Source organism: Cenococcum geophilum (genome assembly GCF_001692895.1).
Source record: "Cenococcum geophilum 1.58 unplaced genomic scaffold K441scaffold_13, whole genome shotgun sequence".
NCBI classification, from domain to species: domain Eukaryota; kingdom Fungi; phylum Ascomycota; class Dothideomycetes; order Gloniales; family Gloniaceae; genus Cenococcum; species Cenococcum geophilum.
Window position 1 is genome coordinate 558,307 of NW_027137571.1, and position 139,951 is coordinate 698,257.

The 139,951-nt window shown below is 40.2% G+C and overlaps 24 protein-coding genes across 24 annotated transcripts; 11 read left to right on the plus strand and 13 right to left on the minus strand.

Annotated features, from left to right (window-relative positions):
- Positions 1-13,947: 13,947 nt before the first annotated feature.
- Positions 13,948-17,269, minus strand: K441DRAFT_685904 (kinase-like protein; the record flags this gene model as incomplete). The annotated part of the gene is made up of 11 exons (XM_067651935.1): positions 13,948-14,327; positions 14,462-14,630; positions 14,730-14,759; positions 15,033-15,088; positions 15,126-15,205; positions 15,336-15,736; positions 15,795-15,998; positions 16,094-16,430; positions 16,544-16,679; positions 16,859-17,015; positions 17,108-17,269. The coding sequence occupies 11 exons, from the start codon at positions 17,267-17,269 to the stop codon at positions 13,948-13,950; spliced, it is 2,112 nt and encodes a 703-aa protein (XP_067505863.1).
- Positions 17,270-18,314: 1,045 nt separating this feature from the next.
- Positions 18,315-19,977, minus strand: K441DRAFT_551899 (WSC-domain-containing protein; the record flags this gene model as incomplete). Its single annotated transcript, XM_067643121.1, has 2 exons — positions 18,315-19,706; positions 19,759-19,977. 2 exons carry the CDS (start codon positions 19,975-19,977, stop codon positions 18,315-18,317), a joined length of 1,611 nt encoding a protein of 536 aa, XP_067505864.1.
- Positions 19,978-50,210: 30,233 nt separating this feature from the next.
- K441DRAFT_694898 (uncharacterized protein) lies at positions 50,211-53,601 on the plus strand (the record flags this gene model as incomplete). The annotated part of the gene is made up of 4 exons (XM_067652764.1): positions 50,211-50,809; positions 51,196-51,819; positions 51,889-52,566; positions 53,531-53,601. The coding sequence occupies exons 1-4, from the start codon at positions 50,278-50,280 to the stop codon at positions 53,599-53,601; spliced, it is 1,905 nt and encodes a 634-aa protein (XP_067505865.1). The 5' UTR covers positions 50,211-50,277.
- Positions 53,602-54,325: 724 nt separating this feature from the next.
- Positions 54,326-55,293, minus strand: K441DRAFT_44832 (yippee-domain-containing protein). The gene is made up of 2 exons (XM_067641682.1): positions 55,155-55,293; positions 54,326-55,102 (listed from the first exon to the last, which is right to left on the minus strand). Exon 2 carries the CDS (start codon positions 55,050-55,052, stop codon positions 54,342-54,344), a length of 711 nt encoding a protein of 236 aa, XP_067505866.1. The 5' UTR covers positions 55,053-55,102; positions 55,155-55,293; the 3' UTR covers positions 54,326-54,341.
- Positions 55,294-56,221: 928 nt separating this feature from the next.
- Positions 56,222-60,235, minus strand: K441DRAFT_632608 (DNA repair protein). Its single transcript, XM_067646351.1, has 2 exons — positions 60,062-60,235; positions 56,222-60,007 (listed from the first exon to the last, which is right to left on the minus strand). The coding sequence occupies exons 1-2, from the start codon at positions 60,114-60,116 to the stop codon at positions 56,529-56,531; spliced, it is 3,534 nt and encodes a 1,177-aa protein (XP_067505867.1). The 5' UTR covers positions 60,117-60,235; the 3' UTR covers positions 56,222-56,528.
- A 161-nt stretch (positions 60,236-60,396) lies between these two features.
- K441DRAFT_656964 (uncharacterized protein) lies at positions 60,397-62,826 on the plus strand. Its single transcript, XM_067648099.1, has 4 exons — positions 60,397-60,642; positions 60,762-61,235; positions 61,297-62,077; positions 62,131-62,826. Exons 1-4 carry the CDS (start codon positions 60,553-60,555, stop codon positions 62,334-62,336), a joined length of 1,551 nt encoding a protein of 516 aa, XP_067505868.1. The 5' UTR covers positions 60,397-60,552; the 3' UTR covers positions 62,337-62,826.
- Positions 62,827-65,094: 2,268 nt separating this feature from the next.
- K441DRAFT_694902 (uncharacterized protein) lies at positions 65,095-66,588 on the minus strand. Its single transcript, XM_067652765.1, has 3 exons — positions 66,385-66,588; positions 65,798-66,262; positions 65,095-65,734 (listed from the first exon to the last, which is right to left on the minus strand). Exons 1-3 carry the CDS (start codon positions 66,558-66,560, stop codon positions 65,524-65,526), a joined length of 852 nt encoding a protein of 283 aa, XP_067505869.1. The 5' UTR covers positions 66,561-66,588; the 3' UTR covers positions 65,095-65,523.
- Positions 66,589-67,298: 710 nt separating this feature from the next.
- K441DRAFT_704392 (cytochrome P450) lies at positions 67,299-69,480 on the plus strand (the record flags this gene model as incomplete). Its single annotated transcript, XM_067653533.1, has 6 exons — positions 67,299-67,393; positions 67,461-67,576; positions 67,632-68,191; positions 68,251-68,352; positions 68,526-68,765; positions 68,830-69,480. The coding sequence occupies 6 exons, from the start codon at positions 67,299-67,301 to the stop codon at positions 69,013-69,015; spliced, it is 1,299 nt and encodes a 432-aa protein (XP_067505870.1). The 3' UTR covers positions 69,016-69,480.
- Positions 68,941-74,914, minus strand: K441DRAFT_704393 (uncharacterized protein). Its single transcript, XM_067653534.1, has 11 exons — positions 74,556-74,914; positions 73,951-74,497; positions 71,548-73,839; positions 71,366-71,497; positions 71,006-71,291; positions 70,795-70,949; positions 70,645-70,745; positions 70,313-70,585; positions 69,959-70,258; positions 69,617-69,901; positions 68,941-69,548 (listed from the first exon to the last, which is right to left on the minus strand). The coding sequence occupies exons 1-11, from the start codon at positions 74,844-74,846 to the stop codon at positions 69,315-69,317; spliced, it is 4,896 nt and encodes a 1,631-aa protein (XP_067505871.1). The 5' UTR covers positions 74,847-74,914; the 3' UTR covers positions 68,941-69,314.
- Positions 74,915-75,067: 153 nt separating this feature from the next.
- On the plus strand, positions 75,068-77,682 carry K441DRAFT_607378 (DNA repair helicase). Its single transcript, XM_067645436.1, has 3 exons — positions 75,068-75,137; positions 75,188-76,190; positions 76,240-77,682. Exons 1-3 carry the CDS (start codon positions 75,121-75,123, stop codon positions 77,596-77,598), a joined length of 2,379 nt encoding a protein of 792 aa, XP_067505872.1. The 5' UTR covers positions 75,068-75,120; the 3' UTR covers positions 77,599-77,682.
- Positions 77,683-77,897: 215 nt separating this feature from the next.
- K441DRAFT_656970 (uncharacterized protein) lies at positions 77,898-80,009 on the minus strand. The gene is made up of 3 exons (XM_067648100.1): positions 79,732-80,009; positions 79,287-79,675; positions 77,898-79,219 (listed from the first exon to the last, which is right to left on the minus strand). Exons 1-3 carry the CDS (start codon positions 79,972-79,974, stop codon positions 78,073-78,075), a joined length of 1,779 nt encoding a protein of 592 aa, XP_067505873.1. The 5' UTR covers positions 79,975-80,009; the 3' UTR covers positions 77,898-78,072.
- A 425-nt stretch (positions 80,010-80,434) lies between these two features.
- Positions 80,435-82,304, plus strand: K441DRAFT_607384 (uncharacterized protein; the record flags this gene model as incomplete). Its single annotated transcript, XM_067645437.1, has 4 exons — positions 80,435-80,621; positions 80,680-81,132; positions 81,189-81,858; positions 81,917-82,304. Exons 1-4 carry the CDS (start codon positions 80,522-80,524, stop codon positions 82,302-82,304), a joined length of 1,611 nt encoding a protein of 536 aa, XP_067505874.1. The 5' UTR covers positions 80,435-80,521.
- Positions 82,305-83,627: 1,323 nt separating this feature from the next.
- On the minus strand, positions 83,628-87,904 carry K441DRAFT_607386 (Protoporphyrinogen oxidase). Its single transcript, XM_067645438.1, has 6 exons — positions 87,266-87,904; positions 86,063-87,205; positions 85,865-86,037; positions 85,239-85,648; positions 84,511-85,182; positions 83,628-84,458 (listed from the first exon to the last, which is right to left on the minus strand). The coding sequence occupies exons 1-6, from the start codon at positions 87,688-87,690 to the stop codon at positions 83,733-83,735; spliced, it is 3,549 nt and encodes a 1,182-aa protein (XP_067505875.1). The 5' UTR covers positions 87,691-87,904; the 3' UTR covers positions 83,628-83,732.
- A 231-nt stretch (positions 87,905-88,135) lies between these two features.
- On the plus strand, positions 88,136-89,119 carry K441DRAFT_551588 (uncharacterized protein; the record flags this gene model as incomplete). Its single annotated transcript, XM_067643108.1, has 5 exons — positions 88,136-88,218; positions 88,470-88,526; positions 88,575-88,674; positions 88,733-89,029; positions 89,054-89,119. The coding sequence occupies 5 exons, from the start codon at positions 88,136-88,138 to the stop codon at positions 89,117-89,119; spliced, it is 603 nt and encodes a 200-aa protein (XP_067505876.1).
- On the plus strand, positions 89,026-89,768 carry K441DRAFT_45017 (uncharacterized protein). Its single transcript, XM_067641690.1, has one exon. The coding sequence runs from the start codon at positions 89,258-89,260 to the stop codon at positions 89,657-89,659; it is 402 nt and encodes a 133-aa protein (XP_067505877.1). The 5' UTR covers positions 89,026-89,257; the 3' UTR covers positions 89,660-89,768.
- A 309-nt stretch (positions 89,769-90,077) lies between these two features.
- Positions 90,078-90,489, minus strand: K441DRAFT_694910 (uncharacterized protein; the record flags this gene model as incomplete). Its single annotated transcript, XM_067652766.1, has 2 exons — positions 90,078-90,419; positions 90,475-90,489. 2 exons carry the CDS (start codon positions 90,487-90,489, stop codon positions 90,078-90,080), a joined length of 357 nt encoding a protein of 118 aa, XP_067505878.1.
- Positions 90,490-91,314: 825 nt separating this feature from the next.
- On the plus strand, positions 91,315-93,776 carry K441DRAFT_694911 (uncharacterized protein). Its single transcript, XM_067652767.1, has 2 exons — positions 91,315-91,993; positions 92,049-93,776. Exons 1-2 carry the CDS (start codon positions 91,528-91,530, stop codon positions 93,302-93,304), a joined length of 1,722 nt encoding a protein of 573 aa, XP_067505879.1. The 5' UTR covers positions 91,315-91,527; the 3' UTR covers positions 93,305-93,776.
- On the minus strand, positions 93,442-95,507 carry K441DRAFT_714177 (S-adenosyl-L-methionine-dependent methyltransferase; the record flags this gene model as incomplete). The annotated part of the gene is made up of 5 exons (XM_067653956.1): positions 93,442-94,027; positions 94,080-94,386; positions 94,584-94,764; positions 94,807-95,139; positions 95,328-95,507. Coding segments are annotated over 5 exons (1,110 nt in total), but the record flags the coding sequence as incomplete, so codon positions are not given.
- A 1,071-nt stretch (positions 95,508-96,578) lies between these two features.
- On the minus strand, positions 96,579-97,394 carry K441DRAFT_675813 (uncharacterized protein; the record flags this gene model as incomplete). Its single annotated transcript, XM_067650891.1, has 1 exon — positions 96,579-97,394. The coding sequence occupies one exon, from the start codon at positions 97,392-97,394 to the stop codon at positions 96,579-96,581; it is 816 nt and encodes a 271-aa protein (XP_067505881.1).
- A 164-nt stretch (positions 97,395-97,558) lies between these two features.
- K441DRAFT_656975 (uncharacterized protein) lies at positions 97,559-98,888 on the minus strand. The gene has a single exon (XM_067648101.1). The coding sequence runs from the start codon at positions 98,723-98,725 to the stop codon at positions 97,871-97,873; it is 855 nt and encodes a 284-aa protein (XP_067505882.1). The 5' UTR covers positions 98,726-98,888; the 3' UTR covers positions 97,559-97,870.
- An 889-nt stretch (positions 98,889-99,777) lies between these two features.
- On the plus strand, positions 99,778-100,759 carry K441DRAFT_704402 (uncharacterized protein; the record flags this gene model as incomplete). The annotated part of the gene is made up of 2 exons (XM_067653535.1): positions 99,778-100,688; positions 100,732-100,759. The coding sequence occupies exons 1-2, from the start codon at positions 100,093-100,095 to the stop codon at positions 100,757-100,759; spliced, it is 624 nt and encodes a 207-aa protein (XP_067505883.1). The 5' UTR covers positions 99,778-100,092.
- A 982-nt stretch (positions 100,760-101,741) lies between these two features.
- K441DRAFT_694915 (NAD-dependent deacetylase sirtuin-2) lies at positions 101,742-103,642 on the plus strand (the record flags this gene model as incomplete). Its single annotated transcript, XM_067652768.1, has 4 exons — positions 101,742-101,868; positions 102,019-102,218; positions 102,281-102,609; positions 102,673-103,642. 4 exons carry the CDS (start codon positions 101,742-101,744, stop codon positions 103,472-103,474), a joined length of 1,458 nt encoding a protein of 485 aa, XP_067505884.1. The 3' UTR covers positions 103,475-103,642.
- A 92-nt stretch (positions 103,643-103,734) lies between these two features.
- On the minus strand, positions 103,735-105,241 carry K441DRAFT_632644 (uncharacterized protein). Its single transcript, XM_067646352.1, has 4 exons — positions 104,936-105,241; positions 104,639-104,872; positions 104,239-104,582; positions 103,735-104,186 (listed from the first exon to the last, which is right to left on the minus strand). Exons 1-4 carry the CDS (start codon positions 105,023-105,025, stop codon positions 104,006-104,008), a joined length of 849 nt encoding a protein of 282 aa, XP_067505885.1. The 5' UTR covers positions 105,026-105,241; the 3' UTR covers positions 103,735-104,005.
- A 235-nt stretch (positions 105,242-105,476) lies between these two features.
- On the plus strand, positions 105,477-107,754 carry K441DRAFT_656978 (putative MFS monocarboxylate transporter). The gene is made up of 3 exons (XM_067648102.1): positions 105,477-106,340; positions 106,560-106,799; positions 106,856-107,754. The coding sequence occupies exons 1-3, from the start codon at positions 105,651-105,653 to the stop codon at positions 107,366-107,368; spliced, it is 1,443 nt and encodes a 480-aa protein (XP_067505886.1). The 5' UTR covers positions 105,477-105,650; the 3' UTR covers positions 107,369-107,754.
- Positions 107,755-139,951: the final 32,197 nt, after the last annotated feature.

The following is a 139,951-nucleotide window of genomic DNA, read 5'->3' on the forward strand; positions in this document are numbered from 1 at the left end:
TTAATTAATAGTAGAGGGGGCTATAGCCTAGCGAGTTATGGGCCTCTAATTGAATCTTATAATTGTATGTTTGGTAGGGGGGTAACTTATCTAAGGCCGCCTTTAAGAATGCATCCTTATAGCCTGTATAAATGGTAGGAAGGAGGCGTTCGACTAGTTCCTTATCGGTTTCCTTATCTGGCCTTTCCTCTCTATTATTAATAATTTGGTTAATCTTATATAGGCTTATTATAAAGACCTTATTGTCCTTCTGGTATATATTAAAGTGGAACGCTATAGCGCTAATTGCGGCAATGTTTATAATAGGGGGGTTAACTAATAATAGGGGCGTATATAACTTTAGGGACTTCTAGGGTACTAGCGTTATCGTTACTCCTTTTAGCTCCTGTTGCATCTTTTAGAGGTTATCCCTTATATCCTATTAATACGTTCTTTTCTATAACGGTTAAATCTATACGATTTAGACGTTATCTATATCATTATCTGTCCCGCTTTTATACGTAGAGTCCTCTTTAAATATAGCGCTTTAGGAGAGTATCTTTATTAATACGGAGTTCTTTCTAGCTTCATAGCGGGCGTCCTCTTAGGTAAAGGCTAGGTTATAGGCCCGGACATTTTACTAGTAGGTAGGGTTAGCCCTTACGGCTAGTGTCTTACGGTCGGTTCGGATCTCCCTAACAAAGGAGGGCAACCTTAGTCTATCCTTTAGCTAGACAAACCGTCTTTTTTATATATTTAACTAAATATTAAAATAAAACATTTATTTTTGTCTAAGGATTATATCGTGGGACCCTAGGTCTAGGATGCAAAAGGGGATACTATATTAGCGTTGTCCGTTAAGAGCAATATATAACTTTAAAACGTGGGTAACGGGCCAACCGGCTTAGCCGTTATAGCCCTTTACCTAGATAGGCTTCTCTAGTTAGATGGCTTCTGTATTTAGAAACTTAGTAATATTATTTATATAGGCAGTATTTATAAAGGCGAAGCCATTTGCTCTAGTATTAATAAGGGCGGTTATATTAACTTTATATCCATTTTAAGATACTATACATAGAACCGTGAAATACTTTCCACCTATTAACTAACTAAGATTAATCTCTTTGAGATCGATAGGGTACCCTAGGGGGGAGTCTTTCTCTAGGGTTCTTCTTTTCCTAACTTATTAGACGTTTCTCCTTCCTCTATCTCCTTAATATCGCCTATATCCTTTAGCTCCGGGCAAGACGAGGCAAAGTAACCTTACTTATTGCAGTTAAAGCATATAGCCAAGGCAGGGTTAATTAGAGTATTACGGCGAATATTAGTTAATAGTGTGGTATATAGCTAGTTGGGTAAGGCTCGCTAGTACATAGTTATAACCGCCTTTAGTATAAGAGCAGTTATAACTTATCTTCTTGCTTTAGCTCCTATAGGTGTAGCTAGCGAGTTCTAATCGTTACGGAGTCACTTCTACCAATTAGGGCGGGCGTTAATCCGCTTTAGTTTTAAGTTTAATAATAGGCAATAAGCTGCGAGTCTTTTGTAGGTTAGTAGGTTATCTAAGGTTACAGCAATCTTTTTTTATAGCCAGATTATTAGCTTATCGTATAGGTCTAATCGGTAGTTCTTAAGGGGAACCTAGCCTTCTCCTGTAAGGTATAAGAATTAAGTTTAGAATTTAGTAAAGGGTTGGTTCGGTTTTATTATTAGGTAATTATAGTTATAACAGGCATCCTATACTTTGTTCGGGTTAACATAGATAGCCACTAGGTGCCATATCATCTTATTAACAGATATAAATTAGATAGGGAAGTCGTCCTCAAACTTGGCTTAAAGGTGCCGTTAGGCGTCCCCAGTGGTTCAACCAAAGAGGTAGAGTATTTTAGCTTCTTTAGAAAGGAAATAGTTATAGTTAACACGGAGCTTTCCTCATACTTAAATCCTCTAATTCTTAAAGGTAGGGTCTATCCCGTTAGACAGTGGTAGGGGGTTAGGGAGCTTAACGGACTTTAATTACTTTATTATTATATCCGTACTCCCTAGTATATCGCATTTAGTAGAGTAAATAGGTCAACTAGGGCTTTAAAAAGGGGAAGCTAAGCTATTTTATAGGGCCGTAAGGCTTTCTAGGATCTCTTATAGGGTCTCTTATATATTTCTCGCTTCAAGACAATCGGCTTCCTAGCTGGCTACAAGGGCGCGAATCTGCTCGCGTATGTCTACAACATCATTATTATCTTTAATTTCTAATCCCAATTAGATCTTAGGTTCCTCTTAGGTAAAGGCAGCTCTCTTAAATAAGCTTGCTTTAGGTGCCATCGTTAGCTTCCCAAGGTTTATCAGTATTATACGCTTTAGTTTCGATTCCGGGGGTACAGGTCCAGTCCTGTCTGGCTTATAAGGTGGGATATTATCTAGGCCTTCCTAGGTAATATAAAGTTGTTTTAGTGTCTAAGTATAGCGCGTTAATGCGTCGTTGCAGACGAAGTTTCTTTGGGGTGGGATATTATTAAGGCCTTCCTAGGCAAGGTAGGGAGAGCTTAGTATAATATCACGGCTCGAACAAATGCCTCTGAACCGAAGCTTGAACGAATGCTATATTACCAAAATACTAAGCTAAAGAGAAGGAAAAGGGGTCGCTAGGACCGATGTAAACAAATATGTAGGGTGAGCCGCTAAGGCGCTAGCTTTAGGCGGGCTAATCACAGGTCGGCAGAATATGGCAGAATTTGGCAGGTAACGTGCGATAGCGCCGTTACACTTAGTAGGCACTCTAACTGTTAATCTATAGCAATATAGATACCCCCCTACCGCGGGTAGTAGAGGTTTATATCTCCTAGTAGGATAAACTCTATACCTTTGGTTTCTAGTAAGCTTATTACTAATATAATATTCTCTATTTATAGAACCCCTTTAACCCTAGGGTTATATATATTAATAATTTATACTAGTCCCCTATATGTTTAGATTATTATAACTATAGTATCTAGGTTAACTGCCTGCTATAACTATAAGGATAGGCTAATAGCCTTACTAATTATAAAGTATACCTATATGGCTGCTTTTAGTTCGTATAGAAGCTAGAATCCTTAGGGGTAGTATATTAATTATATAAAGGTATTATAATATAGTTCTTATATAGTAAGGATATAGTATTTCTTTAGGTCTAGACTATCTAGTAAGGGCCTTATAAGGCAGTAGTTTGTGTTGCTGTAGTTATATTATATAATAGATAGGTAGCGGACCCCCGGCGAGGGTTTTTTTTAACTCTCCTTTATTCCTCGCTTCTTCTATTTCTACTTTCTCTAAAATATTTAGAGCTTCTATCTCTTATATCTATACCCTAGTTACTACTTATTTTATATAGAGCTTTCTATTCCTATATCTTATATTCCTGTTAGCGCTTCTATATCTAAATCTATTATTATTACCGGTTCTTCCCCTATTCTTACTAGTCGGCTATATACCCTTTATAGGTCGGCTGTAAATGTTATATTTGCCGCATTAAGTCTAATTCTTAATTGTCCTAGTCTTAAGCCTACTATCGCTATCTATAGGGGTCTTCCTATAGGGCGTCCTCTCCCTTATATCTCCTATGACCCTTATATCCCTAATTAGTCTAGTAATATTATATGGCGTCGCTTCTAGCTTGTTAAGGCTTAGGATAGCTAGCCTAGCCCTCTAGTATTAAAGGTAGGAAACGCTAAAAAGGCGCCTACGTCCCCCTAGCTTATCGCCTATTATTTCTATTTATATAACTTAGCGTATAGTTATTCCCGCAGCTATTAAGCCCTTACCTTTTGTCTCCTGTATTTAATGTAGTCTTCTCTCTTTTACGCCTTATATGTGCTTTAGTGGCAGTTTGCGTATTTTATTTAGTCTTAATTTAAGCAATGTCTTATATTGTAAGGGCCTATATAGTAGCCGTAGTATACCTATACTGCGCATATAGATTAGGTGTGTCCCTATTATATATAGTAATAGTATTATTCTAGGCGTAGTCTGTGGTTATAGAGCCTTGTGTTATATATAAGGCTATTTATAATTATTCCTTTTTAGATAAGAAGTTTTTGTATTCCTAGTATATATATGCTAACGATAAGGGAGCTATACGTTTGTTCGGCGTCTCCCTAGCGAGTCTTTAGTAACCCTTATATTCTCTTATTATTTTCGTTATATACTTAGTTTATATTTTCCTATTAAAGCTATTAGATTTAGGTAATTTCGAGTCCTAGTATAAGGCGTTCCGTTTATCTTACTATCTTCTATATAATTGCTATGTTATCCGCCTAGCGTCCCTTTTCTACCCTAAGGCTTATAGGAACTACTAGGACTTTAACTAGGTAATCCTTATAGAGTACTTTTATGCTAATACGTTCTCCTAGCCTATCCCCTACCCTTATGGCTTGTTCCTTTACCTATTAGTTCTTTAGGGTAACTCTAATATCTCCGCTCTTAAGGTGTTAGACTATAACAGCGTTATAAACCTCTTTGCGTATCTTTATAAGGACTTCTATTTCTAATTATTCCCTAAGCCCCTTTACTTATTCTATATTTAGTTATATTATAATTATATACCCAGTTATTAACTTAAGAGGGGTAGGTTTCCTGTGCTGTAAAAGCATAGCTACGGCGGCCTAGGTGCAGTTCGCCGGTAAAGGGGGGTTATACTTATTTTTAATTTTACTTAGCCATTAGAGGATTTAATTAAGGGTTTACTAGAGGGGCGCCTAAGGTTTACTAGACTAGCGGAGCTATTCTACTAGCTATATTAGTTTATTATAACTAACGGTTACTTCCCTATAATTTTAGATACTAGACGCGTCTAATAGGCTTTATATTTTATTAGATGCCTTCTTAATAGAGGTATTTCCGCTTTATAGTGTGGTATTCGCCCGTCTTTATTGTGGAGGGCTATTACTAGGCATAGTTCTAGCGGTCGCGCGCGAGTGCGAGCCACCGTCGTTTAACGTGTGCCTCCCCTGCGATGCATGCATCTTAGGGGGATTCTCTAGGTGTTTTTTAGGGTTCTTTTAGTTGGATTTGGTCTTTTTGGGCCGGGTGTAGCAAGAGCTTCTTTTTTAAAGGGTAGTAAAAATATTAGTAGTTAATTTAAAGTCTATCTAAGTAGTTTCCAATTATAAGGCCTTAGAATATTTTATAATAATAAAGGCCCTTATAGCCTAATAGGCGCGCTAGGCGGACACCTTATCTTAATTTAACTTCCTAATTATATATAGGCTAGGCGCTGCTAGCTATATAGACGCTTTTATAAGGCGTAAACAAAATATAAATAACTAGATAGTTGTAAAAATCTTAATTATAAACCTAAGCGCTACTATAACTAGAGCACCTTAACTCCTAAATATAGGCAGAACTAAATATAGACTCTTTAAATGCTAAGATATGCCCTATTAACTTTATAGAACTAGACCTTATTAATAAACTACTATAGGTAAACCGCACGGCCCCTTCTCTATAGGAGTACCGTAAAAAGGCAAAGAACGTTTCTAGCCTATAGTCCCTTAAAAGTAAACTACTTAAGCACTACGAACGGCTAGTAGTAGTAGAGGAACAGAACTTATAGACTTGGCTTATTACCGAAGCACATACCTAGGTCTTTACGGCCTACCCTAAAAAAAATAAGACCCGTAGGATTATTGGCGACTGCTACTACTAGCCCAGAATAATTATAAATATTAACCGCTATATATAGAACTACAATAACTGCTATAGGTTTATAATTCTACGAGATAAGACCCTAGGACTATTAAAAACCCTCCTAATACCTAACCGCCCTTAATAATATAGCTTTATAGACTTTTATAAGCTACCTTTAAACCATGACGGATATAATATAGTTATAATCCTAGTTAACCGCTTTGGCAAGCGCCCGTTCTTAATTCCCTATTATAAAAATATCGATACTAAAGAGGCAGCCCAACTATATATCTACTACGTTTACTAAATTTACGGACCACTAGATACTATTATATCCGATTATAGGCCGCAGTTTATATTAGCCTTTTGGAATAAATTTACCTAGATCTTAGGTATTAAGTTAAAGCTTTCTATAGCATATTACCCCCAGACAGACGATTAAACGGAGATTGTAAATTAATACTTAGACTAAAGACTCCGGCCTTTTATTAACTACTTCTAGGATAACTAGGTTAAATTATTGCCCTTAATAGACTACGCCTAAGCGACCCTACCCCATAACTCTACCGGATTTGCCCCTATTTAACTAAAAATGAGTTATCTACCCTATATAAGCTTTAACTGGGAAAGACTAAAAGGGCCCTAGACTATACGCGAAAAACTATCTTATAAGGAAGCCTAGCAGTACGCTAAGCGCTTAAAAAAAGCCTAAAAAGTAGCCTATACAAACTTAGAAAAGGCCTAGAAATTAATAAAATAGTAGGCGAATAAGTATAAGCGTAAGCCTAACTTTACTATAGGTAATATAGTTTGGATTATAATAAAGAACTAGAAGATAGAACGGCCTAGCCGTAAGCTAAACTATAAAATAGTAGGACTGTATAAGATTCTTAATAAAGTAGGCAACTTATATAAGGTTAAGCTCCCAGACTTAATTAAAGTTTACCCTATTTTTTACCGGACAAGCTATAGAAAGCTATAAATAATCTACTATCTAGATAAAAGAATAAACCTCCCCTACTAATTTAAGTTAATGGCGATAATAAATGGGAAATTAAAGAAATGCTGGCCTGTAAACTTATAAAGGGAATATTAAAGTATTATATTAGTTGGAAAGGATATAACCCGAAGCCTACTTAGTACCCTATATAGAACTTTATAGGTAGTCCCTATAAGCTTTAGGAGTTTTATAGCCGTTACCCTAATAAACCCGGACCGCTAAAGTACCTAGATAAGTAGATAGAATGCTAGTATAATAAAGATAATAAGCTACTAGAAGAATATAAGGACAAAAACGCCCTAGAAATTTCTTAGTCACGTAAGGTATTAAAATATCCAGAAACTTCAACCGGTAGTTAAAGTTATCTAATTAGTTAGATTCTCTTACTAAGACTTTTAGTGACAAAGCCTAAGGGCAGGCTTTTTTAAAGGGGGGGGTAATATTACAGCACTAGTAAAACTTAGCAGAACTTTATACCAGCAAGTTACTATAGATTGCTATATATTGCGATTACGTAACGCGAAGATCTTATAAAATACCAAACGGCGCTACTCTTCTTCTCTTTTCCTTTCCCTAGCTTTAGATTCTTGTTTATAAACAATCTAATTATATAGGCTTGCGCGACCCTTTTGCCGTACTTATATCTTAATTAACTAAGTCGCTAATAAACGCCTTCCTTTATAAAAGAGATTAGTATTATAATAGAAAACCTTATACGGCTATAAATAGACACCGTTTACTAGGCTAATGCGACGCGTAAAAACTAGGCTTTTAAAAAGGATATATAGCTTAATCCGCAATAGATCTATATATTACGCCGCCCCTAAACTGCCTATATTATACCACCCGCACTAAAGACTTAGGAAGTTAGTAGTGGCCTAGCTAAGTCCCTAATAGAGAACTTAGGCCCTATATAGCTATAAAGGAAGGCTAGGGATATTAGATAATATACTAAACTAATAGACTAAAAGAATAACTTATAGAAAATAAAATGTAAGCTAAGGAAGATTATAAACCCTATACTGCAAAATACGGCCTAATAAATATCTATAAAGAAACCTACGGACCTCCTACTAGTTAATATCTACTATATTAGCGCTATAGGATTCTACTAGAACCTAGTTTAGCCTAATACTATTACCTTTATAACTAGCTTATACAAAATTAATTAAATAATTAAAGAGAAAGAAGCCCTAGCCTAAGGGAAAGGCGAGCCTATAAATAAGGAGCTAGTAGAACGGAAACTACCCTATTAATACTAGAAATTTAAAAATACTTTCTCTAAAGTAACGTCTAATATACTTCTACTTTACTAACCATACGACTATAAGATTAAAATTAAGCCGGATAAGGTGGTTATCCTTAGCTATAGCCCCCTCTAATAGTAATCTACTGCTAAATTATAGGCTATAAAGTAGTATCTTATTAATAACCTAGATAAGGGCTTTATTGAGCCTAGTTAAGCCCCTTTTAACTTACCTATTTTCTTTACCAAAAAGCCAAATAGAGGACTTTATTTCTATATTAACTACTATAAGCTTAATAATTTAACCCTTAAAGACCGCTACCTACTGCCTTTACTTAATAAGACTTTAGCCTAAATAAGTAGAGCTAAAATCTTTACAAAGCTTAATATCCGCTAGGCTTTTTATTAAATTAGGATAAACCTTAAATTAGAAAACCTTATTATATTTTAGACCTATTATAAAACGTATAAATATAAAGTACTATTTTTTAGACTAACTAACGGATTGGCTATATACTAATAATATATAAATAATATACTATTTAACTACCTTAACGACTTCTATACAGCTTACTTAGATAATATTATAATCTACTTTAAAAATAAACTAAAATATAAAGAGTATATCTATAAAGTCTTATAACGACTTTAGGAAGCTAGCCTCTAAGCTAATATTAAGAAGTTAAAATTTAGTGTTAAGCGTATAAAGTACTTAGGGTTTATTATTAGTATAAATGGGATTAAGGCAAACCTAGAAAAGACAGCTGTAATTAACTAATAGGTACCCCTAAGGACCGTAAAGGGGGTATAATTATTTTTAGGGTTCTGTAACTTCTACTAACGCTTTATTAAGAATTATAGTAGAATTACCTAGCTACTAAGCCTACTTACCTATAAGGACTAGCCCTTTTACTTTAACACCGTATATAGGTAGGCCTTTAATAAGCTTAAAAAAACAACTAGTTTCTGCTCCCTTACTTACTTACTTTAACCTAAAACGGCCCTTAATACTAGAAACCAATGCCTTAGATAGTGTTATAGCTACCATTTACTCCTAAAAGTAGATAGATGGAGAATAGCACCCTATTGCTTACTATTTAAAGACTATAGTAGATGCTAAGCTAAACTACCTAATTCATAACAAAGAAATGCTGGCTATTATCTCTAGCTTTTAGCACTAGCGAGCCTAACTAAAAGGCACCCCTAAGTCTATTTAGGTAGTTTTTAATTATAAGGCCTTAGAATATTTTATAATAATAAAGGCCCTTATAGCCTAATAGGCGCGCTAGGCGGACACCCTATCTTAGTTTAACTTCCTAATTATATATAGGCTAGGCGCTACTAACCGTGTAGACGCTCTTATAAGACGTAAATAGGATATAAATAACTAAATAGCTATAAAGATCTTATTATAGATCTAAGCGCTATTATAACTAGAGCACCTTAACTCCTAGATATAGGCAGAACTAAATATAGACTCTTTAGATGCTAAGATATACCCTATTAACTCTATGGAACTGGACCTTATTAATAAACTATTATAGGTAAACCGTACAGCCCCTTCTTTATAAGAGTGCCGCGAAAAGGTAAAGAATATTTCTAGCCTATAGTCCCTTAAAAGTAAACTACTTAAGCACCGTAAATAGTTAGTAGTAGTAGAGGAATAGAACTTACGGACTTAGCTTATTGCTAAAGTATATACCTAGGTCTCTACGGCCTACCCTAAAAAAAATAAAACCTATAGGATTATTGGCGACCGCTACTACTGGCCTAGAATAATTATAAATATTAACCGCTATATACGGAACTATAATAACTACTATAGGTTTATAATTCTATAAGATAAGACCCTAGGATTATTAAAACCCCTTTTAATACCTAACCGCCCCTAGTAATATATCTCTATAGACTTTTATAAGCTACCTTTAGACCGTAACGGATATAATATAGTTATAATTTTAGTTAACCACTTTAGTAAGCGCCTGTTCTTAATTCCCTATTATAAAAATATTAATACTAAAGAGGTAGCCTAATTGTATATCTACTATATCTACTAAATTTATGGACTACTAAACACTATTATATCCAACTATAGGCTGTAGTTTATATTAGCCTTTTAGAATAAGTTTACCTAAATCCTAAGCATTAAGCTAAAGCTTTTTATGGTATATTACCCCTAGATAAACGGTTAAATAGAGATTATAAATTAATACTTAGACCAGAGACTCTGGCCTTTTATTAACTACTTCTAGAATAACTAAGCTAAACTATTGCCCTTAATAGACTACGCCTAAGCAACCCTACCCCACAACTCTACCGGATTTGCCCCTATTTAACTAGAAATAGGTTACTTACCCTATATAAGCTTTAACTAGGAAAGACTAGAAAGGCCCTAAACTATATATAAAAAAACTATTTTATAAGAAAGCCTAGCAGTATATTAAGCGCTTAGAAGAAGCCTAAAAAGTAGCCTATATAAACCTAAAAAAGGCTTAAAAATTAATAGAATAGCAGGCAAATAAGTATAGGCGCGAGCCTAACTTTACTATAGGTAATATGGTCTAGGTTATAATAAAGAATTAGAAGACAAAACGGCCTAGCTATAAGCTAGACTATAAAATAGTAGGACCGTATAAGATTCTTAATAAAGTAGGCAACTCGTATAAGGTTAAGCTCCCAGACTTAATTAAAGTTTACTTTATTTTCTTACTAGATAAGCTATAGAAAGCTATAAATAACCCACTACCCAGATAAAAGAATAAACCTCCCCTACTAATTTAAGTTAATGGTGATAATAAATAGAAAATTAAAGAAATACTAGCCTATAAACTTATAAAGGGAACGTTAAAGTATTATATTAATTAGAAAGGATATAACCTAAACTCTACTTAGTACCTATATAGAACTTTATAGGTAGTCCCTATAAGCTTTAGAAGTTCTATAGCTGTTACCCTAATAAACCCAGACTACTAAAATACCTAGATAAGTAGATAAAATGCTAGTATAATAAAGATAATAAGCTACTAGAAGAATATAAGGACAAAAACGCCCTAGAAATTTCTTAGTTATATAAGGTATTAAAATATCTAGGAACTTTAACCGGTGGTTAAAGTTGTCTAATTAGTTAGATTCTCTTACTAAGACTTTTAGCGACAAAGCCTAAGGGCAGGCTTGTTTAGAGGGGAGGTAATGTTATAGCACTGGCAGAACTTGGCAGAACTTGGCAGAACTTCGCACCGGCAAGTTGCCACAGATTGCCGCATATTGCGATTATGTGACGCGAAGATCTTATAAAACACCGAACGGCGCTACTCTTCTTCTCCTTTCCTTTCCCTAGCTTTAGATTCTCGTTTATAGACAATTTAATCGTATAGGCTTGCGCGTCCCCTTTACCATACCTATGCCTTAATTAACTAAGTCGCTAATATTATATATATCTTTATATAATTTATAACTTCCTTTAGTCTTTCTATAAAGCAACTCTATTTCTTTAGGGAGATTATATAACACTAAAAAGGGTTTTAGAATTAATTAATATTCTTAAAGATCTAATATAAGACGTATTAGTATGTTATATAATACTCTTAATATTTCTTTAGCTAATTTTTTCCTACTAGGTAATAGCCACTAAGGCTAAGAATAAGTTTATAGCACTTTAACTCTAATATACTAAGGAAAAGCTTATAAAGTACGTTAAGAAGCTAAACAATTTTCTATATTATCTAGCGGCATAAATTCTTAACCTATAATGTTATATAGCTTTCCTTAAAGATAAGAATAACTATATTATAATTAAAGGAAAGAAATAGCTTTATACTATATAAAAGCTTTAAAAGGGATTCCGTAATAAGACACCACTTTTAACTATACTATATAAGCCTAAAAGTACTAATAAGTCTACTCTTTAACTAGAGGAAAATCTCTCTACCTTTTATAAGGCTTTTTAGCTATATATTTTAAAGTATACTCGTTTATAAAGCTAGGATAAGTTTAATAATTATATTAGTAAGAACCTAATTATGCTAGATAGTAAAACGACAGCTATTTAATAGTGAAGTTAGTAGCGTAAGAGATATAATTAAAGTTCTCTCTATACCTAGAATAAGCAATAAACTAGAGAGAGTATTTTTAGGCTCTTGACGTAGAGTTTTATAGAATTATATAAAAATAAGTATATAAATACTTAAGGCGACAGAATGCTTAAAGGACTAGGCTAATTAAGAAATTCTAGGTATCCCTTTATAGTTTCTTTATTATATAGTAGCTGGTAAAGGGTTTTAAGACAATAATAAATTAAAATATCCTTTTATGGCTTAGGCTGTTAGACCCTGTTCTGATAATATCTTGATACTATTAGCTGATAGGCTGGCTGTTTAATAGGGCTGTTAAGCCTGTTACCCACAAGTCTGATCAAAACTACACGTATAGCCTACATAGATTTGATCAGTACATTACCATTAACCATGCTTTCCAATCGTACTTCTAGTAATGCAGATCTTGTTCGGCCGACTTGGTATAACGTTTAACTAAATTGGATTGCTAAAAACCTATCACCAGAGCCGTAGCCGCGCCCGATTTTATACCTTTTAGAGGCCTCTGCGAGCGCTAAGGACGCTTTTTGGGTGTAAAACATGTTAGATTCCATTCTGTAGAAAGGATGAGTGTTAGCTACCTTATATTAAGTGACTTATCCTTAAGAAATAGGCTATATAGATTGTTTTATATAATATCACTAATCTTATATTCCTAAGCACGGCGATTTGATCCTATTGATCTGATTGGCCAAATCCTTATCGATAACAGATGGACGCAACTTGGCGGGTTAAGGGATAGTATTGTTATTGAAATGCCCAGGTAATATCAAAGTGAAGTTGCTCGGAAGCTATTCCTGTCGAACGAACTCGTGTGTAGATTGTTCTACGAAGAAAACGAAGCTACAGGCAATATCATACGGGTATATAACGATACATTTGGTATTATGATCTACACGCCCTAATCAAGCCTTTTTTGGTGTAACTAACGATAATCTGACTTTTGAGGATATCGTTAAGCTCTACCACCAATATCGGTATAACTAGTTGTATGGGAAGGGGGTATATCTGGTCTATAAGGAGGGAAATCTACACCCTTTAGACTTTAAGATCCACTTTTTATTGAAGTTTTACTGCTTATTTACCCTACACGTGACTCTTGATATAACAATACATTTGGCGCCAAAACCCGTGTCGTACTAAGGAGTTTTGCCTGTATATATACACGGTGGATAAGTCACAGGTACCCCTGATCTGAACCTAATATAGTAGTGATCGGCACCAGGTCGACAATTCCCGAGCCAGGCGTAGGGTGAATATACCGTCTAGCTCTTCAAGGTATTCGCAAACCTTACTGATAAACTCGGTAGATAGGTCAATAAGCTCTGCAGACATCGTCACCACGTTTCCAATGATAATCCAGGATGAGCGAGCAAGTGTAGGAAGCTGAGAGGCTGGAAGCCGACAGTATTGAACGCTTGGAGATGCTGGAAGTGATAGAGGACTGTGGTTTGAGTTGATTGTGATTCACTTTGGCCGTGATATGAGTACTGCGATTTAATTTTGCTGATACTTAGTATGACGAGGACGAGTGTCTCGCCTCGACCATGATAGGACGTGATTGTGGGTGATTGAGAACGAGCTGAGAGGTGAAGGGCGATATATAGCCCAAAATAAATGTGGGTGTTTAGCGGAAAAGAGGTAGGTATTTTCTCTACGGCCAGGCCAAGTTAAAGGGTCAGACACAGCATGTATTAAGCTCATGTGGGCGAGCTGGCAGCGTGGCCAATAAAGAAAAAGAAGGCAATGATGAACGCTGCCACCATTATCAGTCCTTTGGTGGCAAGCGAGTCTCAGAGATAAAACCAGCATTCATAACGAACGAACTAATTTTAAGAGTAAAGACGAAACGAAAGCAGAGACGCCAAAAGAATAAACAAGAGAGGAAGTCAGGAACCAGGCCCCTAATTCCATGTCGTCAACACCCGAGAAATCACGTAGTCATAGGAATAACACTCTGCCTCGCCCTAAGCCCTATCACTCATTTCCGGCATCGCAAATCTCGGCCTGCGGTAGGTATAGCCGATGAACAAACGCTTCTTCCTGAGCCCTAACACCGTTCGCCCGACCTCAGGATCCCCTAACAGTTTGTCTCTTGGCCTCTTCTTCTCCTTTTTACGTCTTCTGATTTTCTCTGGTGCTTTCGCTTGGACAGTATCATCTGCAGTTAGTTTCGTTGTGTTCCATCTTTTAAACTTGCCTTCTCTTTGTGGCTTTATGGATTCATCAGCCTCCTCAGCCCCGTCTCTCTGCTTACCGTCGCTAATATAGCTTGAAGAGTCCAGATAATCTGACTCGCTGAGAATGTCCGCTTCATCACCGAAGTACTTTGTAATTGGCTGATTTCCTGAGGCCCGTGGAAGAAATAGTGAACGCGTGGAGATGGAGAGTCGACCACTCAATTCCGCGGAAGAAAGGATGAGCCTTGATGTCCTCGGCGTCATCCCGAAAGACGAAGTGACCAGCGTAAGTTGATGTTACGCAGGTATCGCGCTCTGAGGGCCTTTCTGGCAATCGCGAAATCATTGTCGCGGTATCTTCTGGCTAACAAACGGACTTCTTTCTCATCTAAGAGCGTCAAAATAAGATCCATGCCGTTGGGAGAGACTGGAGCTAGCGGAACCCTATCGATATTCGGGCGAGCAAATCCCTAATCGACTAGGAACTTCAACATTTGTTTGTGACGCTGTACTAGCCAGTTAGGACATCCTTAAGTAAAGAACCAATTGTCCGGATAGGGTGGGCTTACAAGAAACCTCTCCTTGGTAGCCGTTCTATTCTCATAGAAGAATGGAGTACATCAGTACAGACACTAAAGACCCGTTTAACGAAAGCCATTGCCGGAGGAGTGAAGTAGAACTAATGTAACCGACTACCAGACCCTGTTTCACTAGCGTCAGCACTACCCTCGTATGTCTCGGATATGGTCAAAATGAGTCATGGACTTCGGAGTTCAGGGGTCTACCTTTATGTATTTATATCACTTGATTTCCATAGATTTACAATCAAGTTGCTCGTTCAATTCCCACACACTGCAAAGCTTACAACTAACCTCGTAAAGAATGATGCCGATGCTCCACCAATCACACCGTCCATCGTAAGTCTCACCTCTAATAACCTCGGGTGCCATGTACCGGCCCTGTACCCACGACTCGCCCAAGTGACTTCCCGTTAATGACATCTGCTAGCTTTTGAGCTTTTTGCTTCTCCAAGTCTTCTTCATGGCTCTGAGCATCGCCTTTGACTTAAATGTCAAGATCCCTAATAAGTGAGTGCCGCTGTTCATTGTAGAAGGTCAGGTTATGAGCCCAATGGCCGTCGAAAGCCAGACCAAAATCGGAGATTTTCAGATGACCGAAAGAAAGTGGTCAGAAAGTTGTCCAGTTTGACGTCACGATGAATCCAGTTGATTTCATGAGCTTCCTCCACACATAAAATCGTCTCTGTGCTGTACCACTGAGCAACTCCTTCATCGAGGATCCCTTCTCTCAGGAGCAAGCCCAGAAAATCACCTCCGACCATATACTCCATAACGAGGCAGAGATTGTGGTTGTCTTGAACGCCAGAAATTAGTGGTACGACCCACCGATGATTTTCTGAAGCAACAAGAAAGTCCCTTTCCACGTGCAGATGACCTTCCTGACTGCTCCGGAGCATGTCAGATTTGCGAATGACTTTCATGGCATAGACCTGCTTGGGATTGCGGCTGGAAGTTCTTTTATGCCTATCATGTACGTCACCTTGTCCATCAAGGACCTTAGTAGGTTCGCAGACGCCATGAGTATTCGAGAGATGGTTCACTCCTCCCACGGACCAGTCGGACCACGCCAAAACTTCCCTTCCCTAGCACTCTTACAACTTCATAGCCTGAAATATGGACAGCTTTGAGATTCCCTCTTGCTAACGTCTTGGATTTCATAACGCGGACTTGACGGAGGTATTGCGATTCAGCTCGGTACCATTCCCGGCGCTTTTCCTGTCGTTTGTCATTGGAAAGAACTATAGAAAAGAGTCGTCTCTAGGTTTCGGCGTCTCTGTGAGCGTGATCTTATTTGTGAGTATAGAATTGAAGCGCGTCTCCAAAAAGATCTTTGCGGCAGCAGTGTTTTCAACGGTAGTAATGGAAGGTTCCACCAGTCGCGGTGAGTCTTGTCTAGGAAAGATGAGAGATTGATCAGTGATCTGATCAGTGGGATGCTTAGATACGGGCGACCCTGCTTTTTCCGTAGGCAATTCCTTGCAGCATTTAGCGTTAGTACCCTCAGCACATCTAGGAGCAGCAGAGGAAAATAATGATGTTGGTGCTGTCGATAAAACGCTTGAAGGAGCCACGCTGCTACTATTAACACTCAACTGCTGGGACGGTATATTGATCCCTTCAATGGGGGTATTCAATGGAGTCGGGTACTGAACAAAATTGGCAGTTATTATGCTGGGTCTGGACTGCAGTCTGGACGATGAACCACAGTAGCTGTTGTTTGAAGCAGAGCAGCAGATATCCTATGTGAAATCTGCCTAGATAAACCAGGCATCGATCAGCTCAAATGTAAACCAGAAACCCACGAGCGCATAACGTAGGAGGCAGGTAAGGTAAGTTCTAACTCTCCATCTAAAACCGCTAGCTTAGCAGGGAGTGACTTCGCCGTTTTACTTTCTGCACAGCCGATTTCGGCATCCGAAACGACGATCCGCGGCAAAGCTGAAATTCAATAGACCTAGGACGGCTATATCTAGCCTGCCGTACAGCAGAAGGAGATGCTGCGCGAGTAGAGGCGGGGAGAAAGCTGCACAACCGTCTGAGATTGATAACGCGGACGACTCTAGATTACCTTCTTATACGTAAGTCCTGACAACGACTGAAATTTAGGGTAACCATACTTTTGCCTATGCGGAGTACTGTGAAAATTTTTATGTTTCCTTGGCGAATCTTCGGAATTGTCTGGGCGTTCAGGAGATGTGATCGGAGACGGAGAAAGTTGGGAAGAAACTCCTGGGTTCTATTGAGAGATCGTTCAATGATGCGAACTTTGCCTTTCTTGCAGGAAATCAAGTTTCGATTGTGTGCATTCTTTCTCTTCCTGAGTATCACGATAGGCATAACGACCGATATTTGGGGGAAATTCTAACGAGAATACCAGTAGGAATACCAAAAGAGAGGCAATGATGGGCTTTGACGATGAGATGTGAGGAGAGAGAACAAAGAGCAGAAGAATTTGCCATATCCAGTTCGAAGTGACTAAGATCAAGGGAAGGAGCAGAACATGACAGGAGGTAGTGATGATGTGCCATCGCAGTTTCTATGGGGATTCCGTAAGTAGAAGTAATGAATCTTACCAGAATAGGAAAGCGAGGGCCTTCCAAAATCTATATTTTTGAAGGCCATTTTGCAACATTAAACCGGTTCTGCAGCAATGTAGGACTATCTCCGAACCTCCCACAAACGAGCCATTACCTTGAATTAGGCGGGAAGATACTATGCAGCACCGATGAAGTGCGTGCTCTCCATCTTCTAGAAGCCATTTCGGTCATCAAGTGAAGTCCAGAGAAAGTTCGATGATCATTCCCTCGCGGACCTAGCGTCGTTAGGCCCTATTTCCCACTATCTTTTCATCACGAGTTCAAGGGGTGGTTACTCCTGCATCCCCGGCTAGCGTCACCCACATGCAGAGGGAAGCGGGCGTCGACGCGAGCGGGGAAGCTCTCTCAGTTTGGAAGTTGCAGCTGCGACTTAGGCCGCAGTATTGCTTTCTTCCGTGCATGCTGCATCGGGATGATAGGTAGCACAACGAGAATTGGCTTCAGGGAGTGTATCCTGGGGAAAGGCTCTGCTCGGCTGTGAGAGATGGGGCTATCCTTGTCGCGGTGTTCGCATGGGTAAGGGGCATGTTTCGTCGAATGTTCCGAGGTTGGGCTCAAATCCACTCAAATTACTTGTAATTTAGCTCATCCCTAAACAGGACTAACGCTTGCCTATCAAGGCTAGCAGTCCAGTCCAGTCCAGTCCAACTTTAACCTAGTCTAAAAAGATCACCGGTCCGCAAAGGCGGAACATCTCCGCACGTTTAAGCATGGCCAATATCACAGGATGCAAAATGTAATGAAATCATCAGCGGCCATAATATAAACTTTATTAAATTGCCGTGCTTAGTGCTGACCATGGGTCTTTTTGGTATTATGAATTAGACATTCTAGACAATATTATCAGGTGATCCCTCTCACATCAAACCAACCAGAGCGGACGGTTCTCCCCATCGACGCATTATTCCCTTCCATCTGATAACCGGCTGTATCAATCAGATGATACTCGCCAAAACCACCAATCTCATCACCACCTCTAACGGAACCATTGCTTAAGCCACTTGGAGCACCAGTTATACCACTGGTTCGACGTCGCAGGCGTAGTATTGCTCGTAGTATTGCATCTTCCATCATCCTTAACGGCCTTATTGGCATTCGCGCAATCCGTATACTGCTGACGGCAGCGGTTGTTAGCGGAGCTGTAGCTCTCAGGCGCGTGCTTGTTGCTCTTGCAGCTGTTGGCATAGCTCATGCACCAGGTGTACTGCGTCGTGCAGGCATCAGTGCAGGCGTTGCTGGTCTTGCCGTGCCTGTACACGGGGCACTGGCCGAAGTTCTTCTGGTTGAAGAGCTTGAAGGGGTAGTTGGGGCGCTGCGAGGCTTGGTCGTTGCAGCCGACGCAGGGGAGCTGGTACCCGCCGACGGCTTTGCTGCCGCTCCAGGGGGTTGGGGTAGCGCAGAGGCAGGAGGAAGTCGGGGCTGGAGCGTGCGATGTTGAAACTGTGCTTGATGGTGGCGGTGGGGGGCTGTATGTGTTTGATGGGATGGGGTAGGAGGTTGTGACGGTTGAAAGAGTGGAGCTGGGGCTATACACCGTAGAAGTGGAGCTGGGGCTATACACCGTAGAAGCGGAGCTGGGGCCATACACCGTAGAAGTGGAGCTGGGGCCATACACCGTAGAAGTGGAGCTAGGGCCATATACCGTAGAAGTGGAGCTAGGGCCATACACCGTAGAAGTGGAGCTGGGGCCATACACCGTAGAAGTGGAGCTAGGGCCATATACCGTAGAAGTGGAGCTGGGGCCATACACCGTAGAAGTGGAGCTGGGGCCATACACCGTAGAAGTGGAGCTGGGGCTATACACCGTAGAGATGGGAGTTGGGGTGGAAGAGGAAGAGGAGACTGGTGGAGCCTCGCATGGTTCAGTGGATTCTAGATCGGTAGAAACATAGAGGTTCAGGCGGTCTCGTCCTCCGCATGTCTCGGAAGAATTGCCGTTGCAGGGCATATTGCAGTCAGAGGCAGGTGCAGGAACGGTTCCATTACCAAGCACAACACCGCAGTAACACTCTTGGGAGTACTCGGTTCCTGCAAACGGGAAACCCCTGGCACCGCAAGCATTGAGGCAAAGCTCTGTAGTCATGACAGACGCATTGAGTTGGATTTGGGAATAAGCCAGCGAGCGGCCGTCTGATCCTTCAGTGTAACAGCCAAGAGACATATATTCGGATGAACAAGCGATGTCAGTAGCATCAGGGAAGGTAGGATCCTGGTATATGGAAAGTCTGTCTTGACCACCACAGATTTCATTAGGATTTCCGTTGCAGGTAAAGTTGCAGTCGGTAGAAGGGGCCAGGTCACTTGAGATGCTGGCACCACAGAAGCATTGGCCATAGTATTCTAGGCCGGCATAACGGTAGTTGTTCCCCTATGGTAAGTTGTCAGAATGAGATAGAACAACAAAAGACGTGGAATCAAACCTTGCATGCAGCAGTACACTGTTCGACAGTTGCGTTGTTGAACTCAATAGGAGCCATAAATGGAAGAGACCGGGTGGACACAGAGTCGTAGAAGCATCCGGAATAAACGAATGGAGTGTAAGGATAAGAGCATGGTGGCAGAGGAGTCTGAGTACGCTTCTCGAAGAAGGCTGTAGCGGAGGAAAGGAGCGCAGTCACTGCAAAGGCAGTGGAAAGCATTTTAAGAGACATGCTGAATGAGTGTATAACTCAAATTGATTTTGAGTTGAGAGTAATATGAAATGTACTTGAGATTGAGGAGAATAAGCTCTTGTTCCGGGCCCTGCTGTCTCTAGGGCGGATAGAGCATCTGATATATATTTCTCTTTTGCTAGCCACAAGCGCTAAGTAGGAGCATTTCAACAAATAGTTAGCTCTCTGCCGGCAACGAGGACATAAACGCGGGGTTTAGAAGGCTATGGCTGACCTTTCGGTGAGAAGCTCTTCGAAGTGGAAATTGTAGTACCCGACAGTATGATATGGGAAGCGCGAATTATCCCGATCTGGACGGAGTTCTCGGGTAAAATAGTCTTAAAAGAGGTCTTTCGTATTTTCCCCTGCCGCATCCTTGTTATTGGCTGACGAGAGGCGTTGCCAAGAGCATTTTGAGCCGTTTTAAATTGTCCTTGAAGCTTTCCTTATGTGGTTGGAGGCTCTGAAGAGCCCCTGGCGTGTGCGGATAATAAGGGGTCTATTGGGTGGCTTGAGAGAATGCTGTCCGTGCCGAGCCGAGATCGCGCCCGTGATCTTCGGCCTGCCTAGTGAGCCTGTGCTGAGGAGAAGTCGGCTTCAAGACAAACACAGCCTGACCGAAGGCAGCTAGAGCACAGATAAAGGTAGGAAGAACCTCCGTCATCTGGCGCACAGATGGTCAAGGGAACGTAGCGGACGATATCTGGGGACAACTAACGATTGCGTTTTGTTTACATCCTTACATCGTTTCAATCCACTGATAAGCCGTAATTCTTTCTCGAGGAGTACAAGATCGAATATATGCCCATGAAGATTTTATGAAAACCCCCATCCTTCACGTACACTGCACCAAAAAATTGTCCCTGGAGCTGAAACCCTGTAGAGGAAAAAATTCTAAGGGCATCCAAGGCGCAGAAGTCGAGGTCATGGGTCCATACGAAGCACCTCGAGTCCTTCTCGGCGTTGGGCCCCTGGCTCTCCCTCAAACAGTCAATGGTGTTGCCACCGAGCATGGGCACCATGCCATCTTTTCTTTTAGCTGGCAAGTTAACCTAGGTAGCGCTCCTGAGGCCAACGACTGAAAGCCACAGCAAGAACTTAATCGATGCTCTTGATCAAAATCCGTGTCAAAAACGCCGACAAGGTTTCATCTCGGAGGGGGCGTCCACTGTACCTGATATAGGCAGATGAAGGGGGGAGTGGAGCGAGAGGTAGCCGCGTCGGCAGCGGAAGCGTGAAGGAATATGATTCAGCTGAAGGTTACTACAGTGGAGCTACGCCGTCGGCTCGACCGCACGGGATCGTAGAGGGACGGGATCGTGAGGCGTGGTCGAGGCTGGGACCTGGATGCCACAAGCACCAACAAAACGCCAATAGAATTTATCCAGGGGCCTTAATTTAAAAATCTTGGCACGCACCGAGTTAAGCTGCGCCTGTCTGGAGGTAAACTCCTAAGTTGAAGCGTTCAGAATTAGCATATACAAGCATAAATACTCGCCGTCCGGGCACTAGTGGAGGTAAACGCTATTGTTTCACTTAATCGCCGTTTTCCTTAATGGCTCAGATTTTGGCATGCATAAACAATGCGTGTCACCTGGTCCGCTCGCGGGAGGGTCTGTGTTCAATGCTTACCCAAGCCACTCAGCCTCTGGCGCGTGCTAACGCAAGGCGGCTTACCGAGTGAAAGGGCAGCTCTTGATCAGGCTCTGTTCGGCGAAACGCCCAACATGGTCTGGGCTTGGCTTGGCGTTTGACCGCCCGTCCTAAAAAGGAAAGAGAAATATCTTTTGGTCAACAATAATCATACACCCCCCAAATGATACGCGTACACCCCCTAACTAATATATATACACCCCCGTCTAAACAGGCTTAGATCCTGCCTATTCAGGTTAGAACATCACGTGAATTTAACTTATTTGCATCTGCATCAGCGCGCGTCAGCGCGCAATTAACGCGCGCCTATACCTAAAACATTACCTCGCATTTACCCTACCTTTTCCTACCCCCGTTAAAGCTGTACGACTCTGTAGGGCTTGCCCTTAATGATATCTATAAGTTCGTTAAAGGGCAAGGCTATATGGTGTTAGTTTTCCGTTTAAAAACTAACAAGTAAGTGCTACGGGCTGTGCGCAAGATATGGCTTTAGTATGCTAAAGGAAATAACTATACTAAAACTGCTAGGAAGCGGCTAACTAGCTCTTATATAACCAGCTACCCCTTTACCCTTACACTTACTCGTATAGTAATTAGGTAGTAGGTAGAAGTATAAAATCCTACTTATAACTACTAGGCGTTTACCTATACTAGAGCTCTACTATATTACTAATAGCGTACTAAGGAGATAAAGAAGACAATTACTAATATATCGGCTAGTAGTATTAACCTAAGCAAAATACTTACAAATCTACTTAAGAAGGATATTATAATTAGCATCTAAGATATTTATAATAAATAGTAAGCAAATAAGAAGAAGCTACTTAGTAGGCTTTCCTTTATATAAGTATTACTTAAGGCTCTTAACAAATACGGAGGCGGTAACCCTAAATTAAAATACTACTTCGCGTATAAGGAAGATAATTACAATTACGTTAAATACTTATTCTTTACTTACTTAGAGTCTTTTAAGTATTTTTAAAAGAATCCTAATATTCTATTAATTAATTACACCTATAAAATAAATAAATTTAAGATACCTTTTCTACACGCTATAGGAGTTAGTAATACTAGGTAAAACTTTAAGCTTACTTATTACTTTCTACTAGGTAAAATAAAAGCCGATTATAACTTTGTAATTTAATAGATCTATCTTCTTTACTACCAATATAATGTTACTCTAAAGGTTATAATTACTAATAAGGAATTAGCTCTTAAGAACGCATTATATATATACTTCCCTTTAGTACCTTAACTCCTCTACCTATAGCATATCGCTAAAAACGTTCTTACGTATATATAGGATAACTAGGTAGTAAGGGCAGATTAATTAAATAAGGGAAATAAGAACGCGTAGGAGTACTATAATAACTTTATAAAGCGCTAGGTTAATTACTATAGCTAAAAGTCCTTAGAGAAGTTTACTATAGCCTAATACTAGCTTATAAAGGACTACTATAATTAAAAGCGGCTTACTAACTACTTATACGATAAGTAGTAGCTATATAGGAGGGCGTTCGTGACTTACTATACTAATATTTAGATACACTTCGGAAATTAATAAGTAAAAAGTTATACTATATAAAGCATCCACGCAAGTTAATACGCCTTTAAAACACTATAACGCCTTAAAATATCTTTAAGCCCCTTTTAGAGCCTTAAGATCTATATATTTAAAAGTGTAACGGAACCTTATAGCAGGAACTACGGTAGATTCGTTAATAGGCCGGGTGTGTAGGTAATACAGGAAGTCAATAATAAAGTAATAATTAGTGGAGTAGTTGCCTAACAGATTAACTCTAATTATATTCTAAGAATTATTACAAAAAAGGAACTATCTAGGTAGGGACTAAGGGTCCTTAAATATATAACTATACCCCTATAAAATCCTTCTTATATATAATGTACGTATTATACGTAAGGTACGTAAGTTCCTCTCATTCCTCTTATTTAATACGTAGCATGCCATATAACCTTACTTACCATTCTTCGTTATATAGTTCCACTAGTTTTATCCTAAACCGTGCTTATATTAACCAACTGGCTTCTTCTAACTCCTCTCCTAGTAGTTATAATATTGTACTTAAAGCGTCTGTAATACTATCTCCCTTCTTTTTATCTTTGTCCTTAAAGATACCTAGTATCTCTAGGTTGTTTACTAGAGGTATAATATCTATCTAATTAATTTAGTTAATATTGTTACTTATTATACCTAAAGCCTCTTCTTCTTTACACGCGTAACGTTGTGCTCGTACTATTACCGCGATATTATCTCTTAGTGAGATAATACCATCTCTATATTCTTGTTATGCGAAAGAGGGGTTAGTTTGCATTACGCTAGCAAGTCCTTTATTTTAGCAACCCTCTTTATATTTAGAGTGCACTAAAGCAAATATTTAATTATTTTGCGATGTTCGCTCTACCTTTAACGCTAAATATACGCGTCCTATTACTCTTAATAGTCTTTAAGTACCCTTATTAATTGCTGCTAGGGTTTTAGGTTTAATCTGCTACTACAAAGCTTAATAGTAACCTGGCGTAGGCCCTTACTAAGCTTAAGTATTCTTATAATGCGGAACAGAAGGCCCTAGATACTCGCATCGCGGCGTTTACCCGTCTTCTTTATCTTAAGAAAGTTTATAAGAAGGTACGTTCTAAAAAGTAGAAACTTATAGAGTAAGGTTTACAGGAACTTAGCGATAAAAGAATGGATTTTCTTCTAATAGTAAAGGAAACAACTCTAAGTAGTTCGGCAATCGTTTTTCCTAGGTCCCCCTTAGGTAACTTATTCTTTAGCGATTCTTTTTTATTAATACTACCTAACATTCTCTCTTCCGATACTCCTATACCTTTCCTATAACGTTCTTTAAATTTTTTAGTGGCTCTTAGGTAGTCTTATTATAGCCTATCCACTTTACTTCGTACTATATTTTATTGTCTATGTCCTCGTAACTAACGATCTTTAAAACTTACTATTTATCTTTTTCTTGCCCTCTATATGTGTCTACCTCGTAAACTAGTGGCTTAATATTCCTATATACTGGCTCTAGCATCGTAATGTGCTGTATAGGGTAGATCTTTATTTTAGCTAGTAGGTTTAACTTAAACGTAACCGGTGAAATTCTTTTTATAATTTTAAAAGGTCCTAGTCTAACATAGTCTAACTTCTTACTTAGTTGTTAACTCTTAAAATTTTTATATAGTAGCTATACTTTATCCCCCTCCTTAAGATCTAGTCCCTTAGATCTCTTAGCGTTATAGTACTTTTTTATTCTTTGCCGTACTACCTTTACTATATCCGTAAGGTTTATATAAAGATTTATTAATATCTCTATTCTTTACTTAGCTGTGCTACTCGTTTTCTTTACTTATTATAGTAATAACGATATTCTTAGCTCGTATCTATAATTCGCCTTAAATAGTAATATGCCCATTTCTTCTTAAGGTGTCGTATTGTATGCGAACTATATAACTAGTAATAATAATACCTAATTGTTCTATGCATAATTAATATAATACCTTAGATACTACTCTAGTATCTAATTTAATTTTTCTATTTAACCGTCTGTCTATAAATAATATACAGTAGAAGTTGCTACTCAAACTCCTTATTCCGCTAAGAATACCTCCTAAAATACTGCTATAAATCTTAAATCTCTATCCAATATAATTTTACTCGGTACTCTATACCTTATAAATACTTCTTTAACGTAAATTCTAGCGATATCTTTCGCTAAGATTTCTTCCATATATACTATAAAGTATTCCTACTTTATTAGCTTGTCTACTATTACTAAAATTACGTCGTAATTTTATCCGGTAATAGGATCTCTTAATTTTAGTAACTTTACAATAAAGTTCTATAATATAACCTCCCATAGTCTCTCTGGTATTTTAATAGGTTATAGCCCTCCGTATAGCTTATGCCTTATTAATTTATTTCTTTAGCAATCTAGATATTCCTTAGTAACTTATCTTACTAGTCCCCAGATTCTATTAATAATATACTTCTCCTAAAGTCTTAACACTAAGCCTATAGCTCTATTATATTCTTAAGTTAGTCCCTTATAAAATAACTTAATAAACTCTTTTATAATATTTCTCGGCACGTATATAGCTTCTCGGTTCTTATATTACTCTAAGTTTAAATCCTCTACCTATATATTTTAGATTTTTTATAACTATACACTCTCTAGTACCTTATAGGTCTAACTAATTTCTCTTATTACTATAATCTTTAGATAATTATATCTAATTAATCCGTCTATATCTTTTCGCAGTAAAGCCCCTAATGGCTTTTCATTATTCTATAGTTTAGCTTTTTTACTTAGAGTGTCTACTTATGCATTATCTATACCCTTAGTATACTAAATCTTAAAATGGTATTCTATAAGTATTTCTGCCTATCTAACTTATCTCTAGTTAAGTTCTTTAGTTATTAAAAACCCCGTTAGGTTCTTATAATCCATCTTAACTATAAATAGTTTTTTTTATACCTTATAAGAATACTCTCTATTCCTAAAGTACTATAACTATACCTAATAACTCCTTATTATAGATGTTATAGTTTAGTTCCGGTAGTATTATCTTCTAACTATAATATGCTACTAGGTGCCATCTATCCTTATATTTCTATAGAAAGTACGCCCCTAATACAAAGTCTAATATATTCGTTTCAACTACTATCTCTAGCTTTAGTTAGTAGATTTTAAGGATTAGGTCCTAAGTAAACAACTCCTTAACCTCCTTAAATAGTTTCCTTTATTCTTCTCCCTATACCTAAGGTTTTTCTTTCTTTATTAACCTTATAAACGGCTTAATATTTTTTAACTATTGAGCTATAAACCTTTTATAGTAATTATAAAACCCTAGGAATAATTTTAATTACGTAACGTTCTCTTGTTCTTACTAATTTACTATAGCCTTAATCTTCTTTAGATCTATACTAAGTTAGCCTAGTTTAATAATAAATCTAATAAAATCTGTCTTCCTAGTAAAGAACTTATATTTTTTAATTGCTACTAATATCTGTTCTTTATATAGTCTTTTTAAGACCTATTTAACGTGTTCTCCATACTCCTCCTTACTTATTAAGTAGATAATAATAATATTAAGGTATACTATAACAAATTTATCTAAGTGTTTTTTTAATATATTATTAATACGCTTCTAGAACGTTGCTAGTGCATTTATAAGCCCGAACTGTATTACTAATAGTTTATATAGTCCTTCCTTTAACCTAAAGGCTGCCTTTTATTCGTCGCCTTCCTTAATTCTAATTTAATGGTACGCCTATCTTAGATCTATCTTTGTAAAGATTTGCGCATTACTAATCCTGTCTTAAATTTCGCTAATTAAGGGTAAAGGATACCTATCCTTTCTAGTAATACTATTTAACTATCTATAGTTGATGTATAGCCTAAGTTTCCCGTTTTTCTTTAGTACGAATAGTACTGGATAACCCGCTAATAACTATAATGGTCTAATGTATCCCTTTTATAAGTTCTCCTAGATAAACTCTTTTAATGCTCTCCCTTCTTCTTTAGTAAGCTTATAGATTGGAAAAAACCTTAGACTTATTCCTAGTTCTAATTCTATCTTATAATCCTATACTGCGTACTTTAACAGCTTCTTACTTTCTAGTAACTATAGTTTCTTGCCGTACTTATGGTATCTCTTTAGTACGTAGCTTAGTTCTTTTTCTATTTCTTTATAGGTCGCCCCTACTTAGTACTATACCATCTTAGCTTATTATTATATCTTACGGCGTTAAGTATCTCTAATATTAACCTAACCTATAACCCAATTAATCTTTAGATTATATTCCTATAACTAAGGCATTTCTAACACTGCCTTATTATTCCCTAATAGTAATATATTAAAAGACATCTCGATTTATCTCCCTTTAATAGTTAACTAAATAGGTCCTATTTTAAGATTAATAATACCTCCTTTATAGGCTATTAGATCTCCTAAAATTGTAACTAGCGGATATAGGTGCTCTTTTTACCTATATAGTTCCTTATTACTCTACTATCTATTAATGCTTTAAACTGTTAATCTTACCATTTAACTTATAAATTTAGGTATTATTCTTAAATTCCTTTAAGGGTCTAAGGCTCTACTACTAGCTCCCTCTAGTTTTATAGGCCTCTACTTTTCCTAACTATTAGCTGCTAGATCCTAGTGTACTTAACTTATTCTTTAGCTAATGCCTAGTTCGCTTCTTTTCCTTAATATATTATAGACACGTGTTTTCTAGGCATTCCTATTACTATCGTCCGTCTAAGTATTCTTCCGTAAGGAATTTTCCTGGTTAAAGTATTAAATCTCCTAATTTTTAAACTTTTACTAGATGCTAGCCGTGTATATACTTAGTATTCCTATACTGTTGCTTATTTGGCGCCTAATATATCCTTATAGGGTATTTCCGGTTCTTTTCTTTTGAATTTTTGTATATCTTATATATATTATCTATACATACAATCTATAATAGCGTATAGTACGCTAGGTGCTTTAGGTTAACTCTTAACTCGTTTTTATTCTTAAGTTTAAACCTTTATCGTGTTAATCTAAATATTGCGACTTTATTCGCAGGTACTAAAATATATCTCTTACTTTTTTAGTCCTCTAATTATTCCTTTAAATCCTTTAATATTATAATTAAGGCTCCCTTAATATAATTTATTGCTTTCTCCGTAATCGGGTAGTTTTAGATAACTCTCTCGTCTAACCATATATAGAAATCTTCCTACTTGTTATTATATCTTTACCTATACCACTTTTAATATAGCTACTAGAGTATATACGGCTTATCCATAAGGAAGTATCTTCTTATTACTATATTGTAACAGCCCTTTATATACCGTTCCTTAAACTAGGTTAGAATCCCTAAATCCTCTTTATTTTCTAGTTCGGTAAGCCACTTAGCTCTTAGCGTGCCTACTTTTAGCCTATTAGTAATTCTTTATACTAATGCTTTATCTCGTATATAACCTAATATACTAAATCTTATATCTAGTTCTTTTTATTACTATATAAGGATTCTAGTCCTAAACTTATCTATAGTCTCTTATAGTTTACGTCTTATAACTAAATCCTTAAAGTTTTTCTACTTCTTAATTATAGTATTAGCTTTCTAATCTTTAGTCTAAACACTATATTCTACTAGTAAGTCCTCTAAGTTTATATATCTATCTCCTAGCCTAATTGCTATTTATACTATAGATTCTCTAATTTATAGCGAAGCTATTTACTTCTTACCTATAGGTGTCCTTATTTGTACTTCAAATTCTTAGTTCCTTAGATTCTTTAATCCTAAGCTTGCTTTTTTCTTAAGCTGTGCTTTAGCCTTAGTTTAACTAGGCTTAACTAGTGTTCTTATCTTATCTTAAGAGTCTTAAATCTTACTTATCTTATCTTAAGAGTCTTATGCCTTTAGGAAACTTCGTCCTGAGCTTATTTATATATTACTAAACTAAGCTATTGCTCTACTCCCTCGGTTGTCGTCCGTTATGGGTCCTTAAGCGTGCCTTATCTTGTTTTAAGAATCTTAGTTATCTCTTATCTCGTCTTAAGAATCTTAAGCCTATAGCCTTTTGCCTTTATTAAGTGGTAAGCTAGCACTAGCAGTCGTTTACTTGCTTAATTATCTCTAAATATTACTCCTTTCGTCTTATAAAGTAATGGATGCTATATCTAATAGTGTTATAATGCCCGTTACTGAACCTTGCTCTATAGCGGTTTTAATCTCTACTTTTATTGCGTTATTAAGGTTTAGATACCCCTAGTTAGTTCCTTTTTCTTCCTTATCGCTATTAATTAATAAGTACTTTAACTCTATTATTATTGTTACTAATCTTTATCCGCACGTTACTATAACATCTTAATTTAGCTCGTAGAGTCGATCTTATTCTTTATCTAACTTTGTAGTTCCTTTAAGTCCTCTTAACTCTAGCTCTTATGGCTAATAGCTTGCACTATACTTGGCATCTTTATAAATTTAGTATGCGTTGTTATAATAAAACGCAAAACTTTTAATTAAACACTCTTTTGTTCCTTATAGTGCACTATCGTTTCTCTATACGTGTGTATTATATACTATTAGTCTAATTCCCTTTACTACGTAGTAACTCTAACCACTTCTATAGTCTCTAGCGAAATAACCCTATTTTTTACAATTTGTATAAGCTCCGTCTTTAAACTATTATTTTTACTATGGAGTCCACTTAAATATCTTCTGCTAGTAAGATCTTTGGTTTAGCCTATACTTCTTAGTCTTATAATTACTTAATCTTTAACTTCTAGGTTTCTATAGTTGCTTTCCCTATCTCTTATAGGTTTCTCTAGTACCGCTTAGGTCTATTAGCTCTACGCTATACTATAGTTTCTAATTTAGCTTTAGTCATTGCGTACTCTACGCCTTATATAACTATAAAACTCTATCCTAACTTCTCTTAGCCTGTTCCCTTTAGAAGATCCTATTATTAATTTTAATCGCTTAATCTATTAATTCCCTAAAGGTATCCGCATCTTCTATTAAAATAATTACGTTCTAGACTTTAGCCTTAAGTCCCTATTTATACTATACTATAAGCGCCCTATTATTCTATTCGACCTATATAGCAAGTATTTAAAACTGCGTTATGTACTTAATTACTAAGGTTCGCTATATTAAGTCCTAAAGCCTTCTTTTTACTATTATTGTCGCTTCTAGGTCCCTAAATATCTATATTAATTATTCCGCGAATCCTACCTAACTAGAAAATACAAATTATACGTCTTAATTAGCAGTAGTCATTCCATTAGTCTATATTTCCGTTAAGTAGGGTTTAAACCATTTAAGTGCCCTTCCTGTTAAAAATAGTCCTACATAGGCTATCTAATCCATTAACGTGGCTAACTTAGCCCCTTTTTGCATGACTTTAAAATGCATTTGCGTAAGGAATCCCTTAAGCTTTAACTTCTCTTCTAAGAATTATTTAATTAAAGGTAACTTAACCTTTACTACTCCAATTCCATTAAGTCTTTCTTTAAGTANTTAGTTNTTNTNNTTTAACCNATTAANNATTTCCTNTANCTNNCNAACCGTAACTAGTTATAAGTTAGTATCTTATATACTTATATCTCTACTTAACCTTAAAGTAGTTGCTGCTATTAATGGCGTTATAGTGGCTGCTTTTAGTGGCATATTGTTTAACTTCTAAGACTATAATCTTAGTAGTAATTATATAACGGAACCTTATAGCAGAAACTACGGTAAATTCGTTAATAGGCTGGGTGTGTAGGTAATGCAGGAAGTCAACAATAAAGTAATAACTAGTGGAGTAGTTGCCTAATAGATTAACTCTAATTATATTCTAAGAATTACTACAAGGAAGGAACTATCTAGGTAGGGACTAAGGGTCCTTAAATATATAACTATACCCCTATAAAATCCTTCTTGTACGTAATATACGTATTATATATAAGGTACGTAAGTTCCTCTCATTCCTCTCGTTTAATACGTAGCATGCTATATAACCTCGCTTACTATTCTTCGTTATATGGTTCCACTAGTTCTATCCTAGACCGTGCTTATATTAACCAACTGGCTTCTTCTAACTCCTCTCCTAGTAGTTGTAATATTGTACTTAAAGCGTCCGTAACAAAAAGCGCCTCCGCTATTTATATTACTAAAAATTTATTATAGTTAAAGCTTACTGTAGTTGCGCTAATAGGCGTAGATAAAGCCACTAGTTCTTTATTTCTTAGCTAACTAAAATTACTTCTCCTAGTATTATATTGCGACTTAAGGGCGCCTATACTAGATTAAAAGCCTTCCTTTAGGTATCTACTGGTAACTTATTTAATATAGTTAGGAATATTAAAAACCTTATTAAGAATAAGATAAATAACTATATAATAACCCTAGTAAAGTACCAAGACCGCCTACTATATAACGTTTACGAGCCGGAGTTTAACAATATCCTATATAAAGTAACGCCTTAGTGCCTTTACTACCTTAAGGCCTAACTAAAGCTTATAAAGTCTCCTAACTACTAGCCAATCTATAGTAGCGCCTAGACCGCAGTATACGGCCTCCTATATTACTATATACTCTACCAGCAGCTACACTAAAGCGCCACCTCTATACTTAAGATTTAGCTTACCAAAATTAATAAACACTAGTAGTTTAATCGCCTTTAATTAAATCCTCCTCCTAGCCTACCTATTAATCCTCTACTCCGTATTTAAGAGCCTATAATTATTAAGCGCCGCTATAGCCGCCTAGCTAGCTCTATAAATATAAATCGCATTAATACCTTAACTTGTTATAAGCTATTAGCATTTAAACGAAATACTAAATATACTAGGCGCGGGCATAAATGTAAGTATAGACGTACCCGTGGAGGTAGTTCGCAGGCGTTAAGTAGAGGTAGTAGCACCTAAGTTAGCTTACGCGGTGCCTTATAGGCCACTATATAATCTATTTAATTAACTTAAGAGTAAGTTAGTAGTATTATAGGTTGTAAGAATAGTGGTAAGGATAGTAGTAAAAGTTAAGATGCTACTACAGATAACTTACCTAGTATTAGCGGTAGTATTTAATAGGCTTTTAGGGGTCTTGGGGCTTTAGCCTTTTAAAAGGATTTTACTAAGGGGTCCTTTAGTATATTCCAAATTTAACTTAAAATCTACTAGTTATACTATAGTTTAAATTAAGACTTAATTATAGTGTTGCAGTTATAAAAGTTATATTTTAACACTTTAATTTTCGTAAGGGAGATGTAAATAAGTTAAATTTATATAATATTCTAACCTAAATAGGTAAAATCTAAGCCTATTTAAACTAGGGGTGTATATATATTATTTAGGGGGTATATAATTATTATTAACCTATCTAGTTAACAATAATTATACACCCCCTAAATAATACGCGTATACCCCCTAACTAATATATATACACCCCCGTCTAAATAGGCTTAAATTTTACCTATTTAGGTTAAAACATTACGTAAATTTAACTTATTTATATCTGCATTAGCGCGCGTTAGCGCGTAATTAACGCGCGCCTATACCTAAAACATTACCTTACATTTACCCTACCTTTCCCTATACTAACTATAGCTCTTAACCCACCCCTATTAAAGCTATATAACTCTATAGGGCTTACCCTTAATAATATCTACGAGTTCGTCAAAGGGTAAGGCTATATAGTATTAGTTTTCCGTTTAAAAACTAATAAGTAAGTACTACTAGCTATACACAAGATATGGCTTTAGTATACTAAAGGAAATAACTATACTAAGACTGCTAGGAAGCGGCTAACTAGCTCTTGTATAACCAGCTACCCCTTTACCCTTACACTTACTTATATAGTAATTAGGTGGTAGGTAGAAGTATAAAATCCTACTTATAACTATTAGGCGTTTACTTATACTAGAGCTCTACCGCATTACTAATAGCGTACTAAGGAGATAAAGAAGATAATTACTAATATATTGGCTAGTAGTATTAACCTAAGCAAAATACTTATAAATCTACTTAAGAAGGACATTATAATTAGCATCTAAGATATCTATAACAAACGGTAAGTAAATAAAAAGAAGCTACTTAGTAGGCTTTCCTTTATATAAGCATTACTTAAGGCTCTTAACAAACATGGAGGCAACGACCCTAAATTAAAATACTACTTCGCGTATAAGGAAGACGATCGCGATCGCGTTAAATACTTATTCTTTACTTACCTAGAGTTTCTTAAGTATTTCTAGAAGAATCCTAACGTTTTATTAATTAATTGCACCTATAAAACAAATAAATTTAAAATACCTTTTTTACACGCTATAGGAATTAGCAATACTAGGCAGAACTTTAAGCTTACTTATTACTTTTTACTGGGTAAAATAGAAGCTAATTATAACTTCGCAATTTAATAGATCTATCTTCTCTACTACTAATAAAATATTACTTTAAAGGTTATAATTACTAATAAGGAATTAGCTCTTAAGAACGTATTATATATATACTTCCCTTTAGTACCTTAACTCCTCTACCTATAGTACGTCGCTAAGAACGTTCTTATGCATATATAGGATAACTAGGTAGTAAGGGCAGATTAATTAAATAAGGGAAATAAGAATATATAGAAGCACTATAATAACTTTATAAAGCGCTAGGTTAATTACTATAGCTAAAAGTCCTTAGAGAAGTTTACTATAGCCTAGTACTAGCTTATAGAGGACTACTATAATTAAGAGCGGCTTACTAACTACTTATATAATAAGTAGTGGCTATATAGGAGGGCGTTTATAACTTACTATACTAATATTTAGATATACTTCGGAAATTAGTAAATAAAAAGTCGCACTATATAAAGCATCCGCGTAAGTTAATACGCCTTTAGAATACTATAACGCCTTAATATATCTTTAAGCCCCTTTTAGAGCCTTAAGATCTATATATTCAAAAGCGCCTCCACTATTTATATTACTAAAATTTATTATAGTTAAAGCTTACTATAGTTACGCTAATAGGCGCAGATAAAGCCACTAGTTCTTTATTTCTTAGTTAACTAAAATTACTTCTTTTAGTATTATATCGCAACTTAAGGGCGCCTATACTAGATTAAAAGCCTTCCTTTAGGTATTTACTGGCGACTTATTTAACGTAGTTAGGAATATTAAAAACCTTATTAAGAATAAGATAAATAACTATATAATAACCCTAGTAAAGTACCAAGACTACCCACTGTATAATATTCGTAAGCTAGAGTTTAATAATATCCTATATAAAGTAACGCCTTAGTACCTCTACTACTTTAAGGCCTAACTAAAGCTTATAAAGTCTCCTAACTACTAGCCAATCTACAGCGGCGCCTAGACCGCAGTATACGGCCTCCTATACTACTATATACTTTACTAGCAGCTATACTAAAGCGCTACCTCTGTACTTAAGATTTAGCTTACTAAAATTAATAAATACTAGTAGTTTAATCGCCCTTAATTAAATCCTCCTCCTAGCCTACCTATTAATCTTCTACTCCGTATTTAAGAGCCTATAATTATTAAGCGCCGCTATAGCTGCCTAGCTAGCTCTATAAATACAAATCGTATTAATACCTTAACTCGTTATAAGCTATTAGCATTTAAATAAAATACTAGATATACTAGGCGCGGGCGTAAATATAGGCGTAGGCGTGCCTATAAAGGTAGTTTATAGGCGTTAAGCAAAGGTAGCAGTACCTAAGTTAGCTTACGTAGTGCCTTATAGGCCACTATATAATCTAATTAATTAACTTAAAAGTAAGTTAGTAGTATTATAGGTCGTAAAAATAGTAGTAAGGATAGTAGTAAAAGTTAAGATACTACTACAGATAACTTACCTAGTATTAGCGGTAGTATTTAACAGGCTTTTAGGGGTCTTAGGGCTTTAGCCTTTTAGGAGGATTTTACTAAAGGGTCCTTTAGTGCATTTTAAATTTAACTTAAAGTCTACTAGTTGTACTATAGTTCAAATTAAGACTTAATTATGGTGTTACAGTTATAAAAGTTACATTTTAACACTTTAATTTTCGTAAGGGAGATGCAAACAAGTTAAATTCATATAATATTCTAACCTAAATAGGTAAAATCTAAGCCTATTTAGACCGGGGGTATATAATTATTATTAACCTATCTAGTTAATAATAATTATACACCCCCCAAATAATATGCGTATACCCCCTAACTTATATATATACACCCCTATCTAAACAGGCTTAGATTCTACCTATTTAGGTTAAAACATTACGTAAATTTAACTTATTTATATCTGCATTAGCGCGCATTAGCGCGCAATTAACGCACGCCTATACCTAAAACATTACCTCGTATTTACCCTACCTTTCCCTACACTAACTATAGCTCTTAACCTACCCCTATTAAAGCTATACAACTCTATAGGGCTTACCCTTAATAATATCCATAAGTTCGTTAAAGGGTAAGGCTATATAGTATTAGTTTTCTGTTTAAAAACTAATAAGTAAGTACTACCGGCTATGCGCAAGATATGGCTTTAGTATACTAAAGAAAATAACTATACTAAAACTACTAAGAAGCGGCTAACTAGCTCTCGTATAACTAGCTACCCTTTTACCCTTATACTTACTTATATAGTAATTAGGTAGTAAGTAGAAGTATAAAATCCTACTTATAACCACTAAGCATTTACCTATACTAGAGCTCTACCGCATTACTAATAGCGTACTAAGGAGATAAAAAAGACAATTACTAATATATCGGCTAGTAGTATTAACCTAAGCAAAATACTTATAAATCTACTTAAGAAGGACATTATAATTAGCATTTAAGATATCTATAATAAACGGCAAGTAAATAAGAAGAAGCTATTTAGTAGGCTTTTCTTTATATAAGTATTTGTATAATTACAGCACCTGTTATACTAAACGCGTGCTTACGCGTTCGGTACACCAAGTACGCGTTTACGCGTTCAGTGCACTAACCACTCGCTTACGCGTCTGGTGCACTTATAAAGCACTAACTAATTAGGGGGGAGGTGTATCAGTATATAGACCACATAGTCTGCTTTATATAATCGACAGTTACTATCTAAATAAGCATACAATACTACATGTATTTCGTGCCCGTGGATACAACTCACTCGTGCTATTAAGTTAGTACGAATACTAATTAGTAAGCGCGCACAGATCAGCAATTACTTAATACCTCCCCCTAAGCGATATACACGACAGCAACCACCCGTTTAGACTCCTGGTACGACCTACTAAAAGGTTAGAAGTTAGGGATTATGGACTTATCTCTAACCCTATATACTTATTTAAGTCTTAATACAGTTTACTAGAAGTTATAAACACAAATACAGACCTATACGGAACCCCTATCCTTAACCCCCTTAAACCTTAAACCTCTTCGGACCTTTTACGGAAACCTCTTACCCTTCTATAAACTATTATGGACCCGTTAATTAATTTTACGGACCGTTATAAGACCTCCCCCACCCGTTATAAGCTGCTACCACCCACTACGCACTATACTACACTATAGTATAGCAGACATTAGTAAGCAAGTTAGCAAAGGTTAAAAGAAGTAAAGATAAGGAGTTAATGTTACGTCTATAAATAATATCAATAACTATATTAGTTTTAAAATCCTTAAATATAAACACTTTAAGCTTATAAATAATGACCTATAGGAGTAATACCAGGAAGACTTTGCGGACTTTATGGAAGCTATTCTTAAGGCCTATAACCCTATTACTATCCGTAAACTATAAACCCTTTTACGTAACTAAGGTATATAGGTTAAAAAAATAAATAAGTTACTATTATACAGTCCTTATATAATATAATACATAAAAAGGACTAAATAGAATAGACTAAAGAGGAAATCCTAGACTAGTTCTAAGAAACTAAGAAACTCTTTACTTCTTTTAAACTTAATATAATCGCTAGCCTTATACCTAACCTACTTAACCAAATTTATCTTATAAACCTAAGCAGCTTTAGACTTAACCTTATTGGCTAAAATATACCCTACTCTTAAGTTATAAATTATAATACCCCTATAAACCAAAATACGGACTAAATTACCCCTACTATTTAAGTCATAAATCTATAAGCTATATATCTATAAGCTATATATCTATAAGCTATAAATCTATAAGCTATATATCTATAAGCTATAAATCTATAAGTTACAGATCCGTAACCTACCTAAGTAAAGACCTATAGTAAGGAGCTAGCTAACCTAGCCAAGCTCTATATTAACGAATCTAAGTATAGCGGTAAAAATAATAATTTTAACTTTAAACTAACTATCTTTATGGACCTCTGCTAGAAGGCTAATATTCCTAAATAAGAGTTTAGCTAAGCCTACTCTACTATACTACGCGGCCTAGTACTTAACCACTACTACACCAACCTTAAGAGTAACCCCCTTAGTGTCCCCTTTAATAAGCTATATAAAGCTACTTATAACTACTTTAAAGGACCGGAATATAGGCATAATATCCTTACCTAATAGAATGCGACTAAGCTACGGACTGTAATTAACAAGAATACCGAAAAATCGACTATAAAGTGTCTGCAAATCCTTATTAAAGACCTCTAGCATCTATAGCACGGCCTTAACGCCAAGCTTTGAACAGATGACTTCCTATATAATAAACTTATTACGGCTTACTAGGAAGTAGAGCCCTATAAGTACACCTATTATAAGCCTATAGACACCTTAGCTGGCCTTATTAATGACCTATACTCCTCTATTATAATGTATGAAGTCTTAAACCCACCGGGCAGCACTTAAGCCTTCGCTATAGATATTTAATATCCGCAAATAAACTTAGACGTCCACTTTACAAACCGCTGTTACCACTAACAGCACCTATACCGACCAAGTCCTACCCATAACCCCTATAGCAACTCCTATATAAAAGCATACCCCCGCAAATAAATAAGCCAGAAATGCTTTGTGTGTGGTAAGGAAGGATGTTAGTCTATAAGGTATACCTAGGAAAAACGCGACAGGTCTAAGAAGAGATTTAATAAATAGATTAGCCAGTTTATCTTAGAATATAAAGGAAAGGAAAAAGAGGAGCCCCCTAATAAGTTAATAGAAGCCCTTATAATTAACTTTAACCTAAATAACTAGGAATAAGAGACCCCAGAGACGTTTCTAACTACTTTTAGACCTTTTACGGATAGTTAAGCCTTTAATATTACGACTATATTAGCTAACCGTTCCTTTATACACTTAGTTACGCCCAAAAACTATTCTATAAGTACCCCTGTTATAGACGTTATAGATTATAAGCAGGACCTATTTGCATATATCACTATAGAACGCTATACCCCTAAGGAATTCTATAGTGTTATAATCGATATAGGCGCTTCTAAGAAGTCTACTGCAGGCTACGGACAATACCTTATATATAGGACTACCGTAAATAATAATACAGACATTAATATTACGCAAACTAGGGCCGTAAACGTCTAATTCGGCATTAGCTTAACTGTATTAATTAAATTAGTTACAGTTAAGACCCCAATTAGCCTAGTTAACTTCTATATAGTAAAAGCAGACACCCCTTTCTTACTTTGCCTTGCGGATATAGATAGGTTATAGGTTTACTATAACAATATTACGGATACCTTAATCGGCCCTATAACTGCCCTAGAAAGCAAGTATATTACTCTGCCAATTACATAACAATTTAGACACCCGTTCCTTATATAGGGAGAGACTTTATAAACCTACATTTAGGAATCTTTTAACTATAACCTGTACTACCTTACTAGTACGGAGATCCACCGTCTATACCGCTATTTCAGCTACCCGTTAGCCGAAAAGCTATATAGAGTCCTTAAACGCTCTAGATATGATAACGTTAATAGAAAGGCAGTTAATTACCTAACTAAATACTACTCCTTTTGCCAGAAATACGGACGTTCCCTAGGCCGATTTAAGTTTACCCTTTATAAGGACCTTAACTTTAACTACTTAGTATACGTAGACATTATATATATTAACGGCAGCCTAGTATTATATATAATTAATAAGGCAACCTACTACTAAGCCGCCCGTTAGTTGCAAAATATATCTATAAAGTATACTTGGGATATTTTACGGACCTACTGGATTAATACATATATTAGACCTCCTGAGTATATCACCTATAACGCCGGTAGGAACTTTATTAGTAAGGAATTTTAGCAGTATACTATAGCCATGGCTATATTAACAAAAGCTATTCTAGTTAAGGCGTATTAGTCCGTTAGGCTTATTAAACGAGCTTATCTAGCTCTATAAAGAGCTTATTAGATTATTACGGATAAGTATAAGGACATCTAAAAGGAACTAGCTTTATAGATGGCTATAAAAGCCGTTAATAACACCACTAGCCCTAACGGACTAGTACCTACCCTTTTGGTTTATAGAGCCTACCTAAGGATAAGCAACCTAGGCCCCCCTACTTTATCTATTATAGAACGAGTAGCTATAATACGGAAGGTAATAGCTAAAATAGTTAAATTACGGGCTAAATAAACTATTAATAACGCCTTATACTACCGTAACGGACCTAATATAACCTTAGTATATAACCTCCCGCTTAACTCTAAAGTCCTTATATAGCGTAAAAGCGGTAGTTAGAATAGACCTTACTGTCTACTAGCCGTAGAAAACGAGATATACTATATATAGCTTCCTAGCGGACTAACTAGCTTTAGAAGCACGTCTATAAAACCCTACTTTTGGCCTGAAAACACCTATGACGTTAAGCCAGACAAACTAGAAGCAACTGCTAAACTAGATAAACTAGAAACTACTACTAAATTAAATAAACTAGAGGCACCCTTACCTACCCTAGAGGTCCCCTAGAAACCTACTAAATCTACTAAACCTACCGTAAAGCGTGGCCAAGGACACCCCTATAAGAATTCCGTAACGGAGAACTACTTAACCTCTATAGGCACATCTATAAAGCAATCTCCGCCTACAGATATATTAGTTCTAGTATAGGAAACCCCTTTTACGGACTTACGGCGTAAAGAGATTAACGAACTACTTAAAAAGGGTGTCTTTATAATTATAACGGAGAGAGACGTTCCGTAAGGCGTCTATATATTTAACTTACGCTTTATTAATAAGATTAAGTACCCTAGTACTAATAAAGCCTTTAAGAAATTAAGGCTTATTATATAAGCTTATAACAACTAGGGAAAGGACCTAGTTCTTACGCAATCGCCTATAATTTAATGGGTTAGTTAACGGATTATACTCGCACTTATACCTAGACTATAGCAAACTAAATCCGTAGCCCTTTACTTATAAAATATCTCATAAGCCTATATGCAGTCTAATACCTACCTAAGTAAGGATATCTTTATACGACCACCCTATAAGCTTAACCTATAACTAGGAATAATTTTATAGGTTATAAAACCTCTTTACAAAGTACTAAAAGCCGGAAACTATTAGTTTAAGATATACTACTAGCACTACGTTAGTAAACTTAAAATAGAATAGTTAACCTATAACCCCTACCTCCTATATAGCCCATTAAACGGCCTTAGTATTATTAGACTCTAAATAAACAATACCCTCTTTTTAGCAGACCGGATATTTGCGGATGCTAAAGAGACTAAACTATAAAAAGCTAAGTTCCTAGTAAAGCCATAAGAGTAGTTAACTAAGTAGACTCCAATTAAGTTTAACGGAGGCTTAATTATATAAAAGGGTAACTTAATCTAGCTAACCTAGGAACGCTAGGCTTAAAACCTAAAGCTTATTATAGCAAAGCCTATAGACCTTACTAGTTCCCGTAAAAAGACCCGTAAAACCGTAAATATAAAGGACTAATACGCTATATAGCGTGTAAGAGGCGCCTATATTGCTATAGTCTGCTAACCCAAATCTGCCTATAACTTATCCTTTACGGCCTAAGCAGTAGATCCATAAAAAGAAAATATTAAGTAGCTTAATAAGCGTATTTAGTGGCAAATTAACAATATAGTAAGGGGACTTACTTTTATACCACTAGACCTAAGTTTCCTTAGCTTACTAGCATTTACGGACGCCTCCTTTGCTAATAATAAAGACCTATTATTATAAATTGGCTTTATAATTGTACTTATAAACTATAATTAGGACGCAAATATACTATACTAGTCTTTAATTAAGTGTAAATGAGTAATCTGTAGTATACTAGCTTTTAAACTATATACACTAGCTTATGGATTTAATATAGCAGCCGCAATTAAATTAACGGTCTAGAAGATTCTATAACTAGAGTAGTTACCCCTGGTTTTATATACTGATTTAAAGTCCCTTTACAACTGCCTAGTTAAACTAGGTATAATATAAGAGAAGAGGCTTATAGTCGACCTAATGTGCTTACATTAGGCCTATAAATGATATAAGATTACGGAGGTTAAATAAATTAGCAGCGGAGATAACTTAATAGACGCCATAACTAAGGCAAAGCTATATTAAGCCCTTAAAACCCTAATTAATACGAATAAGCTTAACCTAAAAGTTATAAAATAGGTAGAATGGGACTAACAAAGTACCTATGGTACGCCTACGGCCCGTTAGAAGGCTGTACGGCTTATTATATAGCCTATTCTACGGACCGTAAGCTATTAGGTAGAAAAACGGTGGAAAGCTATAATAAAACTTAGTGGACTTACATAACCTGCCGAATTCTGCTATATTCTACTATAGTGGTTAAATTAACTAATTACAATTTTCTATGCTGGGTATAGAAAATCGCCATTAGCTTACTTAGCATTAGCGCCTTAGCGGCCCTTAAAATCTAACTTATAGCTCGTCTACTACCCGTTAAAAGGCTGTACGGTTTATTTTACGGACCGTAAGTAGGACTTACGGCTAGCTTAAGGTACCGTTTAGAAGGCAACCTAGACGGCACCTTAGGGGAGATTTCCTATATATTTTCCTTTATATTCTATAGTTTTATTAAAGCAATTACGGAGGCTGTATATAGGTGGTTTCATTTTTTAAGTACTGCTAGTGTATAATTATAGCACCTGTTATACTAAACGCGTGCTTACGCGTTCGGTACACCAGGTACGCGTTTACGCGTTTAGTGCACCAACCACTCGCTTACGCGTCTGGNGCACTTATAAAGCACTAACTAATTAGGGGGGAGGTGTATTAGTATATAGACCACGTAGTCTGCTTTATATAATCGACAGTCACCATCCAAATAAGTATACGATACTATATGTATTTCGTGCCCGTGGATATGACTTACTCGTGCTATTAAGTTAGTACGAATAGTATTACTTAAGGCTCTTAATAAACACGGAGGCAATAACCCTAAATTAAAATACTACTTCGCGCATAAGGAAGACAATTATAATTGCGTTAAATACTTATTCTTTACTTACCTAGAGTCTCTTAAGTATTTCTAAAAGAATCCTAATATTTTATTAATTAATTACACCTATAAAACAAATAAATTTAAGATACCTTTTCTATACGCTATAAGAGTTAGTAATACTAGGCAGAACTTTAAGCTTATTTATTACTTTCTACTAGGTAAAATAGAAGCCGATTATAACTTTACAATTTAATAAATCTATCTTCTCTACTGCTAATATAATATTACTCTAAAGGTTATAATTACTAATAAGGAATTAGCTTTTAAAAACGCATTACGTATATACTTCCCTTTAGTACCTTAACTCCTTTACCTATAGCACGTTGCTAAGAATATTCTTACGTATATATAGGATAACTAGGTAGTAAGGGTAGATTAATTAAATAAGGGAAATAAGAACGCGTAGGAGTACTATAATAACTTTATAAAGCGCTAGGTTAATTACTATAGCTAAAAGTCCTTAAAGAAGTTTACTATAGCCTAGCACTAGCTTATAGAGGACTATTATAATTAAGAGCGGCTTACTAACTACTTATATAACAAGTAGTAGCTATATAAGAGGGCGTTTATAACTTACTATACTAATATTTAAATTCACTTTGGAAATTAATAAGTAAAAATTTGTACTATATAAAGCATCCGCGTAAGTTAATACGCCTTTAGAACACTATAACGCCTTAAGATATCTTTAAGCCCCTTTTAGAGCCTCAAGATCTATATATTTAAAAGCGCCTCCGCTATTTATATTACTAAAATTTATTATAGTTAAAGCTTACCGTAGTTGCGCTAATAGGCGTAAATAAAGCCACTAGTTCTTTATTTTTTAGCTAACTAAAATTACTTCTCCTAGTATTATATCGCGATTTAAGGGTACCTATACTAAATTAAAAGCCTTCCTTTAAGTATTTACCGGCGACTTATTTAATATAGTTAGGAATATTAAAAACCTTATTAAGAATAAGATAAATAACTATATAATAACCCTAGTAAAGCACTAAAACTACTTACCGCATAACATTCGCGAGCTGGAGTTTAACAATATCCTATATAAAGTAATGCCTTAGTGCCTCTACTACCTTAAGGCCTAACTAAAGCTTATAAAGTCTCCTAACTACTAGCCAATCTATAGTGGCGCCTAGACCGCAGTATATAGCCTCCTATACTACTATATACTTTACTAGCAGCTATACTAAAGCGCTACCTCCGTACTTAAGATTTAGCTTACTAAAATTAATAAACACTAGTAGTTTAATCGCCCTTAATTAAATCCTCCTTTTAGCCCACCTATTAATCCTCTACTCTATATTTAAGAGCCTATAATTATTAAGCGCCGCTATAACTACCTAGCTAGCTCTATAAATATAAATTATATTAATACCTTAACTCGTTATAAGCTATTAACATTTAAACAAAATACTAGATATACTAGGCGCGAGCGTAAATATAGGCGCGGGCGTGCCTATAGAGGTAGTTCGCAGGCGTTAAGCAAAGGTAGTAGTACCTAAGTTAGCTTACGTGGTGCCTTATAGGCCACTATATAATCTAATTAATTAACTTAAGAGTAAGTTAGTAGTATTATAGGTTATAAAAATAGTGGTAAGGATAGTAGTAAAAGTTAAGATACTACTATAGATAACTTGCCTAGTATTAGCGGTAGTATTTAATAGGCTTTTAGGGGTCTTGGGGCTTTAGCCTTTTAGAAGGATTTTATTAAGGGGTCCTTTAGTACATTTTAAATTTAACTTAAAGTCTACTAGTTATACTATAGTTTAAATTAAGACTTAATTATAGTGTTACAGTTATAAAAGTTATATTTTAATACTTTAATTTTTGTAAAGGAGATATAAATAAGTTAAATTTACGTAATGTTTTGACCTAAATAGGTAAAATCTAAGCCTATTTAGACCAGGGGTATATATATTAGTTAGAGGGTGTACGCGTATTATTTAGGGGGTATATAATTATTATTAACCTATCTAGTTAATAATAATTATACACCCCCTAAATAATACGCGTATACCCCCTAACTAATATATATACACCCCCGTCTAAATAGGCTTAAATTTTACCTATTTAGGTTAGAATATTACGTAAATTTAACTTATTTATATCTGCATTAGCGCGCGTTAGCGTGTAATTAACGCGCGCCTATACCTAAAACATTACCTTATATTTGCCCTACCTTTTTCTATACTAACCATAGCTTTTAACCCACCCCTATTAAAGCTATACAACTCTATAGGGCTTGCCCTTAATAATATCTATAAGTTTATTAAAGGGCAAGGCTATACAGTATTAGTTTTCCATTTAAAAACTAATAAATAAGTATTACTAGCTATACGTAAGATATGGCTTTGGTATACTAAAGGAAATAACTATACTAAGACTACTAGAAAGCGGCTAACTAGCTCTTATATAACTAGCTACCCCTTTACCCTTACACTTACTTATATAGTAATTAGGTAGTAGATAAAAGTATAAGATCCTACTTATAACTACTAGGCGTTTACCTATACTAGAGCTCTATCGCATTACTAACAGCGTACTAAGGAGATAAAGAAGATAATTACTAATATATTGGCTAGTAGTATTAACCTAAGCAAAATACTTATAAATCTACTTAAGAAGGACATTATAATTAGCATCTAAGATATCTATAACAAACGGTAAGCAAACAAGAAGAAGCTACTTAGTGGGCTTTCCTCTATATAAGTATTACTTAAGGCTCTTAATAAACACGAAGGCAATAACCCTAAATTAAAATACTACTTCGCGTATAAGGAAGACGATTGTAATCGCATTAAATACTTATTCTTTACTTACCTAAAGTCTTTTAAGTATTTCTAAAAGAATCCTAATATTTTATTAATTAATTATACCTATAAAATAAACAAATTTAAGATGCCTTTTCTACACGCCGTAGGAGTTAGCAATACTAGGCAGAACTTTAAGCTTACTTATTACTTTTTACCGGGTAAAACAGAAGCCGATTATAACTTCGCAATTTAATAAATCTATCTTCTTTACTACCAATATAATATTACTCTAAAGGTTATAATTACTAATAAGGAATTAGCTCTTAAGAACGCATTATATATATACTTCCCTTTAGTACCTTAACTTCTCTACTTATAGTACGTCGCCAAAAACGTTCTTATGCATATATAGAATAACTAAGTAGTAAGGGTAGATTAATTAAATAAGGGAAACAAGAACGCGTAGGAGCACTATAATAACTTTATAAAGCGCTAGGTTAATTACTATAGCTAAAAATCCTTAGAGAAGTTTACTATAGCCTAGCACTAGCTTATAAAGGACTACTATAATTAAGAGCGGCTTACTAACTACTTACGTAACGAGTAGTAGCCATATAAGAGGGCGTTTATAACTTACTATACTAATATTTAGATATACTTTGGAAATTAGTAAATAAAAAGTTGTACTATATAAAGCATCCGCGCAAGTTAATACACCTTTAGAATACTATAACGCCTTAAGATATCTTTAAGCCCCTTTTAGAGCCTCAAGATCTATATATTTAAAAGCGCCTTCGCTATTTATATTACTAAAATTTATTATAGTTAAAGCTTACCATAGTTACGCTAATAGGCGTAAATAAAGCCACTAGTTTTTTATTTATTAGCTAACTAAAATTACTTCTCCTAGTATTATATTACGACTTAAGGGCGCCTATACTAGATTAAAAGCCTTCCTTTAAGTATTTACCGGCGACTTATTTAACGTAGTTAAGAATATTAAAAACCTTATTAAAAACGAGATAAATAACTATATAATAACCCTAGTAAAGCACCGAGACTACCTACTATATAATATTCACAAGCCGGAGTTTAACGATATCCTATATAAAGTAATACCTTAGTACCTCTGCTACCTTAAGGCCTAACTAAAGCTTATAAAGTTTCCTAACTACTAGCCAATTTATAACGGCGCTTAGACCACAGTATACGGCCTCCTATACTACTATATACTCTACTAGCAGCTGCACTAAAGCGCTACCTCCGTACTTAAGATTTAGCTTACTAAAATTAATAAACACTAGTAGTTTAATTGCCCTTAATTAAATCCTCCTTTTAGCCTACCTATTAATCCTCTACTCTATATTTAAGAGCCTATAATTATTAAGCGCTGCTATAGCTACCTAGCTAGCTCTATAAATATAAATCGCATTAATACCTTAACTTTTTATAAGCTATTAGCATTTAAATAAAATACTAAATACACTAGGCGCGGGTATAAATATAGGCGTAGGCGTGCCCGTAGAGGCAGTTTGCAGGTATTAAGCAGAGATAGTAGCACCTAAGTTAGCTTACGCAGTGCCTTATAGGCAACTACGCAATCTAATTAATTAACTTAGGAGTAAGTTAATAGTATTATAGGTTATAAGAATAGTAGTAAGGATAGTAGTAAAAGTTAAAATACTATTACAGATAACTTACCTAGTATTAGCAGTAATATTTAATAGGCTTATAGGGGTCTTAGGGCTTTAGCCTTTTAGGAGGATTTTACTTAGGGGTCCTTTAGTACATTTTAAATTTAACTTAAAGTTTACTAGTTATACTATAGTTTAAATTAAAACTTAATTATAGTATTGCAGTTACAAAAGTTATATTTTAACACTTTAATTTTCGTAAGGGAGATGTAAATAAGTTAAATTTATATAATATTCTAACCTAAATAGGTATAATCTAAGCCTATTTAAACCAGGGGTGTATATATATTAGTTAGGGGGTATACGCGTATTATTTAGGGGGTATATAATTATTATTAACCTATTTAGTTAACAATAATTATACACCCCCTAAATAATACGCGTATACCCCCTAACTAATATATATACACCCCTGGTTTAAATAGGCTTAGATTATACCTATTTAGGTTAGAATATTATATAAATTTAACTTATTTGCATCTGCATTAGCGTGCATTAGTATATAATTAACGCGCGCCTATACCTAAAACATTACCTTGTATTTACCCTACCTTTCCCTATACTAACTATAGCTCTTAACCCACCCCTATTAAAGCTATATAACTCTATAGGGCTTACCCTTAATAATATCTACGAGTTCGTTAAAGGGTAAGGCTATATAGTATTAGTTTTCCGTTTAAAAACTAATAAGTAAGTACTACTAGCTATACGTAAAATATAGCTTTAGTATACTAAAGGAAATAACTATACTAAGACTGCTAGGAAGCGGCTAACTAGCTCTCGTATAACCAGCTACCTCTTTACCCTTATACTTACTTATATAGTAATTAGGTAGTAGGTAGAAGTATAGAATCCTACTTATAACTACTAGACGTTTACCTATACTAGAGCTTTACCGTATTACTAATAACGTACTAAGGAGATAAAGAAGATAATTGCTAATATATTGGCTAGTAGTCTTAACCTAAGCAAAATACTTATAAATCTACTTAAGAAGGACATTATAATTAGCATCTAAAATATTTATAATAAACGGCAAGCAAATAAAAAGAAGCTGCTTAGTAAGCTTTCCTCTATATAAGCATTACTTAAGGCTTTTAATAAATACGGAGGTGATGACCCTAAATTAAAATACTACTTTGCGTATAAGGAAGACGATCGCGATCGCGTTAAATACTTATTTTTTACTTACCTAAAGTCTCTTAAGTATTTCTAAAAGAATCCTAACGTTCTATTAATTAATTGCACCTATAAAATAAATAAATTTAAGATGCCTTTTCTACATGCCGTAGGAGTTAGTAATACTAGGTAAAACTTTAAGCTTACTTATTACTTTCTACTAGATAAAATAGAAGCCGATTATAACTTTATAATTTAATAGATCTATCTTCTTTACTACCAATATAATATTACTCTAAAGGTTATAATTACTAATAAGAAATTAGCTCTTAAGAACGCATTACGTATATACTTCCCTTTAATACCTTAACTCCTCTACCTATAGCACGTTACTAAGAACGTTTTTATATATATATAGGATAACTAGGTAGTAAGGGCAAATTAATTAAATAAGGGAAATAAGAATATATAAAAGTACTATAATAACTTTATAAAGCGCTAGGTTAATTACTATAGCTAAAAGTCCTTAGAAAAGTTTACTATAGCCTAGTACTAGCTTATAGAGGACTACTATAATTAAGAGCGGCTTACTAACTACTTACGTAATAAGTAGTGGCTATATAGGAGGGCGTTTATAACTTACTATACTAATATTTAGATACACTTCGGAAATTAGTAAATAAAAAGTCGCACTATATAAAGTATCCGCGTAAGTTAATACGCCTTTAGAACACTATAACGCCTTAAAATATCTTTAAGCCCCTTTTAAAGCCTTAAGATCTATACATTTAAAAGCGCCTCCACTATTTATATTACTAAAATTTATTATAGTTAAAGCTCACTATAGTTACGCTAATAGGCGCAGATAAAGCCACTAGTTCTTTATTTCTTAGCTAACTAAAATTACTTCTTTTAGTATTATATTACGACTTAAGGGCGCCTATACTAGATTAAAAGCCTTCCTTTAGGTATCTACCGGCAACTTATTTAACGTAGTTAGGAATATTAAAAACCTTATTAAGAATAAGATAAATAACTATATAATAACTCTAGTAAAGTACTAAAACCGCCTACTGCATAACGTTTGTAAGCTAAAGTTTAACAATATCCTATATAAAGTAACTCCTTAATACCTCCGCCACCTTAAGGCCTAACTAAAGCTTATAAAGTCTCCTAACTACTAGCCAATTTATAGCAGCGCCTAGACCACAGTATACGGCCTCCTATACTACTACACACTCTACTAGCAGCTGCACTAAAGCGCTACCTCCGTACTTAATATTTAGCTTACCAAAATTAATAAACACTAGTAGTTTAATCGCCCTTAATTAGATCCTCCTCTTAGCCCACCTATTAATCCTCTACTCCGTATTTAAGAGTCTATAATTATTAAGCGCCGCTATAGCCGCCTAGCTGGCTCTATAAATATAAATTATATTAATACCTTAACTCGTTATAAGCCATTAGCATTTAAATAAAATACTAGATATACTAGGCGTGGGTATAAATATAGGCGCGGGCGTACCTATAGAGGTAGTTCGCAGGCGTTAAGCAAAGGTAGTATTACCTAAATTAGCTTACGCGGTGCCTTATAGACCACTATATAATCTAATTAATTAACTTAAAAGCAAGTTAGTAGTATTATAGGTCGTAAGAATAGTAGTAAGGATAGTAGTAAAAGTTAAGATGCTACTACAGATAACTTGCCTAGTATTGGCGGTAGTATTTAACAGGCTTTTAGGGGTCTTGGGGCTTTAGCCTTTCAGGAGGATTTTACTAAGGGGTCCTTTAGTGCATTCCAAATTTAACTTAAAGTCTACTAGTTGTACTATAGTTCAAATTAAGACTTAATTATAGTGTTACAGTTACAAAAGTTACATTTTAACACTTTAATTTTTGTAAGGGAGATGCAAACAAGTCAAATTCACGTGATGTTCTAACCTAAACAGGCAGCATCTAAGCCTGTTTAGACCGGGGGTGTATGCATATTAGTTAGGGGGTGTACGCGTATCATTTGGGGGGTGTATGATTATTGTTGACCTATCTTTTTAGGCCGTCCTCCGTATGCTTCTTCAGCTCTATTTCGCTTAGCCTACTACTCTCTTTATGGCGACAACGTGGGATGGATATGCGCCCTTTCCATCGAGCTTGCCGCTGCACAAGAGATGCTGGACGAGGATGACGACCCCCCTCAATATAACTCTAATTGCGATCTCTACACGTTTGGTCGCATCGGTGACCACAACGTTGTCCTTACCTGCCTCCCAGCGGGGCGGATGGGCCCCCAGTCCGCCGCCACGATCGCAGCCCGAATGACATCCGAGTTCACGTCAATCCGCTTTGGCCTTATGGTCGGTATCGGCGGCGGAGTCCCCAGCGCCGGATCAGATATACGACTTGGGGACGTGGTTATCAGTCAACCCTTCCAGCAGCATGGAGGAGTGGTGCAGTACGACTTTGGGAAGACGGGAGCAGGCGGACACAAAACGCGGACGGGATGGCTTAATGCCCCGCCAACAGTGCTACTCAATGCGGTTTCGCAGCTACGAGCACTCCACTGCCGAGGCCAGGATAACCTTGCCACAAATCTATCCATCTTTAATCGGCTAGAAAACTTTAGCCGTAATACAGTAGGCCCCGATATATTATTTGAGGCGACATATAACCATATTAGGGGAGCAACATGCGAGCAATGCAGTAAAGAGAAGGAAGTAAAGCGGACTCCGCGAAAGGATCAAGAAGTGGTAGTCCATTACGGCACAATAGCATCAGGGAACCAGGTCGTAAAGGATGGCGTTACTAGGGACAGGATAAGCGCAGAACTAGGAGGAGTAATGTGCTTTGAGATGGAGGCGGCCGGACTGATGAATAATTTCCCTTGCCTTGTTGTCCGAGGTATTTGCGATTATGCGGACTCACATAAGAACAAGAAGTGGCAGCTATATGCGGCGGCAACAGCCGCTGCGTGCGCAAAAGAGATTCTATCTATTATTCCGGCGGCTAGAGACGAGGCAGGTCATGGTCAAAGTAAGGAGATTTACTATCAACGTTCTTGTTGCCTAGCTAACTAGAATCATTCTAAGATATAGGAAGCTATCAAACCCCTTTTAGTCTACTAGGTGTGCCTAAGGTAAAAGAGTTTGTAGATCGGCCATCCGATATAGCGGAACTTGAACAAGCCCTTCTCCCGCAGGGACAATACCGCCGCCAGAAAGTGTTTGTGCTCTATGGTCTTGGCGGAATGGGCAAGACGCAGCTTGCTGTCGAGTTCGCAAGGAGGCACTGCCAAAGGTTTAGCTCGGTGTTCTGGCTCGATGGCAGAACTGAAGACAGTCTCAAGCAGAGCATTGCGACGTGTGCAAGCAGGATTCCGGAAGGACAGATTGCAGCGAGCAGCAGAACGTACTCTGCTACAAGTAATGGCGATATTAATGCCGTGGTTAGGGATGTGATAAGGTGGCTATGCCTGCCAGATAATACGGACTGGCTAATCATCTTTGATAACGTTGACCGAGACAGCCAAGGGCGCGATGCCGACCCCGATGGATATAACGTCACCGGCTATTTTCCCGGAGCAGATCACGGATCGGTTTTGATAACAACTCGGTTAGCCAACTTGGAACAGCTCGGTGTATCGCGGAGGCTGGGTAAGCTTAGTAAGGACCAAACGCAGGCTATGTTCCAGCAACGGTATGGAGGCAGTTGTGGTAAGGCACCCCAGTTGTGATGTAATTGTATTGCGTGTGCACAACTCCGTGCTAACTGTTCGGGCGCAGACGCGGCCGAGAGAGAGGCGCTGTTGAAGCTCCTTGATGGCTTACCGCTGGCCATTGCACAGGCTGCCTCATATCTGCGACAGAGCGGAACCGGTGTTAGGAAATACATCGAGCTCTACGAGCAGCGATGGAAAGACCTTATGGAATCGCAAGATCGAGCCGGCACGCCGCTTCTCGATTACCCCGAACGTAGCGTATGGACGACATGGATAATTTCGTACCATGCGATCCGGGCTAAGAGTATTGCGGCAGCTAACCTGCTCCTGCTTTGGGCGTGTCTTGACAACAAAGACGTATGGTACGGTCTCCTTGCCGAAGCAGGCAAGAAATCCACAGACGTGGCTAATTCTCTGTCGGAGTGGCTCCCTGATATAGCAAGCAATGAGGTTAAGTTTTTTGGGGCGATTCAGCTTTTGCGCAGCTACTCTCTTGTTGAGGATGTGCAAGACCTAGAGAGCTATACCACTCACCCGGTGGTGCACCGATGGGCGTTTCATATGCAAGACGAGGAGCAGCAGGCGGTCTTTACGCGGCTAGCGGTGGTGGTAGTTGGGTGGGCAGTGCCGGACAGGTCAGAGAAGGAGCACGCGACCGTGCAACGTCGGCTCTTGCCTCATGCGCAGCGAGCAGTAGACGCCGAGGTTAGATGGAAACAAGCTGACGCAAGCAGAGCGGTCGGTAAGCAGGAGGAGGTGATGCTAGATGCAATTCACTGGCTTGGAAGGCTCTACACCGAGCAGGGCAAGCTGGACGAGGCGGAGAAGATGCACCAGCGAGCGCTAGAAGGAAAGGAGAAGGCATTTGGGCGAGAGCATACATCAACACTTAACACGGTCAACAACTTAGGCGTTCTCTACAGCGACCGGGGCAAACTGGGCGAGGCGGAGAAGATGTACCAGCGAGCGCTAGAAGGATATGAGAAGGCACTTGGGCGAGAGCATACATCGACACTCAGCACGGTCAACAACTTGGGCAGCCTCTACAAAAACCAGGGCAAGCTGGATGAGGCGGAGAAGATGTACCAGCGAGCGCTAGAGGGAAAGGAGAAGGCACTTGGGCAAGAGCATACATCGACACTCGATACGGTTAGCAACTTGGGCCTTCTCTATGCGTACCAGGGCAAGCTAGACGAGGCGGAGAAGATATACCAGCGAGCGCTAGAAGGAAAGGAGAAGGCATTTGGGGCGAGAGCATACATCAACACTTAACACGGTTAACAACTTGGGTAACCTCTACAGCGACCAGGGCATGCTGGACGAGGCGGAGAAAGATGTACCAGCGAGCGCTGGAAGGATACGAGAAGGCACTTGGGCGAGAGCCATACATCAACACTTAACACTTAACACGGTTAACAACTTGGGTAACCTCTACAGAAACCGGGGCAAGCTGGGCGAGGCGGAGAAGATGTACCAGCAAGCGCTAGAAGGATACGAGAAAGCGCTTAGTCCGGAAAACGCTGCATTTTACATACCAGCGCTTAACACAGTCTATAATCTAGGCATACTGTTTTCTAGCCGAGGCGACGTGGACAGAGCTAGAGCCATGTACTCGAGGGCTTTAGCGGGATATCGGAGAGTCGTTGGACATGATGACCCGAGGTGCCAGAAATTGCATGACTATCTTAGTGCTTCTCAAATCTCAGGAAAGACGGATGTCTTGGCGGACGCGGAGGCAGATGGGACGCACACACAATCGAAAGACATCTCAATCTAATGTACAAGTGATTACATCAAGCTCTAGACGACATAGGCTTCTCAAAAAGCTCGGCTTAAGGTAGGCCACGCCTGCCTCCGCGTCGATGGTTACGAATTCTCTATTCCAAAAGCTTCCCCTAAATAAAAACCACCCCTTGAATATGCTTCCACGTAGAATCTTAAGCGAATACAATGCAGTTATCCTTGTGCCCGCTCCCTCTTTTCCTAGGCATATTTCCCCCACCTCTCCAAGATCTCCAGGTCGCTGCTCGTAATGACGATTTTGAGCCTCAAATCATCACAATTATTTAGCATTTTTGCCCTCTGGTACAACTGGACTTGAGCACTTGTGTCCTTGTGTCATCTAGAGAAACGTTTCCTTAAGACTTCAGGAACAAGCCCAAAAATATCTTGTTAGAGAGAAGATCAAACGCGTCTATTATGTATTATATGCCCTACGCGCCTTTAGCGCAGCCACCATGTCCGAAATCCGTGCAGATAAATGCAGAAAGCGGGGGTATCATGTACGTGCTGGGTCGAAAGCCGTATCATCGGGGTATCTGCCTTCCAAGCCATCAAAGCCAAAGCAATCCGTAACGCCAACGCCCCCCAACGCCATCCTAACGCTAAAATCCCAAGAAAAAAAAATCCCTCGAGCCTAGCAGCAACGATTGAACACTCAAAGCAACCCCGTCCTCAACCTAGCCGCCGGAATAGTTATGTGTGAGAGAGAGAAAGAGAGAAAGAGCACCACCAGCCTCACAAACCCCCCTCCTCACCGCCCCCAAACCTCCTCCCCCTCCTCCGCCTCCTCGCCAACTGCGGGCTCCAAACCCCCGCAAACAAATCCTCGCACTCGTCCTCATCCTGCGAATCGAACTCGACCTCCTCCCCCTCCTTCCCCACCTGCTCTTCCACCTCCCCCACCCCACCCTCCCACTCCACCCCCCGACACACCCGCTTCGTCTCCAGGATGAACTTGCCGACTTTATACCGCTGGCCCTCCTCATCCGCCGCGACGTACTTCCACCCCAGCCCGCTCCCGCACAGCGCGCAGCTGATGTCGCTGACGGTGTGCGCGCCCGTGACCAGCTGCCGCGGCACGGGCTTGTGCGTGTGCGTGTTCGGCAGGTCGCCCCGCTTTGCCCTTTCGCCCTTCGTGGCGGGGGAGGCGCCGTTGGGTGGTGGCGGGGGTGGGGGTGCGACGAGGTAGGCGCGCCCGTGCCGCCCCGTGAAGCCTTTGCTGATGATTTGGGAGGTTGGGCAGAGGTCGGAGAGGCAGCGGGCGCAGCGGAGGTGGGAGGGCCGGGTCGCGAGGTAGTGGGTTGGGGTTTGCGGGGAGGAAGGGGGGGACGAGGCGGAGGTGCTGGTGCTGGTTGTGGAGGTTGAGGAGCGGCGGCGGAAGGGGAGGGGTGGGACGAGGTAGATGGGGAAGATGGAAGGGGGGGACGGGAGATTGGGGAGGGGCATTTTGTGGGTTGTGGTGGTGGTGTGGTGGTGGAAGCGTTGAGAGTGAAGAGCTGGCGGGGTTAGCTTGTGATGGTGGTGGTAGGCGCTGGGTGAGGGGCGGACCTTTTGGAATATCTATTCCTTTTTTTGGATGCAAGAGAATCGTGAAGGAATAGGCTCTATAGTGAGGCGTGGAAGGCAGAGCCTCTCCTCTTTATATGGGTGGAACAGTATTCGTAGATGTGACGTGGAATGACTCTTTTGTTCCGCTCGACCCCTCGACCCCTCCGGAAAGCCTAAGACGGTGTCGGCGATAAAGCGATAGAACGCCACAAAAGCCACGCGGAAGCAGGGGATCTCGTAGGGCTGCCGGTGCGAGGAAAAGAAAAGAAAGAACGGGCGAAGAAAGAGCAGATCTGTTTGAGGGTTTATTTACTGTGAGGTATCGTGAAATGCTTTGGGGAGACGGGAGACGGAAGAGCGGAAGGCTTTTATTAAAGTACTGGAGGAGTCGGCGGTGGGCTATTGGTGGTCCTCAGATGGAATTGTTAATTGGCGGTCGGTCTGATCATGCGGGTCGACTGATGGGGTCTGTATCACGAGGTGTCCGCCTTGTGTTGCCATCCAAGTCGCCAGACTTCTTTCCCCGTCTTCAATGTGGTCCAGACACCGTAAATCAGTGGAGGTTTCCCTCTCCCCCTGTTGATGATCGTCGGTTTAGCACTGCCGTGCATAACCCTCGCTGCATTGGTCAAAGACGCTAAGTTTGTCATTGAACCCGTTTTGCGGTATTGGCACTGAAAGGATCGACGGTGCATCATCTAGTCTCCTCAGAGTCTTTTTAGGAACCTCGAATGTGCTCCTGGGCCACCCGCTGGTACTCACACTTCTTCGCATTCGGGTCCTGTTCCTATTCCGGTATTCCGCCCAACAAAGCCATTTTGGTGACATTCGTCTTGTAGGTGGAAATAATAGACGCCGACTAAACGGAATTCTTAGAAGCCTGCAACCCTATGCTTGCCAAGCAGATGCTGTTTTAGGGCCAAGGCGCATTTTAACTATGGTTGGTTTGGTGGTGAGTCTTTAAAGATCTTCTGAAGCCTATTAAAGCACATGTTTCGTGGCAATAAAGAAAATAAATAACCCTTCATGCTATCTTTCACCTCCATTGTTTTCAAGGTCCTATTACACTGCTCTCTGGGAGATTCTTCATTTTAATATTCTCCAGATTTGAATCTTAGAATTCTAATTTACAACCCTCTCAAACGTGACTATACGAGCATCTGCTCCTGGATATCTCTTTGAAACTCATAAAGGTAGCACATAATCAACGGGCGACCATCAACGCCTGCACGACCATGGCCATCGTAGCTGAGTATTCCTCACTGTAAGTGCAGGACCCCGCCTCAAATGTCTAGACCCATACCTTCCTCATCCTCCCTTCTCAGTAGACCGACCAACCCCCCCTAAAAAAACGTTGGCTCTCATGCTCTCCAATCAAAACTCCACCGGCCCTAACCCCCTCGCCCTAACAGCCTCCTGCACCCCCTCCCTAACCCTCCTCAACGCCCCCTCCCACTTCCCTCTCTCCACCATCCCACCCTCCTCAGCCCCCTCCCCAACCACCCACTCCATCCACTTCACAATCGCAACCGCCTTCCCCAGATCCCGCTCCTCCCCCACCACCTTCCCCAAATGCGCCACCAACGCCCCCACATCCTCACCATACGGCCCATCCTCCCGAAACTCCTCCCACCACCCCGTCACCGCCTCCCTCAAATCCTCAACCTTCCACAGCTTCTGCGCCGTGAATGTCGGGCGCGCCGCCCGCGGGAACAGCAGCACGCGCTGCGGCGCCGCGGGCGCGGATGTGCCGCATAGCAGCTTCGTGGCGGCAGCAGGGTGGTGGTGCGGGGGGGTTGGCAGGACGAGGTTGGCGCGGGATTTGAGGCGCGCGCGCTGGTGCTCGGCGAGGACTTCGCGGCGGATGTCTTCCGGAAGCGCGGCGAGGAAGTCGGGCGGGATGGCCGCGGTCTTGGTCTCGTCGGCGGCGGGGCTGTTGCGGTCGCGGTCACGGCTGCTGGGGCGCGGGCGGGACGTCTTGGTCGCGATGAAGTTGGATTGCGTGAGGGTTGGGAGGTTGCTGCTGGTTGAGGGCGTGATGGCATATTTAGGCGGTCTGCCGCGTCGGCGGGGGAATGCCGGGGCGGGCTTTTTGGGCGCTGGCGGGAGTGTGCGGTTTTTGCGGGGGGGTTCGGGGAGCAGGGCTTGTGGCTGGTCGTTGGTCGGGTGTTTGGATGGTGGGGAGGATGTGAACTGGTAGTGGGAGAGCACTTCGGCTTTCACGTCTTCGGGTAGCGCGGCGAGGATTTCCGGGTCGAGTTGCGATTGTGCTGGTAATGCTGTGAGGGGAAATAGTTGTCCTAGGGCGGTAGGCGACGGAGATTTTACTCGACCATGCTTGGTTAACTTTGCCCTGATAGACTCGGGAAGCTCGGCGAGGACGCTAGGGTCTACTTGACTTGGGATGATGAATTGAGTTCCAAGTGTGTTCAATGGCCTTTTGCTAGGGCTATCTTGGTTCAGCTTTTCTGCTCCAAAAGCCACATGGTCAGGCTGAGCTCGGGGCTTCTTTGGTGTCTGAATATCGTCTTGAATGGGGTCATCTATTCTCTGTGCAGCTTTGCTTGGCTCGCCAATCTTAAACTGCAGTCGTCGCTGGCTGCTGTCCGCTTGTCCATCCGTAGCGGTTTTCATAGGCTCGAGTCTCGTCATCTGAACCCCAATACCCCTCAGTTCACCAGGCGAAAATCCATATCCCCTCAGAATGGATAACGCTTCTTTGGTGAGCACCTCCTTAGCATTCGTGGCAACTCTGAGCACCGAACTCTTGTTATATGTGTCGCATCTACCATGACCAAGATGTTTTGGAGGATCCAAGGGTGCATCTGCAGCACGCCTCATGATTTTCATCGTGAGCTGACGACCCTTCACCTTCTCCTTTAGCAGACGTTTGCTTAGCTCTCCACAAAGGCTGCCCACGAACTCATCAGCCTGCTCTTGATTCTCAAAGCGGACTCCCCAATTTACTTCAGCTGAAACGGATTTGCGTATTACTTGATCCCCAACTTCGGCACGGTCAATGCCTCTGGAGTATTCCCAAAGCTTCTCGCCGGTTTTTGGCCCCAGAGCCTGCACTAGCCTCTCTTTCGAGAATTCGCGGATGTCCCGAACGAATTCGATACCAAGTTCTACAAGCTTTCCGCCAATGCTGTGCGCCACACCTGGGAGATCTTGAACTTCCAATTTTCCGATGAATTCGAGGACCTCATCTGGCTTGATTTGATACTGGCCAGCAGGTTTGGCCTTTCGAAGAGCGACCTTGGCGAGCAGGATGTTTCCACCGATGCCTACGGAGACGCTGCAGCCAGTCTTGGCCTTGACCTCATCCCTCAGTGTCTGCGCAATCTCGTCCGCTTTAGCTTGCTCCCGACATATGCTACTCTCACTAATTTTCTTGCCGTCTGAGCCACCAATAGCAACACAAGTTACGGATACATCGATGAGAGCTTCGTCTATGCTCACACTCTGCACTATACCTTCCGTAGCAAGAATAGCGTCATAAAAAGCTCTGCTGGCTTCCTCGTAGGCTGGAAAGTCGTACGGAAGGATCTTTAGCTCTGGACACAGTTCCTGCGCCCGTTTCATCCACATTCCATTCCTTATGCCAAATTTACGTGCAGGATAGTTACAGCTGGCAATTTCCGAACCACTTCCTCCTCCATGAGCGACAACAGCCGGCTTATCTTTCCATTGTGGATGCTTTTTGAGGGATACGGCGGCAAAGAAACTATCGAAATCAACATGAAGAATATATCTTCTTGCTCCTGGAGACGGCTTCTGCTTTGCCTTTTGGGACAAGGACTTCTCCGCTGCTAGAACCTGCAGTTGGGACTTCAAATCCGCTTTCCAAGTGGACAAATGGTGGAGTCGTGACTCGCGATAGTATTTTTCTAAAAATCCAGGATCTACAACCGTTGATTTCCTGATTTTAGGGTCAGAGAGTAATATTGCATTGTGCTCTTCCGCAGTCATTTTGGTCTTTTTAGAGGGAGTCTCTGTATCATCGTCGGGAGACGGTCTCTTAGCGCCCCAACCCTCCCTTTCATCTGCATCTGAAGTGTTGGATTGAATTCCCTCATGACTGTCTTCGGGATCTTCGACCATAGATATTCGTTCAGGCCCAACCGATGGACTTGTTTTGGGAGGTGTAACAAGCTCTCTCGTATTGGTAGGATTATCCTCTTCCATGTCCATAGCGGCATAATCTTCAATTTCAACATCAAATTCTGGCTGATGTGAGGGAGGAAGCTCCAGGCGTTCATCCTCGTCCGGGGTTGGTGGACGTTGTTGTAGGAAAGATGACCGTGAAAAAGTACTCGGGGTAGTCTCTCTGCTCTTGAGTTGATTCGTGTACCAACTAGAATCCGTTTGATCCCGATATCCCCTGGTCCGGATGTTTGCTTGACTGATAACCTTGCCCTTGTCGAACCCGAGAACTTTCTGTCCAGCGCCTTCATCGACTACTCGGAAATCGTCCCATGGCAAGAGCTTTCCTGCTTTTACGCTCTCCACGACCCATGCCGGCTTGACAATTCGATATTTTTTGAACTCGACAGCTTTCTTCGGTGTAAGATTACTGGCTATGATATGCGTGACCATAGTCTTGCCGTCGAGATACTGCATGAAACCGCCTCCATATGTGACAATGAGCTTATGTAAATCATTGAGAGACGGCTGAGTATAGCCATTAACATGCGCGACAACGCCGCGAAAGATCGCAGGCTTGTCTCCAGTTTGTGAGCGTAGGTCTGCGTCGAGGTTCTGTAGCTTGATCTTCTTGCGCCTGAAGTATTCTGAAAAGCCACCAAACTTAGAGCCTTCATATTCTTCGCCTTCTTCATCGTCGAAGGTATCTGTCATAACCGTAAGCACAGCGCATTTGAAAGCATCCTGGGTGCATTACGCACGGTTCTCGATGCGCTTCCGCACCGCGTTCGAGTTGCTCTCTAATCTCGAACCCATAATGCTGTAACGGCGTAAATGAGAGACACATGGACGAGCCTAGCGACTCCAGTGAAGATGTTGTCATAACGCCGGAGGAAACTCCAAGATTGACATTCGATAGCGCGCTGGAGGCAACGCGGGACAGCGCTGGAACCGTTCGCTTGACGCGTTCTAGGGCTTGTACGTCAACCGAATTTTTGCCAGCCACTTAACAAGGCGGTGAAGAAAATTGGCGCCAAGATTTCGGACGGAAAAAGTGGTCGGGTCTACGAACTTTTTGCTCTCGAGCTGTCCTCCAACCCGACCTTCGCTTTCTGCTGCCGCCCTCTTCATTAAAGAGACGTCTATCTGCTCGGTGCACTCAGCCCTCTGTACTCCATATCCACCGTACAGAGACTTACCCTTTCAGTAAATTTTATCTCCCATCAAATATATCCTCATTCAACTTACCAAAATGTCTACAATGCTTCCTGTTGCCTTCTATGGCCTAGAGGTTCCAGCCAACAAACCGCCAATTCCTGCCGTTCCCAATTTCCCAGCGACTGTGAGTATTTCATAGCGGATGACATTTTCTTCGATGCTTGCATACGAAGAATTCTTTTCTCCAAAATTTCATTTCTAATATTATGGTACTTTCTGGTCCAAGTAACTAACCATCAGAAGTTTCGCGTGACCATGGCAGCGATTGACCCAAGTGCCACTCGGCTTTACTCACTCTCCGATGGCCCTGTTCATCGCGCTACACTAAAACTCGTTCGTGAGCCCATTGACGATGACGACGAGTCTGACGAGGACTACGACGACGTTGATGCGATCCGAGCCCGTCTTGCTGGCGCAGTCTCTGATGAGGAAGACGAGGATGAGGAAGACGAGGATAGTGACGAGGAAAAGAATGGTGGTCCCAGCGATCCTGCCAGAACAAAGAAGGCACGGAAAGAGGCCGCTATGCGCGAGATAAAAAAGCTCCTTGAAGAAGAGGAGGAAATGGACCTCGACGACGCCCCTAACGGTGTCAACGGTACAAAGGCCAACAAGGGGAAAGGCAAGGCCACTGATCTTGACGAAGATAGCAGTGAGGATGAGGATCTTGAGAGAGAAATGGAGGAATTTGTAATTTGCACACTAGACTCTGAAAAGGTATAGATTCGTCCCTTGTCCTCTCGGCTTAATCCTCATCTTTTTACTAATTTTCTCTCAGAACTATCAACAATCCCTTGATATTACTATCGGTGAGAACGAGCAGGTGTACTTCCAAGTTGATGGCACGATCGATATTTTTCTCACTGGCAACTATCTCCTTCCTCCAGACCATGGCCATGATGATGAGGATTATGATTCTGAGGAAGATATGGACTATGACCTCTCTCTAGATGAGGATGAGCTTGATGATGAAGATGAGGAGGAGGATGCTCTGGATGGCCTGCAGGATCCCAGAATCACTGAGGTCGATACCGATGGCGAGGAAGAGGCCCCTAAGCTTGTCAAGGCGGACAAGAAAAAGGGCAAGAATAAGCGTCCTGCTGATGAATCTGATGACGAAGATCAAGCTGATACATTGGATGACATCATTAGCAAGTCGCTCAAGCCTGCTGAGCCAGCGACCAATAGCGAACAAAAGCTGAGCAAGAAACAGCTCAAGAAGCTCAAGAAAAATGATGGCGAAGCCGTTACCACTGCTGAGGAGGCTCCTGCTAAGAAGGGGAAAAAAGACCAAAAGGAGTCTCAAACCGGCGGAAAAGCTGACAAGAAGGTTCAATTTGCAAAGAATCTCGAGCAAGGCCCCACCGGCTCGCCAAAGGCAGATGTCAAGAAGGATGCTGGCAAGAAGGAAGAGAACTCCAAGACTGGCCTGGGCGTTAAAGTCATAAACGACGTCACAATTGATGACAAGAAGCTCGGTAAAGGACCAGCTGCGAAGAAAGGTGACAAGATCGGGATGCGCTACATTGGAAAACTCACAAACGGCAAAGTCTTTGACTGTAAGTCTCTATCCCCTAACAGGATGCACTACATCAGCTAATTCCTCCAAAAGCAAATAAGAAAGGCAAGCCATTCAGCTTCAAGCTTGGCGTTGGTGAAGTTATTAAAGGCTGGGACATTGGTGTCGCTGGCATGACCATAGGCGGCGAGCGTCGCATTACCATCCCAGCCAAGTTGGCTTACGGTAGCAAGTCTCTACCTGGCATACCCGCTAACTCGGACCTGGTCTTCGACATTAAAATGATGTCGATTAACTAGATCCCTCACCCATTCCTTCACGCAAAGCACACGCACAACTCTACCCTTCGCTGTACAACCACCGCTGTCTCCACTCCTGCGCTGAACCGGCTCGCGCAGGCTCTCAACTCGCATGTCCCCGCGATCTTGAGACTCGTCTGCCCCGCGCCCTTCCGCGCCTTTTCCATCTCTTTCCTTGATCCGTCTGCTCTTCACTGCATTGCGTCTCGAGATATCCGACTTGCATAAACTGGGTCTATTTTGCGTTTGCTTTCAAACCACTGCCCCCCACTATTAGATTTGTGCAGGGAGGAAGGATTTCTCGCCGTTTATGTCTCACGGCTTTGTTCTTGATCGTTTGGTACTGTTAATTATTTCTATGCTGCTTCCAATTGCGTTGACGCCTTTGGCCGGGGTGACTGGACGGGGCCCTGCGCGCGGGTTAAGGGGTGATGGAGAGAATCCTTATATAAAAGCTGGTGGAGTTTCTGGAAGGGATTCAGGGTTTAGGTAGTGGAATAATAATAATAATAATAATAATAATAATTCATTGCTTAACGTCCGATTCGGATCCCTACTGGGCCCACGCGGACTACTCCTTATTTACATGTGGGGAGAAAACTCTATTTAAGAAAAATGAGAAAACCCCGTGATCCATCTCCCCGCCTTTTGGGACTCGCCTGTTTTTAGCGCCTGCGAGTCGCCTGTGGTGCTCTACTACCTTACTGTTTGACCTCCTTGGGAACCACTGCTGCCGTAACAAGCCTACGGACGCGCTAGTATCACAAACTTTTACTCTACTACTGTAGAGTTACTAGGGGGCACCTGCTGCTCGCCCCCTTGCCTTCTATTACTATTTCCCTTGCAACCCGGAACTGATTTAGCACATTTTAACTAATAAGCCACTGGGTGACCGCCTTAAGGCCTTTTTGTATTGAGAGCAGTGTATTATAGTTCTCTATGCCAGCTACTAAGAGCATTATTTCTCGATTGGTGCGTAGGGGGCATAGCAGTATTACGTGTTTTGGTGTCTGTCTTAGCCAGCCACATTCGCATCTTGGGCTACCTACTGGGACACCCACCCAGTAAAGCCAATCTTTTAGTCCTATTATTCCTGTTCTTAAGAGTGTTGCTATTATATTTTCTGCCTTTGTTAGGCCTTCTCGGAGCCCTTAGGTATTTACCCCCCATGGCGTTAACCATGCTATAGCTTGGGTTCGTCTTGCCTAAGTTAGCCTCTGTACCTTCAACTCCCATTTACCTCTCTAGCGTTGGTCCAACCAGTATTATATTGCGGTAGATGGTTTCCCGGCGTTCTTACATATTCTACTTTGGCTCCTTTCTCTGTCTTGCTGTTATCTTTGCTAACCTCTTACGCGTCTCCCTTCCTCCTCTATATGGGCCTAGGCCCTAAAGCGGCACCATTCTTCTTCTGCTTTCTTCACCTGTTTCTCTAATATCTCTTCCCTACTTTAGGGTTATTGGTTTGTTCTCCTACGGGGCACCCTAGGGTCCCTCCATAGTTTACTTAGGCGTGTCTTAATATACTTTATAACATTAGAGTTGCGTTTATTTTGCGTTCTTTACATTGCAGCGGCTTTAATATGTAACTGTAGGGGGGGAATATTGGATTCCTTCTTAAGCAGTGCTGTGGCCGTTCGCTTATACCCGCCTATAATACTCCGGAGGTAGGCTATTTAGACCTTTTAAAGTGGTTTAAGGAGTAATTTTAGGGGGCCCTTCTCAGTTTCTCTAATGGCCCAGATACTGGATCTATATATCATGGTTAGCCGGACGACTGCTGTATATAGTAGGCGTAACCTCTGGAAGCATGGACCCCATATGGAATTGACAATCCTGGATAAAGCGATGAACTATACTTGGCCTTTACGGGCCGCTTGCGCCGCATATACGCTCCACCAAAGCTTACTATCTACCCATACTCCTAATACCCTTAGGCCCTAAACTAGTTAACCCCCAAAGCCTTAGATGCGAATTATATGCTAGAGATCTGCAGATTAGTTGCGTTTTCTTATGAAATGGATTAGCTGGTATTTCTCTAGTAAGAATTAGACTCCATAACGTTTTGCCCACTCTATACAAGTATCATAGGCTTTCTCTAGTGTTCTGCAGTTCTCTGCGGCTGTTGGCCCGTATATAATTAGGTTTGTGTCATCAACAAAGCCTATCCCCTAGGTCGCCCCTTCCTCAAAGGAGTCAAGCAGGTTGCTTACAAAGAAAAGGAAGAGTATAGGCGAAAGGGGTAATCCTTGTGGTATTCCTGTTGCAACTGCGATAGGGGGGCTCTGGTATCCGCTAAAGACTAGTAATGTTTCTTTCTGGCCTGTAAACCCTTAGACAAATTGTATAATCCATTCTAGGAAGCCCTTTGCCCTAAGGATATGCAGGAGACGCTCGTGGGGTACATTGTCGTAGGCACCACTAATGTCTAGGCTAAGCATTAATACTACGAAGTCCTTTCGCATCGCCCATGCAGATTTGATGGTGGCAGCGAGTAGCGTAAGTGCTGATAGTGTTGAGCGGTTCTTTCTTGCCCCCATTTGGCTTTGTGGTAGTAGGGCGTGTTCCTCTGCCGTGTCTGCCATGCGTTCCGCTATTACCCTTTCTAAGATCTTGCTAAGGGTGTTTTCTAAGGCAATAGGGCGGTAGCTTCCTGGGATTGAGTAATCTGCTTTGCCTTCTTTTCGTAGGACAACCGTCGTCATAGATCTTCCGAGTCGCGGGTAGTAGCCTATAGCAAAGCATGCTCTGGAAGGTAGTGGAATAAAGAATCTTTATTAAGTTACAAAATTTCTTGAATAAAGTATTGTGGAGTAGCATTTGCTGACCTGCCCAACGAACCTGGTCAATTGGGTAATCCGATGGTGCATGGCACTTAGACACCGATCGCAGTTTATTCATGGAATTTGATGCTCTTAAGAAATAATGCTGGGATTTATGTCATCAGCCTAATCAAGCAATTGAAAACTTCTTGACTACCAAAATTGCCATATACCTAGGTATACTAACACCGGAACTTCAAATAGCGCCACTCTATGAATGCCAGGCCATGTGTATTAGCACAGGCGCGCAAAAGCAAGCAGAGAAATTAGCAGATAAAACGAGCGAGAATTCCACCATGCACAGCAGAACGAGAACTTGATGTCCAAAAATTCATGCCTAGCGGAACAGATCGAATTGAATGTGATCAAACATCCATACCCATGAATATCCAAGAATCGCTAGTGATTTCGTCTCCACGTGTCCATTCAGCGAGCGTCGTGAGTCCGAAGCCAACCCAACCCAGATCTCTCGTAAGCGCCTTCATTTCGGTGGCGTTAGTGTTGCGGTCGAGACAGACGACTAGGCGCGAGCAGGAGAAGAAGGGGATGTCGCAGAGTTCAAGGAGGGCCATCAAGCTGTGCCATATAGATTAGTACTGATGAACCGTTCATTTAGGAAAGGGGAAATTGAGAACTTACCCAGGCTTTAAATCGCTCCTAACGACACCATCGTCAAAGAACACGAACATGGCCCTTTCTCCATCTTCTTTCTCCGCCACGAAACCCCTGAATCTCGCTCCACCCACATAATCCCAAATCTCGACCCACTGCGTAACCAAGCCCCTCCTCTCGACAAAGCCGTCTACTTCGGGGAACGGCAAGCCGTGAATCCTGTCCTCATAGCCGGTCATGCTGCCGCTGCTCCTCACATCGCAGCCGTAGTCGCTATGCCCTTGTAGTAGTTGTTGATCGTTTTGCACACCCGTCACAAGCGAGTCCTGGCAGGCCAAGTTCCCCTCACCCAGGAAAACAGCCCTCAGTGTCTCGCAGAAGAGCCTCTCACTCTCTCCCGTGATGGTGTATGCAGCCCCCCCTCTGCGCAAGCCGCGGCGGCCCTGGCTCGCGCTGTTATAGCCGCCCGAGTTCTTGCTGCTGCCGTAGGCGCTGAGGGGGGGACTCAGCGGTGGTGAAGGTATCCCCTGGAATTGCCGAGTCAGCCCTACGCTCCTTGCTTGCCTTTTTTATGTGTGGGAATATGCTACTCACCGAGCTCACCTCAGGAACACCAATCGACCCCGCCAGCCCCCGTAGCGGAGTAGTGGAAGCCCTGCAGCGCCGTCGAGCAGGCGTCGACGGCGTAGCAGCTCGCGCGGATGTTGGCTTGCGCGTTGGAGTAGTTCATCTCGTGGGCGTTGGGATTACTACTACTACTATAGTGGGTACTGGTGGTAATTCGCGCCATTTTTAGATTTTGCCACGGTTGCGTTGGGAAGGTTGGTGTTGATGTGATTTAGACTGGTAACAGCAGGATTAAGAATAAGTGATTTGGCAGCTGAGACCGGTTTGTAGAACTTGAACCGGTGTATGAAGTTCTCTGGCGTTCAGGATAGCTGTTGTGGTGTTGAGAGAGTAAGCGTTCAGCTGAGGGGGTGAAGGTATTTGGGCGGTCTTTCAAACCCTGTGCCGTGTCTTGGCGCTCGGCTTAAATTCAGTGTGAGGTGGCATGAGCAATCTCGAAATTTCCAGTACAACACCAGACCCTTCTATCACTTCTATCACTTCTATCACTTCTATCACTTCTATCACTTCTATATCATGCTTACTTTATATGCCATATTCCATTCTATACCAGGGAGTTGTGAATCAATTTGGCCGTAATTTTACCTCCAAAACTTGAAGATGGTCGGCAGAAGGGCGGAAGTGATTAAGCGGTGTCCAGCTACAGTGTGGCCAAGGGCCCTGCATCACCACTTGTCAAACTCTAAATGAGGGCTTGAAGCCTAGTAGGGCTATTACGTGGCGCCTCCAGTCCTCCCTCATTGGATTCCACTTCAAGGCAATACTGCAGGCTGCCCAATCCCAGTGCCAATCATCAAAGACATCTAGGGATAAAACTGCCCTGTTCTGCCCACAATGTTTACTTTATTTCCTGTCCATTTCACTCTTTCCACTTCTCAGAAATACCTGTCTGTATTCTATAATGGCAATTTCAAAATTTTCTATCTCTACTGGTGCTGCCAGCTACATGGATTGCCTAGTGTGTATATGGCCTTGCTGTAAACTACAACGCTGTCCGTAAGTTCGGGATCCGCATCATTATTCGACCCGTTGATCAAATAAACCCCGTTTGAATTCTTATTAGAGACTATGTCCTCCCATACTTCGAGCGCCTACTATTTGGCTCTGAGAATTTCACTCGTTTCTACCGACATGCATCTGAGCTCCGCGATCGATATCGCGCTCACGTTGGGCTGGGAGGTGCCATCATGTCTGTCTCACCCAAGCAGAAACTGGCTCTATCTATGTAATTGAGACACGGTCGCGGATATCATGCAGTGCAGGAAAGAATTCGAGCGACCGCTTGGGACATTGGAAATGCTGAATTTATTTAGGAAGAACGTCTCGACGGTAGAAGGTCAGGAGTGGCAGCGTCAACGCAAAATCGCGTCAATTCCCTTCAATGAGCAAAATAACAGTCTTGTCTGGGCCGAGTCACTTCGACAAGGTACTGACATACTGGCATTTCGGGAGTCGCAGGGCTCAAAGGTTATCAGGAGTACAGCAGATGACGCGAAGACTTTCATGTTGCATGTTCTCTCTGGTGCAGGTTTTGGGAAATCATATCCTTTCAAAGGTTCCAATGATGATGATGTGGATCCACAGCCTTCAAAATACAGAGATTCGCTATCTCTAATTCTAGATCACATTCTCCTGATCATGGTTCTTGGTCCTAAACTATTAACTATGCGCTGGATGCCGAAGGCCTGGACCCGGACCGGCCAGGCAGTCTTCGACTTCAAGGCCTACATGACGGAGATACTGGTTGAAGAGAAGCATCATATCGAACAAGGCAAGCCCGCAACTGGCAATCTCGTCGCCTCCTTAATCCGCGCATCTGAATAAGCAAGCCACGAAGGAGCACGGCTTACCAGAGAGCAAAATATACGGCCATCTTCGTCCTCCACTTTGCAGGCTACGACACCACCGCGATCTCCCTCGCCTCCTCTCTCGTCTTCCTTGTCGCAAACCTAGAAGTGCGGGACTAGCTATCAGAAGAGATCCACCACGTCATCCCCAACCCTAACAAATCAACCTAGAACTACACCGAAGCATTCCCACACCTAAAGCACTGTCTCTCAGTCCTAGTAAGCCCTCATACCCACCTGCCCCTACCTTCTAGTCATCGAAACCTAACCGACCCTCCCAGCTCGAGACCCCCCGCCTTTACAAACCCCTCCTCGGCGTCATCAAGACCACCAGCACCCACCACCGCACCATCACCATCAACAACCACCCGCTGCTGCTTCCCCTAAACGTAAACATCTCCGCGAATCTAACTGCCCTGCAGTCGCACCCGCGCCACTGGGGCGCCGACTCGCTCGCCTGGCGGCCCTCGCGCTGGATCATCCCGGCCGCTGACCGCGCCATTGATGCCGAGACGCTCTTTGTGCCTGCCAAGGGCACGCTCCTCCCGCGGTCCGAGTCCGACGGCGCGCGCGTGTCCTGGGAAGAAGTTCGCGCAGGTCGAGTCCGTCGCGCTCACCGTGGCGCTGTTTCGGGATCATCGGGTCGAGCCAATGCCGGAGGCGGGGGAGAGTGCCGAGGCGGCGAGAAAAAGGGTGTTGGAGGTCGCGGAGGATCACGGCGTGTTTCTAGTTCAGCAGATGAGGAGGCCTGAGAGGGCGGGGGTGCGGTAGGTTAGGAGGTGATTTTGAGGGTTGGGGGAGTGTATGCTTATTTGAAAATTTAGGTGGCTACACCGTCTCCGATCTAGGATAGAATTTTCGCGGAGACTTTTTCGGGTTGGATTATTTTGACTGAGCTATACCAGAAATTTATGCAGTGGAGCAAGGTTTTTCAGGGCTCACGGCGCGGCCTGCTATTCTAAACTTTCTCCAACTACCACATCCTCTAGCCTGAGCAGCCTCTCCCTCAAAATACGCGCTAGACTCACACCCTATACGTAATCATTCAAATCCACAACCGTTCCACACCTCTATCCATAATTAAATGCGTTCCTGCAAAGCGGGCAACTAGAAGCATTGCTCGTCTTAAACCACTTAAACAAGCAGCTTGAATGGAATAGGTTCTTGCACGTGCTGCACTTTTTGCTGGGCAGCTGCTTGTCGGCGCTGATGATGGAGTAGCAGATGGCGCACTCGGTCTGGCCCTTCAGAGCGCCGACGACGTTGCGGCGCCAGGCGATGAGGCCATCGACCAGGTTGCCGTTCTACGTCTTATGTTAGCGGTGCGATTTCTCAAACTCATGTGCAGTCAGAGTGTGAATTAAAGACATACCGAGAACGTAATGACACCCTGCGTATTGATAACCCAGCTGCGCCACTTCTTCTCGTCCACAGCAACGCGGTTGACGCCCTCGACGGAAGCCTGCTGCAGCGGGTATGCGCCTGGGAGGCGTATCATAATCCGCATCGTCTGCTCGTCGACTTCGTATGCGGCGGTGACTTCGCGCGCGCGCTGCGAGACCTTCACTTGGAGCGCCTCCGACTCATCAGCCACGTCTTGCGATTTCGCCCATTCGCTCACGCTGGTGAGGGCATCGGAGATGACGTGAGGTGAGATCTGCAGTGCGATGAATGTTTAGTAGGTGGAAACTGGGGGGAGATAGGCCGTGCTCACGAATTTCTCTGTCCAGGTCTCGACGGCGAGCACTTTTTGGCGGGATTTGCAGTCGATCCACCAAGATTTGGCGAGTGATGGAACATGCTTGAGGCAAAGGTAGTAAAGGTGCGTCAGGAGCCATTGTGTGTCCTTCTCAGGCGCTTCTATGTCTGGAGTGTATGTCGTGACGTCTATTTTGGATACGTCCACCGGCTTACCATGACTATGACCGAGGAAGTCAAACGTGAATTCTAGCAGCCTGGTAAGGTACTCTCCTTCTTTGATGTGCTCAATGTAATCCGTCTTCACTTTGTATGACTGAAGAGCCAGTTAGCCAATAGCTCAAGTCGAAGCGTAATTTAGTATCCATACCGCATGCTGGAGATGATCGAAGACAAGAAGCCAGCTCAACAAATAGCCGCGCAGAAGTAAAGGCATAGTACGCTCAAAGCTAGCATCTACCAGGGCTGCCATCGTAGGTGCATCTAAAATAAGGGAGAGTAACTCCTCGGGCAACTGGGCCGTTGACTTATCTAGAGCAGCCTCGACAGATATTTGTTCTTGAGCTGCTGGTATCCTCTTGTGGAGAATATCAAAAGCAGTTTGCTGCACTGCCAGGGATTCAACATAGAGCAATGGAAACAGCTAGGTATTTGTCAGCTATTACGCTCCCATAGAATGAATTCAATAAGATATTATCATACTTCTTCTGGCTCTTCCATGTGTTGAAATGACACTTCGGAGATCTGTCTTGCCAACAGTTCATTGACAATCTTCAGCGGTTGGTGAAATTCGTCGGGAATGTCTTAACTATCAGTCCAGACTTCACAATAATACCAGAAAGAGTCACTTACGCTGAGAGCGTTTCAAGAGGTTGATTAGGCCCATTGCTACTTGTTCTTCTGAGTCTTTCCAAGCATCTAAAAGGTCATCGTTTGGGTCCTCATCTTTAGTAAGCGTTCTCAACACAGAATATAGCTTTAGCGACGCGTATGTAAGAGGTATGGGACTACTTTCGATAAGCATGGTGCGTTTGAGAAGCCAGCCTGTGAGATCGTATCTTACCTATCCATCGCAAACTCGTTCCCGCTTAATTGTTGCGTCTTAGTCCAAGTGCTAGTTAGGTACTGAAGTATCTCCGCCCAGTGAGAGCCATAAATATCACCCATCAGAGGTAAGAGAATAGACATGGACCGACAAATCTCTGCTTGGGTCGATAAATCAACTGTATCATCTTGCAGCCATGGTATGACGTGCTTGATGAAAAATATCACCCGTTGCTTTGCTATGTCTTCGCCCGCATTTTCTTGACCGTGGAGAATTAAATTTAACATCACCAGCTGTCGGAGAACTGTGAAAAGAATCAGGGGTGAGACGAGAACTTTTTTTTAAAAAAAAGGATTCAAGCTTTTAATAGGCACATACCTTCTTCTGGTTTCTTCTGAATATCTAAGCCAGTTAAATCTGCCACAAATTCATTACACATCCTTGCTGAAGATTTTGTAATTGATAGCGGCACTCTGTAACCTATTAAGAATCCAGCAACAAAGAATACATCTAGGACATGTTAAAATCGGTCAGATTTAGAGGTTATTATATTCACATACCATCGCTCATGCGAAGACCTTTTAAAGTGGCATGCATCTCTGGAGTTTTCTTACTATTCCATCCATGCATCTCAACCAATTCCGCAACTAGCATACTAAAAGCTCGAGCATTATAATATGCAGAAGCAGAAAGGCCTTGGGAACCGTTCCGTAATTGGTTCATTACCATCTCTAGGGAGGGGATTCTGGATTCTTCGGTATCTTCAACCCACCGGGCAGAGTGCTCTCGTAACTGTTCCGTGATAAAGCTTTGCGCATCAGAAACGAAAAGGAGCGCATCGGCCTCCATCTCGGGAGTGTACTCGGACCACAGGTTATTTGAGCCAGCCAGGCCAAGATTATCGTCCGCAAGTTGCACACTAAGTAAGAGAAGACGAAATATTTCTCCTCGCAGCTCATCCGATGCTGCGTCAAAAATATCGGTTTCCTTGACGATTTGGGTAACGTAATAGGCACTTCGAAAAGCTGCAGAGTACCCCTCAGAATCGCGAGGAAAACTCTTGCTAAAGGGTACTCGAGAAGGCGTTTGTTTGACAAGGTAAGTTGAACCTCCAAGAGGGTTTGTGATAGCGATAGACGGTTTCGGAGTGATGTCCAGGAAGGGTGCTAGAGCATCTTCCCATGCTGACACGTTTGGAAACAAGTGGTTAGTTATTTCAGGCGAGGCTAATTTAGATTCTTCTGCTTCCCAGATTTTCCTTGATAGGTCTACTAAAGTCTCCACGGAGACGGAAGTTGACGAAGCCTCCTTAAGACCGTTTTGTATTACATCAAACATGGACTGTTTTGATGCAGTGTCGTCAGAATTTTGAGACAGAATGCCATGTATCAAGGTGTTGATACTGGATGCATCTTGAGCGACCTGGTCGTCTGGAGACTCTGCGAGGAAAAGCAAGCTGCGGATGAGCTCCGAGCCTTCGGATGTAGGAACAAAGGACCTCAGTGATGTGGGACTCTGCTTGACAGCTTGATGAAGTCCTCGTAGAGCATTCGGAGCATACTCTGTGATAGATAAAGACTGTGTCATACTAGTCAGAATCTCCTCCATGGTGCCCACAGCAATAACTGTCGACGAGTTCTGAAGCATCCGGCTGAGAAACTCCCAGTCGGAGCCGCCTTCGAGGGCATAGTGAACATTCTTCTTTATGTAGTTTTGTAGTTCTGGATCGGACGAGGCTAGCTTAAAATCTGAAGGAATTCTAGGCGAAGCCAAAAGTTGCTCAAGGGCAACGGACTTCGTTGGGCAGTCGGATGCATCTAGAACCGCTCTTAGAGTTTCTTTCCAGGCCTCTTCAAATATAGGCGCATCCTTGAACGTGTACAGAATGTCTGCAAGTTTGGAGCAAGATGGCGACAGAAACAGCTTGGGAATATCGTTTCGGACGAAAGAAACGAGCTGATGTTTTGCTTCATCATTTGTAAATACAAGTTGATCACAAAGACGAAGGATTTCCGCTACAACCCCTGCCGCTCCGTAAGGCTTGCCATTCCTTGTCTTCAGTACATTTAAAGCCTCTGTGATGACTAAAGTAGACGCGCGAGAGAATACCGATGTAGAAGGTTTCGGGGCGTGGTTAAGTAAAGCTTGCGCTTGTACAGCTGCAAGCCGGCTTGCTTGCTGAACCAAGGCTGTCTGGGATCTGTCGTACTCTTTGGACTGTTCCGGTGCAGAAGTTTTGACATCTTCGATCAGAGCTTCAGCGTATTTTGGCCATTCCTTTTCAATAATAGAAGGCATAATTCCAAATATCATAGCTTTAGCAATTATTCCGGGAGCTTGTGCGCCGGGTATTGTCCACTGCGATTGCTCCGGATTTGGCCGCAAATACTGGGGGATTATGGGTAGTAACATTTTCCCCAATAGCTTGAGCTGGTCTTCTTCTGCTAGAGGACTTGAAATCAGGATCGCTATGCCAGAGTATGCGCCAAATGCAATACTAAGATTAGCGCGAGGCTCGTCTTTTCTTGTTATCCCATTGTGTATTGCTCCAAGCAGCTCGATGGCGTCAAGTTCTGTGGTCGGCAATATAGATTTCGGTATGCTTTTGAAGAGTTTGGCAATATTGTCCCAAAATTCCCTTGGTCCACTTTGCGAGCCTCGTTTCAAGAATTGTTGGAGACGCTGTGAAGCTGACTTCTTGCTCTTGTAGTGTTCAGACCATACTGTAGGATATGAGGTTGTTAAGAACACTAAAGCTTCAGAATAATCATATGCAGATCCAATTTGATCCGAGTTTAAGCCATTGGACAGATATGATCTACTGATTGTGCTTAGGCTTGATGCCACGGCCTCTGCTGTGCGTTAGTGTTTCAATTGATCTTAACAGTCCATACTTCCTAAGGTGTGGACTGAATGGATTAAAACAAGGGATTGAAGGGCTGTGTGGAATCTTGGAGGCGTACCCTGTTGCGTTGATATACATGTCTTAAGAAATCTATGGGTTGACCTTCTGACGGAAGCATCTTCATAAGTTGCAAAGCTCCAGAGCTTCTCATCACTCAAAAGCTCGTTATATGCCGGTTGTTGCTTCGAAATATCCCCTGATTTCAAGTCTGTCAATAGACTCCCGATTACCGCTATGCATGCTGCTATGACTCTGCTATACTTTGCTTCAGCATCATCAGGACTAACTGCCCGCTCATCACTAAGTGTTTGAGAAGTCTCGTTGTCTATCACATTACGACAATACTCTAAGATTGGTTGCTGATATGCTCTCCGAATATTCTGTAGCTTTTCTGGGGTTGAGAAGACTTGTTGTAAAGAGTCTTGTGCTGTCCTCACAACCGACCGATCATTATCAAAAAGGCCACAGAGCCAGGGGCCAATGGCCTTGGGCATATATTTAGCGATTCTCTTTCCGCATGNTATCGAGATCTGGCCATGGACGGCTTGGGCAAGTTGTCGCACTCTCCGAGAGCTATCTATGGATGTACGAGGAAAGATCTTGATCTGAAAGGAAACCAAAATTACTATTTGCAAGATATGTACATCCAAGGAGGAGACCCACCCACGCCTCCAACACAGCCTCTTCCACTTGCCCACTTAAGGAGGAAACGTACGTTTGTAAATCCTCTAACGCTTTCGCCTTTGTTGTGCTATCCTTTTTCGAGAGGTTCTTGAACGCTACGACTACATTTGGGTCGGAAATAGAGGAGTGGTCTGGCGGTTCTGTGACATAGGATAGCGGCGAAGATGTTACCCCAAAGGCTGATGTCGAGGTTGAACCAAACCCCGAGCCAAATGCTCCTAAGGCAGCACGGCTGCTACTAGCTTGAGCTTTTATCTGACGCTTGCTCATGTGGACAGTCAGGTAGAGCGCTGATATGTGGAGATATATTGAGGTAAGAGAGTGAACGTGGGGCGCTGTGCGCAGTCGTTTGATGACGAACAGGCAACGGCAGGGACGGTGCCCTGTCCACCAAGCCTTGCGCCCTCCCGCGGTTTTCCCGTCGCTTTGCCTCTTTAGCAATAGTCTCGATTGTTTGACCCAAGTACATTTTAAGTCAAGGGAGGCAACAACTCTATCACGGTCAACTTAGGAGGGCCGCCAAAGCGCCAACCATAATCTAAAGATGAAGTTCAATATCGAGTGGGTTTGGGAGTGCCGCAAGCTGAAAACCTTAACTGATCGGCGTGCAGTACTCTTCCCGTGCTTTTCCCGTACCCTAGGATATACCCAGAGCAATATGAGTACATGTGCGATCTCAAGCGCACTCTGGATGCAGGCGGGCACTGTGTTCTTGAGATGCCTTCAGGCACAGGTAAAACTGTGTCTCTGCTCTCCTTGATTGTGGCGTACCAGCAGCATCATCCTGAGAAGCGGAAGCTGATCTACTGCTCGCGTACCATGTCTGAAATCGAAAAGGCTCTAGCAGAATTGAAAGCGCTCATGAAATATCGAACTGAGCAGCTAGGGTACGAGGAAGAATTCCGCGGGCTAGGCTTAACAAGCCGAAAGAACTTATGTCTGCACCCATCAGTCAAGCGAGAAAAAAGCGGATCAGTAGTCGACGCGCGGTGTCGAAGCTTAACGGCTGGCTTTGTCAAAGAGAAGAAAGAACGTGGCGAAGATGTTGAGGTGTGCGTCTATCACGATAATCTTGACCTTCTCGAACCTCATAACCTTATACCACCTGGCGTTTGGACGCTGGACGGACTATTGAAATATGGAGAACAGCAAAAACAGTGCCCATATTTCACTGCCAGGAGAATGATGCCCTTTTGCAACGTGATAATCTACTCATATCACTACTTGCTTGACCCGAAGATTGCGGAACGAGTCTCGAAAGAGCTGTCGAAAGACTGCATTGTCGTTTTCGATGAGGCCCATAATATCGACAATGTGTGCATCGAGTCACTCAGTATAGATTTGACCGAGGATTCGTTGCGGAAAGCCACCCGTGGAGTTAATAATCTTGATCGCAAAATTACGGAGATGAAGTCCACAGATGCGGAGAAGCTACAAAGCGAGTACGCAAAGTTAGTAGAGGGTTTGCGGGAGGCAGATGAAGCTCGGAATGAGGATGCATTCATGTCGAACCCGACACTACCTGATGATCTCTTAAAAGAAGCAGTGCCCGGAAATATACGGAGAGCAGAGCATTTTGTGGCATTCTTAAAACGGTTCATAGAATATCTCAAGGTAAAGCTATCGCTTCATGGAAAGAAAGCTTACTAAACTATCCCTTCAGACTCGAATGAAGGTATTGCACGTAATATCAGAAACACCGCCCTCTTTCCTCAACCATCTCAAAGAACTTACATTCATCGAACGAAAACCGCTCCGCTTCTGTGCAGAACGTCTCACCTCCCTTGTCCGGACCCTCGAACTCATGAACATCGAGGACTACCAGCCCCTCCAAGAAGTAGCAACCTTTGCCACTCTCATTGCAACCTACGAGACTGGCTTCCTTCTTATCCTCGAGCCCTTCGAATCCGAAACTGCTACAGTACCCAATCCGATCTTACATTTTACGTGCTTGGATGCCGCTATCGCCATTCAACCTGTCTTCGACCGATTTAGCTCTGTCATTATTACTTCCGGTACTATGTCTCCTCTCGACATGTATCCAAAGATGCTCAACTTCGGCACTGTGATTCAAAAATCCTATACTATGACACTTGCCCGCAAATCTTTCTTACCCATGGTTGTAACTCGCGGCAGTGACCAGGGTATGGTCAGCTCTGGCTTCCAGATCCGAAATGACCCTTCCGTCGTTCGTAACTACGGCAACTTACTCACCGAATTTTGTAAACTAACTCCCGATGGCGTTGTTGTCTTTTTCCCTTCCTACCTGTACATGGAGTCCATTATCTCCATGTGGCAAGGCATGGGCATCCTCGATGTGGTCTGGAAATACAAACTCATTCTCGTCGAAACCCCAGATTCTCAAGAAACATCCTTAGCCCTGGAAACGTACCGTACAGCCTGCAATAATGGACGCGGCGCGGTTCTCCTCTGTGTGGCGCGTGGTAAGGTCTCCGAAGGAATAGATTTCGACCACCACTATGGGCGCACTGTGCTCTGTATTGGCGTGCCTTTCCAATACACGGAATCACGCATTCTGAAAGCTCGCCTGGAGTTCCTCCGTGAAACGTACCGTATCAAAGAAAATGAGTTCCTCTCCTTCGACGCTATGCGTCACGCCGCGCAGTGTCTGGGTCGTGTGCTCCGTGGTAAAGATGACTATGGAATCATGGTGCTGGCGGACAAACGGTTCCAAAAGAAGCGGTCGCAATTACCTAAGTGGATCCAACAGGCGCTAGAGGATAAGTACTCAAGTTTGAGCGTTGATCAGGCTGCGGCTGCCGCAAAGGCTTTCTTAAGAGAAATGAGTGTGCCATGGACGAGAGCGGAGCAGGAAGGAGTGAGCACATGGGGTCCGGAGGATTTGGCACGGCATAAGGCGAAGATGGAGGTAGAGGAGATTAGGAGGTTAGAGGAAGAGGCGATGAATTCAAACGGGGCGATGACAGAGGATGTGGTTATGGAAGATGAATTCGGGGGTGACGAATTTGACGATGCGGTTTTGGCTGGGTTAGATATGTGAAGGCTCTTCCTTTGCAGCGTAAATGAAGAGTAGCCCAATTTGTAGCCCAAATAAAAAAGGGATCCCCTTAATAATCTCGGTGGCCATTAGCTTGTGTCGTGTGTAACGGGAAGATAACAAATGCGCTTCCGCTATAAGATCGGTAGGTTTTGTGGTGCTTCAGAGAAGGAAAAGAGTTTGCATGTTTCAGATTAACTCAACCCCATGCATGTATCCATAGGAGGGTTTCTTCATTTAGTCCTCAACATGCCACGCGGAATTTAGATGAGTAGTTAAGGTACTTCAAAAGCATATATACAGAGGACAATTATAGATCTCTAAAGTTTCTGGGGCTACCTGCTCGAGCACAAATATGACATCAAAAATCAAGGGGATACCTCAACGGTACGAACGGCACCATTTCGGCCCCTTTGTCTCTCAAAATTGGAAAGGGATTTAGTAGAATGAGAATTCCTCGCAATTTCGTATGACTGTTCATTCGAGCGTTAAACTCTGAATCATTTCCTCGAGATGACATACCACATCTCCGTAAACGGCACTCTGCAACTCCTTCTTACTTAGGTTAGTACCGAAACCGAAATTGCATTGTAGACATCTCTGCACAATCCTTTGATATCTAAGACCGAGTGGGTGGTCTGACTCTGCAAGTCTCCGGGCTGTGAAGATCGGATCTTGGGCTTGCTCTTCGCAGAGGGCTTCAAGAGGTTTGATGTATCCAAGCTCCAAGAGCGCAATTCCTAGACAGAATAATGTGGAATTGTTGATACCATACTGGAGTTTTGTTTTTTGAAGCTGCAATGCGGGCAAAAAGCATGCGGGGGGCTCGATACCTTCCATAGGAGCAACCGATCTGCCCGAAGCATTCTCTGGAAACTGAGCACTTAGATGGAGAGTTTGCAAGGTCTTGTCTGACAGATCGTCAAACGTTCCGAAGAAGGAAAGGTGCTTGAGGCGCCATTCCTGGTTTAGCCATGGCGTTGAGTGGAATTGGAGAACTGCCGTTGCAATTCGAAGAGCAAGCTTAAGTCGAAGTACGGGGCTAAGAGCCACTTTACCATTATGCGTACATTGTAGGAGATGTTCTAGGGTTATTATCTCTTGATTATGGACTCGTTGCATTCCGGTATCGATGGCTTTTCGGTCAGCCGAATAAAGAACATGCCTGAAAATATTCGGGTTTTCCAAATATCCAATGCAGTTATTAGTGCCACAATGATCAGATGAGTAAAACTTCTGCCTGAGATGTTGGCAAAAATTCGTAATTTCGCAAAGGTTGATGACGTTAGTTTTGTCCGCGTTTGGAGTCTTAGTGTGGGATAGAGAATCCGTAGATGTCTGATCAATCGAGCAATCACCTCCGACAGCCGTCGAGCAATCATCTGTAAAGCGAACTTTCCTTCTCTTTAAAACTTTCTTTTTCAAAGATCCGTAGACCGACGAATTGACTGTAGCACCAACAGGCTCATGAATTTGAGGAGCGGTCTGGGGGTCGTGAAGAGTATGAGATAGCTCTCGACTAAATTCTGATTGATATAGGTTCTCTGTGGACGGTATGTTCAACGTTTCACTATTGACGCTTGTTGATTGAACATAGAACCAGAATGGTGGCAGCTCAATATCACTTTTATGAGCGGCGTCAGTCTTATGTAGCAGATTTTGTGTAAGGCATACGAGTTATATAGAATTACCTTCGCACTGATTCACCCCTTCCTTGGGTTTGCTTATAGGATATGGCCAGATCTAAACGCACGGTGTCCTTTACCTGTGCTTCAAGACAGAGTTTCGCGAAGTGCGCACTGTGAGCAGCATCAGAACAACACCACGCAGTGGAAAATGCCTCATGCAATTTATGTGAGGCTGTTTGAACCGTTGAATAGTAGGACGGCAATGATTTGCGTGCTATGCAGGATTGCGTGAAGATCCGCTTCCGCCGGAACTCTCCAATCTGCGACCGAAGATGGTTGAGATCAGCATTATGGTCACGCAAGCGGGCCAGGCTAGCCTCATAGCTCTCCTTTCTGAACGAGATAACGATGGAATCTCTAAGTCGGCGTACGGCGCGTTTAAGTGATTCACCCTGGAAGAAGGAATTGTTAGATCTAAATAGCGTTGGAACGGGTCGTCTAATTTCACCTTCAACTTCTCTGACGTGATGACGTCGAAACATCTTAATTCTTCCCCAACGTCCTCTAGAATGGTCTGTGTGTCCTCCATGATGTCTTTACAAGACTTATAGCTATCGCTTAGATAATTGTTCAATTGATTGTTGAGATCCTTGTCCCTCCACAAGCTATGCTCAAAATCTCCTAGCATAGCTTTTGTCCCATCATCATCCACTACCAGCTGTAGCAATAGATGGCATTCATTGAGGAACATGCGCTGTCGCACGCGAAACTGCTTCAGGATTCTTTCGACTTCCCGAGAATAGTGCCGGAAAATTTGAATCTTTTCGCAGGTTGTATGGTAGGCTTTTACTGCTTCAATCACCACTGGAAGGACGCCCAAAAACAACCCCACGACTTCTACCCCAGACATGATATCAGAGTAAGAATTGATAGAAGAGGGGGGAGGAATATAGTAGATGAGAAGGAACCTCCAGGTTGAGGATGCTTATGCTTTTCAGCAGCCTTTTATCAACGACATCAAATGCTCAGCCTCAGCCTTGTTACGCAGAGCAGAGCCATGTCATGTAGCTGTTTCCAAAAGGAATAAAATATGCTGCTCAGCCCCGTTCCACTCAGAAACAAATCTTCAGCCTGGACGTGGTGCATCTCTATTTATCGAGCCTAAAAGTAGTTCGCTTCCTGCTTCTTTGGCTTGCCATCCGTCTACAATTGCTGCTAATCCATAGGTGTACTAAGCTCCTGCTATTCCTCGATCTTCAATACTTTGTTCAAAGCTGGCCAGAAAAAAAGAGCCGCCCATGATGGGGCCGCCTCCTAGCGATATAGACTCCCAAACACTCAGCACATGGGCCATGGCCCCTAAAAGTGTCGAGGGCGAGAGACGTCAACAGGAAACTCGTTAGTTATCAGTTATTCATAGCAGTCATTCTTACACACTTATCTAATTAGAGTTTAGGGAAAGACCTTAAACGGCATATTGAAAACGAGGAGGAAGGTAGCCTGGTTCCTACTCGTCCACAATACGTGCATCCACCATTCCCGTCAACACCATCTTCGCTACTTCCTCCAAGCATACTGCCAGGGCCTAAATGGGACAAGTTCGTGTCAATAAAGGAATGGCAAGAGAAGACCTCACCAAATGTCGAGCCAGGAGAAGTAGACATTCTTAGCCGTCTCTATAAAAGCGGTCTTGACATCTTTTCGTCATTGATCCGAACCTCCCGAAAGCATCCTGAATTATCAAAGGATAAACAAGAGGCTGTTGAGCACCAATTCCAACTATTCCGACTTTGGGGCGATGACTTTGATACCCTCAGAGGAGGGCTTGATAGACACCTGCTGTACTCTCGGGATCTGCAACAAACTACCTTATCATTACTAATCTCTACGAGCGAGATCCTCTCTCAAAGTAGGCCACGGCATCCATACGATACAATTATGCACTGACTTTGTGCGTCTCATTAGGATTGATTCGTTATATGCTCCCTTCAGCAGATGCGCGACGTTCCGTATGGGAAACAACCAATATTGCAACTCTACTAGAGGAAGCTCGATACAGCAACTCAGAAAATACGGAGTTTGATGATGAAGCAAACAGAAGTGACCAGTCTGAAGCTGATTTCCCCACGGATTCTATTGACGAAGTTCTGGAAGACTTAAAGGTAGGAATACGTTGCCTCATTGACCTGATCCCCTCAATACTATGGCCAGCAGAAGATCCAGAGCATAGAGAGAAAGTTCCGAAACTAGATTTCCAGCAAGAGCGCACGGCTCATGAGTACTATTCCGACCTCCTAAGCAAAAGATTCCCTGAAGCAGACCCTAACTTAATTGAACGCTTGGGACAAGCAAACTGGACACGCTATAAACGTGGTCAGGCCGAAAGAGAAGCGAATATAGAAAAGGAGACCATCGATATTAACCCATCTGGATCAGTATATTCTCCGTCAAAATTTCATGATTCAGGTCTTGGAAGTTTAGCGCCTGCGCGAACAACATATACACAATCAATTGTGTCCTCGGGTGGAAGTAAGTCACGCATTCCACCTCTATCGCAAAACGCAAAGAAAGGCGAACCCTTCCGTTGTGACGCTTGCGGAAGGTCTATCCGCGTAAAGAGTGACCGCGAATGGAGGTATTAGGCCCCGCCGAGGTTTCCCAGCTTTATCAAGTTCTTAGCTTACGGTTCATAGAAAGCATCTTTACCATGACTTACAGCCGTACACCTGCTTTTATCAGGGTTGCCATTTGGGCGATGTTGCATTTAAAAGCCGGGACGTATGGGCTGAGCATCTTGTCTTAGATCATGCCTTGATTAGCGACGGCAAGGACGTGCAATGCCCTCTCTGTCTCAAAGTACCAATGCGAGATAGTGGCACTATATCAAGACATCTTGCTAGGCATATGGAAGAGGTTTCCCTCGGAGCACTGCCGCGCGGTGCAGATTCCGAAGCAAGTTCTGAGACAAGCTCGGTACATTCCAATGAGCTTTCGGTGGCAGATAGTGCGCCTCAGAAGAGAACCATCTCGACCAATCAGGCACCGCACGGTATCGTCGCCCAGATTCTCTTCAATTCATAGCCAACTCCCAGAATATACTTAGATCCAAGGTGACTGACACTAGGCAGACCCAATCGGCAACCAAGGCTACCTGGAACACTTTTCAGGCCCCACACACCAGCCCGACCAGCACCAATATAATAGTTACGAGTTGACCTCTCATGCGTTAGCCGAGAGCGTTCCTTTGCAAGCATATCCTTGGCCTGAGAACCAAGGCATCGCCACCCAAAGCTTGTATCCCTCACAACTCCCTCCAGATGTCGACGACGTTGGCGATACTTGGTCTTTCCCACAGCATACGCAACATTTGCCAGTCACTACCGGATTGCCACAGCAAAGACACAGGAGCTCCAGTCATATAACTGTTCCCAATATAAGACCCACCTTGAACGATCAGGCACCAGGTAGGGAGGGCTTAGTTGGGCCTCATTATCCTTTTACTACAGGTATATATGACGCCGCACCCTCGCCGCCTCAGGCGCTTCAACAACAGACATTGAACAGAATTCGTATCAACACCAGCGTCACCAATACCAACAGCATGGGTAACTTTGGTCCTGAAAAATCACCAATCCTACAACAGAATATGTCAGCACAGAATAGTCATAATAAAATACTCAGTCCAGTAAGCATGGGTAGCCAGAGGTCGTCGCATTTAAGTCTTCAGGAACCTCGCGCCGATTTCGAGGCACGTTCGACATCGCCATCGCCAGAAGCAAAGGCACAGGAGCTCAGTCATCTTACCACCCTTGGTGGTGGCCCTGCATTTGGCCCTCGACTCTCAAGATTCAAGACTATAGAAATCATCAAGATGCGCCATGAAGAAAACGAGAGGCGTAAGAAAGAGGAGGAAGTACGCCAAGTGCAAGCGAAGAGACAGCAACAGGCTGAGGCAGACGCTCAAAAGAGAAGGGAGATGGAAGTGTCTCAACAAGCTTCACAGTGTGGCACAAGTTATGTTGAAGACCAGACCACTCCAGCTGGCAGCAGATCAGACGAAAAGCGGAGTCATAGCATGACAATCTGGTGGGCTGAGCGTAAAGCCCGAGCTGCGGAGAAGAAGATAGCTGAAATGAAGGCTAGCGGACACCCAATCAAAGATTCTAGAGCAATTGGCTCTCCATCCTCAGTTACACTCACAACGGATAGTCCAATCGCCCCTGCATATAGTAGTGCTCCAGGAACCATGGGGACGGGAAGTGGCCTCGCAGCCCTTCCGTCTGGAGGTGGTGCGAGGAACCCGATTCCTCTCCTTGCCACCTGCTCCAACACACACGCATCGGAGAGCGCCGCTAGTTTAGACACTTCTTAGACCTGATACGTGATCCTAGAGCAATTGTATGTGAGGACTGCATAGATTCCAAAATGTTATAGATAAGTCTAAAGGTACTCCGCAGTTAGCTTTTCTGGACCCAACCGAAGCACATATGTACAAATTCCTCTGAAACCTCAGCCCCCAGCCTTCCTCTTTCGCATCGAACCCTGCGCAACCCACTGCTTTTCGCCCAAGAAATGGTCTAGCCCGGTCCGGCTCGGCTCGTATCCTACACCCTCATGAAGGCCTTTCGCAATATCCCTTGCCGCTCTCAAGCAATCGTTGACGCCCACTCCGTTATACGAATTACCCACGACTCTCAGTCTGCCGCCGAAAGAGTTCCGTAGCTGAGAATGCGCCTTCTCCATCCGCCCATCATGCCCCACCGTATACTGTGGTATGCAATCCTTCTGCAGCTTGGCGCGAGCAACGGTCGGCTCGTCGGTTACCCGTAGATGACGGGCGAGCAGAGTCCGCGCCATGTTAATGCCTTCTTCTTCCGAGGGGTAGCAGGACCACCCATCCCACCAATGGCCACCAAGGATGACTGTGATTTTAGTACCATCAACCGTGTCTTGGCCTCTAATGGCGTCGGAGTCGAAAATGATGCCGAGAGCCCGCTCGGGGTTTTGTTCGAAGGGAACACTCTGTGGGATTAAATAGCCAAAGCCTTCGACAGGCAGGAGTTTGGGCTTTGAGAAGAAGAGGTTGACCACCATAACTGTGACGGCATGGGTCTGGGCAAGAACAGAGAGTTGTGTTTTAGAATCTGATGTGCAGAGTTGGGAAAGGGTCTTTGAGAAGATGGTGGACACAACGACATCCTTTGAAGATGCCGAATCTTCGCTTTGGGTGGAAATCTAAGGATTAGTCAGTTTTTGAATATTGGTCCATTGGGCAGTAAATACGCACCTTCACCTTCTTTCTGCTATCACCTTCCATCTCGAGGTGTTTCACGGGTGTGTTCAGCTTGATAGTAATTTGGCCGTTCTTCTGCACCGTTCCCGCTAAGCGGTCGACTAACTGTTGTATGCCATTTCGAAAGGAAAATACACTGCATGCAGCCAAAGACCTCTCAAATCCTGGTTCCAGGTTCTGATTTTTAAAATCCATGACCATATCTCTATCACGTACAGGCATCATGACAAATGGTGCTCCAGCAGGACGTAGTGTCCTCTCATATAGTCCTCTAGCAATGCTTCCCTCCTGACCCTCATAGTACCAGGGCAGGGGGAATAAAGATTTGACACTCAACTGCCACACGTCACCAGCGTATATGCCATGCATGAGCGCAGATACAAGGTTGTTCGCTATTCGTGGATCCACTCGTCGAGAGAAGAAGGAACCAACAGACTCATCTGCCAAAGTAGATGGTCTCTTGTCTCGAAAGATTTCCATTAAGGCTCCCGTAAAAAGGCCGCGGAAGACTGGCTCCGAAAGTAACATTCGCGCTATATCGAAGAGAGTCGTTCCCGGAGATGGCATCCGTACTAAGTGGTCCGGATAGTATATAAATCGGTTCAGCGCGGACGAGGCAGTTTTTGGGGTATAGATAGTGTCTCCAATTAACCCCAATTCCTGAATCTACATGTCAGGTGTTAGTAGATATATTTCATATTTGGCAATTGGCTCAAGTGTACTAGATGCGACGTGACCAAGCTGCTTAGCCCAGTCCGAAGCGTTCGTGGGCCATGCTCAAAGAGTACCCTCCCACCCGGGACCTCAGCGTGTGTAGACTGTAACCATCCGCCTAGCCGCGGACCTGCCTCATAGATGGTAATCTTAGCTCTTGGAAATTCTTTAGAGATATAATATGCGCTGGCAAGGCCGGTGATGCCCCCACCAAGAACAGCGATTTCTTGCTGCGCCCCCTCGGTAGTGGTAGAAAAGGAATGGCGATTCCATTGCGAGGAGAGGACAGGTCTGGCCGGGACATGCTTTAATGACGACTCGAGGAGGTTGACATGCCTCCTGAGACGCATTGCACCGTACGGAACGAAAGCGTAGGTTTTCGGAGGATGTGGCTCTCCATAAAATCGGCGGCGGTGGTCTGGCTAGAAGTGACGCACGCGATTTTTTCGAGATGACATGGAGCTCGCGCACTGTCAGCCTCGGAAAGCGTTCAACATAAGGGTCACTAATTCAAGACGCGAGATAATAGCTTCTAGGAACTATGGCAAGGAGATCCAGTTCCCCAGGCCAAGTGAAAAGAGTCCATTCTACGGAAAAAAATCTCTCAATTTCCCCAATCGATTGAGCTTTCCACTCCATAAAACATTCATCCCCTGAATCATGCCAAAGCCATAGCTATGCCTTCCTTTCCTTAAAACGCCAGATCCCAATGTTATACATGGCCACAAATCAATGATCTCCTGGGCCAACTTCATGACTTTGCACATTACCCTCCTCATTCCTTCGGGATATCCATCAAGTAATGATCTGAGTCTCCACCTCCTGGCTAGACCTGCCCGGCAAAATAAGCTCCTCCTCTCCATCCTCATCAACGAATTTCCTCTCACTAACATGCTCCTTCTTTTCATGGTTTGGTGTCCACACTTTATCCTCGAACGAACCCCTCTTTTGGCCATCTGCATGCTTGAACGGACAATATGCGTTCTTGCATGGGTTGAACTTGCACGTGACTTTGCTGTGAGCGAACTTGCAATTTGGAACGGTGCAATCAGCTCCATTACGGCAAGGTGGCATTGAAGGGTGTCTGAATGGGCAATTCTGTTGATCTCGGCAATTGGGATAGAATATGCAATCTTGCTCTGCCTTATGAGACTGTCTCTGTGCCGGCGACGGGTGTTTTCCAACACACTTTTTATTCATACAAGCAGCTGCAAACGGGCATGTGTCGCTCATGTCGACCGACGTTCCAGGCGGAGCAGCGGGAGACTGGTGTGCAAATGGGCATTCCGCCTTTGTACATGACAGATCGAATTTGCACATAGTTTGTGAAGGGTCCAAAGGCGATTTTGATTGAGAGACCTCAACGTCCATGGAGGATGAAGGCACTCCGTTAGCATCAGGTTCTACGCTGTCCATCATGGCTTCATCCTGTTGCTCTTTCTTTGCGAATTTATTGGAATGTTGCGGGTGTCGCCTGTCGTTCTGTCTCTGAGATTGGTGGTCAACACGGTCGAAAAGTGATTTACCGGATTGGGCCTGGTTCGCGCCTTGAAAGTTAGGGTTGATGAAAGGCATAGGCGTCGGTCCGGAAAATAATTGCTGCATCAGCTGAGCTTGCTGCTCGTACATCTGCAATAGCGCCATCTGTTGTTGTGGGCTCATGAGAGGATTCATAGGTCCATTCGGACCTATTTGAGACACAGGCATTCCGTTCATCCCTCCCATGGTGCCCATAGCACCCATACCCCTGCCGTTCGTCACGGCAGCAATGCCGCGATTTAGCTGACTTCTAGGGCCTCTGGGTGGCTCCCTGCCGGAGTGCGAGTTGATGCGCCCTGTTCCTGTTGTCCCTCGCACCCTGTGTAGCGCGGAGTCGTCCGACCGATCCATAGCCTTGTTAAGTTGTCCCAGTATACGCTTGTCTCGAGGCTTATGAGTAGCACTCCCATTTCGCATTGCTTTTGGACCTGTAGGTCTTGATTGATATGTTAGTACTGTAGTAGAAAGAGTTCGGAAAATAATGATCAGGGCATACATTGCTCCTGCTGCTGCTTCCGCCGTATCCCCCATTTCAGCATCGTGATTTGACGATAGACCGTTTCCATTAGCCCCTTCGCTTTGGCTGTTTTGATTGCTCGAAGATCCCGACTCGCCTGCGCTGGAAGCGCCAGCCTGATCGCTACCATTGAGTTGCTTGCTAAGTATATCGACCTGTTGGAACAACCACCGTGAGAAGTTAACTGCGCCGTCATCCTCTGGGCCGAGGCCTAGAAGATCGTTCGACAGCTCTGAGGCGATTTGTTCCTGCGTCTTTCCGTTTGCAAGCATGAGGATAATATATTCAGACAAAGCAGAGTCGTCCAGCCCACCGGTGGTCCACCCGGCCTCCGCGAGTCTTGGCTGAACGACATTCTGCAAGGCAGTCGCAAGAGGTGTGCCGACAGAGACTTCGACAGCCATGGTGAAAGCTGGAGGAACGGCGAGAGGAGGCGGCGCGGTTGACTGGCCTCGCGGAGAACAAAGGTGGCGATGCTAATGGTTCTCTACAGCGCGAGGGTGTGAGAGATAGAATAATGATATAGAGATCGAGGGGGGAGAGGGGTTCAAAGCGGGATATGGTGTGTACGAGTAAGAGTGCAAGTGTAGTGTGACAATAGCAATGAGTGAATAGAAGTTATCGACAATAGGCGTGAAGCCAAACCTAAGGCAGTGACGGCCGGATTCGGCTCTGGAAACTGACTAATGTGCCACGTGACCATTTGATGACGGTTTTCTTTCGCGGTTCACTTTTCGCTGTAACTTCAACTTCTTCTCACTTGGGCCTATTACTGCACTCCCACCACGCCCTTCTATCCCTCTGATCTCTAATTCTCCTCACCCTGCTCTCTGAGCCTTAACTCTCGCCATGTCTCGCGGAGGCACTACTCTCTACGTTACTGGCTTCGGCCACGGAACACGCGCTCGCGATCTTGCCTACGAATTCGAACGGTATGTCTCCTACGCATAGTAAACCCGCATCGGCCGTCCTCGTCGTCATTCACCGAATCTATGTCGATCTACTACATATTTTACTACCTCCCCCTGCCTCATCGATTGATCGGTCGCTCGATGAAACCCTCCTTTCCCTATGTATCCAGCGTTAGCCGCACGCGCAGCGATATCGAACCCTTGACCTCCTCACACGTCGTTCCTTCCGTTATCGCTCCAACATCACAACCAAATCTAACATCCTCACGAAGGTATGGGCGTCTCGTCCGCTGCGACATTCCGGCACCTCGCTCTGCATCCAGCCGGTTGTAAGTTGTCCTACGCAACAACCAAAAGAGTGATACTGAGATTGTCAGGTTCGCTTTCGTTGAGTACGAGAGCCGTCGTGACGCTGATGATGCTTATCATGAGATGCATAATAAGCGCATTGGCCGTGATGACCTTTTAAAGATTGAGGTACTGTTTATATCCGTAATTTATACTTACAATTGGCTTTCTTACTAACATGTAACAGTGGGCTCGTACTCCTCCCTCTGCTTCCTGGCGCTTTGACTCAGGGTCTGGTCGCGATCGTCCCCCACGCCGTGAACGCTCCCCTCGCCGTCGTAGTGTGTCCCCCCCCCGCCGCGGGCGTGGCGACTATTCTCCTCGAAAGGATGATCGACGTGAGCGAGACTACGACCGACGTGACCGCGATCGCTCCCGAAGCCCTGATGACCGCGACCGGGATATGAAAGATGTCCGCGACCGTGAAGACGACCGGGAGAACGGTACTAACGGAGACGACCGCAAGAGTATGCCGCCAGAACCAGTCCCAGCCCCTATGGATATATAGCTCATGACTGTCGCAGTCGAATCCCCTCAACCAGGCGTCCACGACGACCTTGACACCGCTGAGTAGATTGCTCTCACCCACTGTCTGTTATTAGCAGCTTGGGAACATTGCTCAAAGTTGTCCACACTATACTTACCATTTTATGTAAAATGCAGGCAAACTTGGGCGGTTTCAAAAGTGTAGGATTGGCTTATAAATCCCACCATGGCACAGGTTCTTTCTTTTTCCCTCACTTCGGCGGTGGTTACGAAATTGTTTTGTTTGTCCACATTTCCGGGATCCTTCTTAAAATTGATCATCTTAGCAGTCCGATATCGAGCGGCACGAGGCAGATACCTAATTTTGCGGTCGATTTCGGCGAACGTCCTCACGATGCGGTCGAAGATCTGGTCGGTCGGTTCGGTTTCTACCCCTCTATACATCACTGTACTATACGAAACGGTCACCCTTAGTTTATCGATCCTCCTTCCTCCGAACACATGGCGAAATCGGTCTCGGTATATGCTACTTAACTCAGCCTTAATTGACTCAAGCCCATATGTTTGTAGAGTTGTGATGATTGTCTGCTCGGAGCTCAAATTGCAGCTATGCGATTGCAGTGAGTGATATGCTTTCACCTAGGCCGAAACTCGAAAATATCAATTAAGTACCAGCATATTTATAACAGACGTAACTATACAGCAAATGCACAATTCAAAAACCAATATCAGGTTGTTGTTGCCTTAGACAAACCAATGCCTGATTGTACAAGTTCAGAACAGAAACATGATGTCAAGCATTCCTCGAGGCCAGTGATCTTTGCTAATCCAAAGCCCATACCAGCCGATGACGCCTTGCTATCAAGTCCAAGTAAAATCATTCCAACAGCTCCTTGCAGCAACACATTCCCAGAAACCCGTCCGGCAGGCAGAGCAATTATTAGGCTTCTTCCCAACCCCTTCCATCGCGATTCAACCTCATTTTGCTCCCCTACCCTCTCTCTCCCTCACCTCTCCCCTGAAGTGTTGTCTCTGCAGTCCAGTCCTTAAAAGAGGCAGTCTATGCAACAACAGCAAGCCAATGCAGCCATCAATGCAGCCATCAGCCCACTCCCTCCACCTCCCCTGCGATTGTCATAGCCTCCCGGTGGGCCCTGCCCGTAGTACATGCCCTGCTGTGGCGGGNACTGCTGGCCATAAGGCCCTGGTGGCGGATACGGACCCTGAGCGTATGGGTTTGAGCCATAATAATCACGGTCGGAGACTCCTGGCGGTGGGGACTGGTAGTAAGGCTGGGGTGATGGGGTAGGCTGAGGATATGGCCGGGTGTCGTGGTAAGCGGCGGGAGGTGCTTGGAGTAACCCTGGAGGCGGACCAGGAGGTGCGTCCTAGGAAATGTTAGGTTTGAGGTTTAATATGTTGCAGGGATATTCAGAGATGTACGTATTTGTGAGCCATTGATGAGGTGGTGATGTTGAGGTTTGGAGCTTGCGGGGTTTTTAAAGGGTCGAAACCGCGCGGTTAGGCTGGAGGTGTGGCTTGGTGTGATTCGCGCTGATTGGAGCAGGGATTTTGAGGTGCAAGAAGAGAAGATAAAGAAAAAGTATTACAGCACGAGAGATTAAATATCAGAGGATGAAGGAGAAGTAGCAAGTCGAGTGCGCGTTCAACGAAAGACCTAATGGGATTCTTTGGGAAGAGTGTGGCTGAGCAAACCCTGCGTCTATGCGCAATACTAAGCGTCAAACGCTAACGGTTTCGGGCATAGAAAACATGCTGGAATCTTTACCTGAGTGGGATCCCCCACCAAAATCGGCAACTTTTCATAGAGATTCTCCAGAACGATCAGTATTCTCACGACAGCATTAGATCAAATTTTATGAAGCTCTTGATTACTATGAAAATAGCGATCGCGATCAAATCTACGGTGTTTTGAAGCCTCAATGGTCATTATGAGGTGGAGCTATGTTTTGGTAGGTAAGCACACTAATAAGCGAGCGTTTCCCGTCCCACGGCTTTTTCAGTATGCCTGGGCCTCGCTGTGACGACCTCTGTATTACATGCCACACATATAAGTTTCAGATGTCTCGAACCATTCAGTCACGGCATATCTAATTTTCAACATCACATCTCCGAAAGTGGAGAGTCCAGGGTGGTTTAGAGGCCAACCTAGACAACAACCGAGATCACTAACAACTTTTCGTGAAGTTCTATTTGCGGCCATAAAGAGCCCGACAACCATTGGAAGCCTGCTTAAGAGGAAAACTAACTTTACTAGCACCACTAGAAACACTTCTCACCACCTCCTTCGCTGTTATCTTATCAAATACGAGATTTCTGCAGGCTGTTTTTTTATACGCCTTTCCCCGCCATGTGACTTGCAAGGCAGAATCACAGTAATGAGGCGGAGTAATACGAAACTCTACGGTTGTAGTTATATTCATATGTTGACGGAGTTTTACTCCATCCGTCATTGATGAACGGCAACTCCTCACAATGAAGTGCTTCCCTTATTCAGATTCTTTAATTACCGCTCTAGTTTCCTTTTCTATTATCCCATTGGTAACCGCAGCAGCGCTTCAAAACGTCACTCTACCCCTCCCTAAAGGTACTTCGAATCATGGTGATCCAAACTTATTATGTACACCAACAAGGTGGACAGACCTTGTTAGCTTTTATCTCCTCAATTATGTCGCCCACGCTGCAACAGTCATTGCGAGGCCAGGAGAGAGACCCTTCGAGTTCGCTGTAACGGTGGTAGGGTGTCTGCTATTCCCTACAATTGGCGCGTTCAGGGGCATAGAGGCCATGATGAGCGGAGCTGTTTTTGCGAAGTCTCAGCTGCAGAAAGCCGCTCGAACCGGTGCGCTATGCATGCTAGTTAGATCTCCTGACTGGAGACCAGCCGCTGGCGAGCGTGTGCCACACGCTGTCCTCCAATACCCACCACCAAAGGAGACAGGTAAGTGCACTAGCTTAACCTTGCTGGGAACCTTGCCTGCGCTAACTGGGCTTAGACTTCCCTCACCCATCACTTGATCGACCTGCTGCACACATCTCTGTGTATGAGACTCCTTGGAGCCAATCGACCTTCAAACGCCCTATTTATGTCATAACAGAATTAGTGCATGGCACTTATAGAATTCCCGAGGGGTATAGTTTAGCTATCGTACCATCAGACGCTGTTATCCTAGATCTTGATGGAGGTACTGGATCGAGCGCAGTATCCTGCAGCTACAGTTTTGTCAAAGCCCTGGTTGCTCTTGCACAAACAGCCTATGCCACTTCCACATTGTATCGCTCACGCGGGGACCAGATAGCACGATATGGATATGCAGCCTTCGGCCTCACTGTCGCCCCGTACGCCGTCATGTCGATAGTTAACCTCCTTGGTAACCTCTGCTCCCCAGATTATCCTGCTCTCTATCTTGTCGAGTCTTCAATTATGGACGAGGCGCGTCAGCGGCCCCTTGGATACTTCAGTGGAACCGTAGGTAGGCTTGAAGAAGAGCACGTTTTGGATATAAGAGGATCTACTCACGATCTGAGCCAAATTGTTGGGCCTTTGGAATTTCGTCAAACCTTCGGCGATGAACTATCGGTTCGCTTTCGTATTTTGGCCGATATGCCAAGTCAACTAGGACTTTATCCAGAAACAGTGCTGCATTATTTGAGCTTTTCCGATAAGGTTTCAATGGAATCCGTGTCAGGGTCTTCCGTTGGGGAAGAGAAAACCTGGGCAGTCCTGGAAGATGCAACTACAGAATGTGATCCTGTTATTCGGGTACCATCATGCAACCCTTTCAAATCCACATCGAGCCCAGTAGAAGTATCAAAGTATAGTATCAGACGAACACGCCCAGCGAGTTCCGCAAAACTTCAAAAAGTAAATATCGAACTTGAAGATTTGGTCTCGCGCCGCAAGACGTTCCTCAGAAAGAGAGTTTTAGAGTATATTCTTGCCATTCTCCTCGGCGTTATCCCATTGATTATTAACGGTGCTATGTCACACTTCCATCCGCGTTCAAGCACTCCTAACCAGCGATCATGGACTATGGTTTGGCTTGCACTTGGAGTCGTTTCTGGGCTCTCGTACGTCCTATTGCAGAGATCTAAGCAAGGAGACCGGAAGCATCAGAAACTTGCTAGAAAGTGGTGGTCCCCATTTCTCACACTAATTGGGTACATTAATGGGGCTAGTCCTGCTATTGGTGGCTTCTTGGTCGTTGGCCAGATGCTGAACGAGTATGACTCATGTGTTCGACTAGGATAGGAGTACTACTTTTTTCGAAAATTCTGCTCTTCCATCTTTCTTTCCCTTCGATACCTTATGGTTGAATCTTAGCAAGTTAGGTTTCACGTATACGTTGTAATGATCAGGACACGCGATGTGGTTCGTTATCAACTTAGTCTGAAACCCTAGGGGTACCTTTTTATAGCCTGGTTTTACCGCAATGTTGGACGTTGCACTCCGGACCGATATACGAAATTGCTACCTAGTCTAAGTCAGTGCTTTTATCAATATTCAATACTGGTCTAAGTTTTCAATGGTATTCTACCTATTTCATTGGTGTTTATGGCATTCAGCAGGATTGAAGTCTTTCTCTGCCTTCTTGCCGAAGTTACGTTACCCAGAGATAGACTTAAATGATCGACAGCCGTCAAATCCGAATGATTTACAGACAGCAATCGACATACCCTGGTCTCAGACATTTTTCATATCATATCGACGAGGACCCAGGCTCAACCCTTTCTTCCATTCCGTGTCAAGTGACTAAGAGATATAATTGCTCTTGCATATAGCTAAATTGTAGAACATATGTTCAGAACAGAGCACCGGGGAGAGCATCTTTCTCCGAAAACTCCTTGTCCAAATCCCACACCGCCTCAATCGTCCACATACGGCAGCCCTTCGGCTGGCTCGTACCCAGAAAAGTAAAATTTGGGTCCGCGCTCGTTCGAATTAACCACTGTAAGCATAAGTAGGTCCATTGTGCTGCGGCATTGTGTTAGGGTTTCTGTGCTAGTGGAGAGGAGGAGAGACTCACCGCATAATGCCCTCATCCCACCTACTCACGCCACCTGGCTCCGGCAAGCACCACTCATTGATCAGAATCCTCGCGCCCTCCTTAAGCGCCGGGATCTGGCTGCGTAGGGTTTGCACGCCATACTCGTCGCTCCGGCCATGGGAAATCCAGCGGAAGAGATAGATGTCTGCGCCGCGGACGGGCTGGGGTGTGAAGAAGTCATACGGCATGAAGGAGACGCGGGAGCGGAGCTCTTCGGGGATCCCGGCTTCGGCTCCAGTGATCACGCGGGCTAGGTCTTGGTTTATGAATTTGAGGGATTGGTGCGCTCTTGCGGGGACAAAGGAGGTGAAACCGATGCCAGGGCCGACCCAGAAATATGATTAGCAGTTGATCTCCTAGGCCTGTAAAACATTATGAATGATACAAATAGGTCGTGAGGTGAAGTTGGGATAATCAGTCAGGATGTTGAAATAATGGCTGAGTGTGAGTCCGTGCAAAGTTATGTGTGCTCCTGTAGTGAACTCAGACCAATACATGTGAGACCAAAAATGGGATCCGAAGTTACATCCACAACCGTCCCCTCCCTAATCCTGCCCCATGGATAATGCTCCGCCAAGAAGTCAACTTCATACCTTACACCCTCACTAAAACTCTTCGTGCTAATTCCAAACCGTTTTAGCCGCTCCGGATCACTTCCCAACATCTCAACCCAGTGCTTATCGGTATTAAACGCGACCTAAATAACAGTATGCAGCGGGTCCTTGCTGCCTGGCCACTTATCCACCGCGTCTACCGTGCACAAGGCCGGCTTACCCAGGTCTTTAAGGTGCACTCCGATCCAGGACTGAATTTGGATGTCCTCTGCAATCAGGCGTGAGGCCGCCGTGTGTGCAATCGTGCCTTTTATGGGCTCGTGAAAGATGCGATTCGTCATTGCACGGCGACATATGCGGCGGGGGTTGCGTTCGTCAAGGCTGGTGCGTGTGGAAAATTCTGAGTATGTGATGGTGCTGTCGGCGGCGAAGGCGGAGGCAATCTTGAAGTGGTAGATGGCGAGGAAGGAGATGTTGTGGTTGCCCTATCAAGGGGTGGGATGAGTTGTACATCTAGCTTCGGCATGAAGACCTGTAAAATGAATATATATCAAAAAGGGTCATTGAATTTAAATAGCTCCTTAGAACACCCATATTTCCTTCTCTTTCAAGTGCTGAGATACCTTCTCTCATAGTGTAATCAGAAATTCCATTAGCGAAAATGTCCACTTACATCCCACGTTAAATATCTCACTAAATCAGTTGGTCCCGCTATCAAATCCCTGAGTTCTTTTGTCAGATCAAGCAACTCAATCCTGATCTTTTGCACATCCTCGTCCCCCCTCGCAATGACCAGTTCTACCGGCGCATTGGCGTCAAAAGAGGGCAGAGGAAGGCCTTTAGCATCCAGATAGAATTAATCTGGGCAGTCTTTTGCGCGATGAGCGTCGACAATTCTGTCAAGCGGGTTGATGAGGTTGAGGCTGGAACCGGTGCCGTGGACATGGTGTCAATCTCGTATGGTATTGGCAGAAGCGGGAGGCTGCACCTGCGTAACCAGGCGCTTGGACTTCCTGTATATGAATGACTAGGATGTCCACGTACCCCCTACCAACAAAATCAGCCTTGAGAAATTGGTGTTGTTGTACATACAACGACACTGTAATGACATTACTCACGTAGCCTCCACAAGGAATAAAACTGACTCGGTGATAGGCAATTCTTGCACTAAATGACAGCAACATCTCCTGGCACAGGAGAAAGCCGATCACAAGAGTTAGAAGAGGGTCCGGTATTTATTTGGACGACTAGAATGTCTAATGATTCGACGCAATTGTAGCTGAGCTACAACAATCTGAGTGATCCAATTGGCTTGCTACGTCTAGATATAGCAGCAGCCTAATTCTACGCTCTGCCGTGTGTACCAGTATAAAGCAGCGGAGACTGTTCGTCACTCGGCGAGATTTCTTAGGACTTTGGTCACCCGAAATTTGGATGATGAGATATTTGTTCTATATGGAAGTGCGTGAGCCGTTTTCCTCCGCCAAACGAAAGTCGAGCCGAATTATGTTAAAGAGGAAAAGACTGTCTCTTATCATATCTTATTTAAGAACTGCTACTTGCCCGAGATAATGAACAGGAAAGCGTTAGCTGGCCCAAAGAATGGGGGGTGTACGGTGCATCTATAGTAATGTACAATCGCTTCAGAATTATTGAGTGCTGTTTGAAAGTTCTCGGGCTCAAAATAAACATCATATGGAAACGACTGAACAGCTTATACTGACTGTGTCTCCAGATGGGCGGTACGAATTCTGCCTCATTAGGGTCTCTATAAGTGAGATGCATCTTCAAAGGAGAGAAAATAAAATGGGTCGTAGGATACTCGTTTCCATAGATCCTTTCTATATGGTTAACCTAATATAGGTTAGACACGGGAGTGTATGGATTTTACTTTATAACCAGTCTCACCCTACATCATCACTATTCACTCCCACTCCATGGCATCCTCCACGGCCTCCCATGGCGCATCCTCCATTTCCTCATCATCTAACTCATACTCAACATGGCGTTTGGCTCTTTTAACCCCACTCTTCCCATTCGATCCCACTACGACTCCAGTATCAGCAGCTTCACAGAGTTCGACAATCTTCCTTGCCTTATCAAGCCCATCAAGAATAGTCCTGAGCATGACGGGCAGTTCTAGCTCCTGCAAAGCGCTCTTGCTTACTCCATTATGTCCATCACAGCCATTATCTTCAACTTGTTCGTCGGCGTCTTTCCAGCGGTTCCGGTATTCCTTCGCTTGGCCAAGATGAATTCGCACATCCTGTTGGCCGAGCGCTTCGTGCAAGGGACAGTCAGGTTGATCAAGTGTGAATAGGCGATTCTCATGGAAACGGTGGGAACTGAAGGTTGAGACGGACGCTGAAGGAGTAGAGGACTTGCCTCCTGTAAGGTCACCTCGTGAAACGCGGACACCGCATATTTCCAAACATAGCACAATGTATCTTTCAAGCAACACATAGAATTCGAAAAAATCAAGCTTGAACATTGTTTGTACTATATCGCCATCTTTTCCGGTGTTGTATGCAAGAATGGTGCTGTGGTGTTGGGCTGATTTGCTGTCGGCATCGTTGCATTTTAAGACGTCAATTGCGCGTTTCCAGGAGCAGCACAGCGCCTCCGCCTTCCAGTATAAGCGGCGAAGAAGGCGGAAGGCTTTATCTTTGTCGTCAACAAGTTGTTCAGCGCGCGTACGGCTTGAGCGTCGTTGGGCCCACTTGGATTCTGCCAGGGTCATCGGTATTGCAAAGACGCGGGATCTGGAGGGAAGAGCTTGAGATGCAGGCTAAAGGACCCAGAGGCGAGGTTTAAACTTAGCATGACCAAGTTAAGCGCGCGGCGTAGAGATACTGTTTCGTCTGATATGCATGATAGATGATTTGGTGAAACATGGTTGGTGTGGCAGTGAATTCAGTCAGAGCCTGTTCCGAACAACGACTGATATGGAGCAATGATAATATCTTTCCGTGTAATTCATCCAAAATTTATCCGCCAAGATAAACCGCTCCGATTTTTAATAGATGCTTACTTGCTCGATATACAGAAACTGTGCAAATCATAGCAAATTGAAGGACGGGTGACCGTCGAAACACTTCTCGTCGGCCCCGCGATATGGTCTGTGGAAGAAAACCCCCTTCACCATATTGAGTCAATGCCTAACTATCTAATACCATTTTTGTGGGAACCACATCATTCCAGCTATCTTTTGTATATTCAATAATATAGCCAATTACGCCAGAACAAGTTACAAGCTCTATGTTCTTCCTTAGCAATCGATTTCCTCTCATTCGTTATCCGTATGCCTTGTTCATCTTTCTGCCATTCGTCCCTCGTCTGCTCTGCTTTGAAAACGATCATGGATTTCCCTTCTGCATCTCGTTGCTGTACCCAGATTTCTAAGACTACTTCTTTCATATCATCTCCTTGCCTGAACCTAAGTAGCTCTGGGCTAAGGAACCAGGATTTCCATGGACCCGTGGCGGATGTTGGTGTCTGCATACCAATCCCTCTAAGCTGCGGTAATTTCTTTTGAATGTACCCCAGCGCATTGCTAAGGTCATCGGTCATACCTAGTCCGAATAGAAATGGTGTTGTCAGACTGAGGCGGCGAATGGCGCTAAGCTGCTCGCTTTTCAGCTTTTTGATGAATGGCTTTGAATCTTCATATCTCAGCTGGAGCACGGGCTCGGAGTATATCATAAATCGAGTTTCGCTGTAGACGAGTCGACATGTCAAGAAGAAAGCTAGAGGGTTCAAAAGCTGCCTCTCTGGAACCCTATGGTTGCAGCGCTTGCCGTTAAATATGGACCAGATAGGATATGCGCAGAGAAAAGGAGAATCCTTTTGGGGTTCCATACAGGCACTAGCAATGAAGTATGTGCGCGTGCTACCGTATGAATCTTGGCGTTGATTGATATGAACAAGCAGAGATGAGAAAAGGTTATCGTAAATCATCAGACGAAGCTCTGCTGGAAGCTCTAGGAATTTCGAACGTGGGTGGTGCTGCGGTTCTTCCGCTTGATTGAGATTAGCAGAAGAGCTAGATGAATTGAGAAGCTCGCCAGGCATTATCGAAGGAGGCACTGAGGTAGCCAGGCCAGGCCTTTGGTTGCTAGCAACAACAACTTCGAAAAAATTTTCAAAGCCAGGAAGTTGAGAAGTTGTCGACCTGAATCGAAGTTCCTTACTACCATCGTAATACTGTCTGACGACCTAGATCGTCTATACGAACTATGTCTCAGTTGTCTCGTATCTTGAGCTCGTATGTCTCATCAAACGTCTCATTACCTGTTTCTCTTAACTATGACCTACTACATGACGACGTCGTCGTCATTGTATTTGGGACCTACCTGATGTATATAAGAGAGCTTCTAGAGCCCTCTTTAATAAAAACAGAGTTCTCATTCCTGATCGTCCGTTCAACAGAAGTTGTTTCTTTCGACCTCGTTTGGGCGCTAGGAACATGTTTGTAGCTAGAATTTTAGTTAAACTTAGTTCGATCAGCACGTGCTTGGTTACGTATCTACTCCCTGATTTTAAATTCTACAATGGAGCGTCTAAGAGCTTATGGGCGTCGCTCCGAGCCGAAGCATGCGCATCACATTTCGACTTTCCTAGTCGAGGTCATTGTACGGACTGCATAGAGAAAGTAGTCACGCTATTATGGACCTTCTTTTATCTAACACTCCTAACCATGTCCATTACTCCGCCTCTAGCCAGCAAGTTCCTCAGGCTCTTCTGCCGGTTAAACACCCACTGGAGATTCGATTTTTTAACTATCGTAATCACAACTTCCGCGTACTAATATTCTGTTTTCCCGGTTAGTAAAACCACTAGTAATTTTGCAGATGAAGAGGAAATGGCCATTCTACGCATCCGACAAATGCTACAGCAAGGATATCTCTAGGATTCGAAGGCGTAGTGGTTTAATTGTTGCGACAACATGCATATTTGAAGTGCGTTAGCCAGTCCGGGTAGGGTGACAGCTGCAGGCAAGGCTTGGGTTTGCTTTAGTGCGCGGCCTGGGGTTGTCATTGGATCAAGCAGTTCGCCCAGCCACCTGCCCTAGCCGCCCGACAATTGCGTCAGGACGCCGCAAAGCCTCGGAGCAACTACCAAACAAACACTGTACATCGTTACTTCTCTTTTCCATTGCTGTCTCTTCCTCCAAACTTCCGCTCACTCTTCTTGCCCTTTAATTCAGGGTGCGATTGCTTCGGCCTTGTTCTTGTCACTCTTTACACTTCTACATTCGAATTGCCAGCCTTGCCAGCTATCACCCCTCCATCTCTTAGCGCCGGAAGAGCCGGCCAAACGAGGCACAGGAACCAACGCGTATGCCCATCAACACCTCTCCCATCACCTCGCACAGCTCCAATAGCAAACACCACGCAACCAACGCGCAAAGGCTCTGAAGCCTCGAAGCCTCACCTACAATGCCAGTTATACCACTACCTCACGATGCAGCCGCGCCGAAATTGTCCTCGCTGGTCCTCGCCCTTCGCAGCCTCATCCCGCATCTCTCCACCACACTATCGCGGCACAGCATCCTCACCGGACGAGCTTCCACATCTCCAGACCCTCTTAGCGATACCCTTGCTGTCGCGCCACGCGCAATTACCGGCATAATACCTACTTACTACGACTTTGGAGGACCAAGTGCCGGCATCACCGTGGGCATCGTCCTCGGCAGCGTCGCTGGCTTCTTCCTTATCCTCTGGCTGTTTTATTCCCTTACCAATGTCGGTGGCGCTGCAATCGCTGGAGAAGAAGAAGTCGTGGTGCGCCGCCGCCGCTCGCGCTCCCCACACTCCCGCCGCTCGAGACGCTCCACTCGTACGGAAGTCCGCGAAATAAGTCGCTCGCCGCGACGTCGCGAGCACATTATTGTGGAAGAGAGGAGGGAGCGACCACGGAGCATTATCGTAGAAGAACGGCGAGTCCCAGGCGATGATATTGTAGAGGTGATCGAGGAGCATAGCGACATACGGCCACCACGCAGAGAGAGGAGTCGGAGGAATAGCGGATACAGGTCAGTAGATCCTGAAATTTACTCCGAAGATGATTATTCGCAGTATCCGTCGCGGAGGTATTCGTAGATAATTTAGTTGGGTGAGGAGGTTTGGGAGTTTTTGTTTTATAATTGTAATTTTACTAAATGATCGTTTTCCCTGCAGGTATTAAATCCGCGGAAACGAGGTGTGAATATAGATATTGGTCATATAGCTATATCCACGCACCCCACGAAGCAATTATTTCGAAACGAAGAATTGTGGATCATTACGCTCCAGCATTGCCCCCATCAAATCATCCGTGTTTTCGAAATGCCCTCTCTTTTTTAAGATTTATTTCTTGCCCGATACTGCCAGTATTCACGATATAGATATCCCTCTTTCTCGGACCAATTGGGGTTCTTTTGTACATTGATTTCGTGTTTTTACTAAGCTCTGGTGTTACGGTATTCGATGCGGATAAGGACGGGGAGCACGGTCTGGAAGCGGGGTCTTCTGGGCGGGGATTGGGTTAGACTAGGGGCATTCACAAGTGAGAATGTCCTCTAGATGAGTAGTGGCACGAATATTTAGGATGGGATAGTGGGGTGCTGTGTGTCAAGATGTTGTATAGACAGGAGCTAAGTAGCGGCGAGGAAACCCACCTAAAGAGAGATAGTGCAATATCTTATATGGATTTACATACCCAAACTTTGACCGTAAGTGATTTTTTGTGTTTTGCCTTACCATGCTTGTCTCAATGTGCCCTTGATAAAGGCATCCACATTCGTTTAGTCATTGTCTCATAAAATTTAGCAAGAGGCCGACTATAAAGTTGCAGAATTAGATGACCTTCATAATTCTGTTAAGTATCTAAGGCCATTTATGAAGGCACAGCTTAGACACTAAATGTCTAGGGTTAGCCTCCACGGCTGCACAGGATGATGCACAGCGAGAAATGCGAACCGTCGGTCGTAGCATCCATAGTGACTGTAGTTAACCGCAATGATCTGTTTCTTATGATTGTTAACTTCTCAATAAAAACCGGCTAACTAGTCTACTGAATTCGGGGAGCTCAATGACTTTTCGCAAAAATGAAGAGAGTGATTGCGCATTATACGAATTTTTCTTTGAGCTCAAACCATAAGAAGTATGTTAGAAAAAGAAAGAACGTGGTTGGCCAAAGCATTTTCGGTTCGCAGTATGACGCCAATTTAGAAAGTGAGAAGCTTGGGCTTTCCCGCGGGGCACCGAGCTGACTCGTCCCCCGGCTCCTCTAGTCACAATTACAACACCACAATACATGCCCTCGACTATTTTACGCTATATCCGTCCTCACTTTGTATCGCACTCCTAAATCAGTAAACATAGGCCGCAACCACAAACCACACCGCCAGCAGCTCAAGCCGAGCAAGCCTTGGCGCAGCAAAGGAAAACGCGGCAAGATGGGTCAAGAATCATCTTTGCCAATGGTGGATGAGAGCACGCCGACGCAGACTTTGGAGAGCAGGACATTGGAATCTGTGGCAAAAATGCTGAAGGAAGGGAGATTCAGACGCATAGTAGTTATGGTAAGCATGCAGCGTCTTGTAGAGCTTCAACTCTTGAAAAGAGCTTCATTGACATATCGGAGACCGGCGCAGGCATAAGCACAAGCGCAGGTATCCCAGATTTCCGGAGCCCGGACACGGGACTATATGCCAATCTCGCTCGTCTGAATCTTCCTTACCCCGAGGCTGTTTTCGACATTTCGTACTTCCGCAATAACCCATTACCATTTTACACGCTGGCACAGGAGCTCTATCCTGGAAAATACAGGCCCACTATAGCGCACTCATTCATTAGACTGTTATACGATAAGGGACTGCTGCTCAAACTATTCACGCAAAACGTCGATTGCTTGGAACGCGAGGCTGGAGTACCTGGGGGGATGATTGTAGAGGCACACGGCAGTTTTGCACGGTACGTAGACCAATCAATACCCAACCTAGGAGTTCTAAAGAGTAAAGTCTAAGACCATTTCAGGCAGAACTGTATAAATTGCCATTCTACATACTCGGATGACCTGATGCACAAGGCTATTCGAGATAAAGAAGTACCACACTGCCTAGACGAAGGGTGCGGCGGGCTGGTGAAGCCGGAGATTGTTTTCTTCGGTGAACAGCTACCGGCTGACTTCTTCCACAATAGAGGATTGCCAGCAGAGGCAGACCTTTGCATTATCATGGGTACCAGTTTGTCCGTTCAACCATTTGCTGGTTTGCCCCAACACTGTTCTGACGGTGTCCCGCGACTACTCATCAACCAGGAACAAGTTGGGACAATAGGCTCGAGGAGCGACGACGTATTGCTCCTAGGTGACTGCGATGATGGAGTAAGGAGACTAGCAACATCTTGTGGGTGGCTTGAGGAACTAGAGGAGTTGTGGAAGCAGACAGCGCCTACAAAAGATGCCGAACCGGAAGAGAAACCCAAGAAGTCCAAGGATGAACAACTAGAAGATGAGGTTGAGAAACTGACTAAGGAAGTCGAGGAGACGCTAAAGTTGTCTGAAAACCAGCATAAGTGGTTAGAAACCCATGTGGATAGGAAAATTGTCCAAATCAAGAAAGAAACTGCACAAGGAGAATTGCATGAAGCAACAGGGGGGCCAGCTGAGAATCAGGAGATCCAGGGAAGCAATCCTATAAAACAGGACTCAGATGAGATTTTGCGACCCGTTACTGAAGCTGAGGAGAAATCAAATCCAGAGCCTAATAAAACAGACTCTGGCGGAGATGGGCTGCAGCATATATTTCCCCACCTTACAGAGAAACCTTCCTTATAGAATACTCTTGTTCCCACAACAGTGTGCGTACGACGTATATTGAAAAACATCCACATGACAGGTCATTCATTGAGTCCTTGCTATACCATGAGTTGTAGATGAACATATGAATTCCTTCATAGCTTAATATACGGGAAACATTTATATTTTCCTGAAGTACACCAAACCAATCATAAAGCAAAACTAGATTAACTAGACGCCTCAGCGGCGTGTGGGACAAAAACAAAGATACAAAGTTATATGATACATAATTATTCTTAAACCTGTTTATTCTCTTATCGATAAGGATTAGACTAATCGGAGAGGTTGGGTAAATACAAAATACCCAATCAATAATAATAGCGAATCTTTGATAGTCTCGTGAAATTTAATAGCAAAATGTCTTGCTGCATTACTCACCCTAAAAGGACCTAGAAAAACAGGGCACAGTGGGGTTAGTCGACTTAGCATCTTCATCAGAGGCTCCTTACTAAAAAAGATTAGATTGGGTGCGTTTGTAGCTTACACCTTATATGAAGAAAACACAGCAGATTATATTGGATCATCTACCGGGTCATCGGTATATTCTGGTCCTTCATGTGATTGCACTTCCTGTTGCCGTCGCTGTTTTTCTAAATCGGCGGCCCATAGAGCCGAGCCCGCAGCAGTTGTCAGTAAAAATAACATACTAAGTACAGGAATAAGCTGAAGCATTAGTGCTACGGTTCCGAACCTATATGGATGGTTAGGCCATCATTGTTACTAATTTTGTCGCTCTGGCCTACCAGGTATATTGCCATCTTCTGTGCTTGACGAACGCATTCCTCTGCTTTCTGTCAAATTCTCGGAGCTTGAAGTAACGCCAATGCTGTAGCGGACCGGCTCGATAGCCAGTTAAAACGAGGAACAGTGGCACACCCACGATCGGTATGAAATTCAATGGCAGCAGAAGGATGAATTCAACGATCTGGCGAAGTGAAAATGGGCCATATACTGAGGATCGCGTAGGTCGGCCGAGCCGTTTGACAGGATTGTCGCCTTCTATAGCAACCGGCCTTCTCGTAGAGACAAGGTCCTCAAACCCCTTTTCCACAAGAATCGAGTCAAAGATGTCGAGCTGAGACTCGTCCTTTCAATGATGTCAGTAGTTGAAAATCTACCCAGAGCCAACGTAGGGCACAAAACCACAAAGAATGCCTCAAACAAAATGGCAACAATAGCTGCCCCTTCACCTAAGACAAGAAAGGTGCCGTTTAACCAGGCGCCAGCATAGTGGAAGATGGCGAGGAAAGCAACTTGTGGGAGGTAGGTCCAGAAGAAGAGGTTTCCCAAAACGAAGATACTGAGTAAAAAAGCAGGCAACAGGCGTGTTCGCAGCAGTGGGTATAGGAAGGGGTGAGCTACGAAGTAGAAGAGGCCCTGTTCAAACAGTGTCAGTGAGCTTGACGAGAGCAAGAGGTAAAGAAGCCTATGAGAAGATACCTTGAGCGGATAAAGGAACGATGCCGATACGACAGCCTTAGCTGGGAGTACAAATATCGTTTGAGTTGCTCCAGACGAAGGTGGCGCCATGCTGCACTCCGAGTCGTGCCTTTATCCTCGGGCAGCCAGACTGCCAAAACAGACTCTAGACGGCAGGTGGTGGATGACGTAACCTGGGTGGCACTCACCGCCTTGGAGGGCATGTGAGAACTATCTTAGCGTGAACACTAACCTCTTCCGCCGTCACCGGGCCAAGAGACCCTTTGTTGGTTTAATTACTCGGATCTTGTGTCTTCTTCTGCGGCGGTAATAAGATAGCCTTATGAAGAGCATCTTCCCAGAATTTCTGCTCTTTAACTTGCTGGAGAGACATCAAGGTACTGATGAAATGCTCGTATCTAGTTACTCCCTCCAAAACGGCAAACCGGCACGGCCGTTATTCCCGTTGGAAATCCATTAACTCTCTCGCAATTCGGCCGCGGATGAGGCCCGTTGCATGCATCGCACTAAGCTGCGCCCTTAGGGTGATTGCCGCTTGATTTGCTAATGACCAACAGCACTTTCTCCGCGTTCGGGGACTCCAGAAAAATGACTTCGAGAGAACTCACATTGAAGGAACCATGTTTCAACAAATATTCTCCCCATAGGTATTCGGCCTACAGATTCCGCTTTTTTCGCACTCTCCTTCCGTCGGACGACTTCAATCAAATCGACTATGAGCTACCCTATCAGGAAAGAAATTGACGAGAAAGAGCCTGGAAGCGGGGTAGTAACTCCTGTTCTAGAGAAAGACCAAAAGGACTCAGAGGACAATGAAGAGATTACCGCCGAAGATGTTGAACAAGCAATTGGGCACGTGCCTAGGACAAGTGGAGGGAAAGAGGATAATAACACAGTCGGCTCCAGCAATGGAGTTTTAAGTCGAATCAGGTCAAACACACCCTCATGCAGGGATCCCGGGCCTCCACCCGATGGAGGCAAGGCTTGGATTCAAGCTGCCATGGCCCATCTTGTCATTTGCGAAACTTGGGGCCAAATAAGTTCATATGGTGTATTCCAGAGCTACTATTCCCTCAGTCTAGGCCACCCACCATCTGATATTTCTTGGGTTGGGTCTACCCAAATATTCCTCCTGTTCTTCATTGGAACGTTTTCTGGACGCGCCACGGATGCTGGCCTTTTTCGTCCGGTATTCATTGCAGGGGTTTTCTTTCAGACATTGGGGATTTTCATGACGTCTCTCTCCACAAAATACTGGCAATTGTTCCTAGCCCAGGGTATCTGCACGGGGATAGGCAACGGTCTCCAATTTTGTCCAATGATGTCACTACTGTCCACATATTTCAGCAAGAAACGCTCTCTAGCAATAGGAATAGCGGCGTCTGGCTCGGCCACCGGAGGTCTGGTGAGTACCTTGACTTTGTTCATTTTCAGAGTTGGCATTAAGCAATCGAGCAAACCCTCGAAGATCGAAGAATGGTAGGAACATCTGTACAACGTACCTTGACTTATTTGTGGAGGTATGCAAGGTGCCTTACCTATTCTAAGTGGTCTGCGCGACTTGCTCGCTTACTTGCCTAACATCACTTCTGTCTGTATTATCCCAGTACTAACTGTTTCGTAGATTTACCCTGCAATAGCCACCCAGTTATTGTCGAAAGTCGGGTTTGGCTGGACTATGAGGACCATAGGTTTCGTCAGTCTTGCCCAAGGGCTCCTTACTATAGCAGTAATGAGAACTCGCCTGCCACCCCGCAAAGCTGGGCCACTAGTTGAGTGGGCTGCTTTGAAAGAAGTCACATATGTGCTATATTGTCTTGGCATGTTTCTGAACTTCTGGGGTTTATACTTTGCATTTTACTACGTGAGATCATTAATAGGTAATCGCCTGCATGTGCTCACTCACTGACAAGTTATCAGGTTGGCGCATTTGGAAGGGATATCATCGGACTAACCAATAAGCACTCCATCTACCTACTCATGATCATGAATGGTGTTGGGTATGTTGGTCGGTTAGTCCCAAACTTTTTCGCCGATCGAACATTTGGACCCTTGAATACTATCATCCCCTTCGCTTTCGTCTCGGGCATCATGCTTTTTTCCTGGTCCGGAGTGAACTCCCGTGGGGGACTGTATGCCTTTTCCATTATCTACGGTCTCTTCGCAGCGGGAATTCAAAGCATGTTTCCTGCAACACTTTCAAGCTTGACTACAGATCTAAGCAAAGCCGGAGTACGCATGGGCATGGGTTTCTCCATAGTCTCGGTTGCTTGCCTTACCGGCCCACCTCTCGCTGGTGCTCTTCTCCAATCGAACCATGGAAACTATTTGCATGCTCAAATGTGGGCTGGCACTGTTCTGATTTGCGGAGGGTTGACACTATTGGCCGCGAGACTCGCCAAAACAGGCTGGAAGTTGTGGGTAAAGATCTAGAGCGTTCAAGCTCGTATACAGGAAAGGTTTCTACTCCTGCGAACGCGTGTCACAATTGCCCCAGAATGGCATACAACGGTATACAGCCGTGAAGTTTTGCCGATTGAGGAGCGCTTGTTAACTGCAAATCTCTAGAAGAGACAAACTTTTACAAAAGCTTCACGATTGAGTTTAGAAGAGAAGCTAAATATTGAAGGGTAATATAAACAAAAGGACAAGCAGGTCTAGGCGATGGGGGAATGGTTCTCTCTAACGAAGACTAACAGATGTTGTTCATAAAATTCTCCAGTATCTTCAATTAGAGTTGGGATAGAAAATCAAAAGCCACACCCAACATCATATAGACACGCATGCTAGAAAGGCAATATATTAGTAATACACCTAGATTTATTATTGCTATTATCACAATCTATTTTCCAATGACGCTTCCCCTAGATAGTCTCGCTACGTTGGGTGAGACGCATTTCAAAACTTTCCTACCACTATTCTTATGCTTCCGAAGATCCAGTCTTGCTAGGCACTTAACTAGCCAATAGCCCTTACCTATCCACGTTATATCGCCTAAGCTCCTAATCTAGCGTGCTCTAGTAGAGATTTTACTTAGATAGGAAGCTTTTCTCTATATATTAGAAAACCTTTAGGTAGAAAAACAATTGGCAATAAAATAAAAACAAAGGAAAATACTACACTAAGATCTATAAAAGGAATTACTCCTTTTCTCTTAAAGCCCCTAAGGATAGATATCCTAAAGGGCTATAGTTAGGGAGTAAATAAGTTAAGTAAGGGTTATAAGAGAGTGAATAGAAGAGGGTCTTGTCTTTCTAGGCAAGCTCTATAAAATAGTAGTTTTAGTATATTTCGACTAGTTTAAAGAAGCTAAGAAGCCTCTTTTTCTTCCACTTAAGTCTTTAAAACTCGTTCTTTTAATATTCCAATTAGCTTAATTTAACTATATATATAAAGTCTATTACTAAACAATTACTCTATACTTTAGGTAGACCTAGCTTCTTATACTTAGTATATACCTTCTCCTACTCCTATAACTAGACTTTAAAGTTCTAGTTTTAAGGCGCCTATAATGGCGCTAGGGCGCGTCACCTAGTTAGGGGGCCTAGTTAGGAGTTTGGTCCCTAACACGTATATAGCACGTCCCTCCATCCTATATATACCTTTTCTTCTTCTTCTTAGCTTAATATCTTTATAATATAGCATTCGTTTAAGCTTTGGGTTAGAGGTAATTATTTAAGCCATTATAGCGCCTCCTTACGCATTATATATTATATAATAAATTATATCTTTTAGGCTTTATTAAAAAGAGCGACTCTCTACTTAAGCAATACTAAGATATTATAAGTAGTATTATAATTAAAAATATAAATAAGGTAGGAATATAAGACTAAGCTTTAGATCTAAATATATAATATATTAAGAGCTAATTAAATATAAGGGGACTTTATAGATAGGGGGCTATAAGGCACAATTATAGAAATAGAATAAATTAGTAAAAGAGACAAATCCTTAAGGAGGTAAGGCCTTTAGGATTATAAAGATTATATACTATAGGCACGTGCCTTTAATATATAACTGGCAATTATCTAAGGGGTATTTAGGGGTTGTCTTAGGGGCAACCCAAGGTATCCGCAATAATATCCCTTATATTACCCCCCCTTTTTTTTTATAGTTAGCCCCTAATTGCTATTACTTTATAGTAGGGAGATTATAAGGGCTTATCCCAGAAGGGGTTTAGAGAGATATTAAAGAGGTATTAGTGTTACGGCTTAAATAAATGCCTCTAAACCGAAGCTTAAACAAATGCTATATTACAAAGATACTAAGCTAAGGAGAAGGAAAAAGGGGTCGCTAGGACTGATGTAAATAAATATATAGGGTAAGCCGCCAAGGCGCTAGCTTTTAGGCGAGCCAATTGTAGGTTAGTAGAATATGGTAAAATTTAGCAGGTAACGTGCGATAACGCCGTTACATTACCCCCCTCTTTAAAAGAAAGCCTGCCCTTAGGCTTAGTTAGAAATAGGGTAGCACTAGGCTTATAAACATAGGATTATAAAAATATAAGATAAGGAGATAAAGGGGATATAAGTATGTCTAGACTAAGTATAAAGGGCGATTATAGGCTAAGTGGAAGTACTAGGCTAGAAAGAGTAGCCGTTAAAAGCCTTAGCACGGATCTAACTAATTAGATAACTTTAACCGGCGGTTAAAGTTTCTAAATATCTAAAATTTTACGGTACTAATAGAAAACGGTAGAATATGGCAGAATTTAGTAGATAGCTGTATTAGGGCTTTAGGGCGTTTTTGTCTCTATATTCTTCTAATAACTTATTATCTTTATTATGCTAGCATTTTATCTATTTGTCTAGGTACTTTAGGGGTCTAGGCGTATTAGGGTATTAGTTATAGAATTCTTTAAGCTTCTAGGGGTAGCCTATAAAGTTCCACGTAGGGTACTAGGTTAGGTTAGGATTATAGCCTTTCTATTAAATACGGTATTTTAGCGTTCCCTATACTATCTTATAGGCCAGTATTTTGTTAACCTCCTATTTATTATTACTGTTTACTTAAACTGGTAGGGGAGGCTTGTTCTTTTGTCTAGGTAATAGGTTATTTATAGCTTTTCGTAACTTATCTAGCGAAAAGATAGGGTAAACCCTAATTAAATTTGGGAGCTTTATCTTATATAAGTTGCCTATCTTTTTAAGAACCTTATACGGTCCTGCTATTTGGTAGTCTAGCTTACGGCTAGGTTGTTTAGTTTTTTAATTTCTTATAGTGACCTAGACCATATTGCTAGGGGTAAAATTAGGCTCTTAACGGTGTTTGTTTGCCTACTGTTCTATTAACCTTTAAGCTTTTTTTAGGTTCTTATGGGCTACCGTCTAGGCCTCCTCCAATTGTTTAGCGTACTATTAGGCCTTAGTATAGGATAGCTTCTCTTATATAGTCTAGGGTTCTTCTAGCCTTTTCCAGTTAAAGCTTATATAGGGTAAGTATCCTATTTTTAGCTAAATTGGGGCAAACCCTGTAGAGTTATAGGGTAGGGTTGCTTGCGCGTAGTCCATTAAGGGTAGTAGTTTAAACTAGTTATCCTAGAAATAGTTAATAAAGGGCCTAAGCCTTTAGTCTAGGTACTAATTTATAATCTCTATCTAACCGTCTATCTAGGGGTAATAAGCCGTAGAAAGCTTTAGCTTAATGCCTAGGATCTGGGTAAACTTATTCTAAAAGGCTGATATAAACTATGGCCTATAATTAGATATAATAGTATCTAATAGTCTATAGATTTGGTAGACGTAATAAATATATAGCTAGGCTACCTCTTTAGCATTAATATTCTTATAATAGGGAATTAAAAATGGGCGTTTACTAAAGCGGTTAACTATAACTATAACTATATTATATCTATTACGGTCCTTAGGTAGTTTATAAAAGTCTATAAAGATATACTACTAAGGGCGCTCTAGTATTGGGAGTGGCTTAAGTAGTCCTAGGGTCTTATCCTATGGGATTATAACTCTTTAGCAGTTTTTGCAGTTCCGTACGTATTAATTAATATCTATAACTATTCTTAGCTAGTAGTAGCGGCAGTTAATAATTTTACGGGTCTTGTTCTTACTAGGGTGTGCTATAGAGACTTAGTAATAAGCTTTACGGATTAGTTTAGTCCGTAAATTGTTAACGTTAGGGACTATAAGCCGCTCCTAGTATAGGAGCAATCCTTCCTCTATCTTAAAATTGGGGTTTTCTTTCGCGGCTTATTTATAAAGAGCCCTTAGGGCATTAGCCGTGCAGTTTATAGTTAGGAGGCGGTTAATTAGCCCTATTAGCTTATCTAAGGACTCCTTTATTAGTGCTAGCTCGTTTTACTATAAGTTTAATTCCTTAAGAATTTATAGGTTAAGCTGTTCTGGATAAAAAAGGGCGCGCATCTAATATTAGGTCTTTAACTTATCCTAAGGCCCTATATTTTATTCTTTTCGGGTTAGAGTATTAGCCTTAAAGTTTTGCTTATTAAAACAATATATAATTATAAAGAAGAATTAGAAGAGTATTTTAGCCTACTAGGCTTATTATCTAGTAAGCTGCTTTATAGTTATAAAGTACTCTAGGGCTTTATAATCTATATATATCTTAATCTAGGAGTTTATACCTTTAAGCTCTGCACGCTATTAGGAGAGTAATTAAATAATAGCTAATATTTCTTTGCCGTGTACTTTATAGTTATACTTAGCTAGGTCTATTATCTTTAAAAAAAAAGCTATAGGGTACTATTCGCCGTCTAAATATAACTGTAATAGGATTCCTGCTATAACCCTATTAAAGGCATCTGTTTTTAGCATTAATTTAAGGTCCGGGTTATAGTAATAAAGGATTAGGGAAGAGATAAGCCGATCCTTTATCTCTTTAAAGGCTTTTATATAGCTATTATTAAAGATAAAAGGCGTATCCTTCCTAGTTAGTTATATAAGAGGTTTTACCGTAATTCTATAGTTACGGATAAACTGGTGGTAGAAGTTATAAAAACTAAGGAAGGACTGAATTCCATTTACTATATAAGGGGGCTTTTAGTTATAGATTACCTCTACCTTCTTAAAGTTAACCTTAATTCCTTTTATAGTTATAATAAACCCGAGGTATTTTATACGTTTTACCCTAAACTCGCATTTCTTAATATTAACTTATAAGCCCGCGTTCTATAGTCTCTCTAGAACCTTCTTAATATAAACTTAATACTTAAGTTTGTCGTCTAAGTATATAAGAATGTTGTTTAGGTATACCGTATAGAATTCGTTAAGGTAATTAAAAAGAACGTTATTTATATACCTTTAATATATAGCCGGTCCGTTTATTAGTCTAAAAGAAAGAACTTTATATTTATAGGAACTATAACGGGTATAGAACGTTATTAAAATTTTAAATATAGGGTTTATTCTAATTTAGTAGAAAGCTTAGCGGATATTAAGTTTAATAAAGATCTTTGCCTAGCTTAGACATATAAGGGTCTTATTAATTAAAGGAATAGGATACTAGTCCTTTTAAGTAATAGCGTTTAGCTTTTAATAGTCGATATAAAAACAAAGGCCTCTATTAGGCTTTTTTATAAATAGAATAGGGGAAGTAAAAGGGGCTTAACTTAGCTTAATAAACCCTTTATCCAGGTTGTTAATTAAATACTACTTTATTACTTTTAGCTTATCCATTAATTAATGGTAAAGGGGGCTATAGCCTAGCGAGTTATTGGCTTCTAATTAAATCTTATAATTATATGTCTGGTAAGGGGGTAACTTATCTAAGGCCGCCTTTAAGAATGCATCCTTATAGTTTGTATAAATAGTAGGAAGAAGGCGTTTAACTAGTTCCTTATTAGTTTCCTTAGCTAGCCTTTCCTTTTTATTATTAATAATTTGGTTAATCTTATATAGGCTTGTTATAAAGACCTTATTATCCTTCTGGTATATATTAAAGTGGAACGCTATAGCGCTAATTATAGCAATGTTTACAGTAGGGGGGTTGTCTAATAATAGGGGCGTATATAACTTTAGGGACTTCCAGGGTACTAGCGTTATTATTACTCCTTTTAGCTTCTATTATATTTTTTGGAGGTTATCCCTTATATCCTATTAATATGTTCTTTTCTATACCAGTTAAATCTGTGCGATTTAGATATTATCTATATTACTATCTGTCCCGCTTCTATATATAGAGTCCTCTTTAAATATAGCGCTTTAGAAGAGTATCTTTATTAGTATAGAGTTCTTTTTAGCTTTATAGCGGGCGTCTTTTTAGGTAAAGGCTAGGTTACGGGCCTAAATATCCTATTAGTAGGTAGGGTTAGCCCTTACAGCTAGTGTCTTATAGTTAGTTTAGATCTCCCTAATAAAGGAGGGCAACCTTAGTCTATCCTCTAGCTAGATAAACCGTCTTTATTATATATTTAACTAAATATTAAAATAGGATATCTATTTTTGTCTAAGGATTATATTATAAGACCCTAGGTCTAGGATGCAAAAGGGGATACTATATTAGTGTTGTCCGTTAAAAGCGATATATAACTTTAAAACGTGGGTAACGGGCTAACTGGCTTAGCTGTTATATAGCCTTTTACCTAGATAGGCTTCTCTAGTTGGATAGCTTCTGTATTTAGAAACTTAGCAATATTATTTATATAGGTAGTATTTATAAAGGCGAAGCTATTTACTCTAGTATTAATAAGGGCGGTTATATTAACTTTATATCTATTTTAAGATACTATATATAAAACTGTAAAATGCTTTCTACCTATTAACTAACTAAGATTAATCTCTTTGAGATTAATAGGGTACCCTAGGGGGGAGTCTTTCCCTAGGGTTCTTTTTTTCCCAACTTATTAGACGTTTCTCCTTCCTTTATCTCCTTAATATTGCTTATATCCTTTAGCTCCGGGTAGGACAAGGTAAAGTAACCCTACTTATTATAGTTATAGCACGTAGCCGAGGTAGGGTTAATTAGAGTATTGCGGTAAATACTAGTTAATAGCGTAGTACGTAACTAGTTAGGCGAGGCTTACTAGTATATAGTTATAACTACCTTTAGTACAGAAGTAGTTGTAACCTATCTTCCTACTCTAGCTTCTATAGGTATAGCTAGTAAGTTCCAATTGTTATAAAGTTACTTTTACTAATTAAGGTGGGCGTTAATCTGCTTTAGTTCTAAGTCTAATAATAGGTAATAAGCTGCGAGTCTTTTATGGGTTAGTAGGTTATTTAAAGTTATAGCGATCTTTTCTTATAGCCGGATTATTAGCTTATTATATAGGTCTAATTAGTAGTTCTTAAGGGGAACCTAGCCTTCTCCTATAAGGATAAGAATTAAGTCTAGAATTTAGTAAAGGATTAGTTTAGTTTTATTATTAGGTGATTATAGTTATAACGGGCATCCTGTACTTTGTTTGGGTTAATATAAATAGCCACTAGGTGCCGTATTATCTTATTAATAGATATAAATTAGATAGGGGAGTCGTCCTTAAACTTGGCTTAAAGATGCCGTTAGGCGTCCCTAGTGGTTCAACTAAAGATATAGAGTATTTTAGCTTCTTTAGAAAGGAAGTAGTTATAGTTAATGCAGAGCTTTTCTTATACTTAAATCCTCTAATTCTTAAAGGTAGGGTCTATCCTATTAGATAGTGGTAGGGGGTTAGGGAGCTTAACGGACTTTAATTACTTCGTTATTATATCTATACTCCCTAGTATATTGCATTTAGTGGAGTAAATAGGTCGGCTAGGGCTTTAAAAAGGGAAAGCTAGGCTATTTTGTAGGGCCATAAGGCTTTTTAGGATCTCTTATAGGGTTTCTTGTATATTTCTTACTTCTAGACGATTAGCTTCCTAGCTAGCTGCAAGGGCGCAAATCTACTCGCGTATATCTATAATAATATTATTATCTTTAATTTCTGATCCTAATTAGATCTTAGGTTCCTCTTAGGTAGAGGCAGCTCTTTTAGATAAGCTTGCTTTAGGTGCTATTGTTAGCTTCCTAAGGTTTATTAGTATTATATACTTTGGTTTCGATTCTAGGGGTATAGGTCTAGTCCTATTTAGCTTATAAGGTGGGATATTATCTAGGCCTTCCTAGGCAATATAGAGTTGTTTTGGTATCTAAGTATAGCGCGTTAATACGTTATTGTAGACGAAGTTTCTTTAGGGTAAGATATTATTAAGGCCTTCCTAGGTAAGGTAGGGTGAGCTTAGTATAATGTTATAGCTTAAATAAATGCCTCTAAACTAAAGCTTGAACGAATACTATATTATAAAGATACTAAGCTAAGGAGAAGGAAAAAGGGGTTACTAGGACTAATGTAAATAAATATATAGAGTGAGCCGCTAAGGCGCTAGATTTTAGGCGAGCTAATTATAGGTTAGCAGAATATGGCAAAATTTAGCAGGTAATGTGCGATAGCGCCGTTACAATTAGTATACTATTATATATTATCTATCTATCTAACCTCTACTTTAAACTTCTAAAAAACCTTAATAAGGAAAAAGTATAATTAGAGAAAAAATATAAGGATTACTAGGAGATCTATTAAAACCCTATTAAAAGTATACTAGTAACTACCTAGGCTAATATAGGGATTTTTATATAACTCTACTTCTAAACCTTTATACTAATTTATAATCAATTATAAAGTATTATAGGTAATTTAGTATTTTAATATAGTTCTATAAAACCTTTTATTATAGGATTTAACGTATAAAGCCTTAGCTTGTTATTATCTTTAACTATTAAGATATAATCTATAATTCTTTCTTATAATACTTTTTTTATAATCTCCTATATTACTAATATATTACTCTTATATTTGCCCTTAGGCTATTAAATACAGTTAAGGTATTAATTAATTAGTTAAAGAGACTAATCTCTTAAGATTTAGTATATATGCTTTTAAATCTAGTAGTCCTATACCGTATATTTAGTATAGCTCTACTACCTAGTAAATAGGGACACTTTATAATAGCAACTGTAGCTATTATATAATTGTTAAGAACGTCTATAACGTTAATCTTTAATACTATAGTATTGTTTAGGTATAAATTTACCTATATACGTCTTTAATTAATATCTTAATTGCCTTCCTTTAACTACGTACTTAGTTTTTATAAGGAAGTAATAGTTAGATAACGTATACTTATATTTCCTTTCTTTTAAATAACGCTATTGTAATAGAGTTATATTGGGAAGGTTACGGATATTTACTAGAGTAGTATTAAATAGTAAAGTATAAGGATACCTTTGCTTATTAAGCTGCTTCTTTTTTAATATCTTATTTTCCTATTATTAACCTTTATCTAATTTTAGATATATCTTTAATATATTATTATTAAGGGCTTAATAAAATCGGCCTCTATACCTCTACGCGGTAGAGCCCGGGAACCTAGTAGCTACTATTAATATTTCGGTTGGATCATGTTAATAGACTACCAGATTAAACGCAGAGACGTATATACGGCTGCGCAGCGCCTGCGCAGCGACGTGGTGGTGGTGGTGTGAAATTTTTTTACTGGGGGGTAAGCCTTAGCAAAAAGTTTGAATATAGCTACTACGTCTATTATACACGTTCGGTCATTTAAATCGATAAGCAATCACCCCTCTAGCGTACCTCCTCCCTTTTACGAATACTATATATACTATATAGCAACTATATACATACGCAAACAATCCGCGCCCTAAGCGTAGCAGAAGCCCCCTATTTTGACATTACTTAGTAACCTAGGTATCTAGTTATAGGGACTAGTTACCCCTATTAAATACTAGAGCGTCCTTCTATACCTTATAAATAGGTATAAAAGCCTAGGGTTAGGACCTAGGGCAAAAGTAATACTAAGTTATATACACCCTATTATAGAAACCTTTTAATAAAGAAATGGGTAAAAGACCTTAGTATATAGGCCCGGGCGGAGCGCAAGTGTTATTATTATTAGGAGATATTTATAGGAGACTTAGAAAAGGAGCTAGGGATAGGTATATAACTTTATACAGGCAATATATAGATATGGTAAAAATGGTTCACATAGTAGACAAGGGTAAGATAGGCATTTTAGACACTCCCGTGTAAGGGGAGTCTCAAAGTAGTAACCTAATAGTGTTTTTCTCCTCCCGTTAACGTAGTACGGATATTATCTAGAAGTATTACCTCTTACGTTTCCCTTAAAGGTTTTTATTTACCTAAAAAATGGGTTTTCTTAGTGTAATATAAGCTTTTCCTATAGGAATTAGTCTATATGGACCTATTAGGGGGACCGGGTCGGATGGTAAATTAAATCTACTAATATATTATTAAGATTTTTATTATTATTAATTTAATATACCTCTTTAATCTCCTACTAACTACTTTTCTAAGCAAATTTCACAGTATATTCTGGCCTAACCTTTATATATAAAACCCTAACCTCCGCTAACCCATAACTAGTATTAGTCCTACCTAAATAATTTTGCCTATATGTCTTTAAAAGACTAAAAATCTAATAATAGGATTCTAGAGGCTTATAATAAGATAATCTACGTTAAATATAATACCTTTAGTCCTTATAATTAATATATACGTACTAAAAGCGGCAGTTATATTAAGGTAAGCTTTTCTATCCTTAATAGATTTCTACTACTAATTTTAAGCTTTAATAGCCTAGGCCTAAGTAGCGACGTTCCTTTAATATCCTTAACTACTATATCGCCTAGGCTCTCTCCTATTTAAGCGCTAATGCTAAATATTTAGGTTAAATTTAAGATTATGCTATAGCTATCTACACCGCCTATAACTTTTAGTAAGTTAGCTAGTAACGCTTAATATAAAAGTAAGGTTAGTATACTAAGAATAGGGTAAAGGATAGGGGTAATAAGAAAAATGTTGCTCTTTACTATAAAAAGGAGTTTGCGTATATATATTAAGTTTTAAAGAGCATAATATAATATATTATTAGGTAGGTTAACCTTTAGGCACCTAGTAAATAGGTAACTAATAGTTACTGTAGTAAGGTCTTAGTGGTTCTAGACTATACTAGCTAGCTAATATCTCTATTTATTTTAGGCTTAAGCGTGCTTTATTAGTATTAGTTTGGACCTAATATTAGTATTAAGCATTTAAAGATCTCTGCCCTAGCTATACCTTATTATCCTACCCCTATTAAGGGGTCTAGATCCTATTCTTATTAGCTATTACTTAGTAGCTTAATAGATACTAATTCTACTTCTAAGGATAAGGTATAGTAGCTTTTTAAATTAGGTATTTGGGATTTATTCTTATATATAGTAGTAATTAAGGACCTTAATTAAGGTGCTTAGAAAGGCCTTAGAAGGCTTTTAAAAAGGGCTTAAAGGCCTTAAAAATAATATTCCTGGTATAGATTAATTAATAGGAATATTTTAACCGACTACTGGTGCTCTGCTGAGCCTACCCTTGACTTACTCAACGACTCGCTCACCTTGACTCGTTCACCGACTCGACCACCGACTCGATCACTGACTCGGTCGATGACTCGGTCAATTGCCCCTTTCTTATCTTATTATCTATGCTTTCCTTATGTATATATATAGACCCTTTAGAGCTACATTTACAATCAAGTTGCTCGTTTAATTCTACACACTGCAAAGCTTACAAATATAATTTTAGCAAAATGTCCTATTAATTCTATACTATATATATAAGAAGGCTAAAGACCTATTATACCTTAGGTTATAGCCCTATCCCTATAGTTTCTAGAGCCTATTTATTCTATATTTAATTTAACCTATTTACTTTTTAGGGCCTCTTACGGCCTACTATAAGCNTTTTTATAGGTTATAATAANANTATAGTATTAGAGNGCTTTTTNNNATTTATAGATTATAGACNTTAGTCCTAATATTCTTTTAGAATATCTTCGCAATAATTAAGGTAATCCTTTAGTTCCTATATAGAGTCCTTAGCGGGCTAGCCTAGCCATTTAACTTTATATTAAAGCTTGTTCTTAATAGACTTATAGTATAATATAGCTTTAACCTTATACCACTTGCCTACTACCTTAATGTTGGGAATAAAGGCAAGTGGTCACTATATGAGGCATATTGCCACCACGTGTGGCAAGTTGCCGTTACGTGCGGCAAGTTGCCGTCACGTGCCGCCGCGGCACTAGCGTGGTGAGGAACCTTAAGTTCCTCACCCCTTTATTCAAGAATAAATCAAAAAGAATAACAATCATCATACTATCTACGAACCGTAGCTACGTGATATCCCCTTGTGAGTCCAACACTTAGGGTATTTAATTAGGCCTAGACGGAAGTTCTTTTCTAGCAGTAGTCTATACTATAGCTCTAGTAGGTTTATATAAAACATTAAATATATATAGGCTATAAATGGGAGTAGCTAAAGATAGTAGGCTGGCTTGTTAATTTATTCCTTAACTTAACAGGGACCTAAGTATCTTCTATTAAGCTTCTTTAATAGTTAGTAGGTCTTAATATTTATTAAATATAGTAGAACCTTATCGCCTACTCTAAAATGCTTATTTTAGTATTTATGGTTATACTAAAGTCTCTACTACTCTTAGGCTTCCTATAGGCTCTACTTTATATACTTTTATGACTCCTTCTATTTCTAAAGGTATCCTTACACTCTTTAATAGATATCCTTAAACTTTCCGGTAAAATCCTATAATTAATTATACGGCCTTAGCTAGTAATTATTAGATATACTATTAAACCTAAATAATTAAACGCTATAGGTAATCTAGATTAATACATACTTATATAATATGTATTACTTTAAATTATAAGCGTACTTCGTATATGGAAGTAGCTTATACTAGTTATCTTGCTAGTAGTTTAAATATATTTATAAGTAAGACTCTAGTTCCTAGTTCTAGCGTTCCGTTTACCCGTTCATTTATAAATAAAAAGCTATACTATAATAGTAGTCTATCTTTAAATAAAAGTATAGATCTAACCAGTACTGGCTTATAAAGACGCTGCCCTTATTAGTAATAATAAAGTGCGGCTAATCTATTTTAAGAAAGTATTTCTTCTTAATCAGGCTAGTAAGCGCTTATATATTAATCGTCTTATTAATAGAAAGGTATTAGACGTACTTTAAAACCCTATTAATAAATATAAGGACTAAATTATATATTCGTCCTTAACTATCTTTAGATAGTAGAAGATCTATAATAAAATCTATAGCGTAATATTGCTATAGCTTACTAGCGGGGGGAACTAATTTAAGTAAACCCTATAGCTTATGCCTATAGATCTTATATACTTAACACTTCTTATAATAGCTAATATACTTCTTTACTTCCTACTTAAGCTTTAACTAATAGTATTTACGCTAAAGTAATTTTACTATTTTAGCTTAACTATAGTAGCCACCTAGAGAATTATTATAATTCTTTATAAGAATCTTCTGTTATAAATTTACTTCTTATAGCACCTAAACCTTACTATTTTTATATAGTAGGCCTATTAGGCTTAGTTTCTAATTTTAATACCTTATAGCTTCCTTTTTATTACCTTTCCAGTCTACTTCCGTATTAAAAATGGCATAAAAAGTATCCCTTTATTACACCTTATAGATAAGATCTATTAACCTTTTAGATAGTTCCTAGGTAAAAGCTATTTTATTCTATACTACTCTAAGTATAAAGCTAGATAGTACTATAGATTTTATAACTCTTTAATATACGTATATTAGGAAGGCCGCTATATAGTTAAAGTCCTTTAATTATTATAGAGCTCTAAGTTTTAATTGCTCTATAGCTGTGCTATTAGTTTAAGAGGATAGCTTAGTAATTAGAGGTGGTATATTACTAGGTTTTAAGAATATATTAGGGACATCTTGTTTAGGTATATTTAAACCCTTATTAGTAACGGACTGGGTACTAGCTAAAATATTACTAAAAACTAATAGGGTTTATACCGCCTAAAACTTAGTATATAAAGCTATAGGTTCTTAAGCATTTTATACCTAGAGCTTATTCTATAATATAGGGAGTAAGATATCTATTATTTGGTTTCCTTCTCCCGTTTTAAAGCCTTTAGCATAATCTAGCTGTTATAATAGTCTATTAGTAGGGATACTTTCCCTTAGCTTATATTTAATCTTAAAATTAAATTATATAAGCTTTTCTACCTATTTAGCTTATTAAGGTATAAGCTCCTTTATAATTATAAAGTAGCGTAGATTATAATAATCTAAGAGTATACGAGTAGTATAGCTCGCGTGCTTAAGGTAGTATTACCACTATTTAAAGTAGTTAACTATAGCTAGCAGTTCCTTGTTATAGGTATAATACCTAACTTTAGGCCCCTAGAATTTTCTATTATAGAATATTATTAGTTTTTAGTAGAGCTAGGTAGCGTCTAAATACCTATTAGATTGTAGTAGGATATTAATAAAGGCAAAATTTAATATATTAGTAACTATTATTAGTAGCTAATTTAGGTTAAAATACTATAGTAATAAAGCTTTTATAAACTTTATATATAGTTTTTAGAAGGCCTCCTAAACCTTTTTAGGCTATAATTATAGTTTATACTATTTAGTTAGTCCCTTTTTAGTTTTCTTTCTTTTTATCTTTAAGCTTTTTACTCCTTAGGCTAGGTTTTAAAAAGCTTCTGTAATATAGTTAAATAGGTATTAAGTAACGTTTAAATAATTATAGATAAAGCGCCTATAGAAATTAGTAAAGCCTAGGAACACTTAAATATCCTAATAGCTCTTTAGCTCTAGCTACTCCTAAATTATCTATACTTATATTAGGTCTATAACTATACCTATAGGCGTTATAATATAACCTAGGAACTTGACCTACTTATTATTAAAGATATACTTTAACACTTTAGTGTAGAGGCCCTAATTATCTAAATGTTCTAGCACTTCGTAGATATATTACTTATATTAATCCTTATCTTCTAAGTAGATTAAGATATTATTTAAATAGATAATATATATATGGTTAACTAGTCCCTTTAAGGCTTTATAAATATATAATTAGAACATTATAGGTGCATTAGCTAGCCTAAAGGTATTACTAAATATTTAAAGTGGCTATATTAGGTCTTAAAAGCAGTTTTTTACTTATCCCCTTCTTTAATATAGAGCCTATAATAGGTGTCTTATAAATCTAGCTTTATAAAGATTTTCGCCCTAAATAGTTAATCTAGTATTTTATTAACTAGTAGTAGTAGGTAACAGTTTTTAATTATAATCTTATTAAGACCGTAATAGTCTCTATATAGCCTTATAGTTCTATCTAGTTTTAAAATAAAGAGGATTGGTATACCTACTAGTAACTTATTAAGCTAGATCTACCCCTTTTCTAGTAACCTATTAAAGTATTCCTATAGGATCTTAAGCTCTTTATAAGAGAGGTTTAGTAGTTATTTACCTTTTTTTAAATTAATTATATAATTATATATTAAGTTCTATAGTAAAACTTTAGCTTATTTACCTAAAAATGCCCTTAGTAAGCCCCTTAGGCCTAATAGAATGTTTAATAAATTAGGGTTGCGTTTATTCTTTATATTATTATTAGGTAAATCCTAAAGCTTCTTTAAAATACTTATAGGCAGCGTTACGCGCTATAGTAGTTACTTATACATAGTTACTACTATCTATTAAACCGTTTTATATAGTAGCTAGTAAAAGGTAAGTGTAATAAAACCTTATAGCAAGAACTACGGTAGGCTCGTTAATGGGCTAAGTATGTAGGTAAAGTAAGTTAAAGTTAATAAAGTAATAATAACTAGTAGAGTGGTTGCCTAATAGATTAACTCTAATTATATTCTGAGAATTACTATAAGGAAGGAATTATCTAGGTAGGGACTATGGTCCTTTAAATACATAACCGTACTCCTATAAAATCCTCCTTATACGCGATATATATATACTCTATTTACTCTATTATAAATTATATAGATCTTATAGATTATGTAGATTATATTATATAACCTTAGTTACTATTCCTCGTTATATAGCTCTACCGGCTTTATTCTAGACTGTACCTAAATTAACTAACTAGCTTCTTTTAACTCTTCCCTAAGTAGTTATAATATTGTACTTAAAGCGTCCGTAACACCATCTCCCTCCTCTCTATCTTCGTCCTTAAAGATCCTAAATATCTTTAGGTTGTTTACTAGAGGTATAATATCTATCTAATTAATTTAGTTAATATTATTACTTATTATACCTAAAGCAATTCCTTCTTCCTTAACTGCTTGTTGTGCTTACACTATTGCTATAATATTATCTTTTAGTAAGATTATGCCGTCTCCATATTCTCGCTGTTTAAAAAAGGGGTTAGTCTATATTACGCTAGCGAGTCCATTTTTATAATAACTGTTCTCTTACTTAAAGTGCACTAAAGCGAATATTTATTTGTCCTATAACGTTTGCTCTATCTCTAATACTAAATATACGTAACCTATTACTCTTAATAGTTGTCTAGTTCCCTAATTAATTTATCCTAGGGTCTTATATTTAATCTGCTATTACGCGGCTAGATAATAAACTGTCTATTACCTTAGCAGAGTTACGCCGTTCTTAAAATGCTAAATAAGAGGCTGCTAATACTTAGTAACGGGCCCTTAAATCTCATCTTGCGGCGTCCGCTTAGTTAATTTATCTTAAGAAGGTTCGTAAGAAGGTCCGTTTTAAGGAGTAGAAACTTATAGAATAGGGTTTATAGGAACTTAGTAATAGAAAAACAGATTCTCTTTTAATAGAGAAGGAAATAGATCTAAGTAGTTCGGTAACTATTACGGACGCTTTAAGTACGATGTTACGACTACTTGGAGAAGAGACGGAAGAAGCTAGTTGGTTAATACAGGCACGGTCCAGGATAGAGCCGATAGAACCATGTGACGAGGAATGGTAACCGAGGTCACATAATATGCTACGTATTGAACGAGAGGAATAAGAGGAACTTACATACCTTACGTATAAGACGTACATTACGTACAAGAAGGATTTTATAGGAGTATAGTTGTGTATTTAAGGACCCTTAGTCCCTACCTAGATAGTTCCTTCCTTATAGTAATTCTCAGAATATAATTAGAGTTAATCTATTAGGCAACTACTCCACTAGTTATTATTACGTTGTTAACTTACTTATAATACCTATACACCTAGCCTATTAATAAGTCCACCGTAGTCTTTACTACAAGGCTTTGTTATACAATTACTACCACGGTTACGGTTTCAATAAGTCAAACAACATACCACTAAAAGCAGCTACTATAACGCCATCGACGGCGGCAACTATATTAGGATTAGGTAACGACACTAGTATAGCAGACACTAATTTATAACAACCTATAACAGTAGGATAGTTATAAACGATAGTTAACTAGTTAACGGGAGATAATGCGGCACTTAAAAATAGGATTAATGGGATAGGAGCAGTAAAGGTTAAGTTACCATCAATTAAAAGATTTTTAGGAGAAAGATTAAAGCTTAAAGGATTCCTTACATAAATATACTTTAAGGTTGTACAGGAAGGAGTAAAGCTAGCAATAACTATAGATTAAGTAGCATATGCAGGATTGTTTTTGTCAGGAAGAGCACTTAAATAGTTTAAGCCTTACCTAATAGAAATATAAGTAAACGGAATAATAACAATAAACTAGAAAGTACGGTTTATGTTTTTAAGCTAGAATAGATTTATAGAGTGACTTACATAAATATTCGGAGACCCGGAAGCGACAACTATAGCAGAAAGAAAGCTTTAGGACCTAACGTAACGGACTTTAGCAATTAAGTACACGACATAATTTTAAACGCTAGCTACACAACTTAAGTGAAATAATAAGGCGCTTATGGCACAGTATAAATAGGGACTTAAGGCTAAAGTCTAGGACGTAATTATTCTAATAAAAGATGCGGACACCCTAAGGGAATTAATAGATTAAGCAATCAAGATTAATAATAGGATCTTCCAAAGGGAACAGGCTAAGAGAGGCCAAGATAGAGTTCTATAGTTATATAAGGCGCAGAGTACGCAACGACTAAAGCCAAGTTAAAAACTATAGTACGGCGCAGAGCTAATAGACCTAAGTAGTACTAAAAAAGCCTATAAGAGATAGAGCAAGAAACTATAGAAACCTAGAGGTTAAGGATCTAGTAATTATAGGACTAAGGAGCAGAGGCTAAACCAGGGATCTCAATAGTAGAAGACGTTTAGGCGGACTTTATAATAAAGTTAATGGTTTAGAGACGGAGCTTATATAAATTATAGAAAACAGAGTTACTTCGCGAGGGATTATAAAGATGATTAGAGTCACTATATAATAAAGGGAACTAGACTAGCAGTATATAACATATATATATAGAGGGACGATAGTATACTACAAGGAACAAAAGAATGTTCAATTAGAAGTTTTGCGTTTTATTATAACAATATATACTAAATTTATAAAGACGCCAAGTACGGTGTAAGCTATTAGCTATAAGAGCCAGAGTTAAAAGGACTTAGAGGAACCAAAGAGTTAGACAAAGAATAAGATCGACTCTATAAGCTAAATTAAGATGTTATAGTAACGTGCAGACAAGGATTAGTAATAATAATAATAGAGTCGGAGTACTTATTAATTAACAGCAATAAGGATAGTAAAGGAACCAACTAGGGGTATCTAAACCTCAATAGCGCAATAGAAGCAGAGACTGAGACCGCTATAGAGTAAGGTTTAGTAACAGGTATAATAACACTATTGGATACGGTATTTATCGCTTTATAAGACGGAAGGAGTAATATCTAAAGACGATTAAGCAAGCAGACGACTGCTAGTGCTAGCTTACTACTTGATAAAGGCAAAAGGCTAAAGGCTTAAGATTCTTAAGACGAGATAAGAGATAACTAAGATTCTTAAGACAAGATAAGGCATACCTAAGGACCTATAACGGACAAAAACCAATAGAGCAGGGTAGTAGCTCAGTTCAGAAATATACAAATGAGCTCGGGATAGAGTTTCCCACAGGCACAAGACTCTTAAGATGAGATGAGTGAGATTTAAAACTCTTAAGACAAGATAAGAACACCTATAAAGCCTAGTTAGACTAAGGCTGGAGCTAAGCTTAAGTTAGAAGTAAGCTTAGGATTAAGTAATCTAAGGGGTCAAGAATTTAGAGTGCGAATTAGGACACCTATAAGTAAGAGGCAAGGAGCTTCTTTATAGATTAGAGAATCTACAGCGTAAATAGCGATTAGACTGGGAGACAGATATATAGACCCAGAAGACTTACCAGGGGAACATAGTGTTTAGCCTAAAGATTAAAAAATTAATACCAAGATTAAGAAGCATAAAGACTTTAAGGATTTATTTATAAGACGCGACGTAAAAGAAACTATAGAGGAGTTTAGGGTAAGAATTACCTTATAGCAAGAACAGAAACTAGATAAGAGATCTAGCACATTAGGACGTATAAGGGATAGAGCGCCGGTATAAAGAGTTACTAATAGGCCTAGAATAGGCATACTAAGAGCTAAGTGGCTTACCAAACTGGAATAAAAAGAGGATCTAGGAATTCCTACTAGGTTCGAAGAACGATATACTAAAGGCTGTTACGATATAGTAATAAAAAGATATTTCCTTATGGATAGACCATATATACTCTAGTAGCTATACCAAAAGTAGTATAGGCAAAGGCATAATAATAAGTAGGAAGATTTCTATATATAGTTGGATAAAAAAGTTATCTAGGACTACCTAATTATAGAGAAGGCCATAACGCATATTAAAGGAGCCTTAATTATAACGTTAAAGGATCTAGAGGAATATTTAGAGGACTAGAGAANNAAGAGACGCATNTTAGTACCTNCAAATAAAGTTATAACNTTTAGATTAGNANNATAAAGGTTTAAACTTAGGGATAAAGATAAGCTAAGAGTTAACCTAAAGCACCTAGCACACCACACGTTATTATAGATTGCGTACGTGGACAATATATACAAAATATATAAGAATCTAAAGGAAAAGAATCGGAAATACCCTATAAGGATGTACTGGATAATGGACGAGCAATAGTATAGGAATACCAAGTACGTATATAGATGGCATCCAGCAGAGAACCAAAAGGAAGGAAGTTTAGTACTTTAACCAGGAAGATTCCTTACGGAAGAATGCTTAGACGGACGATAGTGGTGGGAATGCCTAGAAAACACGTATCTATAGTATATTAAAGATAAAAAGCGAACTAAGCATTGGCTAAAGAGCGAGCTAAGTATACTAGAATTAAGCAGCTAACAGTCGGGAAAAGTAGAGGCCTATAGGACCAGAGAAAGCTAGTAGTAGAGCCTTAGACCCTTAAAGGAATTTAAGGACAACACCTAAATTTATAAGTCAAGTGGCAAGATTAACAGTTTAAGGCATTAATAGATAGTGGAGTAATAAGGAACTATATCTCGCTAATAGCAGTTAAAAGAATAGGGTTACTACATAGATAGAAGGAACATTCTTACCTATTAGTGACAATTTTAGGAGATCCGATAGCCTACGGAGGAGGTATTATCAATCTTAAAACAGAACCTATTTAGTTAACTATTAAAGGAAGATAAGTCAAGATGTCTTTTAATATATTACCATTAGGAAATGATAAGGTAGTATTAGGAATGCCTTAGTTACAGGAATATAATCTAAAGATTAATTGGGTTACAGGTCAGGTCGATATTAGAAATACTTAACGCCGCAAGATGCGATAATAAGCCAAGTTAGTATAGTACTAAGTAGGAGCGACCTACAAGGAAACGGAAAAAGGGCTAAGCTATATACCAAAAAGATACTATAAGTATGGCAAGAAACTATAGTCACCTAAGAGTAAAAAGCTGTTAAAGTATGTAGTATAGGACTATAAAATAGAATTGGAACCAGGAACAAGTCCAAGATTCTTTCCAATCTATAAGCTTACCAAAGAAGAAGGTAGAGCATTAAAAGAGTTTATCTAAGAAAACTTATAAAAGGGATATATTAGACTATTATAGTCATCAGCAGGATATCCAGTACTATTTATACTAAAAAAGAATAGTAAACTAAGGCTATGTATTAACTACAGACAGTTAAACAGTATTATTAGGAAGGATAGGTATCCTTTACCCTTAATTAGTGAAATCTAAGACAGGATCGGCAATACACAAATTTTTATAAAGATAGATCTAAGATAGGCATACTATTAGATTAGAATTAAGGAAAGCAATAAATGGAAAGCAGCCTTTAGGTTAAATGAAGGACTATATAAACCATTAGTTATACAATTCGGGCTTATAAACGCACTAGTAACATTTTAGAAGCATATTAACAATATATTAGGAGAATATTTGGATGAATTTATTATAGCATACCTTAATAATAATATTATCTACTTAATAAGTAAGGAAGAGCACGGAGAATACATTAAATAGGTTTTAAAGAGACTATAGGAAGAATAGATGCTAGTAGTAATTAAGAAATACAAGTTCTTTACTAGGAAGACCAATTTTATTAGATTTATCATTAAACTAGGCCAACTTAGTATAGATCTAAAAAAGATCAAGGCTATAGTAAATTAGCAAGAACTAGAGAACATTACGTAGTTAAAATCGTTTCTAGGGTTTTGCAATTACTATAGAAGGTTTATAGCGTAGTGGTTAAAAGATATTAAGCCATTTACGCGGTTAATAAAGAAAGAAGAACTATAGGCATAGGGAAAGGAGTAAAGAGAACTCTTTAAGAAAGTTAAAGAGTTGTTTACCTAAGAGCTAGTTCTTAAGATCTATTAACTAGGACTAGAGACAGTTATAAAAATAGATACATTAGACTTTATACTAGGAGTATACTTTATATAAAAGCATCTAGACGGATGGCACCCAGTAGCATACTATAGTCAGAAGATAACACTACTAGAGTTAAACTATAACATCTACAATAAGGAGTTATTAGGTATAGTTACAGTATTAAAGAAATAGAGAGCATTCTTACAAGGCACAGAGAAACTATTTATAGTTAAGACGGATTATAAAAACCTAATAGGATTCCTAATAATAAAGGAACTTAACTAAAGGCAGGTTAGATAGGTAGAGATACTTACAGAATACTATTTTAAGATTTAGTATACTAAAGGTACAGATAATACGCGGGCAGATACTCTAAGCCGCAAAACTAAACTATAAAATAAGGAGAAGCCATTAGGGGCTTTATTACGAAAAGATATAGACAGGTTAATTAGGTACAATTATCCAAAAATCGTAGCAACTTAAGAAGACAATAAACTAGAGAAAGTCTACGAGACACTGGAAAGCTTTTAGGTATAAAGAATTCTAAAAGCATAGCTAAAGGATCTACAGACGGATATATACAAAAATTAAGAAGCGAAGTATATCCTAAAAAGTATAGCAGAGCAGTTTATAGAAGACTTCTATAAGGGACTAACTTAAGGACATAATAGAGCTACGGGCTTAATATTAAAACTCTAGGAGGAGTATATTATTAACGGAATTTAGAGAATAGCTAAAAGGGTTACTAAAGAGTGTCTAAATTGCTAAAGGAATAAACTAACGAGGTATAAGCTATATGGAGGGCTACAACCTATTAAAATACTAGAGAGACCATGGGAGGTCATATTATAGGACTTTATTATTAAGTTGCCAAAATTAAAAGATCCTATTACTAGATAAGATTATAACGCGATCTTAGTAATAGTAGACAAGCTTATAAAGTAGGGATACTTTATAGTATATACGGAAGAAATCTCAGTGGAAGATATCGCTAGAATCTATATTAAAGAAGTATTTATAAAACATAGAGCACTAAGCAAAATTATATCGGATAGAGATCTAAGATTTATAGCAGCATTCTAGGAAGTGTTCTTAGTAGAGTAAAGAGTTTAAGCAGCAACTTCTACTGTATATTATTCGCAGACAGACGGTTAAATAGAAAGATTAAACTAGACACTAGAGCAGTATCTAAGGCATTATATTAATTACGCACAGAATAATTAAGTATTACTATTACTAGTTATACAGTTTGCATACAATGCAATACTATAAAAAGGAATAGGTACGTCACTATTTAAGGCGAATTATAGATATAAGCTAAGAATATTATTATTGCTATGTTAAGTAAAGAAAATAAGTAGTAAAGCTAAGTAAAGAATAGAGACTTTAATAAATCTTTATGCAAACCTTATAGAAATAGCTAAGGTAGTATAGCAAAGAATAAAAAAGTACTATAATGCTAAAAGATCTAAGGGACTAGATCTTAAGGAGGGAGATAGAGTATAGCTACTATATAAAAATTTTAAGAGTCAACGACTAAGTAAGAAGTTAAACTATATCAGACTAGGACCTTTCAAAATTACGCAGAAAATTTCATTAGTTATATTTAAGTTAAACCTACCAGCCAAAATGAAGATCTACCCTATATAGTACATTGTAATGCTAGAGCTAGCATATAGGAATATTAAGCCACCAGTTTATAAAGCAGACACGTACAGAGGGTAAGAAGAAGATAAATAGCAAGTTTTAAAAATTGTTAGTTATAAGGATATAGACAATAAAACATGGTATAAAGTAAAGTAGATAGGCTATAATAAGACTACCTAGGAGCCACTAGAAAACCTAAAAAATGCTATAGGAAAGGTATAGGAGTATCGGAAGAGAAAAGGTCAGGCAGCATTAATAAAAAAGAATTATTAAAGAACGAGTCACCTAAGGGGGACCTAGGAAGAGCGACTGCCAAACTACTCGGAGTTATTTCCTTCTTTATTGGAAAAGAATCCGTTTTTTTATTACCTAGTTCCTGCAAACCTTATTCCACAAGTTTCTACTCCTTAAAATAAACCTTCTTATAAACCTTCTTAAGACAAAGCAGATAAGTAGACGCCGTAATTTAAGTATCTAGAGCCTTCTATTCCGCGTCACAGGAATATTCTAACTTAGTAAGGGCTTACAACAGTTCACTATCTAGCCGCGCAGCAGTAGATTAAATATAAGACCCTAAGACAAATTAATTAGGGAACTAGACGACTATTAAGAGTAATAGGTCACGCATATTTAGCATTAGAAGTAGAGCGAATGTTATAGGACAAATAAATATTCGCTTTAGTATACTCTAAGTAAGAAAATGGTTATTGCGAAGATGGGTTCGCTAATATAATATAAACCAACCCCTCTTTTAAGCAACAAGAACATAGAGACAGTATAATCTTACTAAGAGATAATATTGCAGTAATAGTATAAGCACGACGTTGGGCGTATAAAGAAGAAATTACTTTAGGTATAATGAGCAATAATATTAACCAAATTAATTAGACGGACATTACACCTCTAGTAAATAACTTAGAGATGTTTTAAATCTTTAAGGATAAAGATAAAGAGGAGGGAGATAGTGTTATGGACGCTTTAAGTACAATATTATAACTACTTAAAGAAGAAACGGAAGAAGCTAGTTAGTTAATACAGGCATAGTCTAGGATAGAGCCGATAGAACTATGTGACAAGAAATGGTAACTAAGGTTATATAATGTGCTACATATTAAACAAGAGGAACGAGAGGAATTTATATACCTTATGTATAAGACGTATATTACGTATAAGAAGGATTTTATAGGAGTACAGTTATATATTTAAGGACCCTTAGTCCCTACCTAAATAGTTCCTTCCTTATAGTAATTCTTAGAATACAATTAGAGTTAATCTATTAGGCAACCACTCCACCAGTTATTATTACGTTGTTGACTTACTTGCAATACCTATACACCTAGCCCATTAACAAGTCCACCGTAGTCTTTACTACAAGGCTTCGTTACAGTAACTGCTCTTCTTAGGTCCCCCTTAGGTAACTTATTTTTTAGCGATCCTTCCTTATTAATACTACCTAACCTAATTTCTTCTAATACTCCTATACCTTTCCTATAGCGTTTTTTAAGTTCTTTAATAGTTCCTAGGTAGTCTTAGTATAGCCTATTTACTTTACTTCGTACTATATTTTATCGTTAATATCCTTATAGCTAATGATCTTTAAAATATGCTATTTGTCTTCCTCTTATCCTTTATACATGTCTGCTTTATAAACTAGTGGCTTAATATTCCCGTATATTGGCTCTAGTATTACAATATACTATATAGGGTAGATCTTTATCTTAGCTAGTAGGTTTAACTTAAACGTAACTAGTAAAATCCTTTATATAATTTTAAAAGGTCCTAGTCTAATATAGTTCAACTTCTTACTTAGTCGTCGACTCTTAAAATTTTTATATAGTAGCTATACTTTATCTCCCTCCTTAAGATCTAGTCCCTTAGATCTCTTAGCATTATAGTACTTTTTTATTTTCTCTTATACTTTTTTTACTAATTCTATAAGGTCTATATAAAGATTTATTAACGTCTTTATTTTTTCTTTAACTATACTACTTATTTTCTTCGCTTATTATAGTAATAATAATATTCTTAGCTTATATCCGTAATTTACCTTAAATAGTAATATGCCTATTCCTTCTTAAGGTGTTATATTATATATAAACTATATAACTAGTAGTAATAATACCTAATTATTCTGCGTATAATTAATATAATACCTTAAATACTACTTTAGTGTCTAATTTAATCTTTCCGTTTAACTGTCTGTCTGCGGATAATATATGGTAAAAGTTACTGCTTTAACTCCTTACTCCGCTAAGAATACCTCCTAGAATACTGCTATAAATTTTAGATCTCTATCTAATATAATCTTACTTAGTGCTCTGTGTCTTATAAACACTTCTTTAATATAGATTCTAGCGATATCTTTTACTAATATTTCTTCTGTATACGCTATAAAGTATCCCTACTTTATAAGCTTATCTACTATTACTAAAATTATATTATAATCTTATCTAGTAATAGGGTCCTTTAACCTTAGTAACTTAATAATAAAGTCCTATAATATAACCTCCTATAGTCTCTCTAGTATTTTAATAGGTTATAGCCCTCTATATAGCTTATACCTTATTAGTTTATTTCTTTAGCAATCTAGATATTTCTTTATAACTTTTCGTGCTAAGCCTTAGATTCTATTAATAATATACTCCTCCTAGAGTCTTAACACTAAGCCCGTAGCTCCATTATATCCTTAAGTTATCCCCTTATAAAAGTCTTTTATAAAATGCTCTGCTATGCTTTTTAGGATATATATTACTTCTTGGTTTTTATATATATCCGTTTATAGGTCTTCTAGCTGTGCTTTTAGAATTCCTTATACCTAAAAGCTTTCTAGTATCTTGTAGACTCTTTTTAGTTCTTTATTTTTCTAAGTTGCTATAATTTTTTTGGATAATTATACCTAATTAATCCGTCTGTGTCCTTTCGCAGTAAAGCCCCTAATGGCTTTTTGTTATTCTATAGTTTAGCTTTTTAACTTAAAGTGTCTGCTCGTATATTGTCTGTGCCCTTAATATACTAAATCTTAAAATAGTATTCTATAAGTATCTCTGCCTATCTAACCTATCTTTAGTTAAGTTCCTTTATTATTAGGAATCCTATTAGGTTCTTATAATCCGTTTTAACTATAAATAGTTTCTTTATACCTTATAAGAATACTCTTTATTTCTTTAATACTATAACTATACCTAATAACTCCTTGTTATAGATGTTATAGTTTAACTCTAGTAGTATTATCTTCCGACTATAATATACCACTAGGTGCCATCTATCTTAGTATTTCTATATAAAGTATACTCCTAGTATATAGTCTAATGCATCTATTTCTATAACCGTTTCTAGTCCTAGTTAATAGATCTTAAGAACTAGCTCTTAGGTAAACAACTCTTTAACTTTCTTAAAGAGTTCTTACTGTTCCTCTTCCCACGTCTATAGTTCTTCTTTTTTTATTAACCGCGTAAATAGCTTAATATCCTTTAACTATTACGCTATAAACCTTCTATAGTAATTGCAAAACCCTAGGAACAATCTTAACTATATAACGTTTTCTAGTTCTTACTAATTTACTATAGCCTTAATCTTCTTTAGATCTATACTAAATTAGCCTAGTTTAATAATAAATCTAATAAAATTAGTCTTCTTAGTAAAGAACTCGCATTTCTTAATTACTACTAGCATTTATTCTTCTTATAGTCTCTTTAAAACCTATTTAACGTGTTCCCCATATTCTTCCTTAGTTATTAAGTAGATAATAATAATATTAAGGTATACCATAATAAATTTATCTAAGTATTCTCCTAATATATTGTTAATACGCTTCTAGAACGTTACTAGTGCGTTTATAAGCCTAAATTATATAACTAATAGTTTATATAGTCCTTCCTTTAATCTAAAGGCTGCCTTTTATTTATTGCCTTCCTTAATTCTAATCTAATAGTACGCCTATCTTAGATCTATCTTTATAAAGATTTACGCATTACCTATCCTATCTTAAATTTCGCTAATTAAGGGTAAAAGATACCTATCCTTCCTAGTAATGCTGTTTAACTATCTATAGTTAATATATAGCCTTAGTTTGCTATTTTTCTTTAGTATAAATAGTACTGGATAACTTGCCAATAACTGCAATAGTCTAATATATCCCTTTTATAGATTTTCTTAAATAAACTCTTTTAATGCTCTACCTTCTTCTTTAGTAAGCTTATAGATTAGAAAGAACCTTAAACTTATTCCTAGTTTTAATTCTATTTTATAGTTCTATGCTATATACTCTAATAGCTTCTTACTTTCTAGTAACTATAGTTTCTTACCGTACTTATAGTATCTCTTTAGTACATAACTTAGTCCTTTTTCCGTTTCTTTATAGGTAGCTCCTACTTAGTACTATACTAACTTAGCTTATTATCGCATCTTGCGCTATAAAGTATCCCTAATATTAACTTAACCTATAACCTAATTAATCTTTAGATTATATTCCTATAACTAAGGCATTCCTAGTACTGCCTTATTATTTCCTAATAGTAATATATTAAAAGACATCTTAACTTATCTCCCTTTAATAGTTAACTAAATAGGTCCTATTTTAAGATTAATAATGCCTCCTCCGTAGGCTATCGGATCTCCTAAAATTATTACTAATAGGCAAAAATGCTCCTTCTTCCTATATAGTAATCCCATTCTCTTAACTGCTGCTAGTAAGATATAGTTCCTTATTACTCTACTATCTATTAATGCTTCAAACTGTTAATCTTGCCATTTAACTCGTAAATTTAGGTATTGTCCTTAAATTCCTTTAAGGGTTTAAGGCTCTACCACTAGTTCCCTCTGGTCCCGTAGGCCTCTACTTTTCCTAACTATTAGCTACTTAATCCTATTTATACTTAGTCCACCTTTAGCCAATACTTAGTTCGCTTTTTATCTTTAATATACTATAGACACATATTCTTTAGGTATTCCCACCACTATTATCTATCTAGGCATTCTTCTATAAGGAATCTTCCTAGCTAAAGTATTAAGTTGCCTAACTTCTAAACTTCTACTAGATGCTAACTATATATATACTTAGCGTTTTAATACTTTTACTCTTTTGCTAACTAATATATTCTTATAGGGTATTTTTAATGCTTATCCTTTAGTGCTTTATATATATTACACGTATTATTTACGCATATAATCTATACCAATGTATAATATGCTTAGTGCTTTAGGTTAACTCTTAGTTCGTTTTTATCCTTAAGTTTAAACCTCTATTATATTAATCTAAACGTTATAACTTTATTTATAGGTACTAAGATACGTCTCTTGCTTCTCCAGTCCTTTAATTATTCCTCTAAATCTTTTAATGTTATAATTAAGGCTCCCTTAATATAACTTATTACCTTTTCTATAATTAGGTGGTCTTAAATAACTTTCTCGTCTAACTACATATAGAAATCTTCCCACTTATTATTATGCCTTTGTCTATACTACTTTTAGTATAGCTACTAGAGTATATATGGTTCGTTTATAAGGAAGTATCTTCTTATTACTATATTATAACAGCCCTTTATATATCGTTCTTTAAACCTAGTTAGAATCCCTAAATCCTCTTTATTTTCCAGTTTGGTAAGCCACTTAGCTCTTAATATGCCTGCCCTAGGCCTATTAGTAATTCTTTATACTAATACTCTATCCCTTATACGTCCTAATGTGCTAAATCTCTTATCTAGTTTCTATTCTTGCTATAAGGTAATTCTTACTCTAAATTCCTCTATAGTTTCTTTCTTTTCGCATCTTATAAGTAGATCCTTAAAGTCTTCTTACTTCTTAATCTTAGTATCGGTCTTCTGATCTTCAGGCTAAATACTATATTCCCCTAGTAAATCCTCTAAGTTTATATATCTGTCTTTTAATTTAGTTACTATTTATACTACAGATTCTCTAATCTTATTAATAGTCCTTATTTATTGCTTAAAGTTTTGGTTTCTTAGGATTTTTAATTCTAAGCTTGCTTCTAACTTAAGCTTTACTCTAGCCTTAGTCTAATTAGGCTTACTTAGTATTCTTATCTTATCTTAAAAATCTTAAATCTTACTTACCTTATCTTAAGAGTCTTGTGCCTATGGGAAACTCTATCCTAAGCTTATTTATATATCTTTAAACTAAGCTACTACCCTACTCTATCGGTTTCTGTCCGTTATAGGTCCTTAAGTTTACCTTATCTTATCTTAAGAATCTTAAGCCTTTAGCCTTTTACCTTTATTAAGTACCAAAGTGGTTTACTGTTCTACTTCTTTTACGTCTTATAAAGCGATAGACATCGTGTCTAGCGGGGTCTTAATCCCTACTAATGTTCCCTATTCTATAGTGGAATTATCTTTTACCTTTATTATAACATCTCTAAGGTCTATATACTCCCAGTAAGCTGCCTTTATTACCTTATCGTTATAAAATGTTTCGCCTTTATTAAATTTATTATCCTTAATATCCAATCTACGAACTGGTTTATTAGTTCCTCTATACTTTATAGATCTTAGCTCCTATAGCCAATAGCTTACGCTATACTTAGCGTCTTTATAAATTTAGTATGCGTTATTATAATAAAACGTAAAACTTCTAATTAAATATTCTTTTGTTCCTTGTAATATACTATTATCCCTCTATACATGTATATCTTCTACTAGTTAGGTTCCCTTTATTATATAATAACTCTAACTATCTTTACAATCCCTCGCGAAATGACCCTGTTTTCCGCAATTTATATAAGCTCTATCTTTAAACCATTAACTTTGCTATAAAGTCCGCCTAAACGTCTTCTGCTACTAAAATCCCTAGCTTAGCCTTTACTCCTTAGTCCTATAATTACTAGATCCTTAACCTTTAGGTTTCTATAGTTTCTTACTCCATCTCTTATAGGCTTCTTTAGTACCACTTAGGTCCATTAGCTCTGCGCTATACTATAGTTTCTAACTTGGCTTTAGTTGTTACGTACTTTATGCCTTATATAACTATAAAACTCTATCCTAACCTCTTTTAGCCTGTTCCCTTTAGTAGATCTAATTATTAATCTTAATCGCTTAATCTATTAAATCCCTTAGGGTATCCGCATCTTCTATTAGGATAATTACGTCCTAAACTTTAGCCTTAAGTCCCTGCTTATACTGTGCTATAAGCGCCTTATTATTCCACTCTACTTATATCGCTAACGTCTAGAACTATATTATATACTTAATTGCTAAGGTTTATTACATAATATCTTAGAGTTTTCTTTCCGCTATGGTTACTACCTCTAGGTCTCCAAATATTTATATAAGTTGCTCTATAAACCCTTCCTAACTTAAGAACATAAATCGCACCTCCTAGTTAGTGGTCGTCATTCCATTCACCTATATTTCCGTAAGGTAAGGCTTAAACTATTTAAGTGCTCTCCCTAATAGGAATAGTCCTATACAGGCTATTCGATCTATAGGTATTAGTAATTTTACCCCTTCCTATATAACTTTAAAGTGCATTTACGTAAGAAATCCTTTAAGCTTCGATCTCTCTCCCAAGAATCTCTCAATTAATAGTAACTTAATTCTTGCCGCTTCTATCCCATTAACCCTTTCTTCCATTACTACGTTATTAGCTGTTAACTGGTTAACTATCTCTTATAACTATCCGACCGTTATAGGTTGCTATAAGTTAGTATCTGCCATACTAGTATCACCTAACCTTAAAGCAGTTGCCGCCGTCAATAGCATTATGGTGGCTGCTTTTAGTGGCATATTGTTTGACTTTCTATACTTATTACCGTAACTAGGTAGTAATTATATAACGGAACCTTGTAGCAAGAACTACAGTGGGCTTGTTAATAGGCTAGGTGTATAGGTAAAGTAAGTTAAAGTTAACAAAGTAATAATAACTGGTGGAGTGGTTGCCTAATAGATTAACTCTAATTATATTCTAAGAATTACTATAAAGAAGGAACTATCTAGGTAGGGACTATAGTCCTTTAAATACACAACCGTACTTCTATAAAATCCTCCTTATACGCGATATATGTGTGCTCTATTTACTCTATCGCAGATTATATAGATCTTACAGATTATATAGATCACATTATATGACCTTAGTTACCATTCCTCGTCTTATAGCTCTACCGGCTCCATCCTGGACCGTGCCTAAATCAACTAATTAGCTTCTTCCGACTCTTCCCCAAGTAGTTATAACATCGTACTTAAAGCGTCCGTAATAGTAAGAAAATCCTTAACGTATTATTTAAGGTGCTATAGTATATTTTCCGTATATTGCTTAAGCCAGAGTAACCTATAGCGGTTAAAGTATCTTATAAGATCTTTAAGATCGCCACCTCTCTATAATATCTCTATAACCTATTTAATAGTTCTTAATAAAATCTTTATTATAAAGGGGTTATTACCTATACTAGGCTTTATACCTATCTTACTATAAAATAGGAGTTAGATCTAATACTCCTTTAAGTATAAAGCGTATACCATTTTACCTAGAGCTATATCCTCTAGGATATCCTTTAAGCTTATTAATAATATGCACCCTTTTAATTCTTTATTATTCTACTATTTTAAAGTATATTTTAAAATCTACTTCTATAAGCTAAGGCTATTTAAGGATAAAGTTATAACCTATAAAGTTAGCCGCCTAGAAGGGTTATAGGCTAACTACCTTAGTACGGTTATATATATCTGTAAGGGCGTAAAGAGGCTTTAAGGAAGATTTAAAGGAATAATATAAATTTTATCTTAAATCTAAGGGTATATAGATCTTATAGAGTATAAGACGTTATATAAAGAAGAGAAAGGAATAACGAAAGAATTATATAATTAAATAGTCAGGGGTCTTAGTGGTCGATGCATGCGTATATACGCACGCGGTCTTCGATAGACTTCGGTAGAATTCGACAGAATTTGGTTAATGCGTTAGAATTTATTTATCGAGTGTTTTACCAAGACATTCCTACTATAACTGGGCTAGTCCCGTTATAATATCGGTTACTAATACTATAAGCTTATAGGTACTATATAATTTAATCCGATACTTATTTAAGAAGCCTATAATAGGTTTCCGCCACCTTAATAATAGGATAAGTTTATACTCTTTTACCAAATTATATTATATAAGATTAATTTTAGCGCTGCTATTATATAGTGCTTAGAACTATTATATCTTACATATAAAAAGTACCGTTTTTAGCTTAATAGCGATATAAAAAGTCTCTCCTTTTATATCTTACCCTAATTACAGCTTAAAAAGGTCCCCGACTAAGGCTCTTTTTTTTTTTTAAATTATTAGTACGGTTATTACCCTACTTATTTTTCTAATAGGATTTACCTCCGGAGTTTTCTCTTAACCTTTTAAAGTATTCCTATAAAGGTGCCAGATAGGTATTAGGTTAGCCCTAAAAGTCTTTTTAGTTACTTAAGGCCCCTAACTTTAACCCTTTTAAAGTTCTCTTTAAAAATAGCTTCTTTAAAGGTTAGGTCTACCCTATATTATTATTAAAGTACCTATACTTCTAGTAGCCCCCTAGCTTTCTATTAGGAGAGGTTTAATTCCTTACAATATTTTTAGTATTTAGAACTACTTATTAAAAATTCATATATATAGTAATCTATAATAGGACTCCTACGCGCTCTATTTTATTATAAATTACTAGCTTAATTTTAGCCTAGATAAACCCAAT

Bases quoted from the DNA above. Each gene is read 5' to 3' on its own strand.
- K441DRAFT_44832 (XM_067641682.1), bottom strand. From the start codon at position 55,052: ATGCCCCTCCCCAATCTCCCGTCCCCCCCTTCCATCTTCCCCATCTAC.
- K441DRAFT_632608 (XM_067646351.1), bottom strand. From the start codon at position 60,116: ATGGGTTCGAGATTAGAGAGCAACTCGAACGCGGTGCGGAAGCGCATC. The intron at 60,008-60,061 runs GTGCGTAATGCA...CGGTTATGACAG, and splicing joins GCGGAAGCGCATCGAGAACC to ATACCTTCGACGATGAAGAA.
- K441DRAFT_656964 (XM_067648099.1), top strand. From the start codon at position 60,553: ATGTCTACAATGCTTCCTGTTGCCTTCTATGGCCTAGAGGTTCCAGCC. The intron at 60,643-60,761 runs GTGAGTATTTCA...AACCATCAGAAG, and splicing joins TTCCCAATTTCCCAGCGACT to TTTCGCGTGACCATGGCAGC. The intron at 62,078-62,130 runs GTAAGTCTCTAT...TTCCTCCAAAAG, and splicing joins AAACGGCAAAGTCTTTGACT to CAAATAAGAAAGGCAAGCCA.
- K441DRAFT_694902 (XM_067652765.1), bottom strand. From the start codon at position 66,560: ATGGCGCGAATTACCACCAGTACCCACTATAGTAGTAGTAGTAATCCC. The intron at 66,263-66,384 runs GTGTTCCTGAGG...TCCCCCCCTCAG, and splicing joins GGGGCTGGCGGGGTCGATTG to CGCCTACGGCAGCAGCAAGA. The intron at 65,735-65,797 runs GTAAGTTCTCAA...TATATGGCACAG, and splicing joins AGGAGCGATTTAAAGCCTGG to CTTGATGGCCCTCCTTGAAC.
- K441DRAFT_607378 (XM_067645436.1), top strand. The intron at 76,191-76,239 runs GTAAAGCTATCG...CTATCCCTTCAG, and splicing joins GGTTCATAGAATATCTCAAG to ACTCGAATGAAGGTATTGCA.
- K441DRAFT_656970 (XM_067648100.1), bottom strand. From the start codon at position 79,974: ATGTTCCTCAATGAATGCCATCTATTGCTACAGCTGGTAGTGGATGAT. The intron at 79,676-79,731 runs GTGAAATTAGAC...TCCTTCTTCCAG, and splicing joins TCACGTCAGAGAAGTTGAAG to GGTGAATCACTTAAACGCGC. The intron at 79,220-79,286 runs GTAATTCTATAT...CGCTCATAAAAG, and splicing joins AGGGGTGAATCAGTGCGAAG to TGATATTGAGCTGCCACCAT.
- K441DRAFT_607386 (XM_067645438.1), bottom strand. From the start codon at position 87,690: ATGGCTGTCGAAGTCTCTGTCGGCACACCTCTTGCGACTGCCTTGCAG. The intron at 86,038-86,062 runs GTCTAGCCAGGA...GTGGAGACTCAG, and splicing joins GAGCTTATTTTGCCGGGCAG to ATCATTACTTGATGGATATC. The intron at 85,183-85,238 runs GTACACTTGAGC...CCTGACATGTAG, and splicing joins GCTTGGTCACGTCGCATCTA to ATTCAGGAATTGGGGTTAAT.
- K441DRAFT_45017 (XM_067641690.1), top strand. From the start codon at position 89,258: ATGGCACAGGTTCTTTCTTTTTCCCTCACTTCGGCGGTGGTTACGAAA.
- K441DRAFT_694911 (XM_067652767.1), top strand. From the start codon at position 91,528: ATGAAGTGCTTCCCTTATTCAGATTCTTTAATTACCGCTCTAGTTTCC. The intron at 91,994-92,048 runs GTAAGTGCACTA...AACTGGGCTTAG, and splicing joins CCCACCACCAAAGGAGACAG to ACTTCCCTCACCCATCACTT.
- K441DRAFT_656975 (XM_067648101.1), bottom strand. From the start codon at position 98,725: ATGCCTGGCGAGCTTCTCAATTCATCTAGCTCTTCTGCTAATCTCAAT.
- K441DRAFT_632644 (XM_067646352.1), bottom strand. From the start codon at position 105,025: ATGGCGCCACCTTCGTCTGGAGCAACTCAAACGATATTTGTACTCCCA. The intron at 104,583-104,638 runs GTTTTGTGCCCT...CATCATTGAAAG, and splicing joins TGTTTGAGGCATTCTTTGTG to GACGAGTCTCAGCTCGACAT. The intron at 104,187-104,238 runs GTAGGCCAGAGC...CCATCCATATAG, and splicing joins AGAAGATGGCAATATACCTG to GTTCGGAACCGTAGCACTAA.
- K441DRAFT_656978 (XM_067648102.1), top strand. From the start codon at position 105,651: ATGAGCTACCCTATCAGGAAAGAAATTGACGAGAAAGAGCCTGGAAGC. The intron at 106,341-106,559 runs GTGAGTACCTTG...ACTGTTTCGTAG, and splicing joins GCTCGGCCACCGGAGGTCTG to ATTTACCCTGCAATAGCCAC. The intron at 106,800-106,855 runs GTGAGATCATTA...ACAAGTTATCAG, and splicing joins TATACTTTGCATTTTACTAC to GTTGGCGCATTTGGAAGGGA.